The following is a 120,901-nucleotide window of genomic DNA, read 5'->3' as shown; positions in this document are numbered from 1 at the left end:
AAATTATACAGTAAAGATAAAAAAACATAGACAAGCATGTAATGACATAGGCAGATGTGTCTCCAATTTTGAAATACCTAAAATTTTTGCCTTCTGCAAAAATAAAAGCATATTAGAAGAAAAAAATAGACAATATAATTTCCATTCAGAAAGTTTTAATATTAAAGGAAACAAGCATAAAAAAATGTTTTTGCAGATAATTTAGTTTTGATAACCTCATTTAACTTAAGTTTTATGTCCATTAAAATTTTTTATTGAAAGCAATTAAAATTTTAGTAACTTTCATTATTAAGGAAAACAAGTTTTTAATAAAAATATTTGAGTAAAAATTTCAATAAGAAAACTACAATAGTAATGGAACAAAAAATACAAATAAGTATGTAATAAAGTATATGTAATAGATATTTTAATTCTAAACAACTTGATATGCACCAAAATTTCTTTTTAGTTTTTACAACATAATAAACAAAAATATGGATTTTATTATTTTTTTAAAAAAATACTTAAGCATAATTTTAAGAAAACAAAAATTATTTACTATTTAACATAGTGAGGGAATAAAAATACATCATAGTGCTATCGTAATATATGTTTATATTTAAACATAATTCTAAATTATTTTAAATTGAGAAAACACAACAATGAGATGAATTCACATTGAGCATGAATATTTAGGTGACCTATTACAGAAGAATCAATAACAGTTTCAAAAGCTACCTGCTATAATGAAAAAGGGTAAAGAATGTTAAACATCCTGAAAAAACTTAAAGATATTAAAACTTAAACTGGACAAAAAAACATGCCTCTTTTCTGTATTGAAACAATATGGCAAAGTAAAATGTTTTGTTTGATGCTTTTTATATAAAAGGAAAATGAATGCATATATATATATATATATATATGTATCATTTTTATAATGATTATATTTTTAATGAAACAAAATTTAAAGTGACTTTCAAATGTCTTATTTTAATTTGCATGATAATTCTGTTCTTATAGCAATGTTTTTAATAATACATATATTTTCATCAAAGCATTTTACAACTGGTGAACATTATTTGTTTACGCATAAAGACTTTCTATAGAAAAATAACGCTGAAGTCTCTATCCTAAAACAAATATAGTTTGATTTCACCTAGATTAAAAGAAATGTTTTATATTAGAATATGTTTTACAAAGGTGTATTGTAAGATTGTACTAATCCATTAAAAGATTAACTCTTAAACTATAACAGGGTAGTTAAACTATTGTCCTTTTTTCTCTCTTAATGAAAACATCTAGACTCTCTGATATACATTAATCATATTTCATAACAAAAACTGTAATATTTTTTCCCAAATAATAAGTTTTAATCTAAATTTTATAAGTTAAATAATCTAAATTTTTACTTTCTTATTTTGCATAAAGTGATTCATAATCTAAGTCTGGCAATTAAATCTATAATACAGTGCATTATAACTAAATTATTCTAAAGTTGACATCAATAATTGTTGATCATATCTGGTGCAGTGTCCGCCTTGTATTAAAATCTGTCCGAAAAAACTTGATTTTATAAAATGGTTGATTTTATTAAGTGGCCGATATTATAAACCTGATTATCTACTCATGGGAAAAAAATTTATCAAATTTAAACTTAACAAGTACAATAAAATTTTAATTGGTTGATACATTTATATTTCATTTTTGCAGAGTTTATATTAGAAGCTTTAATTAAACATGAGCTTCAATATTATTTACATAAGGGTTTAAAACTATTTAGCTTATATTCACTTTTCAGACATCTAGTGAAAGAGATGAATGATAGGCATTTTATAAATTTTTCTGATCATAAAATAATTTTCCTTCATTTTTTTTCAAGTCTCACTCTTTAATTTTCCTAAAAAATCACACCAGTAACTTTTTTCTGTAAAGAGCAGAATTAACTTGTTATTTATATGCTACACATCCTTTAAAACTTCAGAATAGAAAATTTCAACTAAAATAGGAACTTTTTTTCAAACATAAGCTAAACAAATATTTGATTTTATAATTATTTGATTTTTGCTGTGCTTTTTTTAAAAGGTTGTTTTTATACTGTAATGATTCCGTTCTTGTAGATTTGGTATTAAAAAGCGGCTAATTTTATAATCCAAAGATTTTATTAGTGGCAGTCACTATGTTGCTCAAAGCAAATAATAAAGCAGAAATTAATTGATATGTACCATAAGGGCATGGGTGCAAGTTGGAAAAAAGGCTAGGACTGAAGATTTTTTGACTGAAATACCTAACATGCACAATACCCCCTCGACATATGCAAACTATCTAAGAAAGCTTTACCATAATACATCAAGTTTAAATACTGTACAAAAAATATTTATTCATCTGTCTTTTGATAAAATAACAACAGGACATAAGAAAGTAGACCAATAACGTAGACCAAAAAAATATTTTTAAGGACAGAAAAAAAAATTCCGATTTCCGTCTTCGAGTCAGTTTTGTTTCCGTCCGCGGACATTTTCGAAAGACGGAAATCCGTCCTGGGGACGGAAGACTTGCACCCATGCATAAGGGTAATATATCAAAAGACACCTTTTAAATAATGTAGATTTCAAGCAGAGATAAAGAACACAAAATAATAACAAAATTTGATTTACCTCAATAAACAAAATTAAAATACAAGAACAAATAGTTAACAAAAATCCAAAACATATTTTTTTTTCCTTTAAAATATCAATGTAATAGAAGAAAACAGAATCATCTACACAAAAAAAATCAAGAATTTAAACATATATGCAGAATTCCAACAAATATTGCAATACAAATAAATAAGATATTCAAAGCTAAATTAAAAGGGTTTATAATATAACCAAAAAAATGTTATTTATCAATAATGTTTCATGAATGCAGTAAACAAGTAGCTAATAATATTATAAACCATTGTTTCAATCCATTATGCTCATATCCTTTCAGAATAATTCTGATCACAGTAATTGGTCAGAATTATTTTTGGATCATGTGTATTAGGCCACTTATGCAAAATAGTTTAATCTTCGTGTCAAAACAAATTCATGTGTATTAGAAAACTATTTACGGATTGCAACAATCTATGAAGTCATTATCATCGCAATTCAAAGTAAAGGTTTTATAATACTAAAAGCATCACAACAAGAGCAATACAGGCTTGCTATGTTTTCGTACATTTAACCACAGGTAATATCAAGTTGTATTAGAAAGCCCAGCAGAATTAATGAAGAAAAACCAACTTAGGACATAGGTAAATAATAAGGGTGCAAATTGGTTAAAATTAGGGTGGTTAAGGATATTAGTAAATAATAGGGCGCATAATTAGTAAACTGTGCCTTTTACTTAAGAAACAACCTGAAAATTGAGCACTCTGCATAAGAAAATGTTTTATTTTTTAAAAAAATAATTCAATAAACTTACTATTCATTAGAAGATTTTTATGATTTAAATGTTGCTATACAAAGCTTTGATTTTATACAGATTACTTCGTTTTTAAACTTACCTACTAAACTTGCTAATATTAGTGTGGAATAAAAATATTTTAAATTAATTTTTAAATACAAACACAAAAACATCAATATATATTTAAGTTTTTATAGAAGAAAATTGAAATTTTTTTTAGCACTAGAACTAATAAAAAAGTTTATTAACTTTGGTTTGCTTAGCACTAGAAATTGTAACTTCTTAACAAATAGTGTAAAAGTCTAATAGTTCTTAAGAACAGAAATGTTGATTGTTTAAATGTGGTTTATGAATAATTGCAGTTTAAAGAACTGTGCTTTCATGTGATATCAGAAATGTAGACAACACGAAAAAAGTAAAGAACTTTTTTTTTTGTAAACATATCTTCAAAGCAAGTATAGATCAAGGGCTTAATAAGAAACAATCACATGTAATATTACTGCAGATTTCTGCAATGTTTACAAGTTACAATATTTCAATTAAGCAGTTTATCAAAATTTTAATTTAAATGAAAGAATATTTCTGGTAAATTTGTTTGACATAAATATAGAAAACAAAATTTTATATATGACTTATATGATTAGCTACAGAACAAGTGTAATGTACACAAGATTTAACTTTATACTTTGTAAATAATATACATATCTTTTGTTTTAAATAATTAAGGAATTCAATTAATCTCAACAAATTCTCCCGAGAGCCCAAATATTTTCGCTCGCCTCAAAATTAACTAAAGAACCCTGGTTAAGTAGGTATTTAAATAGTACCTTTCTAATACTCGACCCTTAAATTTTAAATACTTAATATTGTTTAAAATATTAATGATAAATGCATTTTTTGCATCATTCGTTGTCTTTCCCTTTATAGGGCATTATTTATGATTTTAAGCCATTTCTTTCATTTTCTCTTTTTTTTAAAATCATTTTCTGGATTGCATTTTTCATTTTAAGAGCATTTTGTTTGAGGATTTAATTTTTCCTTAATGAATTAGTGCAAATTTTGCACTGAACTACTTTAAATATTCTACAATAACAAGTGCTGATATTGATTGAGTTTATCAAGATATAACTTACTTTCGGACAAAAGGCAATCTTTCAATTTGAAGCATATCAAAAGGCATTTGTGAATACAATGCAATCCTGCAGATTTTTAACTAAAAATTTAAAAAAAAAAAAAAAATCCTTTTTGTTTTTAATAAATATTCATTTGCCTTTTATTTCATTCATAAATTACATATTTATTATAATCTTATTTTTTAATCAATTCATAATTACAAGATGAAATTTTTATTAATTTTTGTTACAAAAAAAACTTATGTAAAACACGTTTTAAAAATTAAGGACAATATTTTTCAGATTAACGTCTTTTTTGACGGTTTTAGAGACACTTTTTTGCATTTTTTAAAGACATTCTAGGTCAGCAACATTCTATACCTGGTAATCATTCACTACGTCAAATTTAATTTTGAGAACGTTGGGAAATGAGCAATAGAACACAAGTCTTAGTAGGCAAAAAGGTATATGTACAAGACTAAATTTTTAAAAAAATAAACACATAGATGATTTTTACAAATAACAAACAATGCACAAGAGTGTCACATAAAAGCTCTTTTAAACAAGAACAACAATTACAAACAAATAATTTCAGTGTAAAAGTTAATACCTGAATAAAAAAAATTTTGTCAACCGGTTGGATATAACTCACACATTTTATCACAGTATTTTTGTTTCGTGAAGGATCATTAAAAAATACTGTAAAAATTGTTTGGGAAAGCAAACCAGGAAAGTACCTAAAACCTAAACAATCACAAGCCAATACTTTTTTCCTTTTCATGAAATGACTTAAACACTACATATTTACAAAACAATTTTTTCCTATGAAGTTAACGGGAAATTGAAAATATTATAGCACATCATTAATTTTACTTTTTTTTCTTCTTTGAAAGGAAAAATACCAAAATAACTTGCATAATTACTTGAATCTGCTAGTAAATGTATTGAAATTAGATAACAAAAAATAAGTTTTAATTTTTTACTATGAGAAATATTTCCAGGAAGACCGTTATAGCAAATCTTTTGGTTGCATAAATATCCTCTTCAAGATGCAATAAAGCAAATAGTATTTTTCAATGATCCAGTTGAATAATTTATTGCATAGATGATACACATTTATAAACTGTACAGTGATAGTCAAGTGAAAAGGTTATGTACTGAAACAGTTTGGATAGTACAAATTACATTGAAAAAAAAAAGTTAGCATTAAATGTAATGAAATGATTCAGATAATATCAGTAATGGCAAGTTCCCACCCCACACGGAATAGATTTCTTCCAACCTAAGTGGAAGAAACTCATTTTCAAACAGTTTATAATTGTGATCTAATTTTAGTAATAAATATTAATTTCCAAGTTATTAAATTTATCATTAAATAAGTGAAAACTAAAAAGTAATGGGGAGGAAAAAATTTAATAAATAATAGGATAAATTAAAACAATTTTTTTTTTTTAAATTTGTGAAAACTTAGACTTAAATTTAAACAAATTAAAATAATCTTAATACTCATTGCCTAAAAATTTCATTGGTCATTTTTAGTTTTCTGACCAGTTTTCTATAAGAAATTAGTTTTTTCAGGATGATTTGCCAACCCTGGATAATATATATCTGCATAAAAGTATAACAGCCAAGTGTAGCAGCAAGTAAAATATGATGCAAGCCCATACATATGCTTAAGCCATTAAGTATATAAAATAATGCAACAATTCCCATATAATATACCTTACACTAGTTCAGACATTGAAATTGAGTCTATAACTTAACTATAATCATTTTAAGTATTAAATTTTTTTAAATAATAATAAAACAAAATATTTTATTTTAAATAGCTTTGTTTTAAGAGTTATGAATTTTAAATTACGAATTCCATTATAAATTTACTGTTAACATAAAAAAAAAAGAGATCGATTCTGTTTAATGCAAAAACAAACAGTCAAGAATAAATCAGGGAAGCATTCAAGTTAACATACCTACTTTTCTAGAAACAATACACATACACAACTTTAAAAAAGGAAGAAAAACATACTCTATATACAGAAATGTTTCTTATTTAATAAATGTTTTAACTGGTGTGCATTGCTATCAAACAAAATAGTTCATTTTAATGAAAAAAAAGTGAGATTTTTTCTTAATTTTTTTCCTTGTCTTCAATTAAACAATAATTAGCAAGCATAAAATTTATTAGCTGATATTCAAACCATTTGAAAAGTGATAAAAACAACCTAATAAAATATTATAGCAAGGTAATTTTTTTTTAATCTTTTGCCAATAAAAATGTTATAAACATCTTATATAATATTTTATTACAATATAATATTCAGGAGTGATTGTGGGCCCAACTCAAAAATCCTGAAAATTTCTTGAGTAAAATCACTCAAAAAATTAATATCTTTATAAATTTAAATCATTGAAATTTTCAAAACACAATATTCTAAATGAATTATATGCAGCATAATTTAAATGAATAATTATGTGTAAGTTTACTTTTATCTCCAATCACATTTATTATTCTACAAGAAAAAATATTTACAAATGAAAGAGAACCAAATATAAATTTTAGTTCTAATATTTTTAAATAAAATATACAAGAATTTTCATATATAAATATGATCGACGATTTCCTGAAACTTTTGGACTTTGGATCACCAGAAACTTTCAGATTGCGGTTAGTGAAAAATCCGGATTTTTTCAGGAGCACAATCACCCCTGAATATTTTATTACAATTTATGGGCAAAAAATTAAGAGAGATGGCAATATACTTTTGTACTAATTCTTCAAAATCATATTTTGTATTTTATTTTGCACAGATAATATGTCTATTGAAAAATATTGTTGCGTTAAAATGATGTTTAAATAAGTTTCTTTTCCTATAAAATCACTGGTCGAATAAGAAATAAAAGGATAACAAAATAAGAAATAATTTGAAAATATAAGATTAACTGCCAGGTATAAAAGCAGAAAATACTATTTAATAGTAAATATTACTTAACAAAATAATGAAGGGACTAATGACTTATTATTTGGGACACATAGGAGTAAGAATAAATAAATATTTAGAGTTATAAATATTTAAAGTTTCTCTGTATTAAATTCGAAATATGTGCAAAAATATCTTTAGGATTTATAGAATTTAGAAAAACAATTACATATTTTAAACAGAAAATGCTTAAAAAATTTCCAATTTTTTCAGTGGTTAAAATTATTAATAATGCATAATATTTAAATTGGCACATGTTTGTATAATTTAAGACCCACTTTAGAAAATAGCTAAGAACATTCCTATAATTTTCCATTATTTATCACATCATTTAGGCATAATAATAATGTATATTGCTATACATTTTATTATTGAAAAGTGTTATTAATAGTAAAATAAAAAAAATTATAACTTAAAAAGCTGGTTGATATATTAGTTAGGTGCAGTCTTAACACTAACTGCAAAGTAGCTAGCAAAGTAGCTAGAAAAGTTTATACTTTTTACTAACTGATAATGTAAAAAAAAAAAAATAATAATAATTAGCTATCTCAAAGGAATTTAATATCAAGAAAATTTAACATGAATACAGCTGTTTTTGAGAACACTTCCATTTAAACATGATTCAAACACACTCGAACATTAATCTCACATGCACACAGATGGAATGTATAACGCTCAGCACACAAATTATCAATTTACAATTGCAACACATGAATACAAAAATCGCAAATTAAAAACATCAAAATTTGGAGACAAAAGGAAGAAGAAAAAATTGCCACGCACATTCACCTCAAATAAATAAAGCTAATTATGTCATCTTAAGTAAATACACATAAGATATGCTTTTCAGACACGCTCAACTCTTGTATTCATCTCACTTGCACGTAAACTCGGTGTTTTCATCGGGTTAATAACTTCACACAGTGAAAATTTTTTTCAGTAAAACCAAATAACTAGGCATGGCCAGTTCGAAACGAACCAACTTTCTAAAGCTTAAGATATATTCTATTATACAATCCATTGGCTTACCTGTTAAAAACAAGTAAAGTTGCTCTATATTGAAAACACACAAGAGAATTATCTATTAGATTTACACTTATTTTTATATTATTTTCTACTTAGATGCTTTATATCTAAAGCTACATAAATATATTGATTCGAAAAAACGTAAGTTGGTTCCTTTCAAGTACAACTATGCCCAATTCCTCACCCATAAGTCACGACAAGAAGCACTGTCTGTTCAGTCGTTTTCAAGTTTTCTGCTTTCGGTGCCTTAATGTCTGAAAAAACTTCTTCTTCTTGTACTTTTCTTCGGATATTGTGCTGGAGGAGGATTCGGACGAAGCACCTCCCTCGCTGTTTTCGACAATGTTGGAAGAACTAGCGCTCTTTTTTAGTGCTTCTACGGCTAGACTTCCTGGTTTCTTCTTCTTGTCTAAGATGCTCGCGCTTATTTTTCTAACAATGTCCCCCATTCGTCCGTTTGAAGGTTCAGAAGTGAGTTGTAAGGGGCTTGATAAATAGACTTCCTTATTCTTGACGAGTGATATTCCACCCCCAGGTCTGTAAAGAGAAGCGTTTTCATTATAAGAATAACAAATTCTCAAAACTTACGAATTCTTAAAAGTATGCAGTGACATTTTTGAGGAAAATCTTATTTTAGCTGTACTTATTCAGCTGGTTCCCAAAATATGTTCCGAGAAACCTTAGGCTTCCATGGAAGGGACATAATGGTGCCAAGAATTGGGACTTAATTTTTTTTTTTTTTTTTTAAAACTAGTAGTGATTTTTGAAGTCTATAATCATATTCTATCAACAATTCTCAATTATTTAATATTGCTGTAATTTATCTCCAACTTTTTAAATAAAATGCCAATGGCAAAATTTTTAAACATGTTATTTCTTTCAATATTATATTGAAAAAAATTATGGAAAAGATATGTGTTGATAAAAAAATTTCAACAGTATTTTGGATCAAAATTTTCAATTCTAAATTAAATAACCAAATTCAAGAATAAAGAATTACGTTTCTCTCATTATTATTCTCGGAGTTTTTAATAGTTTTTTTTTCTCCTCAAAAACTTAAGTTGAGCCCATTTTATCCATTTCCAGCTCATGCATGAAGACATGCATCCAGTACAAATTCAGGCGCCACTAAGACCTATAAATTTAACTATCTGACCTTAAAACCCAATTTTAAGATTATTGATAATGTGAGGGACATATTTCATTCCACACTTTAATTATTTTCAAAACAAGTAGAAGCCTTTCTTATTATTCATTCTTACATTTGCTGCTGCTAATGATTTTTATTAAAAAAGTTGGGGATTTGCAAACAGAAACTCAAACTTTTAGGTTTCCCGAGCAGAAAAAAAATTGGGAATTTAAGGTTTGCATATGTCAGATAACATTTTTTAAATGCCTTACATGATATCAAGCATGACTGTTATTTTTATAAGTTATAATATAAGGAAATTTTATGCTTATGTTATCTACAAACTTTCAAATTTTGTCCAAATTACATTGTTGTAAAATAATTTTTTTTGCAACAAATATTGCCCATCAGAATGCATTTTATTTAAAAATATTTCTAAAAATCCATTTAAAATAGGTTTAAAAAATTAAAAAATTTAATTTTCAAATTAACTGTTACCAATTAATTTGTTGAAATATTTCATTCAGAAATTGGTCTCTTAATATTATCAATAAAATTTTGTCTAAAATGATTGCAACATTTGGATAAAATTTAAGATAAGGGAACAGTGTACAGGGTAAAAACAGTCTTTCGAATTCGCAGAACTATTAGAGGGTTTGATAGCAATAAAAAAATATACCAATATATTTTTAAAGAATAAATAACATGCAGAATTTTTCAGACAGAAACCAAAGTAACGTTCATAGAAAGATAATTTTGAAATTAGCTATTGCAAATGAATTTTTAAGAACATTTTATTCCGTAATTGGTCTAGAAAGATTGCGAATAAAATTTTGTTTAAAAAGATGTTTCACAACAAGAATAAAGCTATGAAAATCAGTAAATGAAATGAATGTTTAAGAAATAATGTTTATTTTCGTTACACCAATTCAAAGTATTACTTTAGGTAATTTTAATAAGTTTAGTAAAGGGCAGGAGATTATGGTTTTCAAATATCAATATCATAAACAGTCAAAAAATTTTATAAAAGGCACAGCAGACAATCGAATAACCAGGATTGGGTTATCTAGGTAGTGTATTATCAGGAACAATCCATAAAAGAAAGAAAGAAAAGTGTGGATCGCATCCTTTAAAATGTGCATGCTGTTGATCTGATGATTTCAACGCTTTGAGTGAGTGGTTAGAGAGATTCAAACAAAGATATGGTATGCGCCAAATAGATGAAAGAATGAGCAGTGATACATTACCAGCTAAGGTTTTATATATTTTATATCCGTCGTTGAACAGCAGACCCAGTTTAGGGGTTTATGACTACTAATGTTCAACTCCGTCGCCTTTCAATTTTGAACCAATCCAGAAGACAAGGAAACTCCTCGATCAGTACCCCCAGAGGTATGGTTTGTTATGGGAACATGGAGGACTTTATTTAATTTGTATCAGTCACTACACAGGGAGTCTTCAGCTGGCTGGGATGTAACCCACGACCTCTTGGACACAGCCCAGAGCCCTACCAACCAGGCTATCCCGGCCCTCAGTTTTATATATGAAGAAAATTTGAGTGCTGAACAAATTTACAATGTGGACAAATTAGATTTATATCTGAATTGTTCTGGTATACTACATCTCTGTTTTTCTTTTAAACTGTATGAATTTGTAAATCTAAATAATATGAAAAGGACTTGTTAATAGTTTTCTTTTTAATTAATTCAACTAATAATCTTATATTTTCTATAAATTTTTTCCACCAAAATTTGCATAAATCGGATTATTCGGGATACTCCCTTAGCATTTCTGTTCAATCGAGAGACGACTGTAATTATTATCTGAATTATTTTCTAAGCATAATCAGTGGTTAGAATTTACCTGTTACAAGCAATAAAATTACTGCAGTCACTACTTTTTTTAAAAAAAAAATTTGCAAAACAATGTGTTACTTTTTGAAAGAAGACAACACTAGATAGTAATGAGTCCTCGCAACTACTTTAATCATCCAGCAAAGAAGCAAAATTCAAATGTAACTGATTTCTTGTATCCAATATACTTTACTTATTTTTATTTTTCTCAGTTAAGATAACTTTAAAAATAACACTTAAGCTTTAATCACTTAAACACTTAGCTTTGAACTTAAAAAAGTCACAAATGAACTTAAAAAAATCTTTGAACTTAAAAAAGTTATAATATTCTAATTTCTTGAAATAAATATTCACAGCCATAGGAGGCATAAAAAGTTGAAAGAAACAGTTCATAAAACGGCTCTTTAATTACCATTATTTTTGAATTTTTCTATCAGTATTCAAAATTTTTTAAAATTTTTAGCATGAGTGCAAATTGAAACCTCCTTCAAATTAAAGTAGTTGTCACTCTTAAAAGTAGTTAATTAGTGACTACATTTTGAAAGTTTGTATTCACAACAATAAAAAAAAAAAATTAGCTGTTAACAGCGAAAAAATGTATTTTTTCCAACCACTGAGCATAACCAAATGAAGGAAAAAAGAAATATTAGTTTAGTTATCAAACTGAAACATAATTAAAACAAAGAACACATACACAATACTACAGAAGTATAAAATGATTGATTGTTACAATTACCAGGCTCAGGCACTAAATAAAAATAAGATAAATTGCAAAACAATGTGGTAATTTAATAAGAATATTCTTTCACTGTTTAAATGGTAACATTTTCCATTAAAGCAGAAGAACAATCAGAGTATATAGATTCACAATCAAAACTGTAACACAAATTTCAATTGCCATGCCATGCAAAGAGAAAGTTAGTTCTAGAAGAAAGTTAGCAATAAAGATTAAATCATAATAATGTTAGAACTCAATTGATGGAAGCTTGGCCATTAAACAAGTTAATTAAGAGACTGGAATTTTTAAGAACAGAAAATGCACATCCATAAGGGGCCAAGACCTTACCGTTTAGGGCTGGAATTCCAAAACTTAAAGATACGAGGCAATTTCCTATTCCATGAACTATTTGTTTTCTGTTTTTCATAATTATGTGGTTTTCCCTGATTCCTTAATAAATAGGAAGCTATTTCACAGATATTCCAAGATTACATTGCACAAAATCTTATAATAAAGCATATTCATTATACTTCACTAAAAAAAAAAAAATCAACCAAAAATTTTATTTGTCAGTAAACTACTCATTTAAAAGAGAAAATAAAAAGAGATTGAATTTCCAAATTGATATAATAAATAAGATAATTTTAAAACAAATTGTCCTATTCAGTAAAAGACTAATTTGAAAAAAAAAAGACCTAATTTTCAATTTTTTTCGAATAAAATATGTGCTATGAATCTGTACTTAAGAAATTATTAAAAAAAAAACAAAAAAAAAAAAAAAACACCACATAGCTGAAACTGGAATAAATTGAAAGTGTGCTAAATTATAATTTTGATGAGGAGATAGTTGAGATAAATCATAGTGCTTCTGCACAAAAAACTAACATTTTAAGAAATTTTCTTTCCTACCTTATTCACTTATTCCCTTTCAATTTAGGCAGCTACTGCCAAAACATTGTCAGATGAAAATTGGTCCCCATTTAAAAAAAAAATAAATGTGTTTATCTATACAATGTGTTTATATTTTATTACATTAAACTTGCCCTGTTAGTTACTTATACTTAAATTTTAAAAATATCTGTTAAGAGTTTCGCACAAAAAATTTCATTCTTTTTTTTCAATGTAAAATATTACACATTTTTAAAGACTACAGTGCTAAAACTATTTAATAAATTTACTTAATTTTCAATTTATCAGATACAGAATAAAATTTTAATTTAGCTTAGTTAGAATGAAGAATAAAAATTTAATTAGAGAGTATATTCTTAGTATAAAAAAAATAGAACCTGATTTGATTTTAATTTAAAAACTTGCAAACCTGAAATTTCAACTATTGTGAGTGCATTATAATAATTATTTTTTTCAATAAAATGAAGATAGTTATCTAAGGACTCTTTATCATAGCTTTAAAAAATTTTACATTTTAAACTTAGATTAAATGGAATTCAACTTTAAATTGTTTAAAAATAGAAAAATGGACCATTTTTTAATAGTTCTATCTAAAAAAAGGTAATTTTTAAAAAATTTGTATAAATGTTGTTCTTAAACCAGTAAACAGATTACTAGTGAAATGATGACTCACCCATCAGTAAGTGTAAACATTGGTCTGGATGACTCTGGGCATGACGCAAGGGAGGGAGGAGTATTGCTCCTCTCCGTCGAGTCATCGTCAACAGGATCAGGGATTAGAATCTCTTCGTTATCTGTTTCAAAAGAGGATACACTCTCTAAAGGCCTATAACATTCTCTGGGATAGACAACCCTCGAGGTGGAAGCAAGAGCAGAATAGGCCATTATGTCAGGATTGTTTTTAATTAAGGAAGGGCTGGATTTTGAATAGCTAGGCGGTGGAGGAATGTTAGCAACTCCCGAGCCTATAAATATGGCGACAGAAACATTAGAAGTGTTAAAACAAAAGCTGATCGTGATGATGTCATCTAATGTTAAAGTATGTGAGAAGTAAAGTAATGTATAAAATCTTTAAATGACCCTTTCAAGTTTGGCTCAATGCAAAATGCTGCTTATTAGTGTTAAAAAAAATTTATTTTGATTAAATGAGTTAGTAAAATTTATTATGTAAAAAGCAAATTTTCAGAATAGTTTCCTAATTGAAATTTTTTTTGATAATAAATTAAAAAAAGAAACAAAATTTATGGTTGACACTACTAGGTCAGGGTTGCCTCGCAAATCTGGAAAAAAAATTCCCTGTATTTTCCCTCTACATATTATATACATTATATTATGAGGAAACAGAACAATTACAGTGCTAAAGAGTGAGCTATATTGGGCTAACTATATTCATTAGTTTTAATTGAACAGCTGAAGATAACTGAATAATGCTGTAGTAAATGAAATAGTTTAGTATAGCTGAAATATCCTTAAATGTCCCATAGATTACACTTTGAGTGGTCACCATTCTTTAAAAGACATAAATAAGAAACGAAATTCCCTGTATTTTCCCAGTTCGTAAAGGAAGAATCAAAATTCCCTGCATTTTCTCTGTTATTTTGGGTGATTTTTAAATTCCCTGTATTTTCCAGGTGGTTTTCCTTGTTTTCCCAATGGAGTGGCAACCCTGTAGGTTAATAAATATTAATAAGTAATTAAGTTATTCATAAATTTGGAAGTTCTTTTCAACACATTCTTCATGGACATTATTAATGCACAACTTTTCTGCATTTTAACATTAGATGACAACAACTTTAACAGCAAATGAGCCAAGAAAAAAATTCCAACAATTTAAAATAAGCATTGCTAATAGACAGAAAAATCAGATTCATTATTGACAGATAGAGAAAAAGTTTAAAATAATGCTTTTTAGAAATAGGAGAGGCTCAAAATTTTTTTTCTCTCTTCTTTCAAGTTGTATTTGTCTTATTTTGACCCAACACATGAAAAATACAATAATGAATATTTCTCACATAATCTTTGTAAGGAAAGGTATTTAGAAATCTTTAAAAAAATAAATCAGACTCATAATGTGCAATAAAAATGATGATTTCTGAAAATGCAACTAAATATTTGACTGGGAAATCCATAGCCAACTATAAACTAGAGAAATATTTTAAAGGTCAATGAAAATAAGTAATAGAGATTGAAAGGAAGTAATAAGTTCTAACATTTCAAGATGACTCTTTAATAGTTAATATTAATCAAAATAAAGAATTGTTGAATTTCAAAGAGCATTTCTTTTTTATTATTAATTCACAACCATAATAACCTTTATAACAGATTTATTTTAACAAGGACTATGTATTTTGGATTTATTTTCAAATAAAATAATGTTTATGTTACAGATATTTACAAATTATTAAGTATTGCCTACAAAACAAAATTTAAAAAATTCCTGCCTCATACGTATAATAAGGCTGGATTTTCACATACTAGGTTACAATCTTCAAGGAAGTTGGTTAATAACTTAACATACTATATCTGAATCAGCATATCGTATTAGAACCATTTAAGTGGCATATTAAAATTTTATGTTTAAACTCAACAAAAACATATCGTTTTTTGAGTCAGCCTATTTTTATAAGTAAATATCTGGTAGTCAAATAATAACAGGGGTGATTGTGACACAAAGTGAAAAATCCTGAAAATTTTATATGTAAATACTCGATAACAAGATATCAATTTATATATAATTCATATTTTATATATTTTTTTAACTAAAAAATATCCCACTTTTATAGTAACTAATTTAAGAAAAAACTTAGTTCTTATAAGAATCGTGATATTGGATTAAAAAATCGCATGAATATGAATCACGATATTGGATTTTAAGAACGCGAAAATACAAATCACGATATTGGATTTTAAAATCATGTGAATATGAATCACGATGCATGATTTTTAAATCACATGAGTACGATTCACAAAGAATAACTTTCAAATTAGGTAAATACGAAATCCGATGTTCAATATTAAAATCGCATGAATATGAATCTTGATATTACAGGATTCCAGCATTGTTTCAAAGATTAAAAACTTTGAAAATCCAAAAATTAAAATTGCGGAAGAGTCGCATGTTTGAAAACGCCTCGTTAACGTGATTTAGCGAAGGTTTTAAAATTTAAATTATAGAACTTAATTCTTACTTTAAATTGAGCTGAAAATTTCGTCGGATTATAAGTTTTGATTCGCGATAGTCCGTAAATCAATCTTAAGATGTGCGAATTTCCGCAAAAAAAATCACATGCCTTGCTTCTAGTTTGTAGACCTAGAGGGATGATACGAAAAACCCGGAATTCCGGGTTACACCCAGAATGCAATCACCCCTGTAATAAGCAAATTAACTCCTTCAGATACAAAACGGCATGATACAGGCTTTCTTTAACTTCAGAACAGTGAACTGAAAAAGCATATAAAGGGCACATTTTCCATACTTCCACATTAAACAGATAATTCAAACAAAAACTTTTATATTTTAATTTGTCATAAAAATTATCATTATAAGGATTTCCAGAGAAATATTTCGTAGAGAAAAAGAATGGACTGAAATTTTGATGTAGATTTATGAAACTTAAATGAAATAAATACAGTATTACATTAAGATTATAATGATTTTGCTATGTCTGTGTTCTAGATGCAGCATTGGACTATTTAGGACAAAAAATAAATAATAACTAAACAAAATGTAATAAGCATGAAATATGTATTTGTTATTTTTACTTTATCTTATTACTACACATAATAAAAAGCGGTAATAAGCTTGATATAAATTTTTTTTAAAACTAAGAATATTTTGAGATAAAATTAGCTTAAAACAAATAAAATATGAACATGGGACGATTTCACAATATACAATGTTAGCTATTAAAACATTAAGATTAAATAGCTCAATGAAACAAATAACTTACAAAATATATGACAGCATAGATTAGACTTTTACATGCAAAGATGATTGTTAAAAAATTTTAATACTTTCGAAGCATTAAAATACTAACTGTTTTGATTTAAAAACATTTGATAAAATAAATGTAATGAAATGCCCAAATTTAAATGAAATAATATCAATAAATATCAATAATGTCAATAAAACTTATGTAAATAAATGAGTTTAAAATAAAGGCAGGCTTAGTCTTGAGCAACCTATAAAATTGTTTTGTGAGTTTTAAACAAACAATTAAAAAAATTATCTGGGGGAAAAAAAGGAAAGAAACGAAGGGTGAAATCATGTTAATTAAAAGTAATCTCACCACTTTTAGAAGTTGAAGCAGCAGGCGTTTGAGCAGCAGAGGTCAGGGAAATGCCACTATCACGGTGAACTAAAAATCTTTGAGCTTTAAAGCTATGTCTATCTGTAGTTTTAGTAGAACTGCTTATGCAGGCTGTTAGTAGGAGTAGAAGAAAAGCAAGCAAAAAAGTTAGATGAGCAGAGTATGTTAAGAGATAAAAAACATGATTAGATAAGCAGGAGATATGCACATAGTATGTGACAAAATAGACATAGTAAGGGACCAAAATTTGTAAATATGGTAAAAGAAAAAGGGAAATAATTTTTGTATGATGCAAGATAATATAAAGTTTTGAAACTTACTAGGTACGATACCAGTGTAGGGCGGTGGGCTTTCTTCTCGAAGTGTAGTTTCACTACTGCTATGAGTCAAAGTATTGAGTCCTATAAGAAAACAAATCTTTTATATATATATATATATTTTTTTTGTTAATGCCTTACACATGTAAAGAATTTTATTTTATAACCGTCGTTGAACAGCCGACCCAATTTTATGGGTTTACAACTACCAATGCTCAACTCCGTAGCCTTGTAATTTTGAACCCAATCCAGAAGACAAGGGAACTCCTGGATCGAGTATTGGGAGAAATTTGCCTTCGTGGAGGACTTTTTGATGGAGCTAACCCGCATTTGCGTTACATGGAGAGGAAGACCACAAGAACCTCCCACCGTTAGCCTGACGGCAAGGGACATGTAAAGAATTGGAAAAAGGTTACGATTTTCTTACTTTTCAGTACGTCTCAAATTTTGTTAAAAACTGAATGAGATTTAGGTTTTATGCCATACCTGCCAACATTGGAGAAATAAAATAACGGATATTTTACTAGTGACACTTTTAGACGAGAAAAGTTTTGATACATCATACATAATCATGTAAGTCAAAAAGAGAAATTGGAAATAATATAAGCACTTACATTTAGAGATGAATCTTAATCTAAAAAATATTTTCTTAAACCATTATTTATAAATACTTAAACTATTAACACCCAACATACTGCTATAGCAGTATCTGTTGAGGAATAAGAGAAGTATTTTTGCCATCAGCGGATATTTTATTGACATTTTTTTAAAACTTCAACAAATAAAGAGAAATTTGAGAATATACTGGTAAACAGGAGACAGTGGTAAAAAACAAGAGTTTATGTTAAAATATAGGAGACTTGGCAGGTATGTTTTATGCACAGTTTAATGATGCAAGTCAAAGTAATTAAATACTTTTATATCATTGTTTTTCCTAAATAAAGACATACAATTGCAGAATGTAATACAATTGCTGAATGTAAAGGGAATGTTCCAGTATAAGGCTAAATTATCCTTCAAAGTAAAAAAAGAGACCTTATTTATTTTAGCATAAATTTTTTAACAATGAGATTTTTTAAGGTTCTCTCAATATATCACATTTATTGATTTTTTATTTTTTATTATGAAACTAAGTTTAACTACATAGTTTTATGAGAAAAAAAAAAAACTTTGCTAACAAATGCTTTGTTTTTTGCTACAAAAACAATTTTAAACAATACTTTGACTTACAGAAGAAAGAAAGCACAGTTAAAATACTAATTAGAAATTTTTTTAACTAGATACAAATCACTAGCTTATTCCCATTTTAGAAATTTAAACTCTTTCTAACTTTTTAACGCTCTACACGTTCTTTTTTTCAGCTATTCTGAAAGTTTTCAGTTCTTTTTAAAATATTAAGTTCTTTTCTAAAATAAAATCTTCACTTTTATGTCAATTGTCATGTAGAGAAAACACCATTCAACAAAAAGAAGGAGCCCTGTTTTTTATTCTATCAAAATTTAAAAAGGTATCATCAATTTTAATACCAAAAATCTTTTCTAACTTTTTTAACAACCCTACACGTTCTATTCTTCAGCCTCTTTCAACAATTCTAAAATTTCTAGTTCTTTTTAAAGTATTAAGCTCTTTTCTAAAATAAAATTTTTCACTTTTATATCAATTTTTAGGTAGAGAAATCATCATTCAACAAAAAGAAGGAGCCATGTTTTTTATTCTATTAAAATGCTAGAATATAAAAAGGTTTAATCAATTTTAATAGAAAAATTTATTCCATCAAAATAACCCTTTTTAATTAATACAAACACTGAGAAATTTTGGCAACAATTAAGCTATCAAGATTTTTCTGAAAACAATGCTTCACTATATTTTTAATAAAGCAAACATAATTAAAATATTTTTTTTTTTTTACCTAGAGCTTTTAGTTCTTATTTCCAAATATAGGTCATATTAATTTTAAATTTGTATTGACAGCAATTTGTATTCAAATAAATTAAACTATTAAACATTTCCTAGACAAAAATAGGCTAAAACGAGTGAGCTACAATACATTCTCAATAAAATGTATTTAATTCGGATACGATATGTGCCTTTTACCCATTTTTTCTTACCTAAAATGCATAAATTGTAAAAAAAATATTTTTACACACAAACATAAAATATTTTTTGCATTTACCTTTTTTTTTAGTTGATAAATCTGAAACAAAATTTTTATAATTAAAAAACATTGAATTTCTTGTGATACATACTGAAATTATTAAAACTTCAAAGTTTGACTAATTAATTTAGACTTTAAAAAATTTGCTTCAAGACTTTTAACAAAATACAAAACACAATTAAAAAAATGAAACAAACCTAAAGAATATTATCTACTTTTTTCTAAAAGGCAACGGTTTTAACTCCAATTTTTCCGCATAAAGTGAGGAGAAATGTAAAACAAATGCATTTATCACTCTTTTTTTAAATAAGTTTTTGATTAAAATGCATGAATCATACACAAAATGTAATAATATAATTACAGCCCAACACCAAAATAGTTATTTAGATCTACATAATTTTTTCTTACTTGATAAATTTACATAATTATTACAATAAGAAACTGTCGATAATCACAATTATATTTTTATCTTACCTTAACTGGTTTTTAAAAAGTATTACAATATTTGCTTACAATTGAACTACATTTCAATAAATTAGTTTAAAGATTCTTAACGAAAGAGCAAAATTGCATAATTAATTTATTTTAAGTAATGTAATAGGGGAGTGTATAATATTTGATTGTTTTAGATTCTAAATTTTATTTAGAAGCAACTTAGTTTCATTCATTAGTATCAATCTATATATTTTTGACACGCAATGTATAGTTTTCGGAGTGGTTTAAAACAATGAAGTTAAAAATGTACACATTTAGTTGCTTTAAAGTCACAATATTTTTATAATACTTTTAAACGATGAAACGTAAGAAAATAACTAAACATGCGAAATATGCAATCTAATTATCCGGATTCTTAAATTAGAAGTTTACTAAGGTTAAAGTTTAAATTTGGAAAGAAGATTGCTAATGGTAAAGTTATAATTACAGATAAAATATTAAAATGAAATTGTAAAAAATTATATCAAGATTTATCACGAATGAAAAATTATCAAGGTAACAATATAATTGCTTCAAATTCAACACATGATAATGATTGCCAAAGATAGGATAAAAGGCACAATAAAATGAAAGTTTTCAAACATAAAAATAGAAACTAAATTTGTAAAGATGTCTAGTTTGACAAAACTGAGGTTAAAATCACAGAAGTAATTTACTCCAATTATTAATTTTGAAAAACAACATAGAATTATGTATGTCATTTGTAAAAGAAAGAATACATGGTTAAAGAGAAGAAAACAAGTGATGGGAATAAAGTGAAAATAGTAACCAGAGTGTGTGCTACTGCTTGTGCCATTCAACAGTGTTGGCTTCAAAATGCTTTCTAGAGATGCTAAGCCAGGATTATGAATAATTGGAAAACCGCAGAGAATTTCAACTTGCTTCCAGCGATGCATCCTTTCTTGAAGATCAGTTGTTACTTCGTACAAAGCTGACCTGAAAAACATGAATTATTGATACAAAAAAGCAACTGCATATTCAATTAGATGAATGAGAGAAATACAGTAACTTCCTTTTTTTTTAGAAAATAATTTATAATTCATGATAATAAGACTAAGTTATTTTTATTAAAAGAGTTTTACAAGATTTAAATAATATGATCAAATTTATTTACTGAAATTATTTCTTTGATTGTTATGATAAAATTTCACACTTTAATTTTAATCATGCATTAAAAAATATAATTCATAATTTATAATAATTCATATTTACTTTTAGTAAGAATATTAATTATAAATTTTCTTAATGATCATTTTAATAAATTTTTTAGTTGAGCTCTCAAAAAAGTCAAACATTTCAGCTATAGACTCCACAGCTCTAATATAACAGGGTGGCCACTCAAATCAGATTTCAAATTTCCCTGATTTTTCCAGGTTTTCCAGATAAAAATCTTAAAATTTCCAGGTTTTAGTTTCTTTATTCTAATAAAGTGTAGGATGTGGGCACAAGAAAAGTGTCTAAATTATAAAATATTTTTTTCAAAATGTTACTTTTTTATCATAACTTGAAAAAAATAATTTATTTTGACAATTTGGCAAGATTTTTTATTCATTTTTTAATGTTTTGGTACAAAATTTTGAATCAAAAATCATATATTGATCAACAAAAGAGTAAAATTAAATATTAGAATATAGTTATTTTAATTTTAAAAAAAGTTTTTTTTTTAAGAACTATGTTATAAAAGGTTAAAATGAAATAGAAAAAATTAGCATTAATGCAACAATTGTAACAATTTGTTGACAAACATTGCTGTTAGCAGTTGTAAAAAAAATGTGAGATTGGTTGGTTTGCTGAGAAAAAATAATTCACAGATTTCTTTTAATGGGAATACAAAAATTTTCAGAAAAAGAGTGCAATATAAAATCTATTATTATTATCAAATTATAACCAACTAATTTTTGGAGAATTTTATAAAGTTAAAAATACCAAAACATTTCGTCAAAATGGAAAAAAATTACCACGAAAGCATTGGAACAAACTTAAGCCATAAATGGATTCAGCCCAAGGACAGAATTTAACAACAGAAGCTAATATCCTAATCCCTTCTTCCACCTCCACCCAGAGCCGGATTATACCTTTCGTAGGCCCTAGGCACAGAGCCGGATTATACCTTTCGTGGGCCCTAGGCATAGCCGTTTTTGGGCCCTCCCCTCCTTCCCTCACTCCTCCCCTCTTTTCAAAATATAGGCTAAAATTTTCTTGCATATTTTTTTTACATTTTTATTAATATGGATTTTAATTTACAAATTTGTTTATCGAACTTTATCGCAATACCGATATACTACCGATATTGCAGTTGATATCGATAATACCATTACGATTAGTTCGATCGATAACAATGTTAAAGATAAACTTGTGAATACGTTTCCTAACGTTCACATTGCATTAAGTATATATTTGTCGATTCTCGGATCAAATGCAGAAGGAGAAAGATCTTTCTCCAGATTAAAATTGATAAAAAATTATTTGCGTTCAACAATGATCGTTTGGCATCGCTCGCACTTATGTCTATTAAATACGACATTTTGCGTAGTTTTGGAATTCGACAGCATAATACAAGATTTCGTTGAATTCAAAAATCGCAAAAAAGTAATATATTAGATCATAAGATTCTGCAAAATAATTTATTACCGAAAAATATTATATTTTTATTTGTATCTTCATAATTTTATGCAAAATACACTTGCTGTTTTTAAAGCTAAATTATTTTTGTCAACAAATTTTTTTCTCCCAAGTTTTTCGTAGGCCCCTGAATTTCGTAGGCCCTAGGCACGTGCCTAGTGTGCCTATAGGTTAATCCGGCCCTGCCTCCACCACAATCTTTCCTAAATTGCACAGTCCATAGCAGTCAAAGGTTTCCACATTCGTTTAGCAACAGTGGGAGAATTTTATGTGGCATTCTAGTTTAACAGAGCTGTAATGGAGCAAATTTTGATACAAGCAAAGTATTGCTAAGTTGATGATATTTCAACTGCTTGGAGATACATTTCCGTCTAAAAAAAGTGGGTATAATGGATGAAATCATTTAAATTAAGAAAATTAGTAAATAATTTAAATTAGTGAAATTAAAAAAATTTCCAGCTTTTCTTTAAAATTTCCTGATTTTTCCAGGTTTTTATCCAAATTTCCCTGATTTTTCCAGGTTTTTTTCTAGTATAAAAAAAAATTCCCTGATAATTCCAGGTTTTCAAGGTTTTCTAGATGGGTGGCCACCCTGTATAAGTATGAATTATAAAACTTACTTTAAATGTACAAGACATTAAACAAAATTAATTTTGCCATTGGAATTAGTCATAACAACAAGTGGTTCGATGTTATTTTGCAAAATACGCCAAAAATCATTGAAGGGGTAAGAAAGAAAAAGTTATGATACATTCTCAGGAATTTCAACAGGCTTAAAGAGAATTAATACAATTTTATAAAGGGGAAAAAATATTCTTGCTTCCAGGAAGAAAAAAAAAATTATAATACAAGAAATAGAATATGTGATGACAAACAACTATAGTGTCTTCAGTTTAGACGGCGACTGAAGAACATATATGGAAGGTTTATATTATTTTAAATAGGAATCCACTTTAAGTAGAATAGGACTCAGAAATTTTAGTCTCCCAAGTCTAGGAGAATCACTGACAACAAAAGCTGAGTCAGTCCTTATATGAATACCACAAAAATCAAATAACCAAAAGAATAGAGAATTCAAGAAAAATATTTATTATTCTTTTAGTTTCCATAAAACGTTCAAACTTATTCACTTAGTTTTTTTCCTCTTGGATCTCTTAATATTCAAATGATAGTCAAGAAGTACAAACCATAATAATGGTCTTAAGGTGTTTAATTTATATTCATTACAGTACTCAGTTAATTAGTTGTATATATCATAAATACAGTATTATTATTGTTAAATGATAATTATTTCATATCCCAAATTCAAACTTTAAAACTACTAAAAATTAATAAGTAAATGATTTACAGATATTTTATTTAATTAATGATATTTTAATGATTTAATGATGATTAATGATTTAATGATGATATTTTATTTAATAAATTTTATTAGTTTACATATATACCTCTAACTCATTTTAACTAAATTTACTGAAAACTGATTAAAGAGGCATTCGATACTAATAATTAATATTTAATTAAGAAATAATAGCAATGTATTTACGACAAACCATATGGAATAATGTATTTTTTAGAGCTTCTTACTTGGCTTTTACAATGCGATCATCCACATCATCAATGGAGCTACCATGAGCTATTCTAAAGGCACCCATAAAAGTGGCTCTTTTTTTACTCAGTTTTTCACACTAAAGAAAAATAACTGACTGTCAAAGATTTGGAATTCAAAAACAAAATAAAATGATTAAAAAAAATGAAAACAACAAAAAAAATCCCAAAAATGAAAACAGCAACAAAAAAAAAAAAAAATCCAGTTTTACTATTTGTAAACAATAAAAATAGCAAAAATGCAGTTACAAAAATACTAAATTACAAAAACACACACACATATTAAAATATTTGGCACAGAAACAAAAGAGAAATGTTATGATTTGCTTAACTATAAAAGACAACTTCAGTAACTTAAACCTAGAGAGTTTATTAAAGAGAGTTTCATAGATAACTACAAATAAAGCAAGTAATAATAGTTTAGGATATACCACGTTTGGAGAAGCTCTGAAGATATTTTTACAAAGATTATGACATTTATAAAAACATTAGAGAAACTCCCTGATCTGCAGGGAAACAATTGACTAGTTAATTGACACTTCAAAATTATAAAATAAAAAAATTAATTAAAAACGCAAAATATATACTTTTTTTAAATAAAAAATATAAAGAGTTGCTTCGAATTACTAAACACAGTTACAGTAGCTAAAGCTTTAACCCTCTGTCTGCTCAATTTGAAAACCTAAATCGCTTAAAAAAATTTTTTTTGCTGCATAATTTTAAATCTGTATACATTGGAGAATTTAAATATGCATTTTTTCTTTCTAGAAAAGATTTTTTATTTTATTAATTGCATATATATTTTAGATTGCATAGATATTTTTATATATTTAGATTGACTAAAATCACTATATTTAGATTGACAAGAATCTGATAAATCATCAGGAATCTCTGTCAATCTTTGAACATTTTCTAGCAGTCATTTCTGATTAGAAAAAGGCAGTAGTAAAGTTAAACATAGTAAAGTTACAGCGATAAATACAAAATACCACAATTTAGTGATGGACGACTAATGACATCTGTTGGTCAAAACTTAAATTAAAAGTCTACCACTGTACATAATTATTTCACTGGTTAAATTGTGAGAAGAACAGCCAGTGGGTTAAAAGCACTCTTGCTCTTTTGTCATGCTGTGAAGAAAAATCCAGTCACAATAAAATTTGAACTAAGTATATTAAACATAGCTGATTGTTTTCAATCTTTTTTTATTAATAATATAATTTAGGATTAAAACTTTTTAAAATAGCATACAAAAAATATTAGACAGAATAACAAATTCAGCAAGGATGCACAATCTATGGTTTGGAGCCGAAATTGCCTATGAAGTCTTTGAACTTCATTGGCAATTTCGGCCCCAAACCATAATATTAACTCTCAATAGACCAATTGGCAAAAATCCGTTTGTTATTTATATCACTCTGATTGTTGTCATATTAACAATAAACGTAATTATAGTAATGATTATAGTAATGATTATAGTTGTTATATATTAATATTACAATTATACGTAGTAGGAACTATTCTTAACCATGCTCTGTAAGTTGTTGATTCAGTTTGGCTTTCTTCAGAATATAAGATCATAACCACTTCCTTTCGTAAGTTTAGTTTAATGAAATGAGTTGAGTGTTTGCGGTGAAAAATAATTTATCACAAATTTACATAACTAAATTGAGAAAAAAAATTCCTGACTTCGGTAGTTAAATAAATTGTAAAAGTTGTAATGTCAAAATTCCAAATGTAATTATATTGATACTTCATTAATACTTATCAGTATCTAAATACAAAATGATTAATTTTGTGTTAGACACTGAGGAAGGTTCTCGTTTATGCAACCGAAACTATAGTATGTTGATTTGCTTTACTTAACAGTCATAGATCTTAACTCGAACTGAGTTTAACGAAAATAGTCAAAACAATTTCCAATTATATTGATTGGTAGAACTCATTCTGCATTTTCCCATACTTACAATTACAATAAATAATAACAAAATCGTTAGCAAATTAATAAATATTATTAATATTTAAGAAAAAGTTTCCGGGTTAAAAATTTTTTTAAATTAAATTTTACTAATTAATCCAGGATAGACAAATAAAAAGTATCAGGATAGAGGCAATTAAACGAGATACATACACCTTCCTTGGCAGCTAATAACTGTTGTTCGGCCACTGATTTTTTGGCATTGTAGTTACGCTGTTCAATCTCATGGGTCAGTTGTAACCAGTGTTGTAAAGTGACAGGTGCAACCCAGTGGCGTGCCTCAAGTTTTTTTTCAGCTTCCCTTAAATCACATCGAGCGATTTGGAGTTGCTTTTCCAATTCTGATATTCTGCTTAATCCATCAGGGTCTGAGCAATCACTTATAGAGTGTTCCAAACTTCTTTGCTGAAAAATGGAAATAATTATATTAAATGGTTTTTTACTTAAAAATAAGCAACATAAATAAAATAACATTCAATTTCAACAAATTAAAATCTGAATTTCGATACACGTTTGTGAAAATTAAACTGACTGCAAAGGCTTGTAGCTCCAGTTCTACATACCGAATATGAATGAATCCCGCAGTAAGGCAATTTGAGCTGATGTAATTTTGCCTTATCAAAAACAATGAGGTGGCTAGCATGCTCTCCAGATATAAATCTTTATGATTTCTAGGTGTAGGTTTTTCTCTTCATGCGGTTTATCAAGGATATGCAACTAATGATAACAACTTGAAAGCAGATAGCATTGTCCGCCATTTCTCAAGATTGGCTTCATGTGGCCGTAAATAATGCGGTAAAGCACATTCAACAAAACGTTGACTGACATTTTGTTTTTCGTCTATTCTTATCATTTTTTAATTTTTCACTAAGACACCTGTCGGTAAAATTTCAAATACAGTGGAGCATCTTTTATACGATGATCACTTATACGACGTTTACATTTATACGACGTTTTAGTGTGGTCCCAAATCATTCCTATTCATTTTAATGTAAAATTATATCGTTTATACGACGCACAGAATCGGTTATACGTCGGTTTTTAGATTTTGTTCACGTTTATTTAATTTTTTTCTTTTTTCTTGGGTATTTTGAAAAAGGGCATAACTTGCCAACATGAATGATACAGAAAAGGGTGCCAACAAGAATGCTTGGATGACGACCGTAATTTTTACTAGATGACTGAAAAAACTAAACAATGTTATGAAGAGGCAAAAACGAAAAATTTTGCTATTCATCAACCAATGTCCAGCGCACCCATCGATACTAATTATTTTGGAAAATGTTAAAGCTCTCTTTTTTCCTGCAAATTGCACAAGTGCACTTCAGCCATTAGATTTGGCCGTGATTAGAAATCTACAATTGCATCATGCAAGTAGAAAGCAATAAGTTCAACTCGCTATTCAAAGCATTGTAGAGACTAATAGCAAGAAAATATAACTAAAGCTAACATACATTCAAATTGCTCACTGCAATTTTTCTTCTTTGGTTATTTGTTTGTTTTGCTTTGTCTAATTTAGAAATTTATGTAAATCAACACGTTAAACATTAAAATTAACTGAAAACAGAGTAAGTTTCAGTTTTAGAAGTAAAAATCGATTATACGACGTCATCGTTTATACGACGTTTTTCGGTGGTCCCTTCAGCGTCGTATAAACGATGTTCCACTGTAACATGTCGGAAAAATTTCAAACCAGACTAAAGCAATGATTATATGATTTACATAACATGCATTTGGAACCACATAATAGAACCAGAACTACCCATCTTTAAGAGCAGTCAGTTTGATTTTAACCCCTTCATAAAATAATAATAGCTGACACAAAACATATTTCTTCAGATTGTCGCAGCGAAAAAGGGCTATCAATTTTTATTGAAACTGTTGTTCTTTAATGCAAATGATTCATTGAACTTGTGAATGAGTAATGAGCAAGTTTTTGAAAAAGAGTAAATAAAAATTCTGGGAAAGTTATCTGGAAATTATATGCATACAAATTCAGATTGTGTGGTTAGTGAAAAGTTAATTCCTATCGCATGAAAGATTAGTAAATTCCGTTAATAAAATAGGGAATTGTGATTTACCAGTTACATTAATACAACTTGTCATGTGTGATTTATAAATTGCGTCAATGTCAACGTAGTTCAGAAACTGCTCTTTTATGAGACAACAACTAAATAATTTCTACTTCATGAAAAATAAAAGTAGAGAAACAATGAAAACAGATTCTTAAAAATCTAAAATAATGAATTTGCAGAATTATTTTAATGCCAAGAAAACTAATCATAAGCATTATATACTAAATGCCATTAATACTAAATATACATTTACTAAATGTTTGCATGCATGACATACTAAATGTTGATATATTAAATGCATGATATATTAAATGCATGATATACTAAGTGCATGATATACTAAATGCATGATATACTAAACGCATTATTGCCCGAATGATATACTAAATGTCTTACAGTTCACAAATTATTGTTAAACTTGTGCTACAATTTTCAATCTCTAAATCATGTTTCGTTCAAGTTTAAATTTGCAACCTACAACACATCCTAAGGATTTAAAAAATTTAAGTATAGTAAAGACAGTTTGGGAAAATAAGTACAAAAATTAATAAATCTCACATCTTGAAGCCTTCTTTCAAGATCTTGCTTTTCAATACTAACGATTTCTTGTTCATGTCTTGCTTTACTTAGTCTGAAATAAAATAAATAGCTTCAGAGAACATGAAAAAAATAAATAAATAAAGGGAAACACCAAAAATATTTAATAGAATGTTTCAAAAGCAGTAAAAATTTTCCATTAACATTTTAATTTTTTATCAAAAAGTTTTTCAAGAAATAACATTAAATATGAATCGATTCTCCCATTTGCATATGCACATTTTTGCGAATTCCAATGAAGTCTACTTTGAAAAGACTAGAGCAGTAAATTGTAATGTTAAAGAAACAGTAATGATCAAAGCGCAAAAAATTAAAAGTTTTTTTTTAAGAACATATTTAGTATTTTTTTATAGTTACATATCATTTGTTTAACAAATCTGTTACATAAGATCTGAGTTTGGTTGAATCTTTCTAAAAAAGTTCAAATATGAAGGTTGACTTTAAAACTTAAACTAGGTTTATTAAAACACATTCCTGTGAATAAAATGACACAAAAAAATATTAATTAGTTACTTAATAAATAAGGAAATAGTGTTAGATAACTCTCCACAACATGGTGGATTAATCAAAATCCCTTTTCTGACAAATATCCTTGATGAATAAAATTGAACTAATGTTTAATCTTTGAAGATGATAAAATAGAACAATATATGGAAAAAAGAAGTACATATTGTGTATTTTAAATGAAAGGAAGAGATGGGAAGCTATGCTTGACTTTGAAAACATAGTTTCAAAAAATTATTTCATTCTTGTAATTTTAAATTGTTAAGCACAGTTAATAAAAAACTTAACCGACAGAATGATTAGTTCATAAGAGAGAAACCACAGAAATATTTTTAACTAAATATTCAATCAAATAAAACGGCAAAATTCAATACTTACTCTTTTTGTAAATCTAAAAGTGAGTCTTCAGCTTTTTGTAAACTCTCCATGTCTTTCATCATTTTTTGTAAGTGAGCTTTTGAATATTTATTCTGTACATAAGCAAACCAACACACACCAGCAGAAACTATACAAGATACAGCAACTGCCACATCCTTAAAATAATTGCGGTCTGAAAAGAAAATGACGATTTTAACTTCTTTTAATATAACTGAGGAGAAAAAAAACAATGATTTAGCAAATTGTACACTTTTATCTCCTTGTTTTTTTTAATCGATTTATCTATGTTGTTGTTACCAATGCCATTTGCCAATATCAGCAGGTCTGCTTGAAATCAATTGAATTTTTAAGGCAGAGGGTGCATTTATTTTTTTCAGGGGCACCATCTATGGTTGAAAATAGGACTTCAGACACACACGTCACAGCCCGTTTTACTGGGAATGTCCAATCATACGTCCACAGATCGTAATTTTGACCTGAACCAGAGAATGATCAATCTCCAATTCAGTACCCCCAGAGGAATTGATTTGTTATGGGAACTTGGAGGGCTTTGCTTCCCGCTAATGCCTACAGGAAAACTAGCTTTTTATAAACAATTTGAGTGCGATTCCGACAGATTTAACATGCACCATTAATAATTTAATACATGGGGATTCTTTGGCCAGCGGGATTCGAACTCACATTCTCCTGAACAGGAGCCCAACGTCTTACCAACCAGGCTATCCCGGCCCGATTTATCTACGGCTATTTTTGAGATACTGATAATGCTTTGTGGGTAGGTTTTTGTTTTTGTGTACATTAACCACCAGCTAATTTTTTAGGCTCAGCTTACTAGTATCCTCTCCATATTAAATGAATAAGTAGTACATGAAGGTAAGAAAGAAATTAAAACTTGAAAAGGTACACAATGCGCAAGAGATTAATGAAATAAAGTCAATGCATTCTACAATGCTCCAAGCTTTGAAGAGGCTCAGTAAGTAAATCAATAATAATTGCTATTCAGTTTAAATTGAAAAATAAGTCCCTTGTGAGTAAATTTAGTAACTTTCATAAAATATAAAAATTTAAAATATTTTATTATTATCAAGAGATAATTTCTTTCGGCTGCTTTATGAATAAAAATAAATTTCAAGTACAGTCGAACTCGTTTATAACGAGCTCGGATTTCATGAGAACTCGGATTTACCGAGGAAAACGAGAATATTTGGTTGGATCAATGTTAAGTCTATCTAACAGAAGTCGCTTTTAAGGAACAAGGCCTCGATTTTAGCGAGCAATATTTTTCTGTCTTGCAATCTTTTTTCTCATCTTTTCAGTCTTTCTGTCTTATCTTTTTTTCAAAATGATATGAAATGAGCGACTTCAAAGTAAGCTGACAAACTATTTTAAATATCTAAATTAAAGAAAAAAATAAATGTTTTGGTAAGAATCTTTTCCTTTATTTTTCTTTCTGTTTATATTTTCTTTCCTTTAAGACTGTAGCGCAACTAGAAATTTTTTTGCTAGTTGGGGGGTTAGTTGTCAATAAATTAAGAAAAGTATTTAATTAAATTAATTAATGTAATTAAAGTAAGTTATTAATTAAATTTTAAGTCAACTCAATCGTTTGACCTCCTAAGCCCCCCCCCTCTGGTTGCACGTCTGCCTTAAGGACCCGTTTATTGCGAGCACTCGGATTTAACGAGTACATGTTACGGTCCCTTTGTGCTCGTTATAAACGAGTTCGATTGTATTAATAAAAATATAGCAACAAATTATAAAGTAGCATGGCAGCTTATCAGTGATGTTGGAGTATGCAAGCACTATCCTCCACTGCCCTTTCGGTATGGGTGGGAACAATTAGAAAAAAATTTGAAACTGTCTTTTTCCTTTCTTTAATTCTTTGTGATGTAAATATTTTTTAGCTTAAAACTTAATAAAACTTGTAAGGAAAGAATTATGTGGGGAGCCACTCCCCTGCAGATTATCAAAATTGTGATGGGACAACTTCGGGTCATCCTCAGGGATATTTCCCAAACCGTTGTCAATAGCCCATTGTGCAGCTTTAGTGCGAAATGTACCTACATACCTAATGCCTATATAAACCAATTGTATTTTTTGGATACAGAAGTCATAAAAGGTATAGAGAAAGAATTTTTTGTCATTTTTTACATTAATTAATAATTATTTTATACATGCATGCTTTATATTTCAGAGACATAGAGTTAATTTATAAATTAATATCCTAATCCTACATCCAATTAATTAAATTATATCCAATCTAAGCATGAGGATAAAAGTTTTAAAATATCTCAGTTTCATCAGGAACTATAATATTTATTCAATTTCTGTATCTAAATACTTGAACATCACTTCAAACTTCATTCAAAATGCGGCCTTGTATTTTGGTAGATTGTTATCAAATGAATAAAATTCAAAATTAAAAACAAATTACTTAAAAATTGGAAACAATAATTCGAATTTAATTATAGCTATCATCAAAATAAGCACTATACAACAAACTAAGGATAAACATGTTTTTCTTCTTCTAAATTCATAAAAAAAGAGAAAAAATAAGCAAAATGAAGCACATTTTAACAGGATAAAACATGTAAGTACTGATCTAACTACAACTACATTCTGTACAAAAGAAATTACAAAATGTTTATAACATCAACCAAAGTCCTTCCCTAATGGAACAAATTAATTAATCTCCCAATGAATTAGCATTTATTCTAAGCCTTAAAAAAGCTGGGTGCTTGAAATAAGGCTTGAAAATACTAATAATGATTGGTACATAAAATTATATAGAGTCTAAAAAAATATTTACACACGTTATATCACTTAATAAATTTCACCATAAAAAAAGTAAATTTATAATAAAAAATAAAATAGATCTAATATCCAAAATCAATTTTCTTACATTTAGGACGCCCAAAAAGAACAACATCCATTGCTTTTAGAGCAATCTTTTGTTTATGAATTGAGTCTTTAATGCCAAGATTCATGGAAATATAGTTGTTGACGTTTTGAGCAAGTCTAAAAGAAAAAGAAGTATAATTAAAGAAAGGAAGTAAAGAAAAATAAATATATACATACAAGATAAGTGATTTTTAGAAACACTTAAAATAAAAAATTATATTAATAAAGAAAGTTATAGCATTAAAAAATAGAATTGAGACTGGATGATCACTTATTATAAAAATGGAACATAAAGTTAAACCTACACGTGGCTACAAAATACTGTCACCGATATCGAGTCATTTTGTTGTATAGATATTAAATAGAAAATAATTCATACAGGAATATGATGAATACTATAAATGGAGGTTTACCTTAAAATTTTTTATTCAAATCGACCACCATCTTAATCCATTACTAAAGATAATCTCTCGCGCCATTGTCCAATGACATCACGAATCATTTTAAGAGGTAATTCGTTAAAATGATTCGATATGATTTGTTAAAACAATTAATTAAGAGGTAAATCAGAAATGTTTATTCGGTCAACATTTTTGTTTTGCCAGTTCAGCAATTTCTTACATCTTTGAAACCTCTTTAATTTTTCTGCAGCTATCAAACCTTGAATTTTTCTTTAGTTATAAGGACGAGAACCCAGGTCATCATTTAATATAACTTACATAGTTTTTCGACTCACATTCTCTTCTGCAGCCATTTTATTAGCAGAATGCTTTGGATTTCTTCATATCTTTTAATGCGCTTTTTGGTACGAACTGAGAGTCCAACCAGACCTGGGTTGATAGTCACAATATCCAATAAACGATTTATAGATCTATATATTAATGTTCTATTGAATCCAAGAGATTTTAATTGCCTAGAGATTCCACAACCATCAACCTTTTTGATTCTATCTTTAAATTTATTCTAAATATTTCGCTTTAAGCAAAAATCGTCTGCACTTATAGAAAGTGCCAATCACAGGAATAGGAGAGAGAAATTGTTTTACCAAATTAATTAGCATTTTTAGTGTTAGAGTATTTAGTAGGCACCCAGAAGATACATAAAAAAATCAATTTTTTTCATACATTCATATTTTATTAAAATAAATTCTTCACTTATAATAAGTCTGAGAAATAAGAAAGAACACAAAAAGAGGAGAACATAAGACTTAGTTAAAGTTTCATATTTCCAAAGGTTTGGAACACATTTATCACATACTTTATTTGTAAATAAAACTTAAGATATATACCTACTATTTTTCGATAAAGCATGTTTTATTTATAGATTCTTTAAAATTAAAACTAGAGTTTTCTTAAAAAAATACATTTAGAGTATAGGTAAAAAAAAATTATTTGAACATTTTTTAAACCGTAAAAACAACTAAAAGCATCAATTAACCTGTGCACATCACTGTAATGTATTAAAACACTTTTGTAGCATAAAGAAAAAAATAGATATTTCAAAAGTCTGACCTAAATCTTTAAACAAACAGAAGACTGAAGCACGTAACACATTAAAAGCATATCTTCGAAGATCGTTTTGAAATTATGAAGTGCAGAAAAAGTAGATAAATGATAAGTATGAAATAATTAAATCATAAAGAAAATTGCAAATATACTTTTGTTTCGGATTTGAGAACTGAAATAATTTAAAAGTTTAAAATAAACAGATAAACTCACAAAGGCAGAGAAGCTCCATTAACTCCATTGTTACGAAAATTGTGCTCATATTGAGGAAGATCAACTTGAGTTATTAGCCAGTCTACGGTTTCATCCACAGTCCAATTGTGCACTGACAAAATAACACACGCCAATTAAATAACTGGGAAATTACAATTATATATATAAACAAATGAGGTGAAAATTAACAGTAAAATAATATTGAGAAAAATTTACTTCTGTATTTAGAACAGTGCAGGATTCTACAGTATAACATACAAAAAATTAGGATAAAATACTGTCTATATAATATAAAATAGTTGATAATATAAAATTAAATTAGGTCAAAAAAGTAACATCTTTAAATATTAATAACTATATAGTCAAAAATGAAAAATGCTTTTAACGGAAGGATAATCGAATGTTTTACAGCTACCATAGTTATGTTTTTCTTTATCTGTAGTGAAAGTTATTATTCCACATGCAAAATGCGATGAATAAAGAAGCTTAAAGTGTCATGTAAGAACTCTACACTACACCATTGAAAGAATTTTGGGTGCATACCTTCAGACATTTTCCACACTTGCCACAATTCATCAACATTGATATATTTATCTGTCCCATGAAATTCTTTATGTCGTTCTTTGTGCCTTCCATTTTCATATTGTAATTCATCTCTGAGAAACTGAAATATGAACACCAAGTTAAAAACAAAATAAATCTACAAATAGTTTCACAAATATGCTGTAAACACACAGATTATTAACAAGTTTACACATTGATTAGACTTCACTCATTTATAAAAAAGAACTATTTACCCTCTTTGACATTTTCCATTCTAACGTCAATAAGCAAATAAGTTACAAGAATTAACTTAAAGTATCAAAGCTCATTTTACTATGCACTCCGATAAGAGATAAAAAGTTCTTATTAAAAAAAATTAGCCAAAATTTCCTTAAAAAAAGATAAAGATACCATCAGATTAAAAAAAAACGGATAGTAGTAAAACAAAGTTTTATTAATTAAATAAATTTTCAAAGGGTTTATAGTATACAGAGTTCTCCTTAAGAATAAAAAAGGACAGGGCACTTCCTCTCAGATAAGGACATTCTGAGTCTTGAAAGGGCACTCACTTAACACCGTAAAAATTTATCAAAATGTGTGTATTATGTAATAACTGACTTTCATCCTCAACAATTTTTAAATTACCCTCTTATAATATTTTATGTGTATATTTCAAAAAGTAATTCTCCATTATCAAGAAAAGAGAAAAAATTTTAGTTTATAAAAATAATTAAAAGTATGCTAAAAGGCAATCTCTGTGCAGATTATTATTTTTTTTCTTCAAAAAAGTAAACTAACAAAAAATTATTAATTGATTAACAACTTAAAAAAAAGCTTTGAAAGCTTTTTTTCAAAGCTTTTTTCGATAATTTAAACTGAATATCATGAGAAACGTTACATTTAAAGGTGCTTTAAAAAAAATTATAAAAAAGCATTTATTTTAAAAAAATGGTTTTAAAATTTAAAATCATTTATTAATACCCTGAAAAGATACCTATAAAAATTTAACCAGTTAATAATGTTAACGAAATAAATATCTGTAATAGTAATCAGAATTAAACCTATAAAAACAGATAATTTTATTAGTGTAATTTTTTTCAAAATGAAATATGAATGAAAAGGCTGTTTTTTTATGGGATTGGTGGCTTATTTTTACAAAAAGGGCAATGAGGGCGCATTTATTGGGATCAAAGGGACTTTAAAAAACGGTTAGGAAGAACGCTGCAACAGTATAGTACAGAAGTATAATGTACACATGGGCATCTTAAGGACCCAATGTTTTAGGAGGAATTAAATAACGTTAAAGACAGTTACTGTCATTCGGGGCTACTTTGTGCAGGATTTCGCAGTTTTTGAACTTTGACATGTAAAAAAACTATGTTAATTCAAACTTTAGTAAAATTTATCGATATTATATTCATAACTGGACTCAGACGAGTGAATTTGATCAATATTGGCATTATTTGTATGTAATATTTACGAATAATAAGTCAAAACATACCTTGCACAAAGTAGCCCCCAAATGGGGCTACTTTGTGCAGCGATAGGAATTCAGTTTAATAATCATGTTTTTAGTAAAATATTGATATAAAATTGTTAAAAAAGTTTATTGTTGACATTTTTAAAGACAAAAACATCAAGATATGTAAAGATATTAGTTTGAAAATAATTTTCAGCGTTAAAAAACCTTTTTTTTTTTGAAGAATTTTTTCCTAAAAAGAATGTTTATTTCAAAGCATTTGAGTTTAAACAAAAGGAAACCATATACTTTTTTTAACATTGAAATGGATGATATTTCAAAAATAACAGTTATTACATATTCATTAACATTTATAATATTGATAAATTTGAACATAACATGCTTGAATGAACACGACAGAACTTGCTCTTCAGTTTCTGTCAAGATCACCTGATGTCCTATAAAATATATTTTTTTGTGTTAAATAGTTTGATTAATTCTTTAGAAGAAAAATAATAGTTTACCAGCACGTTTCACGTGTTTCTTGTGATTTTTATTAGAGATAGTATTTCTGTGGATTTTGTACTTCCGAGAAGCTTCTGCAATCGACATACCACCAGCAACTGCTTGCAAACATTGTTGCAACTTTTCTAAAGTGTAATCAAGGTAATTTCTCGTTCGAGGTATTTTTTTTATAACGTCTGACAATTTTTCTGTCGAAAAAAAAAACGAATGAAACTTTGCACAAAGTAGCCCCACAGTGCATTTTTTTTCCTTTTCCGTTTATTTGTTATTAATTTTAAATTTTTTTTAACGCTAACATGATATAATTGTCTATTAATGTACAAATAAAAAATTTTGCACTTACGACAATTGTTTTATCAACGTCTTTGCATTTCACAGCTAAAGTTTCCACGCACACTTTTCGACGTCCTCGGAAAATTGTTGACATTGGATGAGCGAAACACACTCTGAGATTGTTTTAAAATTCGAAAAAATGTTTGTAGTAATAGAAGAGACTTCTATCTTCAAATTCCACACATTTTTAACGTGAAATAAATATAATACTGAGTAGCAGCAATTGAAAAATGCCGAATTCGAATTTGCACAAAGTAGCCCCGAATGACGGTACAACAGTTTTCTGAATTTCAAACATAACAAAAAAAATCTTAAATGTGCTAAATACCTGGAGAAAAAAAAAAGGAGAAATTTTTTTTATCGCTTTCTTTTTTTAAATTTAAATCCATGATTTAAAGATTTCTAATTATTCTTATACCCCACTTACCCCACGCTCATGAATAACAATTATATTTAGGTAAACGTTTAATTCAATTTTTTCCTCCTACATAAGCTGTTTAATTTTACAATTCTTAAAAATGTAAGATTTTCAACATTCAAAATTCATGATTTTATACCGGGAATAAAATTTTCCAAAATGAGAGTATGACACAAAAAGTCCAGATTATATTTTCTTGTATAAAAATAATCCATTTTTTTATTTCAATTATTTTGAAAAGTTTCACAAAGATTTAAAAAAAAAAAAAAAAAAAATCGAAAAATCAGCAATTTAGGAAGAATAAAAAAATATGCATCTAAAATTATTTTTTGGTGCGATTAAAAACATTAAGGATACTTTTCCTGTAAAATGTTGTATTGTTCTTGTTTTTAAATTCATCATTTGTAATTCAATGGATCAAAAAACAAGTGCAATGCAAATGCTTATGCAAAGTCAAGACTATTCAACCCTTTAAAAATCAAAGCCCACGTTCAAATAACTAATCTTGACATCGATAGGAAGACAGCCACTACTCTCATAAGACTAAGAACAAAACATCATAAAAACATGAAAATTTCTACAGATAAGACTAGAAAATATCAAAACTGTGGCAACTGTCTTAATGTGGAACTGACACCATATCATGTTTTTAACTGCCCTGCAGTCGCTGCAGGCCTTCACCTCTTACTACCCCACAGAAGAGGATTTGTATTCTTTTAATGCTATAGAAATAACAAAAACTATTCAAGCACACCATGAAATATGATTCTATAGAGGATACGACACCAACCAACCAACCAAAAACAAGTTCAGTAGAATTGTTTCCAATGGTATCTTAAATCGCATGAAATGAATTTATCTATCAAACTATATTTGATGTATGTTCAAGTTGTTTAAGACTAAATCGAATGTATACAGAAATCTGTGTCTTATCATATCGATAAGCCTTTAGAATGAAATGGCAAAGCAAAATAAAAAATTTTTGTTGAGTCACTTATTATTTATTTTTTTTAAAAAAAAAGGCATTATTTTCAAATTTAACCTTGAATATTTCAAATTGAAATTTTAATAAATCATGACTAATGCAGCATATTTTAAAGTATTTCACCATAATGAATTATTATACTGTCTCCTATTGTTCTTGCTGTATGAGATACATTAAATTTATTATTATTATCACACTCTATTACACTGTTATACTCTTTTGTAAAGCGTCCCAGGAAAATGACAGTAAAAGGAAGCGAAGTTGGACATGTGTGTAATTAAATTTGAAAACAATCAACATTTTATTTTCCTTAAAAATAGATAAGAGTGCGGAAATTCACGGACTACATGATCACGGTTCAAAATGCTTAAGGCTTAAAAGGGAGTCAGCGAGGAAAGAAAGCATTTTAAATGATAAAAAAAATTTTTTAATTAAAAATCATTTGATATAATAATTAATTATAAATAATTAGATTTAAAATCACTTTCTTTTATTTTATTTTCCAAGAGAAAAAAATTCCAAGCTTTGCAATTTTATTTACTTTCAAAAAAAGTTAAGCATAGAAAGTGATTTTAATGTAGTTTTAAAAAAATCAATTTTTAATCAGAGTGCGTAGCCAGATTTTTCAACAAGAAACAAGCACCTTTTAAGTACTTTTTAAGCACTCAAAAAATATTTTTAATCACCTTACAAAAAAAAAAAAAAAATCGTAATTAGAATCTGAGCAGTAATAAAAATTGTTTTTTTCTATCGTTTAAAGTTCTGAATTTATGAACATAAAATCAACAAAATTCAAAAAAATTTTCACAAATTTCACGTAATCATGACAAAATAACTAGTTTCTGATAAATATTGCGGAGAAAATTTTGAAAATCCTGCATTTTTTGTAATTCAGAACGACAATCGACACGGCAAAGAAAAAATCTCCTTTTAAAAGATAGAAAATTAAGCTCTTTTTACAAACCCCGAATAAAAAAAAAAAGCATCTTTAAAGGCTTTTAAAAAATATAAATCAAAAATAAGCGCCTTTAAGCATTTTTAAAAACTTGAAACAAGGAAAAATCTAAGAAGTAAATTAAAACATAAATATAATAAATCAATGACATAAATTTAAAAAGAAAGTTTTTGAAAATAGATTCAGTAGTTTTTCAGGAAACTATATCCATTTTTTACTAAGTAAAAATGGATGTTAACTCTAGGGATGCTCTCGGACTGTAGATATCTCGGATTTACAATCACACGAAAAACGAGACTTTTTTTTTTTTTCATTATTTGGTATAAATTTAAGTCAAAATATGCATAAAAATTTATATTTAGAATTTTAATAATTTGAGATGGTGAAAAACAGCACGAAACACGGGTGTCCTTTTCTGCGTTAAAAGTAAAATCTTCCAAACACGGCTCACTTACCAACAATTTTCCAAATTTGCACTTATTTGCAGCTATTTAGATCTAATAAAATAGTTTTTCATCATTGATATTTCTTTAATTTACAACATTAATTATTGATACATTTTTAAATGCAAATAAAAAGAATTACTAACTTAGTTTAATTTTTTGATTGGATTACACGCATTTATTTTAGTACAAATTTAATCCCGATAATCTAACAGATTTTTTTTAGTAATTATTAGACTGTTTTTAGAATTCAATAACAAAAAGTGTATTTTTGCTTGTAATTAGAGAGAGAAAAAAAAACAAGTAAAAAAGGACAGTAGTATTCCATCTGCGTCAAAGGGTTAATTGGAAAAAAGAGCAAATTGGAAATACAGTGCACTCCTGATTATCCGGGTTAATCACCGGGACAGGTCGCACGGACAATTGAGAAACACGGATAATCCGAAAACTCCTTTTATTAAAGAAAAATTCAATATCAGTACTAAAAATATAAAAATTACTGACATTTGCATGCATAACATCAAACTAGGGATTTTCCTTATTGAAAAATGTGTAATGCGTTTTCGCCATATATCGATACACATATTTTACGAGCCGCAGTAATGTCACCGTAATCAAATCCTCCCATATAATCTAATAAAGTTTCCACAGAGCAGCAGAATGAGAAATTGTATTTCATTCATTTACTACATCTTCTGCATCAGTTACTATCATCACTATTTGATTTAACAACATAACGATGTCTTCATCAGTCAAATACTGGAAGCCAGGCTCACATGCATCACTTTGAAACCAATGTTCTAAATTTTCTTCATCAAGAATTTCGAAACCTTAGATTTCTTTTGCTTGTTCGAGAATACTGTTATCATATTTTTCTTGAACATCTGAAGCGGATTGTTCATCAAGCGGTATGATCTTTCTCCAAGATCGTGATAACGTAGACGATTTTACCTTTGACCATGCTGCTGATATTCCATATACTGCAATCCAATAACGAATATTGCTTCCAAAAATTTGGTAGTGTTATAACTTCATGAATCAAATTTTTTTCATTTTGAAAATGTTTCTCTTCATATTTTTTGTGTGACTCCGAAATGAGCATGGATAATCCGCAAACCGGATAATCCGCGTACGGATAATCGAGAGTGTACTGTATTTTATTCCTGGTTTGTTTTCGGGAAGAGTCCGTGACTTCTATTGCTTAATAAGTCATTATATAGTCACAGACATTTTACTCTTATTTAAAACAAACCCAAAATGAAGTAGATAGAAGTTTAAAAATAGCGAAAACATGGAAAATAATAAAGATTAAGAAAAGAGAAGAGCAAAAATTATTAAAATAAAATACTAAAATAAAATGAAAACCGAATAATGTAGAGTCTTCTTTATCTTTTATCATCAAGGAAAAAAAATCACAAAATCCTTAAAAATCTTTATACCAAAGAATTTCATTTGCAGCACTTTTTCTTTCATAATTTTATCTTCGGGAAAAGATTTAAAAGGAAAAAAATTTCGTCACGTAAAAGATTTCGTTAATAAGATTTAAGCACAAAATCTGTGCTTAGATTCGAATTTTTTTTTTTTTTATATGACATAGACTAGAGAACTTCAATTAGATTACGAACACCTTTTACTTATAAACTATTATTTTCCAGAGAATAAAACTTCCTTTGACCGCCCACGCAAAAAATAGTAATAGTTTAAATCAAATCTTAAAACATGAAATTTCAAAAGGCCAAAGGTCAGCTCTCCCTAACTATATTAGAGATGGGATATTTTATTATTTTCTTCTCAGGAAAAGAAGCTAAAAAGAGTTTCTCGTCTTCGGTGGATACACTTAAATATAATTTATCAATCGGGCGGACTATTTATGACACTTAAAATTCTTTATAAGACGTCATCTAAAGAAATTGCATACTTTAAAATGTCGCTACATAGGATGACATAAAATAAGTTTTAGTATTTTTATAAAACGAAAAGAACATTTGAAGTATCACCACGCTTTGAAATTATAGCTTACCATCACAATCAGGCGATAAAAATAAAATTATAACTTTTACGGCCGTGCACTCAGAGCTTTTAAAATACTTATTATTTAATTAAAGTAACAAAAGTGAATTTTGAATTTTTGTTACGTCAGAAGCATATTTCTTAAGAGCTACATTTTACATGCTGCTCGAACAAATCTTCACACTTCAAACATAAATTGTATATTAAAATTACATTCCTTACAGAAGCTATTTCAATTTATTGCATAGCTTGTTTGTTTGTTAGATTGTTTTTGTTATCAGGGGTCTGTTTAGAAGAAATTTGGGTTCGTTAACGGACCCTTCAAAAAATATCTTTTCATAAAAACGGACCCTTCAAGAAATAATTTATCTTTTAATCAGGCCCTTTACAAATTTGTTTATCTTCATTATTGTTTTGTTAATCGAATAAACCCTTCCCGGGGGGGGGGGGAGATGGTTCGAGAGACAAACAAAGTTTCCCTAAGTTTAAATTCCAAATGTAGTATTCTAAGAAAATATTTCTACTTTTACGAACATCGTGTGCGCATTCTTATAAATATTAAATCATATTTTTTTCGTAAATAAATAATTGATCAATTTATATTTATTCATAAAATTAATTAATAGAATATTATGTAAAAAAAATTAATTTCAGGCAATTTTTTAAATAAAATACTATAAATTTCAGAATTCTGTAAGTTTACTTAATGCATAACACATTAAAAGTGACACATTGTTAAGTTGTGTTATTTAAAATATGTCAATTGAAATTATTAAAAACGTGAGTGATTTTGTTTCCATTATTCGTCCGAAATGAATATTCTGAGTTGAGCAGTATAGGCTAAATACCAAATATTTGTATGCTGCATCTCTAATTTAGTAGCACAATTTTTGAGCAAAATCTTGTATCTATTTACAATTTAAAAACTTCTTGAAAAGGTTTTTAGCAATTCTTGCAATAACAGGACACTATTTGTTGCACAAATTCACAAAAGCAGGTCCCTGGTTGAAAGAATGTGACTTAAGGCTTATTTTATATTCACAAATTATGAATAGCTTTTTCACAATTTTACAAAAACAGGACCCTTTACAAAATGTCGGGACAGACCCCTGGTTATAAACAATTTTTTGACGTTTTCTTCTTCATGGTATCATAAATTCAAAAATCGGAGGAATTTTGAATTTATGAAAAACAAATTTGTAACAAAATGTGAAGTAACTCTGCATTTTTGTTAGTAGCTATTTTCTTGCATAATCGAAAAAAAGACTGTTTTTCTTCGAAATTTAACATTTTCAATTCCAACAAGCACAGCTTTCAACGGGGAAAGAAAAAGAAAGAAAAAAAAAAAGAGAAAAAGAAACAAAAGACTGGGTTGTAAAGAATTTGATTGATGAACAGTCTCCATTTTGCTCGTAACGCTTCTTCGGACACTTAGAAAATATTTTGTAACGCGTTGGAAACATTAACTTTACAGTAATAAATAAGTTTCTTTCTTTCTTTTCATTTATTTATTTATTTTTTTTGAGGAAAAAAAAAACTTTTTTTGAAATTTTGATTTTTGTTAAGAATAAAATTTCCACAATATGTTTATCGTTTTAGTCGCTAGAGTAGCATAAATCTTTAATATATTATTTAGAAAACTAGTCACGTTTAATAATTTGTTTCTTAAAATATTATTTCGACCAATAATTAGCCCAATAAAATACTAATTTCGATTAATTAGCCCCTAAAATACTATTTTGATTAACAATTGGCCTCTAAAATATTACTTCGATCAATAGCCTCTAAAAGTGCCGCGATGGCTTAGGAGACAAAGCGTTCGCCTTCCAATGATGTAAACCGTGGTTCGATCCCGGCGATGGCTGGTGGATACGAATTCTGCATCCGGCTTCCACCAACCACAGTGCTGACGTGAAATATCCTCAGTGGTAGACGGATCATGGGTTAGAGTCCCCTTGCCGTCAGGCTAACAGTGGGAGGTTCTCGTGGTCTTCCTCTAAATGTAAAGGAAATGCGGGTTGGTTCCATCAAAAAATTCTCCAAGAAGGAAAATTTCTCCTAATACATGATTCAGGAGTTTCCTTGTCTTCTGGATTGGGTTCAAAATTACAAGGCTACGGAGTTGAACATTAGTAGTCGTAAACCCAAATAAATTAGTTCGGCTGTTCAACGACGGTTATAAAATAATAAAATAGCCTCTAAAAATACTGTTTCGATTAATAATTACCCCCTTAAAATACTATTTCGATCAATAATCAGACCCTTAAAATACAATTTCGATTAATAATTGGTCCTTTAAAATATTATTTCGATTTAATTGGCTCTTTAAAATACTATTTCGATCAATAGCCTCTTAAAATACCATTTCGAAAACCAGTTATGGTTAATAATCAGTCACTTACAAGTATTAATTCTAAAACTTATCTCTTTTTTTTCTCCTTAATAAAATTATTATTTTGAATTTTAAAAAAAATCTGAGTATAGTTAAAGATATGATTCATTGAAATAGTATTTGTTTTATGGGTGGCAGCTTTTTTAGACACTTTTAACCCTTCACATTTGTGATAATAGCAACAGTTAGAAGAAGATTTTCGGATCACCGGATGAGCACTGGCAATCATCCCAAATGTCTTCTTCTTAGGATATCAAGTTTATATTTATTTTATCACACACAGACAGGAAAAATAAATGAGACTTCCTGATAGATTGTACTACTTTCACACACAGCTATGCACCCATTCAAAAATCGTCCTTGCTGACAGCATACATTAATGCACACTTTCTTAACGGCATGATAGCCTACGTTAAAAATGTAGCGCGCCCACAAAAACCACTCCCATTAGTTTCGAAAAAATTAGTACATATATACATACATATTATATATATATATATATATATATATATATATATATATATATATATATATATATATATATATATATATATATATATATATATATATATATATACAATATATATAAATTAAATAGGGTGCAGCTGATTTTTTATTCAAACATGTGATTGCTGAGGAAAAAAATTTCATTTCCAATGTGTAGTTTTTTTTTTATTTTTTCGTGCTCAATTTTTTTTCTTTTTGTACGCAGACACATAGAATTTAAAGAGAGAAATTTTTATTTTATAAAAATTTTTTAACAACATATAAAAAATATATATAAATTGAAAAAAATTACATATTCCTCCTTTTCGCACTTAACAAGTCATCATCGCATCAAAAAGAGAAGAAAAAAAAGTTAAAAACAGTGAAGTCCACGGCTATAACTGAAAAAAGGTTGATGATAAAACCACGTGTATTTACGGCGAAATCACGCGAATCAGGGGCGTGAAAAAGGGGTTAATTAATTAAATGTACGTTTCGAGATTCGTTCGATGGTGAATAATATTGAGATTTTAAGAAATATGCGAAAATCAGTAGTGATAACTGCCGATAAGGGCGGTATAAATGTATTTATGACGAAATTTTGAGTAAGTAACGTAATGAATAAAATTAGCGGAACTTCGAGAAAATTTTGTCGGAGTGAAAAAAAAAAAAGATTGATTAGCTGAAATCTGCGAATTGGCGGAAGAATCACATGCCTATAAATATTATTCTTTTTTCAGTATTTTTCTTACATCGTAATGCATTCAATAATTTGAAGGAAAAAATAACGAGCTTTTAGTTAAAATGTGGTGCCCCCGAAGCCATCAACTTTTTTTTTCTATTATTTCCTTATCCAATTTTATATATATATATAAAGAAAACAAAATTGTTAAGAAATATTTGAATTAAAAATATAATTCAAATAAAGAGAAACAACTGTTAATAACCTGAGTCACTCAATTATTAATAATTTTAACAAATATGCAAACGATAATATTTATGTTTTCAGCGTTTATTTGAACAAAAGAAAAAAAAACTGAGCTCCTTGTTTTATGAAAAAAGAATTAGGTTGGTATTCAAAATCAAAGATTCAACATAAAATGTCTAATCACACAGTTGTTTCATATAGCTGTCACAATGCTTCTTATACAAGAGATTTTTAACAACCACTACTCAATTAAAAAAAAAAATCTTAAAAAAAAGCGCTATTCTAAGAATGCTAGAATTCAGTTTTAATCCCGTGCTTACTCTAGGATTCTTTTTGAGCAGCGTCATTTGGAAAAGGGAGAAATTTAAGCAATGGCTGAAGGCCAATAAAAGAATCAAATGAAAGTCTGCTATTTTCAGTCTTCAAAGCAAAAGAAAAGGCAACTAATTGCCAGAGGGGGGGAAATTTTAGGAAACAACGAAAATATTTGAGAAAAAATTGAAATGTTCTTAAAAAAAGTGTTTATAGCGACCTGTCAGAATTCATGTAAATAGTAACGGCTTTAAAATAAATTAGCAAGTAAAAACGTCAACTGAGAGAATGAAAAAAAATGAAAAAAATAACTGTTTGGTAAGTTAATTAAAACTTTCGTATTGAATAGACAGTCCATTGCGATACTTAACGATTTCCTGTAACAAAATTTTTAATTCTTTGAGGTAAAGGAGTGGGTAATAAAAAATAAAAAAACTAATAATAATAATAACAATAATAATATAACGATGATTTTCTCGAGTTAGCAATGTAACTGAGCAAATATAAAAATATTCGTTCTGTATGGTGGTTTTCGTGAATTTTGAAAAATAAGAAAAAACAAATAAAACAGGAAAAGTTAGGTGATTAAATGGTAAAAATGTAGCACCTAAAAAATGTAGCAACACGATAAACTAAAGTGATGATAAAGATAATTTCAACAGTTTATTATATAGCTTAAAAAGGTTTTAATAATCGATATAACCAGGGGTCTGTTTAGAAGAAATTTGGGTCCGTTAACGTTAATTTTAACTTGAAAACGGACACTTCACAAAATGATTTTTCTTTTAATCGGACCCTTCATCAATTTGTTTATCTTCATATTGTTTTGTTAATTGAATAAACCCTTCCCAGGGCAGAAAACAAGAAAGATGGATGTAAACGAATTAAGTTTTGTCTTCGGCAGACGATTCTTCCGTTATTCGTCCGAAATTAATATTCTGCGTTCAGCAGTATAGGCTAAATACCAAATATTTGTATGTTGCATCTCTAATTTAAAAGCAACCGAGCATAATCTTGTATCTATTTACAATTTAAAAACTCATTGAAAAAGTTTTTTGTAATAACCGGACCCTATTTGTACAAATTCATAAAAGCGGACCCTGGTTGAAAGAATGTGAGTAATTTTTTCACAATTTCACGAAAAACGGACCTTTCACAAAATGTCTGGTCAGACCCCTGATAACTATTTTTTACCAATGATTTACAAAGATATTTTAAAAGTCGGTATATTTTAGGAATTTTTGAATAAAATTTCGCTCGAGGAAAACGGTTCAATTTCCTAAATAACAAATAAAAATTCAAATATTTTCAACATATTCAATATCATTATGATTGGTACAACGGGTACGTAACCAATTTGAAAAAACAAGTGTAGAGTTATTGGTTTATTTTATTAGAAACACAAATAACTGGTTATAAAGAAAATGCTATTTAAATCTATTAGTTTAAATCTCTTTATAAATGCAAAAAAAAAAAAGGCGCATTAGTTTAAAAGTTGAAATTTTGCAACAAAGAAACCGTTAAAAAAAAAAAAAAGACATAAAAAAAAAATATTTAGATTACTTTCAAACAATATCAAGTTTCTTCATTTCTTAATCAAAATAAAATTTATGCGGTAATAATACGCAGACATGGCCATAAAAAATTTATTTCCTAAGTATGTAAATAAAACAATCAAGTCCAATCAAATTTAGAATTTAGGCGCATTAGATTTGGCATGATTGAATTTACGTAATTACATATTATAAATATAATAATTATTGAACAATAATTCGGAGAATTTTTTTCTGGTATGCAGCGCTTAATAAAATAAATTTCATAACAAATCTTTGATCGGCTCATAACGTCAGGATTAATTGATATACGGCACAATTAATAAATATCAGAGCAATAAAACTCATAAATAAAATTAAAAATGACCTGTTTCAGATACATTAATTAAATATACGATATTTTTAACGACTATACTTAATACGACATTTTTCGTTTTTTAGCGAAATTCAACCAATTTCGTTCACATTTGGCATTTCGACACATTTAGATCAAAAATTATTCAAGAAGATTACATTTTTTTTTAATTTCGAGCATTGTACTCTCTTTAAGTCCAACATTTGATTTCCAATTCTTCCACACTTATTTTTTATATCATTGTGTTTTGTAAATATTTTATAAATAATTTTATTTTTAATCGAGAAACTTTTTCAATATTATCTTTTTAGCAGACATTAAAACATGTATGTACGTGTCAAAAATAAGTTTAAAAAATGATTTTTTTTCGTCTTTCCAGCAACTATATTCCTAACAGTTTAAAAAAAGTAATAATTTTGCCAGTTCTACTTCTTATTTTATACCAAGATATGATAATTGATGAGAATTCTAAAAAAAAATAATAATAAAAGAAAAATTTTACATAGCTAAATTACTTGAAAGCACATTGCTTTCCTTTTCCATTTATTTATTTTTAAGCGAAGTTCAGTTAATTAAAACATTTTGCGCTTGGAAAATTTTTTCAATCAAGATCTTTGAGAAGAAAAAGCTCAGCCAACCCACATATATCTTTTTTTTTTTTAAATTTAACTTTCTTGTTTTTAAAAAGTAATTTTTCAGAACACATGTTCATTTAGTTCGTCAATTCATGGAAAAAGGAAGTGAAATTTTAATAAAGGTTTAAAAGTAGAAATAATAAAGAAGAAAGAAATGTAAATCTCTATGTTGGATCAATTTAAGTGTTTTTTGAAGAAGAAAATTTTTTTTCTTCTTACTTTTACGGTTTTTAACTTTTTATTTTGTTTAAAAGAGGAAATTATACCTTAAAAAATATATACCCAAGTTTTTAAGAGCAATAAAAAAGCTTTTTTTTAAAGCTGCATTTTTCTTGTCTCCCTGCTCATAATTTGAACGTTACTTCACATTTATACTGTATATTATATAATTACTTTATCACATACTTTTGTTTGTTATAAACAAAATTCATTTAACAACGCCCCATTAACACTTTCATTTCTAAGAAAAAACACGCTGCAACAAAAACAAAATTGTTCAATTAAAAACCTCCTACATAATTGGGTATTTGCAACTCCAGAAAAAGAATAGCACTGAAATCAAACGGTTGTGTATGATCACGTGGTTGTGCATGGCATGTTAATGTTACAAATATCAAGATTTGGTTTATTACTGTGCTGAATCAATCCGAATCAAATTTAATTGGATACCTGCAAGCGACGTCACGTGTGTGTGCAGAACCTGATTTGTTGCTGAATCACGTCGTAAGCAAATGCCACGATTTATCCAAGCGTGACGTAGCTAGCAGGTATCCAATTACCGTAAAGAGTTTATGCGTCTACGTTCTACTGCAAAGATACTGTAGTGTTTGAATAGATCGCGTATTGTATATTGCATACCGAATACGTTGCATAGAAATGGAAAAACTGTTTTTCACTCGCACAAAACTGTAGGCGCCGTTGTCCATCAATCGAAAAATAAATAAGTAGATAAAAAGTTTCACCAAAAAATTTTTGAAAAATCGCCATTTTGTTATGCATCGTTTTGGAAGGAATAATTATGTTTTTTTCGCTATAATAAATTTATCACTAATTCTAATTTCATATTAGATTTTTTTTTTTTTTTTTTTTTTTTTTTTTTTTTTGGAATTTAGATTTATTCTATTGCTTGGTTCAAAAAAATTCTAATAATATGCATTTTTTCTCCACCTTAATTGATGTAACCTTCTAAAAAATGTAACCTTCTAAAAAATGTTCATCAATAAGCTTTTATGCTATCTAATTTCCAGTTAATCTTAAAACAATATAAATCAAATACTAATTTATTCAATCTTCAACTAGTGGAGTTAGAATTTAGCCACTAGAACCACCGCTAAACAAATTATCAGTGGATGTAAAGGAATGGTATACATGCTGTTTTGATTTTAGATTTCGAGTTTTGATTTATATTTTTGTCATTAAATAACCTATTTCCTCATAATTGTGAACATTGCACATAATGGTAATTTTTCATTAAATTCACCTTAGTAACTTTCCTTTAAAAAGATAAATCTAATAAAAAACAATGAAAATGTTTACAGACTAATATCTTTCAGTTACTTGGACCCAGTGATTAAATTTTCTTAATTTCTAACCCTGTTTATAAGTCCTGATTATAAAAAAGTCAGCAAGCAAACATGATACGCTAAACCACACAATTATTTTTAGCATTGGAATGTAATTAAACCCGTATCAACAATTACCGTGGGACAAAAAAGAAAGAAATTTCGAAGTCGACATGCACAAAATTTTATTAGAGAGCAAACGCGGGAAAAAAAATAAAACCAAGAATCTTCTGTTATGAGCAATCATAAATAAGATGAATGCCAACGCCGCACAATGAGGCAGTGGGGATAGAAACTAAAGAAGTAATTGCTACTTTAACATTCGGCGACAAGCACAAGAAAAGTATATTATAAATGGTGTCTCATTTGTTCTCTTTTAGAAAATATACAAAGACCACTCAGAGATCTTAAATAAGAATGAAAAAAAAGCTAAGTGAGTTTTGAAATATGAGAAACAATCGCAATAAAGGCTCTCATTAGATAATAAAAACCTTGTCGCCGGCAGTAAAGAATAGAATAATTCCATCGCCTTTAAGTGGCTATAAAAATGAAAATAAAATAAATAAAAAAAATCATTAAATAAATGAAAAAAATTACAGAGGCAATAATCTGTAAGTGCATATTGATAAAAATAGAGTCTTTGGGAAAATAACAGATCTAAAGCAACAAATAAATAAGGAATTAAATCTTACACTTGACATAAGTTAATCCTGAGAAAAGTGTTTTCACTTCATGTTAACCTACGGAGAATAGTATGCCCAGAATTTCCGAATTTGTTCAGTAACTGATTAATATTTTTCTTTAATTTTTGTTTCACTTTATTCATTGAACTTAGTTACCGAATTAATAATTTTAAGATTAAAAAGATTTGAAAATACTTCGAAGATTTTTAAAGATCGTGTTTTATCACCAAATAAGCATATTTCATCATAATTGTGTACATTAAAAGTTGTCTAATAATTTTCCCTTCAAATTCACTTTTTTCTTTCTAAAAAAAATTAATCGACATATGATAACAGACCAGTGAAAATGTTTACCCAGACTAATACCATGGTCAAATCACTGGTTTTTCGGCCCAGTGACTGAATTTCCTTTAATTTCTACCATCGTCAAATCACTGGTTTTTCGGGCCAGTGACTGAATTTCTTTTAATTTCTACCATAGTCAAATCACTGGTTTTTCGGGCCAGTGACTGAATTTCCTTTAATTTCTACCATCGTCAAATCACTGGTTTTTCGGCCCAGTGACTGAATTTCCTTTAATTTCTACCATCGTCAAATCACTGGTTTTTCGGGCCAGTGACTGAATTTCCTTTAATTTCTACCATAGTCAAATCATTGGTTTTTCGGGCCAGTGACTGAATTTCCTTTAATTTCTACCATCGTCAAATCACTGGTTTTTCGGCCCAGTGACTGAATTTCTTTTAATTTCTACCATAGTCAAATCACTGGTTTTTCGGCCCAGTGACTGAATTTCCTTTAATTTCTACCATCGTCAAATCACTGGTTTTTCGGCCCAGTGACTGAATTTCCTTTAATTTCTACCATCGTCAAATCACTGGTTTTTCGGGCCAGTGACTGAATTTCCTTTAATTTCTACCATAGTCAAATCATTGGTTTTTCGGACCAGTGACTGAATTTCTTTTAATTTCTAACACAGCACAAACAAAATAAACGCACTATATCCATTTAAACTGGGGAATAAAATCAATATTTTAATATAACCCTAAATGTGACTTTCGTTGAGTTCGAAGTAATTTCAATGTACATATTTTCAGCTGTCAAACAATTGACAAACAGTCTGAGTTTAATAAACTGAGTTGAAAGTTCGTTAAGGAAAACCCGCATGACTAAGTTAAGGTAATAGAACAATAGAACCGCGTGATGTTTATTATAATCGCCCACAGGAATGACCTTACATTCAGGGTAGATTCAATTGTCAAGGACATTCGGATAAAAATATAAACAAAACAATTACAGGCATGCAAATTGTGTTATACATTGTCAGTATAGGGTGAAATTAGGACGTTTCGCTACTGACCAGTAGCTACTCCACGGTTGCAGCATTTTTAACAAAGGCCACTTTCTTTTAAAATTGAAAATTTCGAATGATTAAAAAAACTTGATCTTAATCCTGTATAAGGCATTTTTTAGAGCATTTCTCAAAATATGATAAATATTACAAAGGTTCATTTCTAAAATGAAGAAAATATTTAAGAAGCAAACGAGAAATAAAGTAATTTTCAGAATGTTATAAAATATTCAAATACATTCCATATTTATTTTTTTTAAAAATAATAAAAACAAAATGCGCCATGCAGTGCATTTTCAACGGAAAAATTGTTAATTGGCAGGCAATTTTGTTGGCCATTTAATAGCTTCATCATTCATAATTGGTAAATTTATTTTCACATATAATTATATCAGTTGGAATAATTTTGATTGACGCTAAATTTCATGACGACGCCAACAGAAGTGCCATTTCAGCATCAGGAAAATGACACTGACTAAAATTAAAATCGTTTTGCAAAAAATCATGTAACAATTTTGAAGTCAATCGAATTAATCTCTAAGAACGATCATTTTACTGTGGAACGGAGGGTGGTCGCTCCCGAGAGGTTTCGATTTACGAAGATTTTTCTAATTGGCATCCATAGTTTTATTATAGAACACTTACCATAGAGCAGTGTTCCCCAAACTTATGACTTTTGTGTACCCTTTCTAAATTTTTCGTAAAGCTGAGTACCACTAATAAAAAAAATTAATGAATTTTTTACAATACAAAAATTGCACAAAAGTTAAAAATCACAACTGGCTGTTGACACCACTAATTATTAACTGTTAACTCAGCAAAAAATAGCCAATAGAAAAATACTTAATCGTAAACTTCCATGGCTAGCTTTGTTTTGAAATAAAATTTTTTGAAATTTTCTTTTGTTGCAAGATATTTCACATAAGAACGCGTACCCCAGCTAAACTGTTCTCGTACTCCTGGGGGTAAGCGTACCACATTTCGGGAAACACTGCCATAGAGCACCCTCATCGAAGAATGAATAATTGATATATAGAAATAAAACATTATAAGAAACGGACGCCAAATTGGCGAACTATCTTTTACATTTCGACAACAGTAAATTCGCCGACCGGCCTGTGTAGGGGGCAGGGAACTGTCCTTGCATCAGAAAGATCCTAGGTTCGAATCCCGGGCAAGACATGGATGTTTCTTTCTCTCTCTGTGTGTTATATGTCCTTTCTCCTTTGTGTGTGAATGTGACCCGCCCTATAAACGGGTTGTGGCTGTGTAAATGGTGTGGCAGAAGTCGAATTCCTGGCCATAGATGGCGCCACTGAAAAACAGGAACAATCGCACCCCCACTGCCTAAACAGGCATACGACAAAAAAATAAAAAAATAATATTAAATAAAAAAACAGTAAATTCAGATGCATGACATTTAACAGTTTCAATAATTTTTCTTACCTCGTCTGTTTCTGAGACATCGATGCTACCGTTAGCGTCGTCATCTAATTGTCGATGGAGACCTCGAATCGCTTCGTAGCCAATCGGATCGTCACAAGCATTCACAGTAGCACAATTCCAATCTAAAAGAATTTTATAAAATTAAATTATTAAGAAATGAATGCTTTTTATCATATTTTTGAACAATAACTATTTTAATTAAACTCGCGAAGTCATTAATGTTTCCATTTCAACATAAAATTTCAACTTTCTCAGAAAAAAACAGTAACGAAGGCTCAGATTAAAACGTGTTTTTAACTACTCGAAAATAACTAGCCAATTTAAAGGAAATAACGTACTTTAAATTAAAAAAAACTACAGAAATAATATTTTTTTTAAAAAAAATTTAAACAATTCTAGTGCACTAATAAGTTATAACTTGAAAGAAAAAAATCAAAAGTTAACCTGAAATAAAAAACAATTTAAGAGTGAATCAAATAAATAATCATTCAGATTTCAATAAAAAAAATAATTCTGAAAGAGTAAACGAGTAAGAAAAGATACAACAAATAATAAATTCATTAAAAAAATTTAAAAAACACATATGCCATAAGAAAAAGTATAAATTGGATTGAATGTAAACTATAACGACATTAGATCTAAATTCGTCTAGACTGCTTTAATATTAATCTTCGCACTTGAAATAGTGACATCCTCCGCTGTTATGAGCTAACTACGACAGAAGGTAAAAGGAATAATCCAATATAATTCTTATTAATATTAATCTAACAATTTGTTTACCATGAAGAAACAAAAATAATTGCTTAGCAATCACGATGGTTGGTGAGCGGAGCGAGCATGCGCCACAACCTCCAACTTCATAAATTTAACCCTTTCGTAGACATTGGGAAGACTACTTCCCATTTACATGATCCTACAAAATACATCTACGAGAAGAACAAAACCAATCATAATAATATCATAACAATGGGAACATTAATCCTCGCTTCAGTTTGGTGCTGCCATCTATCGTTTAATCGAATGAATGGGACTAACATTTTTTATTTCGAAAGCCTTGTGCGAAATTAGTTCTGTTGAGACAACTGTTTTTCATGTAACATTACAAAAATTTCTCAAGAAAAGGGAAAGGAAGCTTCCCTAGCTTCCAAGCAAGAAGTGTGCAGTTCCAGATGATGTGCGCTTAGTCAGTGCAGAAAATCGTATGATGCTAAAGGGGCCGTTCAAAAAGTACGTACACAAAAATGGAGAAATTTTAAACCCCTCCCCCCCCTTCGTACATTACCGTACATAAGGTCTTACTCCCCCCCCCCCTTAGAGTACGTACATTTTATTAGTCTACCCCCCTTTTTCATAAAAATTAAAATAATTATGTTTTAAATAAAATTAAATATTTACTTAAGGAGTGTGTAGGATAAAGTCAAATTTAAATTTGGTGTATGTTTATAAAGTACGTACTTTGTATAATACCTCCCCCCCTCCCCATCGTACAAAACCGTACATAATAGCAAATCCCCTCCCCCCCCCTTCGGGATGTACGTACTTTTTGAACGGCCCCAAAGATGGTTTCCAACCACAGACTAAATAGGAAATGGTAACGTAAAGGGGCAAGAAAAGAAGACCCGCTACATGCGTGCAGAATGTTGTTTCTAAACCCACTTGATCCAGTCCTTAGCTAGATCGAGTCCAGAAAACCGTTCACCCACAGAAAGTCATGAAACAGCACAGGATTTTCAAAGAGATCCCACTTCTACAGCTCTAAACAGGAGAGTTTGAGATTCTGGAGCAGATTGGTGTGAATTACACTTGGGGCTCACAGGAAACTGCTTTTGTCCTTGAATGTATAAAAGTGTACGAGTATGTCCACTAATGAATCTGGTAATGTCTGTAATTTTTTTATCGTCCTTTAGCTCCAGGGCAGTCCCAGGACGTGTAGAATGTGATGTACCCTTGGGCATTTAAATGTGCTTGGCATCTTTTAACGGCAATTCCCTTACATTTAATTTTATTTATGGCTTTGTTTTTTGTTTTAAATTTTCCGAAGACTCTTACTAGCTCTTCGGGATATTTCCCTGAAATTTCAATGCAAACATTTTTTTATTTTTTATTTCCTATGAGCTGCACAACCAGTCTTCCCGATGAGCAGACCTGGTGCGTTCTCCAGAAGTGGTATCCACTCTTTCAGGACCACCACAGTGGGTGAGATACAGTTGGCCATGCTAATTTGGACGTCTAGTTTCTGCCACACTAGATGACAGCACCGAGACTCTATTTGGATGCTAAAGTGCACAAGTAATTTAATTTTCCCGGAAATGCCAAGAGCCAATAAGGCACTCCAGAGATCTTTTACATGCCGCATAATCATACGACATGGCCGCTGAGGATTTTCTGCATCCCGAAAATCCTGTGTCTGGACCGGGGATCGAACCCGCTCACTTGGGCTCAGAAGGCCGACGACAAACCAACTGCGCCACCCAGCCAATACAAACATTGTATTTGATAAAATAAAATATGTTTCCTTAAATGATATTGTTTAATTGTTGATAAAACGTTAAAAAAACAGGTATGAATAGCAAAGAAAAATAATGGCCCACGAAAGGGTTTAATATAAAAGTTTTGTCTGAGCATTTATTTCATAGCAAAAAGCAATTCGATGCTGATTAAACACGAAGTCAATGAACGCTGATCAGGCATGATATCCATTCATTTAAAAGTAGCCATCATATAAAAAAAAAGGAAGAAAAAAAAGTAGCAAGTATGAAGAGAGAAAAAACACTGTTGTGATGCAAATGAATGTTGGCTACGAACTTACGAACATTGAAAAGTAGATGACTGTTTGAATGGCATCATGATAAAAAAAAAAGAGAAAAAGCACTTGATTATGAGTCGGCACACGTGATCATGTCAAGTTGATTTTTCCTCAGACATTCAAAGAATCGCAGAAACTTAATACTATTACTTTCAATTTTTCTTAACACTGATTCAACAGAGTAAAACTTTTTAAAAGATGTCATGAGCAATGGTACATGCGTCACTGATTAATTGAAAAATGCGGCTCGCAGCAAATTGTCACTTTGTAATGCGCCTAACAAGGTTCTCTGGAATAGGCTTATCAAATAATATCGTCAGTTTGCGAAGAACCAGATTTTCCAATTAACCGATGACATCATACAAACACACATATTGATAGTGCAATGACAATTTATGTACAGTGGGTAATAAAAAAAAAGAAGAGAGAACTGCCCTGAATAACTTTTGGTCAACTGATCGGATCTTCACACTCTAGGACTCAATCTTAATGGTTCGAAAGGGGTGACCTGAAATATGCTAATTAGTGCAGATGATATTTTAAGTTACGAAATCAGACACAAAACGTACTTTCTCTCAATAAACATACCATTTTTTCGACGGATTCCTGATTCCCAAAATATAGGGGAAAGCCACAATCTGGGAAATATGTCCCCAGTAGTTAAGTCACGAGAGAGCTTCAAAGTTTGAACCTCTAAATGTTCATTTTACTTTTTGCGTATTTCACTATACCTCGAGAACATTTTAAGCGAATTGAAAAATTCTTGCACACAGTTATAAAATTCGTTTATCTAAAGATAATTCCACGCAAAAAATAATTTTTGGTAAGTATTTATTATTTTTTAATATTTTCTTTAATAAATTAGAGAAAGTACGTTTATGTGACCGATTTCGTAACTTAAAACATCATCTGTACTAATTAATTAGCATATTTCAGGCCACTCAAGCCAGCCATTAAGATTAAGTCCTAGAACGTGAAGATCCAAGAACGTGAAGATCCAATCATTAGATTAAAAATCATTCAGGGTACACCTTTTACTTATTTTTTCTTGTGCATTGCATAATGACTAAAATGTTTTATTCTTCTGTTTGGAGTGTCTGGAAAACTTTCTGACAAATCAAATTTTGAAAGCATACCATGCAAGCTATAAATCACAGCCTAATTTATCTATAATATGAATAGCAGACAAGTATTTTAACATAAGAGAGAACTACACATTATAAGCGATGACAAAGCGTGTGAAAAAATACACGTGCCAAATTTATCTAAGAAGTTTAATAACTTTATAGTTCGTACTTTGAAATGGGAACAGATAAGAAATAACATCCTTTAAACTGCAGGAAGGAGGGAATTTCTTCAAAGAGTTTCAGAACTCAAGAAAAAAGAAAGCACAAAAGTATCGAAAATTTTTCACCGTGTATATCAGGGTAGGCTAGTTTTTGACAATTAACGGTTTTATCCAGTTTTAATCATGATTTAACCGTCATATTAAAAACCTCTTTCTGACTTAATTTTTGACAAATGTCAAAAACTTAAAATTTTGGTGTAGAAAACAAATATTAGTTCTATGAATCTGAACTGATGTTAAATAATAAATAAAAAAAACTCATGAAATAATTATAATAGTAAAAAAATTCATGTTAATAATTATAATGCAAGTACTGTGCATGATTTGAACAGTTATGTAGCTCGATGTCTAATGAAATATCCCTACTGACAAGAAAGAAACATGTCACACATTTTGGACAGTTTTTACCAGATTTCAGCAGTTTATCACAGTTTTTGACAGATTTTTGACCCAACCCTAGTGTGAATACTGAAAACATGAAAGATGCTATATGTAAAGATGAGGAGGAGATTCATACTGAGTTTAAAGAAATAGGAGAAATGACTTCAACAAATGTTAGACATCCAATTTGATGCACAATGTGTTAAATTCAAATAATTTTATACTTCAATTGTTTCCTTTTAAACTGGAAAGTTTCGTAGTCAAAATTTTATAAAATAAAAAATTGACTAGTTAGTTAATCACAGAAACTGAAAAAGAGCTAATAAAGAGTAAATGTTAATCAATTTCCAGTAATTAAATGCCAAATTAATAGATAAAATACTCGCAAAAAGTTTAATAGACGCATTTAAGTTTTCCTTTATTTAATAGCTCCTTTTTAAACTATAATGCTTTATTTCATAAAAAAAAAAAAAAAAACTTTTTTAAATATTATTTAAAAATTATGGCATCATAAGGACCTTATTGTCTCGTACAAATGCAAAACATACAGAAAATTTGTCATATTAATACAAAGGATGTTAAATAAATCTAAATCAGTTATTGTCCCTTTAAAATAAATGTTTTAAACCCAATTACTATAAATTTAATTGTAAATAAAAAGTAAAAAAATAAATGAAGCGATGGTGTAAAATAGAACGTCAGCGGCTTTTCAGAAAAAAGAACAAAATATACAAAAATAAAAACTATATTACAAGAATTGTATTCAGGGGTCTGTTTAAAAGAAATTTGGGTCCGTTAACGGACCCTTCACAAAATATCTTTTCATAAAAACGGACCCTTCACAAAATATTTTAACTTAAAAACGGACCCTTCACAAAATGATTTTTCTTTTAATCGGACCCTTCACAAATTTGTTTATGTTCATTATTATTTTGTTAATCGAATAAACCCTTCCCAGAGCAGAAAACAAGAAAGATGGATGTAAATAAATTAAGTTTTGTCTTCGGCAGACGTTTCTTCCATCATTCGTCCGAAATGAATATTCTGCGTTCAGCAGTATAGGCTAAATACCAAATATTTGTAAGTTGCATCTCTAATTTAGAAGCAGCAATTGTTGTTTATTTTTTAAAATTTAATTTTTCTAATTATAATTTTACAGTGTTGAGCAAAATCTTGTATGTCTTTACAATTTAAAAACTCCTTGAAAAAAATTTTTTTTGCAACAACGGACCCTATTTGCACAAATTCATAAAAGCGGACCCTGGTTGAAAGAATGTGAGTAATTTTTTCACAATTTCACGAAAAACGGACCTTTCACAAAATGTCTGGACAGACCCCTGGTATTGGATAAATAGTATCAAGGGTTTTAAATAAAGAAAACGTATCTTCTGCTAAAGTATTAAAATAGGACAGTTCCTTAATTGCTAAGTAAGGAGAAAGCTATTTAGTAGAGATAATGAATAAAAAATACGCATCATATTGACGAAAAGTAATTCAGGTTATACTTATTTAAGCTGCCTGGGGAAGGGAATAAACTTCATGTACTCATAATGGACTCAAACCTTAACTTTAAAACAATTTCTCCTTCCCTAATCATATCCATTATATACATTTTTATGACAGTGAAATTTGCATAATAGATTGACAGATGACAATCTTTTCAATCTGAAAAAAAGTGGATGAAATAAATTTCAATGATTCTTGCATAAAGCTACATTTTTATAGTATGTATAAACATTTTCAACAAAGTAATAGTTAATTATTCGATGTCATAGCTATTTTTCCCATCCAGTTATCTAAATGGCCATTCAAAGCTCAATTCTTTTTCATTAAGAAATCATATTTATCATCGCTTTAGTAACAGCAAACACGTGCAGGAATTAATTTATTGAATCAACAATTGACATCGCCGAGGGAGAACAAATCAAAAGTAAAACATAGGAAGAGTTCAACAAACAAAGTTGGGGTGGGCAATGAGCCAAAATATGATCGGATTATAACGCGCTGTGGAGGCTGATTAAAAACATAAGAGCAAAAAGATAATTTGAAGTGTGGAAAAAAAAGAACATCCATTTCAATTACAAGTGTCTCAGCGTTAAAAGCATTCTGTTGTTGTATCAAATTGTTATCTTACTTGGGGTTGGGATAAGGTATCTTGTTTTAATAAAAATAATCTATGATGGGAAACAAAGCACAAAGCGTAAAAGGAAGGAGAAAAAAAAAACAACTGAAAATAATAAAAATTAAATAAGTTTACAATCAGGGTAATATTTACGTAGGATTACTTCACAACTTTACTTTGCTGCAACAAAATCTGACCAATGGTCTGAAAAGGTCAATACAAAAATATCACTACAGTGATTCGGACCAGTTAAAAATAGAGTTTAACATTTAGTGCAAAAATTAAAATATGCAAAAATACTATACTCCGTTGTAAGTTGAAGAAGACCATTGCAGTATAAGATTTTAATAATCATTCGAGTCTGCACGTAGTTCCGTTTTTATTCAGTTAGATTGTTTTGAAAGCATATTCTATATAATTTAATAAGAGCTTTTAAAAGTTAAAATCGTCGGACAGAAATTTAATTTGTGCTATCTTTTACGATATACATCATAGAATTATTTAAAAAAAAAAAAGGACTATAGTTTCGTAGTCTTACTGGAATCATAAACTTGGCGACATATTTCGATAAATAAGGAGAATATTCGCTCTAGAAAACGAAACAACTATATGACGTTACAAGAGCACTGAATTTGATTGGACCACTAAAAATGGAGCGTCTTATGCTGACATGCCCTTAACAAATCAAATGTGAGATAAAGAATTTTTTTACATTTCGCTGTAGGAGAAAATCGTCTGCAAGAAACAAAATTTATTATTCCTTCATCAGTTTCTTTAAATGCGGACAGAAAGACGTATACATGTTACGATTTTCAGATATCGTTTATATTAATTCTTATGAACAATATCATTTTTATTGACGTTTAATAACTGCTTTTATTCAATAAGTTTTATTTTCCTCATTTCACACGATTTAAGAAAGCAAGTAAAAAGACCGTGCAACGTCGTTTCAAGAGGTGGCGATGTTGATATTGGTTCGAGCTGAAGAAAAGAAAGATGAAGAAAAAAAAAGAGTAGAGATAGAATAGGTTTAACTGCCATTGCTAGCTACAAGTAGTGAGTAGTCAGGGGTCTGTCCAAACCAAATTTACTACCGTTTAGCGGTACCTTCACAAATTCAACTTTAGGAAAAACGGTAGTTTCACAAAATACTTTTTCTTAAAATTTCATTTTCGTGTCTCGTAAGAAACGATAAATCCATATTTTTACCATCTTTTAGTGTTGATTTTTTAATATAATTTTTAATTTTTCACAAATTATGTCTAAATTTTCACAAATTAGGTACCGCTCAGAAAAACCTAGACAGACCCCTGGTAGTGTATAGCCGAACGAGTTAGATATCTACTAGAATATGCAAAAGAAGAAAAAAAAGTAAAAATTAGAATGTGCAAAAAATGCTAGTTCTCACTACAAGTAGAATTGAGCCAGATGAGTTGAAATTAAAGTTGGAATGAGCAAAACAATTATTGTTTACTACACGTAGATTTTAGCTGGACGAATTAAAAGTGGAAATAACTGCATAACAGCCAGCAACGGCTACATTGCCCAAGAAACAAAATTACGTAGTTTAGTGAAAATTATAAAATGCAGCAATAAAATAAGTAAGACGGTAAAAAATGAGGCACCTCGTAATTGTAGAACCCTTGTTTACATAAAGAAGGCAAACCCTTTGGGAGTGGGAGGGGAAACTAAATGTAAGGAAGCAAAATACTTAGAAAATTCACAAGTTTTATTTAATCAGGCCTGTCAACTGCTAAGCTTTTTGCAAAAAAAAAAAAAATTTATAGTGTAATAGGCATTTAAAAACCAAAGCTTTCAGAATTTTTGGTAATTTTGCCAGCATTTAAAAAGCCTGTAGTGGTGCAGAAAATAAGTTTAAATTAATAAAAGAAAATAATAGATTAAAATATTAACTTAGATACCACTGCAATAAAATTGCTACTAAGATAGCAACCCTGTTCAATATCGGTACAAAGCATTACAAGATATTTACGCGAAACATATAAGAATCTTCTTTACTGAATATTTTATTAAGATGTTTGTAATATAAGAAGAGATTCTAAAGCTCTTTCATTCAAAATAGATTATGAAAAGGAGAGAAAACATGAACGAGAACGACATACCAAACAGAATTAATTTGTGTGTGCAAAGAATTTAAAAACTATTTCAGGAAGAAATAATTCAACTAACACACACAGATGAATACGAATTACGAAATTCAATGTTACAGTTGCGGAGATTTCTGTGTAACATAGCCATTTCGAAATGTATGTAGATTTTTATTACGTTCAACAATTTGATGTTAAAATTTAACTAAAGCTTAAATTATAACACACATTTGTAAGACGAAAAAATTTCAATCATAACAAAAATTTTCATTTTGTAAAATTTCATGAACTAAAATTTTTTTAATTTAATCAGGTTTTCTCATTTAAAAAAAAAAAAAAAACTTTTTAGGAGTTTCGATACGAATCATGAAACATAACAGAAATTTTTTTTAATTGACTATAAATTATTTCATGACTTCAAATTGCTAAACTAAATTTTTTCTAATTAACTTCAAAATAAAAACGAAATGCTCGAGTGATAATTAAAAAAATTGGCTCTTTGCAAACTGTCGGCGTCACTTAACAATGCGCCCACAAGGCTCATTGCAATAAGCCTAACAAATAATGTTTTCAGCACGCAAAGAGTCTGATTTTCCTATTAGTCTACGCAAACACATAATAATTTTGTGTTATGAACATTATACGCGCTTTTTAAAATTTAATATATAGGCATTGTAATGCCTGGTTTGCCCGAAAGAGGGAGCTAGGGAAAACTTCACCCATGATCCTCTCGGATTCTTCTGTAGAACGTTTTGTTTACAAGTAGATGTGTATATGTAGTACGAAAATGTTGTTTGATATTTGTTAGTGTTGTGTTTGTATTTTTTATATTAATTAAAATGTTATAAAAATAACATAGAGAGCTAGCCTGGTTTATTATAGTGGCGGCCCACCTATGGGGCCCGAAGTCTTCATTTTTATGGCTTCGGTCAAGAACCGAAAATAGTGATGTAGTGCAAATTTGCATCGCTTTCGTTTTCGTCATGATTCGTTTTCAAAATAGTTTTCGTCGAAATACCAAAGATAGGTAAACGTATACCTAAATCTGTTGCTCTTATGAAGTTCTACAATGTGAATACGTTCAATAAGTTAGGTATTTCCGAATTAGAAATCCGACGCGGGGATTTCGAAAATAATGATGCAGAATCAAACCTGCAGAAATTAATGCAGAATCAAACCTACAATTATTAAAATATGCTAGTAATGCTAAATATTTAAATTTTGGGCCGGCCGGCCAAACCAAAGCAAAGTAAAATAATAAAAAAAAAAGGAAGATAGGTTCTTTTTTTTTCAGGAGAAAAGAAAGAAGAAATATCTATTAAATAAAAATTTGCGGTTTGTTCTTTTGAATGATGACGTAATGTTTTTGATGCTTTGTTTTGAATATTTAAAAGAACACTAATTTTTAAAGGAAAATTATTTTGTAGATGATTGGTATTTATATTGTTGGTATTGATATTATTGGTATTATATTTGTTCATTATTGGTATTGATATTTTAATTTGTTTAAGAATTAATTTTATTATGAGTACTATTTTATTGCTATATAGTAAGAGTTAGTTGTTTATTATCTCATGATAAAAAGTGCGAACTGTTATATAATGCACAAAATTATATATTTTATATGGTAACTAATATTTAAATGAATATTAATTAAGGTATTGATATTATTGGTATTATTTTGTAGATGATTGGTATTTATATTGTTGGTATTGATATTATTGGTATTATATTTGTTCATTATTGGTATTGATATTTTAATTCGTTTAAGAATTAATTTTATTATGAGTACTGTTTTATTGCTATATAGTAAGAGTTAGTTGTTTATTATCTCATGATAAAAAGTGCGGACTGTTATATAATGCACAAAATTATATATTTTATATGGTAATTAATATTTAAAGAATATTAATTAAGGTGTTAATGTGAAATTTTGTTAAATATCTTAATGAGTGGTATAAATTTCACCTTTTATTAGTAAAAGGTAAATAATATTTTAATCACTGAATGTTTTATATCATGTATTGAAATAGTTAACGAAGCTCATGGGTGAAGGTAAGTTTTAACGAATTTTTAGTCTTTTTCTCATGTTGTTATTAGAGGATTTTTAGGGAAAATAATTTTTTTTGTCAAAATGTCTGAGATTGACAAGGCGCGTAAGGATATTTTATATCAAGTAGCACTTGAGATGGAATTGGACGTTCTACCAACCATGAAAGTTGCAAAATTGCGTGAGCTTATAAAATCCTCCCCTCTGTTTAAAGACGAGGTCTTCGTAAATTCACTGGTCAAAAATATAGTTGAATTACGTGAGGAAGAACAACGTAAGGCAGACACCGAATTGGAAGAGAAACGTAGACAACAAGAATTCGAGTTAGAAAAACAAAAGATGGAAATGAATTTTGAGTTGGAAAAACTCAAACTGCAAGCTTCAGAACCTAAAGGTGCGGAGACTGGAAGCGTAGTACATCCGACATCTTATTCTGAGACCAGAGTAGATATTCAAAAGTTACTGCCTCCATTTAAAGCCGAAACTGATGATATTACCCTATTTCTGATATTGCTGGAAAGGCAGCTAAAGTTAGCAAAAGTGCCTGAGCAACTTTGGGTTTCCCACCTGTTAAGTCTGATACCAAGTTCGATTTCTACCCTCATAGCCCGTGAGTCTGAAGAAAATGCTTCAAATTTTAACTATGTAAAAGATTTGCTTCTCAAGCGCTTCAAATTGAGTTCCGAGAAATTTAGGCAATTATTTTTTGCTCATCGCAAGCAAAAAGAAAGCACCTGGCGTGATCATTATTTTGAATTGAGAGCTTATTTCGAGAATTGGTTGAATGAGCTGAATGTTACCACTTTTAAGGATCTTCAGAATCTGATCATTGCGGATCAAATAAAAAGAAGAGTTCCTCCTGATTGCAAGGAACATCTGTTGGATGAGTGGGAACAATTAAACTCGCCAGATACTTTAGCTGATAAGCTTGACGCCTACGACAACCTTAGATCCACTTATGTAAGGAAGGATACGGCTGTTAAAAGTAAGAGAGAAATCTTATCTCAGGATAGTTACTCGAAATTAAATAAGCCTAATTATGCAGTAAAAAGAAACGAGTTTTCCTCGAATAAAGAATCGAAGATATCTTGTTATGGTTGTGGAAAACCAGGGTTTATAAGAAAGAAATGCCCTAATTGTTCCGTTGCAGAACAGAAAGAAACTGTTGAAGCAAGGAAGGTAATGCTCTATAGTTGTAATACTTCGACCGGGTCAACTCCGAATATACCTATTACGATCTGCAATAAGGAGGTGTATGTCTGTGCAGACACAGGAGCAAACCGTTGTATTGCAGGTGAGCGCATGTTTGAATTATTCAAGGAAAATCAAGTAGCATTGAAAAAGCACACTCATAATGTTACATTAGCTGATGGTGTGACCCAATCTAGAGAAACTTTGTCAGCTGTACTGCCAGTAACTATTGAAGGTAGAATTATTGAAACAGAATTTATAGTTTTACCTGAAGCTAAAGGTAACAGAACCTTGATGGGTATAAATTTTTTAAAGAAGGCTAATATAGTATTAGCAGCATCAACCAAGTCTTGGTATTTTGGTGATAATTCTAAGAAAAGGTATTCACTAGTTGAGGATTGCGAATCCACTGAACGCATTCCTGTAGCGAAGGTTGAAATTAACCCATTTGCTTTGCGTAAAGATGAAGGAAAAGGTCTTACGCCTGATCAAAGAAATCAAATTAATGCTCTTCTTAAAAGGTATGAAAGATGCTTTCAACTAGGGGGAGAAGTTACTCCATTCGCCGAACATCGTATTGAGACGGGAAATAATCCTCCTGTTGCAACGCCACCATACAGAATGACGCCTGTTAAAAAGGAAATTCTCAGGATAGAACTAGACAATCTCTTGGCTCAAGGTGTCATTGAAGAATGCGAGTCACCGTACGCTTCACCTGTGGTTCTTGTGCCTAAACCGGATGGTAGCATGAGGTTATGTATCGATTACCGCAAACTTAATTCCCTCACTGTACCAGATACATATCCTTTACCATTAATGGATGAATTATTGCATGAGGCTAAGCATACACCTTATATGTCAACATTAGACCTTAGATCTGGTTATCACCAAATTGCAGTTTATCCACCAGATCAGGATAAAACAGCATTTGTTTGTCCCTATGGAACTTTCCGGTACTTAAGGATGCCGTTTGGTCTACGAAATGCTCCAGCCACATTCCAAAGGTTGATTGATCGTTTCAGAAGAGGCTTGAAGGATATATTAGCTTTATCTTATCTTGATGACATATTTGTTTTGTCAGACACTTTTGAGAACCATCTCTCCGATCTTCAAGCAGTGTTTGAGAGGCTCATCGAATTTAAGCTGAATGCTAAACGAGAGAAATGCCACTTTGCTTGCGAAAAAGTAAAGTACTTGGGACACTGGATAACGCCTAATGGATTAGAACTTGATCCTGCTAAAGTGGAAGCTATAAACAATATACCCCAACCGAAAAATGTAAAGCAAGTGCAATCCTTTTTACAATCTTGCTCGTGGTATCGACGTTTTATCCCGAACTTTGCTGATATTTCGCGGCCACTCAGTAATCTAACAAAGAAGAGAGCCATTTGGAATTGGGGAAAAGCAGAACAACAAGCTTTTGAAACTCTCAAGAAATGTCTTGTTACTCCTCCTGTATTGAAACAAGCTGATTGTAAGAAACCATTCATCTTAAGAACTGATGCTAGTAACTATGCCTTAGGGGCAGTGCTTTTACAAGGAGAGGATAAGACAAATGAACATCCTATAGAATATGCCAGTCGACTTCTCACAGCAGCTGAAAGAAATTACTCAACCACAGAAAGAGAAGCATTAGCTGTCGTGTGGGCGCTTGATAAATTCCGTGGTTATATAGAAGGCCAAGAAATCACTGTAGCGACAGACCATCAACCATTAAAGTGGTTGATGAATTTAAAGTCACCGTCTGGAAGATTAGCCCGCTGGTCCTTGAAAATTCAATCTTATAACCTAAAGATCGAATATTTTCCTGGAAAATCGAATGTAGTAGCTGATATGTTGTCTCGACCTGTCTGTGATACTGAAGTAAACAATACAGAAATCTGTAATTTTGTGAGCGTAGATATGCCATCAAGAAGTCCTGCTAGCATTCGTGATGCTCAGCTAAAGGATGAAAATATTAAGAAAATAATCGAATGTTTTGAAAATAATAAGAAGGATGAAGATTTTGTGAACTGGTCAGATAAAGGATATTTGATGAATCAAGGGATACTCTATAGATATGCCCCAGACTCCGATGCAGAAGAAGCTCAACTTGTAATACCTTCCCAAGAAAGAGAAACTATCATGAAATTGCATCACGATTCTCCTACTGCTGGTCATTTTGGAGAGAAAGGAACTTACCAACGTATTTCTCAGAGATACTATTGGACCGGCATGAGATCTTATATTGAAAATTATGTCAAGAAATGTCCTGAATGCTGCCGTTTCAAAGCAACCAATCAAAAACCTTCTGGACTCCTAAGAACTCCGGCGTACGCTCAACGATTCGAGACTTTGAGTATAGATTTATTTGGACCGTTACCAGAAAGTAAAGAAGGCCATAAGTGGATCTTTATTATTGAAGATTGCGCAACTAAATGGGTGGAACTGTTTTCTCTTGTCTCAGCCACTGCACATGAGTGTGCAACTAAACTTATTGAAGAAGTTTTCCTGAGGTACGGAATCCCAAGGAAATTAATTAGTGATAATGGCCCACAATTTGTTAGTGCTGTGCTGCAACAGGTTTGTTGTACACTGGACATTGATCAAATCCTAACTCCACTTTACCATCCACAAGCAAATCCAGTCGAAAGAAAAAATCGAGACTTAAAACCTCGTCTTGCTATCCTTGTGGGAGATTCTCATGATTCTTGGTCAGAAAAACTACCAAGCATTCGTTTCGCTCTTAATTCTTCTAAATCAGATACAACTGGACATACTGCTGCATATTTGCAATTTGGGCGTGAATTGAGGACAATTGATGATGTAGCCTACGATCTAAAAGCTGTTCTGGACAATGATAACTTTGTTCCGGAAATTACGCCGTACTTGAAGAGATTGGCCTCAATCTCTAAGACTGTTAAGGAACGCGTTGAAATGAAACAGGACCAGAGAAAGACTTATTATGACCGGAACCGTAAAAAACTGTATTTTACTCCTGGCCAAAAGGTTTGGGTTGCTTTACATCCAATTAGCAGAGCTCACAACAAAAAAACAGCAAAATTTATGCCAAAACGCGACGGCCCTTATGTGATCCTAACTCAAAGATCACCAGTTTCATACGAGGTGGCCAGTTTGGACAGTCCTAACACACCTATAGGAACTTACCATGTTTCGGCATTAAGACCGTTCGTTGAAAAGGAGACTACTCCAATTGCTCCTCTGCGAAAAAGAGGAAGACCGAAGAAAAATGCTGTTTTAAAAGCGAGACGCTAATTAAAACAGAGGGGGAGGATGTAATGCCTGGTTTGCCCGAAAGAGGGAGCTAGGGAAAACTTCACCCATGATCCTCTCGGATTCTTCTGTAGAACGTTTTGTTTACAAGTAGATGTGTATATGTAGTACGAAAATGTTGTTTGATATTTGTTAGTGTTGTGTTTGTATTTTTTATATTAATTAAAATGTTATAAAAATAACATAGAGAGCTAGCCTGGTTTATTATAGCATTATTTAAAATATATAGTACTTTTTAAGCCGAACTTGAAATTTCTTCCTGGAACTTAAATTGGTACTTAATTGGTTTCAGATGGTATGTATTTAAATTTATGTAAACATAACTTCATGAATTTACTAATGTTATAAAAATTAATACATTAAAGGAAAAAAATTTAATTTTACGTGATCATATGAAATAAGTAAGAGCACATTGAAAAAAAAAATGGGTTTACAAAAATAAAGATAAAAATTTCCCATGATGCATTTCTATTAAAGGAAAATCTATAGCTGCCAGTTCGTTCTCATTGTACTTACTCTGTTAATATAGAATCGTGTTCTATCGAGAATTTCTAGCATTCCCAAAATAAACAGAAAGAACACTAAAGTTATGTCTTATTATTTTATGCCAATTAGCTAAAGTGTTCTAAAAATCCAGAGCCTCGATTGGAAGTACATTCATTAGTCTAATTAATTCTGTGCCGTTCAAAAACTAAGTTTGACAAAGGAATTGGCATCTCCTATTAAATAATTTATGTTATAAAATAATTGCATTCTCTATCTAAACAAAAGAGATTAACAAAAGAAATATAAATATTTCTTTGAAAAATAAAATTATGTTATAATTTAATTCTAATTTTTTTCATCGCTTTTTTTTTCATTGAATAATTTTTTAATAATATTTTCAAACGACGATCGTTAATAAAAAAAAATTTTCTTTGAAATAAGTATTTCAAAATTTTCTTGCATATTCGAAATATTTATTTATTTATTATGTTTGTCCGATTAATTTATTTTTAATTATGAATATTTCTTTTCGGATTCTAAAAAAAAGATAAAGCCTTAAGTTTTTTCAAGAATTTGAATTAAAAATAAATATTTCATAAGACAGAACAATATTATTATTGTTATTTTGATATAATGGATTTTTTAGTTGTAATAATGCTGAAACTATAATAGTAAAATAAGGAATTCTTTAAGAGTGGGCTGTTATACACATTTTTGATTAACTTCTCTTCAAATATTCAATTTATAAAAATACTACAAAATAAACTTAATATATCAAACTTTCAAGCAAATTCATCAGATTATAAATTTCTAAGAAAAAAAAACCTCATATAATAAAAGAATAATTTAAAGATTATTAAATTAATACGAAAGCGATAGAATTCCAGATTCTATAATTTTGTAAATTAACTTTTTTGTCAATTTATTGCATTGCTGAGAAACGATAACTAAAGAACAAGCATTACGTTAAAAGTATTAATATGAATGAGCGAAATAAATATGTAAAGCTCATTAACTTTTATAAAAAAAGCTTAAAAGTAAAATTTTAAAATATCATTCATTTAATAATAATCATTGTAAGTATTTTTATCATTGAAAAGACCAAAAAGAATTTTTTCCCAATCGAATACTAAAATTGCTCAGCTTTGGAAAGTGGAATAAAATTTATATCGTTAAGAATATTATTTAATAGATCTGTATTAAAAATACAGAAAAGGCATAAAGAAATAAAAATCAGGTTTTAGCTTATTTTATTATGCAAACTGACGAAACATATTTCTTAAATGCAAATAAGCAATCATTTTATACTCATAATAAATGAATATATATAAGGTTTCTATTTTATTGTTGAATTGAAACGAATCTATTTCATAAAGAAATTCGATTTATTTGAAAAGTCTTTATTACTTTGACCTTTCGAATAAAAAGCATAACATCTTGTATGGCAAACGTAATTATTTCCCTCAGCTTGAAGAAATATTTATTACCAACAGAAATCTTCACACCAAATCGACAAATATGAATTCAAAATCTTTGAAAAGATAGAATTGCAATTACAATATGAAAACGTGATTGCGTAAGCACAGTTGCCGAGAGAACAATCGAATACAATATTCCTCAGATGCAAGTTCCACACAAACTCGAAGCGGAAATTCCACATATAAATAGCATTAACGATTGTTTCGGGTGGAATTGCGCAAAATATACAAATGTTTGTCCTGAAAGCGTTGTATTGAGGCATAATTTGAGGTTTTTATTCATTTTTGACATCAGCTCATGTCTTGTTTTGGGTTCTTATTTCGTTTTTTTTTATTGTTATTATTATTATATATTTTTTTTTGTGTGTTCGTAATCACTTACACAATAAGTTATGTAAATTATAATTAATCAGGGGTCTGTCCAGACATTTTGTCGAAGGTCCGGTTTTTGTGAAATTGAAAAAAAAATTACTCACATTCTTTCAACCAGGGTCCTGCTTTTATGAATTCAGGGTCCGGTTACTGCAAAAAACTTTTTCAAGGAGTTTTTAAATTGTAAAGAGATACAAGATTATGCTCAGCACTGTAAAATTATAATTAAAAAAAAAAAATTTTTCAAAAATAAACAGCAATTGCTGCTTCTAAATTAGAGATGCAACATACAAATATTTGGTATTTAGCCTATACTGCTGAACGCAGAATATTAATTTCGGAAGCGAATAATGGAAGAATCGTCTGCCGAAGACAAAACTTAATTCGTTTACATCCATCTTTCTTGTTTTCCGTCCTGGGAAGGGTTTATTCGATTAACAAAACAATAATGAAGATAAACAAATTTGTGAAGGGTCCGATTAAAGAAAAATCATTTTGTGAAGGGTCCGTTTTTATGAAAAGATATTTTGTGAAGGGTCCGTTAACGGACCCAAATTTCTTCTAAACAGACCCCTGAACTTTAAATAATGTTTTTTAAAACAACGTAAATCGATAACTTCATTAACTTTCTTTCGGTTCAGTTCAAAATTTATTCTATTATAGAAACTATCGCTTTTATTGTTTTTGAATAAAAGAATAATGGGCGTTTATTCTAAGCACATTTTTAATTCAATAAGTCGCCATTTGCTAAAAGTAATTTTTTTTTTTTTAAAATCTGAGTGCAAAGTTAACTACAATAGTAATTATAAGAGTCGTGGTGGCTCAGGGGATAAAGCACCCGCCTCCTTGAGGTTTCACGGATTCAAATCCCAGTGATGACTATTCGATACGAACTTTGCTTCTGTCTGGCACAGACCATAAGTTCTGACGTAAAAATATCATCGGTGGTAGACGGATCATGGGTTAGAGTCCCCTTGAAGTCAGACGATAACTTCGGGAGGATTCGTGGTTTTCCTCTCCTGCAAATGCAGGTCAGTTCTATCAAAAAGTCCTCCTCGATTGCAAAATTCACACAATACAGTGAAACCTGCCAAGTTGACCACCCTTGTAAGTTGGACACCTGCATAAGTTGACCTTAATTATCAAGAACGGAATTTTTCCTATATAATATAAAGAAGCAAAACCTCTGTAACTTGACCATCTGTCTATCTTGTATGTTGACCACTGAAATAAGTCAATTTTGTCTAGGAGTATTATGAAATTCTATTCTAAAACCCTCATAAGTTGACCAGAAAAAAAATTTCTGAAAATTTTCTGTCATTTTACAATATATGTTAAAATTTCACTTGGTTGGGGAAATAGTGTAAAAAGCTAATCTAAACCCTTTTGTGAGTTGACCACCTGGGGAAACTGTAGGGGGTCAGCTTTTGACCATTTCTTTCATTCATTCATTGAAAACAGGGGTGTTTGAAAAGTTGCTCTTCCAGTTGCAATAGTGAGCATTTGAACAAATGAATGCTCTGAAATATGCTTTGACCTTTTATTTAAATAAATTCTTTTCAGTGAAGTCATGTGTGAGGTTCCTTCTTTGAAATTTGCTGAGTAGTTTAAAATGACTTATTTTTCTTAACAAGTTTTATTTATTTTAAGAGGAGTTTTTAAGCTAAGTGGACAGTTTGTGATAAACTTCAAAATAAAATGGCTCCGAAAAGGAAGCTAGTTTTAATTTTTTTTAAACACTTCACATGCATAACTAACGAAATAATTTTTTTTAAAAAGTTAGCTAAATATTAGAATTATATGTAACAAATTGAAGTTCATACAGGTTTAAACACATTTCTTAAGATATTCATTTCGCTATTTGCTAAATAAAATTTTTAAGTCAAGTAAAAAAAAAAAAAAAAAATTAAATGTATAGCAACATAATATGGGAAACGAAAAAGTTAACAATGACCCATCCCATCTATAAATTGCCCACTTGTCTAAGTTGACCACTAAAACAATACAACACAAGTGGTCAACTTACACAAGTTTTACTGTACTTGATTCAGGAATTCCCTTGTCATCTGGGTTGGGTTCAAAATTACAAGGTTACGGAGTTGAACATTAGGAGTCGTAAACGCAGGTTATGAAATAAAATTAAATAGTAATTATTAAATTTTTAGGTAGCTGGGATAAAAGATTTGTAAAAGTTCTCTGGCCAGTGATTAGCGAATGAAACAGAGAATATGTAAACAATAAAAACATTTTATTAATTTGGGGAACTAATTTTTAATTATTCTCTATGCATTTGGCGCTCCCCTAAAGCTGCGAAGAGAGAAAGAAGTCTCCTCCTTGCCGCCCGCTAGCTACGCCACTGCGAAGGTTAAGACATTTTTGAAATTTTCCAATCGAAACAATGAAAATAATAAAGAATTGTGTGCGAACAAACTTTCTTTCATGCTCACTGGACAAACACCATCAATAAAGTATTTAACTTCGTGTACTGGAATATAAATTGGCGACCTTCAACGTCTAGCATAGTAATCATCATCATCAAAAAGGAAACAACGACACCAACGTTTTTAACACAATTATTTAACAAGCGAAAGTTACGGTGGACTGCTTTAAAATTGAAATGCATACAATATGCGTTGGTTCGATAAATCGAATAGTCAAATTAAGAGGGGGAGGGGAAAAAAAAGGTCCTTTGAATCAGCAACGTTTGGTATAATTTTATCACTTAGAAAATATATATTTTTTTGTCTGTATGATTTTACAAAGCGATTGTCAATGGATTTACACTGATGGGTTCAGAGAGTTTAACGACAAAGTAAAAACTACGAGAAATGTAAGAAATTCGAATCAAGTAACGTTTCGGATAGTTTTATGGCATAAACATACCTCATTTAAATTTAGTGGATTTCGTTTCATGACCAAAATGTGAAGAAATATATTAAAATAACCTGCAGAAAGAAGAAGGAAAAGAAAAATGAAAATTAGAATTTCATATCTTTGGGGTAATGATATAAATTAAGATTAATGAATTTTTAAAAAAAATTATATATATATATATATATATATATATATATATATATATATATATATATATATATATATATATATATATATATATATATATATATATATGGGTCATTCTCACAAAAACAGTCATTTTCATGTCCCCAGTATATTTTATGTTTGTTTTACAACTTACGAAAAAAAATTTTTCAGGGAAAGTGTCCTTCAGAATGCAAGCTAACAAAAGACTAAAAATAAAATTATCAATTTTTATTTTTTATTAATTTTAGGTAATTAAAATATACCAATATGTCATTCCCTCACTTGTCCCCACTGCTGATTTAAAAAAAGAAAAAAATTGTTTCTGAAATAAAAAAAATTTTTTTACAAATTTGTGTTTTTTATTTGAGAATATTGAAATATAGAATTCAGAAAATAAATTTTAAATTTAATTTCTGATAAAAATATTAACACAGGACTATTTTAAACTTTGTCCCCAGTGTTTCGCGTCATTCCCTCACAACAATGTTCTTATCACCTGCAATCATCTTAGAATAAAAATATTTTAATAAAAACTTCAGAAGTTAACAACTGGCATCATAGAACAAAATTACAGTATGTTTCCATCTTCAACTTAAAGAAGCTTTGCTGTGGAATAAATTTGAATGAATCAAACCAGGTAAAATTTTTTACATTTGTCATTCCCTCACGTCGTTTTTTAGAGTAAAATAAAATACAACTTCATCGAGAAAGTGGATAATTATATGTTGCTTTCTTGTATGAATATAATTGTATGTGATTGACTTCAGAAATTAATAAAGCCTAACTGTTATTTTTGAATTTTATTGAATTCGTCATTCCCTCACTAGTGTATAAAGTGAGGGAATGATTCAAGATGAGTATATTATTAAATTTTTTTTTTGTTCAATCATGCCAGTCAATTTTATTTCCCAAACCTGTAAAAACTATTAAATATATAAGACTAAATTATAATAAATATTAGATATACTTAGTACGTTATCATTTTAAAATTTTAGGTCGATGTAACTTAGATAAAAACATGTATTAAAATAAAATATCATTCCCTCACTATTAGTGTCGGTTCCCTCACTTTTTAAATAGTGAAAATAATTAATTTACTTATTAATTAATTTGAAAAATAAATTAAAAAATTAATAAATTGATTTATTAAACTAATTAATTTATTTATTAAATTAATTAATTAATTATTATAATTATAATATATTAATAATTATAAATTAATTATTTAAAAAAATAATTAATTTAAATATTAAGTATAATTTATAGGATATATACTTTCTTTATAATGCCATTACATATTTCTATTAATATAGAAAGTTTCAGAGCTTTTTATTCACTTTACTTTTTTGGGATTTTATGAACTGAAAAATGACAGTTTTCGTGAGAATGACCCATATATATATATATAGTCAAACCCCGCTATAGTGAACCTTCAAGGGACTGAAATTTCTGTTCACTATAACCGGGAGTTCACTATATCCGCACTGCAAACAATTTTAACTAATTTTTCCGAAATGGTCCTTTTTATTACACATTATTTAAATAAATGACCAATAAAAAGAAATACAAAAATTATTAAAAATTCTATATGCAGTAACAAAAATTGTGTTAACTTTTATTTTTTATTACTCTTCGTCTTGCGTGCAAAAAATTTAGGGATGGAAAACTGAGATAGAAGAAGCAAACAAGAAAAAATGCTCATGGCTACATTGCACTCAATAGATGGTTTTAAAAATCGGTACATGCACTTTACGTACAAATTTCAAAATCACCAAAAAATGAAGGGAAAAAAATCAGTCGAAGACAAAAAGAAGTTCATCATATCCAATTTCCTCTCTTCCTTTTGGTTCACTATAGCCACAAAAATAATAGTATGTGTGGCGAACATTTCGTCCACTATATCTGGGAGTTCATTATAAATCATGTTCGCTATAGCGGGATTTGACTGTATATATATATATATCAGGGGTCTGTCCAGACATTTTGTGAAAGGTCCGTTTTTCGTGAAATTGTGAAAAAATTACTCACATTCTTTTAACCAGGGTCCGCTTTTATGAATTTGTGCAATCCGTTATTGCAAAAAAAAAAACTTTTTCAAGGAGTTTTTAAATTGTAAAGATACAAGATTATGCTCAACACTGTAAAATTATAATTTAAAAAAATTAAATTTTAAGAAATAAACTACAATTGCTGCTCTTAAATTAGAGATGCAACATACAAATATTTGGTATTTAGCCTATACCTGCTGCTGAACGTCGAATATTCATTTCCGACGAATAATGGAAGAATCGTCTGCCGAAGACAAAACTTAATTCGTTTACATCCATCTTTCTTGTTTTCTGCCCTGGAAAGGGTTTATTTGATTAACAAAATAATAATGAAGATAAACAAATTTGTGAAGGGTCCGATCAAAAGAAAAATCATTTTGTGAAGGGTCTGTTTTTAAGTTAAAATATTTTGTGAAGGGTCCGTTAACGGACCCAAATTTCTTCTAAACAGACCCCTGTATATATATATAGTGAAAATCTTCTAAGTGAAAATCGTAATCTTTTCCATTATTCCGAGTTGATTACGATGGGGGTTGCTTTCAAAATGGTACCAATATTTTTCTTTACGAAGAGGGAAAAAAAAAACAATTGACTGAAAATTGTGGGAATAAAACAATAACAAGAGGGAGATTTGTGGCTTTCGAAGAAAGTGGTAGAAGGGAACACTTAAAAATGTTCTAGAAAATGGATGCAGTCATTTCAAGACCTCTTATCGTGCAACTGGCTATTAGTAAAAGAAAAAAAAAATGGACGTTGTGATAACAAACTGCAGTAAGTTACATTTTTCACTTCTACAGACAAAATTAACTGAATTAAAAAAATAATAATAAAAGGCGCAAAATTTCGAGCCCTGATAACACTACATTTCCAAGATAAACGACCTTGTATTCCGAGAGGCCTTGAAATTAAGAAGGTTCACTATGCGTGTTGCAGTGTAAGTTGTTGACTAACCAGTTAAGTTCGATAGTTTTTTTTTTCATTCGGGCATAATTACAAACTATCCGCAGAACAATGATGAAGGAGTAAAGAATTTTTTTTTAACCAATCAGCAATTTTTCAGCAATTTTTTAAAATTTTTTTTTTAAATATGAAATCCTATTAACTCATTTGTGCCTAGCGTCCTTTTAAAAGGACGGTTCCTTTTTATCAGAAAAAAAAAGCGGTATCTTTTGATTTTTTGGGATTTATTTTTTTCAGAAACTTGATATCTTTAAGTCTGTATTAGCATAATAAAATATTAATAATGGGAATATTTGGATATGAAATTAATGCCGAAAATATTCATCACAACTTCAAGACCCGACAACATTGTAGATGCAAAAAGCGGGTATCAGCAACATAACATTTGATTTAATTAAAACACGTCCTAAACATTACATTTTACTCAAAATTTTAAAAAAATAAATGAAATTATTTTTTCTTAAATGTAACGCTAGGAACATTTTTGCTTACGTGAAATTCAAAAATATTTTTAACATCACTATAAAGGTTTTTTAAAACTTAATACGTAATGCACCCTACATAAAAAATAAAGATAGCATCAAAAACAAAATAACATTGTTTTCAAAGGGTCTCTTTAATATATTGCTTGAAATGGTTAGTAAAACTTGCACCAATGTTGTTAGACAAATGATAAGCCACACTTTCAAATTAATGAGGAGAAGGTCTGTAGATGAAAAACTCCGGGATTTCCATGTAAGCAATAAGATGTTTCAGTGCATCTGTTATGGAGCGGAAAAAAAAAATCGGAATCTTGTCAAGTACCTATCTATAGAAACACTTTTACCGATGCAAAAATATAAAATTTATAAAATGTGATGCTCATTACTATGTTGCTGCACCAAACCCTACAATACAAAGAAGAGATCGCCAAATCCATCGATCGTAAGCTCCCTTGAATATTTTTGGTAAATTGCATAAAAGTTCTGTTTGACTAACCTTGATTCCTCCATTAAGCTGATAAACCAAAGTTTTTTTTTTCATATTTTTGTTGGTTTATTACAGGAGGATCTAATTCTTAGTGGTCCGGAAGTTCTTTCAGTTTATCTCTCACCAGGCATAATTAAAATAATTAAGTATAATGTTGCTGTCGTCGTAAGCCATTAAAGCACCGGGGGTGCGATTATTCTTTTCCAGTGGCGCCATCTATGGCCCAGAATTTGACTTCTGCCACACCCATACGACACACCCGTTTATAGAGCGGATCCACTCACACATCCATTAATTCATCCACAGATCGTAATTTTGACTTGAACTAGAGAACGATCAGTCTCCATTCCAGTACTTCCAGAGGTATAATTTGGTAATAGAACACAGAGGACTTTGTAACCCGACAGATTTAACATGCACCAGTCACGATTTACCACAGTCTACTTCCGACTGGATTCGAACTCCCGTTCTCAGGAACGTGAGTCCAGCTCCCTACATACCAGGCTATCCCAACCCAATTAAGTATAATAATTCATTATAATTAATTACGATTCAGTGAATTGCAAATATATCAACAATAGGTGAGATAAAAATAAAATGATTCAAGCAACCATACGCGTGGTATTGTCCAACGATTAAATTGCATGTTTATACAACTGAGGCTCATAATTAATTTGAAAATCAACATTTATTTGAATATCAGAGAGACTTACTCAATGTGGGTCAAAGAAACGAACACGTTTAGAACGAAGACTCATTTTGGGACAAACATGAAAAGCATCAAAACCGTATCTTCGATTTCCAATATGAAAACGCCCCCTGATTTACGCCTACACACAAAGCACGTGCATTACTGTCCCACTTCAACCTTTCAATCAATACATTAAAATAAAAATTCCCTTGAATAGATTAGTATTTCATTATCTTGAAAGAAAAAAAAAATTGAGCTTTATATCATACATATTTGTTTTAATAATAATAATATTTTCATCAGAAAAAGATAATTTAAAAATAAAACTTAACTTTTAATAAATAAATAAAAAAAATGATGAATTGTAGTAAGGTAGACAAATTTTTCTATCAGTTTAAAGATTGCAATTTTATAAGGCAAAATACAAAATTTGAAAAACAAAGATCTATTAGTTCCAGAGATATGAAATTTCTTTAAGATGTACATTTAAAATTTTTCGAGAACTATTGGACCAATATTATTCAAATTTGTGGCTAAAAATAAATATGCTAAAATCAACATATTTATCGCTAGCCGCCTTCTACGGCAGATATGTCTTTGTAATGAATTTAAATTTGTAATTGCTTTACGTTAACGTAACTAAGACTTTTTTTGAAGAAAAAAAATTATTTATCTAGTGAAGTGATTCTGATGCCATCGGTGAAAAGAAAAGTGATAAGGTGAAGAAGCTGGTAGGCAGGTCTCTAGGATCTCTTGATATCTAAAATAAAATTAATATAAAACTGTTCTTAAAAAATCAGAAAAGAACTGAATTTGAAATTAATAATTATCAGGACGATAGTTAATTTTTATCAGTTATTTTATATTTTATAACCGACATTGAACAGCCGATCCAATTTTTTAGTTTACGACTACTGTTGTTCAACTCCATAGCCTTGTAATTTTGAACTCAACCCAGAAGACAAGATGACTCCTGGATCAAGAATTGTTGAAAGAAATTTGCCTTCGCGGAGGACTTTTTGATGGAACTAACCCGCATTTGCGTTACTTGGAGAGGAGACCACGAACGGTTAGCCAGCTGGCAAGGGACTTTAACCAACACCTCCTAGAATAATGAAGGCCTCAGCACGGATCAAATTAGTAGTCCGATGTGACGAAGTTAACTGCGCAGTTAATGAAAAATAAGAAAGATGTCATTACGTTCGGGGTACTAAAGGATATTTATGGTAACCCGTGCAGAGGCCTACTCTTTTCTAGGAGGTGTTGCTTTAACCCATTATCCGTCTACTACTAAGGATATTTTTACGTTAGCACTGTGGACGGTGCAAGTCGGGTGCGGAATCCGTATCGACCAGCCATCGCTTGGATTTGAACCCAGTTCACTTCATTCGAAGGCGAACGCTCTATCCTTTGAACTATCACGGCTCTTTATTAGTTATTTAGTCATTATAATTAATAAGTTTTTATTGATGATTATTTAATTTTAGGCTATAATTTCCTTTTCAAATTTAAAAAAAAAAATAATTTATAACAATGCTGTTTCCGTAACAGCGAGCTTTAAAATAATGAAAAACGTGTTTTAAGTGAAGCTATTGAAAATTTTATGAAGGTGACAAGTGATACCAACTAAGATAAGAAACACGCGTAAATAAATATGTATAGATCATCATTTATAAACATGATTTTCTACCACTCATCATCGAGTGTGTCGACTTATTTTAATGACAGTGCAAAGTAGGAGGAATCCCCTAACCTTGGGGAATTCAATTTCTGGAGCTGTGCCGGTTGCTTTTGTTTCCTCGGTTCACGGCCATGTGCCAAAACAAATTAGGGAAAGACCTCGACACCTTTCTCTTTCCTCAGAGACACAAATTTCCGCATTTCACCCCTTTCATTACGAACCTCTCTCCAAGCTATTTTATTCAGAAAGAAATAAACTCAAATTTAGAAGCCATTTTTAAAGTACAAATATTGCACTCAGATGAATAATTTCAATTCTTAAATGACGAGAACAAACATTTAACACTAGAGAGACTGAAACTTAGTATATTGCCCAAAAGCAGTCAAAATGACTGCATTGTGAAAGAATAACTAATGTGTAAAGAAATTTGTTTAAAAATTCATTTTTAATATTTTTTCTTAGATTATTTACAGTTATATACAGGCATGAAAATGGTTGAAAATAAAAAAAAGTTGAACTTTTGCAACACAGGAGGAGGGGGGAGTGCTATATATAATACAGTGATATCGAGGAGATATATATAAAATCAACTTTTATTTTAGTATTTAAAGTGACAGACGCATTTAGATAGTGATATAAAAAAAATTTTTGATATAATTTTAAAATTTTGATCACTACTATATTAAAAAAATTAAGCAATTACAGGAAGTTGCAGCTTAATTATCATATTAATTACCGGTCAATTATTTTAAATTCTAACAGTAGCCAACTTTTACCTTAATATCATCTGATAGATTGTTACTGACAATTTTAGTCACTTTGACTGTTTGGCCAATCAAACTTGAATTTATTTTTTTCGGTAGCATCAACTGTAGGCACTTAGTGTTCGCCTTTTAAATTGACTACCATCGTTAAAATACATTCATGTTACTCAATAGCTGCTAACTTGTTTTTAAAATCACGTGAATATGAATCGCGATATTGGATTATAAAATCGTGTGAATATGAATCGCGATATTGGATTTTAAAATCGCGTGAATATGAATCGCGATATCGGATTATAAAATCGTGAGAATAAGAATCGCGATATTGGATTTTAAAATTGCGTGAATTAGGATCGCGATGTTGGATTTGAACATCACGTGAATAAGAATCGCGATGTTGGATTTTAAGATCGCGTGAATAAGAATCGGGATGTTGGATTTTAAGATCGCGTGAATATGAATCACGATATTGGATTTTAAAAGCACGAAAATAAAATTACGATATTGAATTTTTAAATCGCGTAAATAAGAATCACGATGCATAATTTTTAGATCCCGTCAATACTTATTGCAAAGAGTAATTTTTAAATCGCGTATAAATACGAAAACAGATGTTTGATATTACAACCGCGTGATAACAAATCGCAATATTGAATTTCAAAAATATGTGAATACGAATCGCGACATTGGATTTTAAACTCGAGGGAATACGAATCGCGATATTGGGTTTTAAAAACGCTTAAATACAAATCGCGATATGGGACTTTTAAATTGCGTGAATGGGAATTGCTGGTACGCGTAAAAACGAAATGTAACAAGTAACTTTTAAATCAGTTAAATACGAAAATCGATGATTTGCATAAAAATCGTCTGAATAAGAATCGCAATTTTAACAGGTTCCGGCGCAGTTCCTAATATTTAAAAATCTGAAAATCAGCCAAACAAAAGAAATCAAATATCAACGGCCGAAAGGAAACTGCTTAGAACTCTTTTTCCAATCTATAGCGGAAGTCGCGGTTGTCAGGAGGCTACTGAAGGGGGAGGGGGGGGGGAGTTCGTCTCAAGTTTGACTATCATTCGGGTAGCTTGGGTTTGTCTTATTGGACTCCCCGAAAATTTAAGTTTTTGGAACAGGGTCGGAAATTTTAAAAATTGGGCGAAAAAAGCGGATTTCCGCTTTTTCGCGGAAGTCTTTCATCCCAACGAAGTTATAATTAAATATTAATAATAAACAAAAAATATATGTTGCACAAAAAGTCACAAAATTCTAATAAATTGTGTCATTATATACATCACTGTTTTTCTAATTGTAATTAAAAAGCAGTTAAAATGACTTCCTTGGGCAATCTAGTGTTAAATAAAAAGCATGTTTCCATAAGGGGATGTTCAGATATTATGCACGCATGCTGCAGGCAATTTTGGAATCCCCCTCTCTAACGTCAGCAAAAATAAGCAAATCATAAGCCCCTTGTCTCTTAAAGTGCTATTAGAGCGATCTCTAATAGAAAATTAATATTATTTATTTTATTAAAACAGAAAGATCTTGCTGAACTAGGATAGTAGACGAATAATATTCAACCCCTTTAAAACCATTAGTTTCAAAAAAGTTTAAAAAAATTTTGACAGATATAATGCACACAAAACATTTGATATTTATATTGGTCTAATGTTAATGAGTAAATTAAAGTTAAAAAATTATAATTAAAAACACAGAAATCGTGCTTTTAGATGCACTAACAGGGGTCAACATGCCACTCGCACTTTTCATCCCGCACTTTCACGTACATCTTGCGTATGATCAGTAGAGAACCGATATTGAGATTGGTGTGTAATAATCGCATTGTGCACGCGCAAATGCGGGATGTTTACCAAAACATCTTTTTTTTGGGTATTTCTATTACTCGGAAGATGATAGTTTAGATGTTACGTAAGCATGAATCATGCTTACGTAACAACTAGATTCTCCTCCCCTTGTCAACGAAAAAAGCAAATAACTAACTGCCTCTAATGAGGACGTATTGTTTGACCATAGAAAGAACTCCCCTCGCCAAGAAGCCTAAGGCCGCCTGTTACTATGGGAACAAGAAATAGAGCATTTCAAAGAGGGGAGGTTCCTTCTCCCATGATTCCCTTTCTCTCGCTGACCAGAGTCAAAACCTGTTTTAAATAATGACCCAACACCCCTACTTAAAATGATTAAACCTCGTAACCATAGTTACCACCACCACTTCAGACGAATGGCTAAGGGAGTTCTTTACATATATAAGCTATAAGAAAGTCGCAACATCCCTTGTATTTTGCTTTAACTTTGCACAAATCAAAATTCACGTTTTAATTCATTTTATAAAATTTAAAGCAGTTTTTTTTTTCTTCCTTTCTTTTTGGAGTTGAACATAGTTCAAACAGAATAATTTAAATTTTACACGCAAGCATCGATAGCAAGCAAAGATGTTATCTACCCATTTCTTAACATCTTTTATAAAATTACTTCTTTTCTTTTACATCGTTTGAATCCATTCATCATAATTAAAAACACTCATAAGTTCATTCGCTGAAAAAATATTTCAGTGTTTTATTGCCGATGGGTAAGGTTAGTAATTCGGATTACTGGCATAATTTTTAAGTACACAAAATTGTGCCATTCACACAACTCTCTACAATGAAAAATATTTTGATCCTAAGCCTATTTAAACAAAATTTATATGTGTTCTAATACAAAAATTAATCCGCGGACCGGTGGTGCAGAAACAATATTATTCTATGGGAATCTTTCGTGCTTTTATTCTACGGTCAAAACGGTCTAAAAGTCCTTGAAGAAAAAATTTTCCCAACTTTTTATTTCATCCAAGTTTAACTTTTATTACACATTTGAAATTTTTCCAAGTGTAACTTAATACAATTTATTTATTCATTTGAAAATAAGTGGATTTTAGTGTCTTAGTGAAGCCTAGTTCATACCTTTCAACCCCCTTCCCATGTCAGATTCCATTTAGATTTTTAAGATCTTGAAAGACACTAGTAAAATTATAAACAGAAACGTTGATTTAAACTTTTTTTTTCTAAAACTATTTCACCAAAATTAAAAAATTTTATCAAACCTTTTTTTTTTATGCGTGAGTGTGTTTTCTAAATTGCCGAAGGAGAAAATGTCAAAACTGCGTCCTTAAGATGCTAATGCAAATTCTATTTTCGAGACTTTGGGTAAAAATCTAGTTTTAAGGAGCGAAAAAAAAACTGCAGTTTTTTCCATGGTTTTTTGCCTACCTACCCTGTTGCAGGGATTTTTGATTCTAAGACACTCACTAGTTTTTTTTTTTTTTTTTTTTTCCTTAAGTAAAGAAAGAGAGAAAGGAGAGAACTGAAAGAAAAAAAAAAAATATTTCTTAAATATGCGAATTAGTTGGCTGTGAGGAAAATAAAAATCAAGAAGTGTACGGAACGTAATAAACAAAAATTATGTTTGAATAAATCACTTAGTATTATAGAGGTAAAAACGAATACGGAGAAGCTACTTGGAGATCAGTTAATGAAACCGAAAAGGCAGTAAAAATAAAATAATTCTGTGGAAAAATCATAAGGAAAAGCAAACGGTCCCTGGGCTGACAAAACAAAAATGCTTGCATTTACGATGCAAAGCACAATATAATTACAAAATGGCGCTTTGAATTTTTTTAATATATATATTTTTTATTTTCGTTAATTTTATTTTTATTTTATAACCGTCGCTGAGCAGCCGACCCAATTTTTGGGTTTACGACTACTAATGTCAAACTCCGCAGCCTTGTAATTTTGAACCTAATCCAGAAGACAGGAGAACTTTTGAATCAAGTATTGGGAAATATTCGCCATCGTGGATGACTTTTTGATGGAACTAACACGCATTTGCGTTACATGAAAAGGAAGACCACGAAAACCTCCCACGGTTAGCCTGACGGACTCATGACCCGTCTACCACTGAAGATATTTCACGCCAGAACTGTGGTCGGTGCAAGCCAATTGCGGATTCGTATAGACCAGCCTTCGCAGGGATTCGAACCCGGTTCACCTCATTGGAAGGCGAACGCTTTATCCCGTGAGCCATCGCGGCTCACTGTTTTTTCGTTAATTAAAACTTTTCTCGGGAGAGCGGCTTTAATTACCAAAAATGTGATTTATCATGAAATAATCACGAGATCTTCATAAAGGAAAACATCACCATATGGACGGGAAAGAAAAAATTATCTTATGAATTACATTACATAAAATGACTTTTAGGGGGAGAACATAAATCAAAATAATATTAAGACTTAAAAAAAATAGCTATTTTTCACAAAAAAGGCTACTCCTTGATTATAATTAAACTTCGATATAATAAAAAAAAAAAACATGTCAGGAATAAATAAAGCTTCAAAACAAAAAACCCACTTGCCACAACATAATATGAACACAAGATTTTCCCCCTACTCAACATTAAGGTTCAATAAAAACTACCGCGAAATAGACAAAGAAAACTAATTGAGTTGAAACGAGAGAAAAAAAGTTATGAACCCATGGACGCATAAAATGACAGGTGTCTGGAATTTCCGAAAAAAATAATATTAACAACTTACGTTTACAAACAGAATGTATAATTTAGTGCACAAACATACATAAAAAGGTTTGAGTTCAGGATAGTTTTTTCTTTTCCTTTTAGTAGATCGTAAAAATGAAGAAAGCGTGAAAAATGAAATTTTTTTATAGTTTTAACAGAATGAATTTTTATCCATTGTTTCACCAGGAACACCTACACACGATTAACTTTTATAGCTAAATTGAATTATGAGCTTCCTCTACTTTTATTTTACTTTTCTTTTTGTTTATTTTTTTAATTCTTTAATTTTTTATGACGAACAACTTAAAATCATACTCTCGTGACGTTAATAAAAATTACCGTACGCAAATCCACAGGCGTGCGCACGGTGGGGCATGAGCCCCCCAAATAACTATCAAAATTTCCGTTGTCAACCAATGAAAAATTAAAAGTTTTTTAGAAAAATAAATAGTAAAAATATCGATTTTTCAGCATTGGAAACGAATTGGAACGATTAGCAGCAGTTCTTTTAAATCTATTTATTTATTTTTATCTAACCCTTCATTTCATCTAACGGATTGATCATTGATAAATGGCCAATGAACAGGTAGCACCAAAAGGTTGCACCATGAATTAAAACAATATAGTTTAACACCACTGATGGCCTCAGTATTGTTGTTGCCATTAAGGTAAGAGGTGCGATTGTTCTTGTTCTTAGTGGCGCCATCTATGGTCAGGAATTCGACTTCTGCCACAGCCATTCATACGTCACACCTGCTTATAGGGCGGACCCATTCATTCATCCACAGATCGTAATTTTGGCCTGAACCAGAGAGCGATCAATCTCCAGCTCAGTACCCCCAGAAGTATAATTTGTTATGGTAACACGGAGGACTTTGCGATCCGACAGATTTGACGTGCACCAGTCACCATATACTACACGGGGAATCTTCGACTGGCTGGATTCGAACTCCCGTTTTCACAAAAATGAGTCCAGCGCCATGCCAATCAGACTATCCCGGCCTGGAGTCAATATTGATTGTAAAGATACATCTTCACCTCAAAATTAAGTTCGTTTTACTAATGCCTAATTATTTCGAAAAAATCTTTGCAGTGAAATTTTCCTTATCCTTCCAATTCTTTTTTGTTTCTTATCAAAACTATTAAGCGTGTTCCCATTAGGATTTTCGAAAACAGGAAAAGAACTTTAATATCAGTAATATTTCTACAAGATCTTTTGAAAATAACAAAATTCAAATAAAATAGCGAATTTAATGAAATCATTTCCAACTCTTAATATCTGCCTTAATACAAAGAAAATTAAGAGAAAAGATAGGAAATGTTCCTCCTAATCGAAGACTAAAATGCTGCCTCATCATTATCATTGCACAAATGCTATGTAAAAATTATAACGATCTAACAACGGTGGTGAAATAATGAATGAGAAAATAATGAACGAGCTCATTAAAATTTCTGAAACGGCAGTTCAAAAGAAAATCATAATACAGCCTAAAAGAGGTTGGAATTCGATTAGATTTACATAGTCGTTTGAATTTTTTATTGTTTTGAAACACATCTCAATAAAAAAAATCTTTTTTATTTCTTAAGTATTAAAATTTTAAAACCTTTAAATTACGTATCAAATAAGTTAAAAGCTTTCAGATATTTGAGAGACCGGTTAATTAATTATGAAAGAAATAGTGTTTTTGAACACATTATGCCAAAATACATAACAATAAGCTAGTAACTTGTATCAAATACTTTGGTATTCATATGCAAGAACTGCCCAAAATTTCGTAAACCTAGTTTAAATATTCATGTAAATATGGACATTTTTGTATAAAAACTACCTTTCCTTTTATATACGTTTCATTACCATAAACAGTAGTAATATTCAATAAAATGAAAATAAATCAAAATTTACAAAAACTTTGAAAATTGCTAGAATTTTTTTTTAAATTTTTAAAATATTCAAATAGGATTTATTTCATAAGTTACCAAATGCAATTCAGAATAAAATTATACGTAAAATGAAAGGATTATTTTAAATGCATTATCTGTAAGCAATCGTTAGCAATTTTTTTTTTTTTTTTTTTGCTGAAATTTTAAAATACATTTTTTTATTAACTAAAAATTATTCAATTTTCCTTTTTAATTTTATTGAATATTTCTACAGTTATAAAGCGTGGAGGTATAGCTTTTTATAAAAATGTCCATAGTTCTAAGCATATTTAAGCAATGTTTAAAGAATTTTGTGCATTTACTACACATGATAGCCGAAAAAATTTATACAAATTAAAAGCTTAACTGCATACTGAAATGTTTGGCTATGTAGAATCTTGAACAATTAAATATGGTACGCTTGTAAAATATACGGGGTACAGGCCAAAGTTAAAAAAAAAAGGCACTATTTTGAATAACTTTTAATCTAATGATAGGATCTTCACGTTCTAGGGACTCAATCCTAATGGCAACAAGGTCTGTCCTCACATATTCTAATTAATTAATGCAGACGATATTTTAAGTAACGCAATCAGACTCAAAAATGTACTTTCTCTGAATAAATTAAAAATACGACTTTTTTAAAATTCCGATTTCCGACCGATTTTTCTCAAACTTTGTAATTTTTCATGTAAAATTACATTCTTTAAAATGATATAAAAATTTTTATACCTTACAATTCAAAATATTTTCGACTATTATTAACTAAAAGAATAAATATTTTCTGAAAGTTATTTTTTTCACGGAATTATCTTTGGAGAAACGAATTTTAGTTTCTTCTTTTTCTTAAAGCATATTTGACATATAAATAAACAAATAAAATAAAATAAATAATCAAATAAAATAAAAAAATTTAAAAAAATAATTTACTATTAAAAATATTTTACTTCCATATATTTAAAATAAATGAACAAATGAAATTTTAAAAAAAAATAATTTACTTTAAAAAAATAAATTTAAAATAATAAAATAAACACACTTTTTTTTCTGTAAACGAATGAAAAAAAAATTTTTAATAGAATTTTGTACTACTAAATACGTTCTTGTTAGATATATGGGATACGTGTATTTGAATGTATTATTGAAATGGGCATGACTACATTACAAGGCATAGTGATGTGTCTGTTTCCGCTTCTTTGTTTCACATCGCATATGATTCTTAACTTAAATTTTTTATTTATTTGAGTTTGCATCATTTCAGAGATAAATGTATGCATTGTAGAGTTATAACAGCAATTTAGTCGCCAACAGGAAAAATATGAACCGTAAATTTTGAAAGTGGAATAAATCTATCTGGAGTTAAAAAGTCGTTTATTTATTTACTTTTCATGATTTTAATAACCATTGTTGCATTTTGATGTTTCATCAAATTACAGTGTTAAAAATATCACCTAAATTGATTAACTTTTACAATATTTTTAAATTCATTCAAACACTAACCCTTAAGAGCCTCGCACTTATACCATTTTCAAAAATAACGGCACATGTTTCCATAATGACAACACAAGCAAACGATGCCTTCTCTAATAACAATTCATAAATCAAAACATAATACGAATTTGTTATAAGAAACGAAATAGCATGAAGAAATCGTGCTCCTTTTAAAAAATTTCATTAGATTTTTTTTAAATTCCATCAAAAGAATCGTTTGGAAAAACAAAAACATCATTATTCAGAAAATTGCACGTCCCCATAAAAGTTTTTCTTACAATTAAAATTGAATGCCATAATGCACAATTTTTCATTTCCCAAACAAATTATTTATATTATTTTTACTTCCGATCTTGCAATAAAATGAATCATTAGATTAAGTTCAAAAGGAAGTCTTGAGAGTAGAAAGTAAGAAAACAAGACTACAGAAAAACAAACGATGTTAAGATAAAAACTGCAAAAGAGCAACAGTAAGCGGAACATACTAATTGCAACTTCAAATTGCAAATTGATTAACCTTTACAATATTTTTTAAATTCATTCAAACACTAACCCTTAAAAGCCTCGGACTTATACCACTTTCAAAAATAACGGCACATGCTTCCATAATGACAACACAAGCAAACGATACCTTCACTAATAACAATTCATAAATCAAAACATAATTCGAATTTGTTATAAGAAACGAAATAGCATGAAGAAATCGTGCTCCTTTTAAAAAATTTCATTAGATTTTTTTTAAATTCCATCAAAAGAATCGTTTGGAAAAACAAAAACATCATTATTCAGAATATTGCACGTCCCCATAAAAGTTTTTCTTACAATTAAAATTGAATGCCATAATGCACAATTTTTCATTTCCCAAACAAATTATTTATATTATTTTTACTTCTGATCTTGCAATAAAATGAATCATTAGATTAAGTTCAAAAGGAAGTCTTGAGAGTAGAAAGTAAGAAAACAAGACTACAGAAAAACAAACGATGTTAAGATAAAAACTGCAAAAGAGCAACAGTAAGCGGAACATACTAATTGCAACTTCAAATTGCAAATTGATTAACCTTTACAATATTTTTTAAATTCATTCAAACACTAACCCTTAAAAGCCTCGGACTTATACCACTTTCAAAAATAACGGCACATGCTTCCATAATGACAACACAAGCAAACGATACCTTCACTAATAACAATTCATAAATCAAAACATAATTCGAATTTGTTATAAGAAACGAAATAGCATGAAGAAATCGTGCTCCTTTTAAAAAATTTCATTAGATTTTTTTTAAATTCCATCAAAAGAATCGTTTGGAAAAACAAAAACATCATTATTCAGAATATTGCACGTCCCCATAAAAGTTTTTCTTACAATTAAAATTGAATGCCATAATGCACAATTTTTCATTTCCCAAACAAATTATTTATATTATTTTTACTTCTGATCTTGCAATAAAATGAATCATTAGATTAAGTTCAAAAGGAAGTCTTGAGAGTAGAAAGTAAGAAAACAAGACTACAGAAAAACAAACGATGTTAAGATAAAAACTGCAAAAGAGCAACAGTAAGCGGAACATACTAATTGCAACTTCAAATTGCAAATTGATTAACCTTTACAATATTTTTTAAATTCATTCAAACACTAACCCTTAAAAGCCTCGGACTTATACCACTTTCAAAAATAACGGCACATGCTTCCATAATGACAACACAAGCAAACGATACCTTCACTAATAACAATTCATAAATCAAAACATAATTCGAATTTGTTATAAGAAACGAAATAGCATGAAGAAATCGTGCTCCTTTTAAAAAATTTCATTAGATTTTTTTTAAATTCCATCAAAAGAATCGTTTGGAAAAACAAAAACATCATTATTCAGAATATTGCACGTCCCCATAAAAGTTTTTCTTACAATTAAAATTGAATGCCATAATGCACAATTTTTCATTTCCCAAACAAATTATTTATATTATTTTTACTTCTGATCTTGCAATAAAATGAATCATTAGATTAAGTTCAAAAGGAAGTCTTGAGAGTAGAAAGTAAGAAAACAAGACTACAGAAAAACAAACGATGTTAAGATAAAAACTGCAAAAGAGCAACAGTAAGCGGAACATACTAATTGCAACTTCAAATTGCAAATTGATTAACCTTTACAATATTTTTTAAATTCATTCAAACACTAACCCTTAAAAGCCTCGGACTTATACCACTTTCAAAAATAACGGCACATGCTTCCATAATGACAACACAAGCAAACGATACCTTCACTAATAACAATTCATAAATCAAAACATAATTCGAATTTGTTATAAGAAACGAAATAGCATGAAGAAATCGTGCTCCTTTTAAAAAATTTCATTAGATTTTTTTTAAATTCCATCAAAAGAATCGTTTGGAAAAACAAAAACATCATTATTCAGAATATTGCACGTCCCCATAAAAGTTTTTCTTACAATTAAAATTGAATGCCATAATGCACAATTTTTCATTTCCCAAACAAATTATTTATATTATTTTTACTTCTGATCTTGCAATAAAATGAATCATTAGATTAAGTTCAAAAGGAAGTCTTGAGAGTAGAAAGTAAGAAAACAAGACTACAGAAAAACAAACGATGTTAAGATAAAAACTGCAAAAGAGCAACAGTAAGCGGAACATACTAATTGCAACTTCAAATTGCAAATTGATTAACCTTTACAATATTTTTTAAATTCATTCAAACACTAACCCTTAAAAGCCTCGGACTTATACCACTTTCAAAAATAACGGCACATGCTTCCATAATGACAACACAAGCAAACGATACCTTCACTAATAACAATTCATAAATCAAAACATAATTCGAATTTGTTATAAGAAACGAAATAGCATGAAGAAATCGTGCTCCTTTTAAAAAATTTCATTAGATTTTTTTTAAATTCCATCAAAAGAATCGTTTGGAAAAACAAAAACATCATTATTCAGAATATTGCACGTCCCCATAAAAGTTTTTCTTACAATTAAAATTGAATGCCATAAAGTGCAATTTTTCATTTCCCAAACAAATTATTGTTATTATTTTTACTTAAGTAAGAAAACAAGACTACAGAAAAACAAACGATGTTGAGATAAAAACCGCAAAAGAGCAACAGCACGCGTAACATTTAAACTGCAACTTCAAAGCATTTTCTAAGGAGAAAAAAAATAGCAACTACAAAAAGAAATAGCATACATTTTTTTCCACTATGAAATAAACCTCACCCGCATAATAATAAGAATAAATTGTTTCGAGAGAGTGTGAAAGAGCTAACGCTCAACGTATTTTTAAAACAAAACTGTGGCATCAGCCAAAGTAAGCCAATTTAACAGTAGACAAGAGAATGAAATAACAAGAGCCAAAACAGAAAAACACCGAGTTGTAAATACTTACAATTTTCCAGAGAAAAAATGCACACAGACGCATATAGTTTTAAATATGTTAATAAATAAATGATTAAACAAAGATATTTTTAATTATATATATACAGAGCTGCCAACTTTCTATGCTTTTTGGAAAAAATTATTCTAGTGGTAGCTATGTATATGTTTTAATGCATTATTTTTTTAATTCATTTAAACTTATTTTCAGTACCACTACATATAAATGATTTATAAGTGCATCTGCAGTGACACTTTGTTACAGTACTTTCGTAGTGAGGCTTTTAAAATGTTTGCAAAATTACCAAAAGTTCTGAAAGCTTTGGATTTTAAATATCTACCACTCAATAAAATATTTTGCAAAAAACGTAGTACTTGGCAGACCTGTATATACATATATATGTATTATGATACACATACAGTAATTTAAAAGGTAATTTGTTGTTTAGGAACAATTTTTAGAACTGTCTGTAGCAACTCTTTTGTTTGGTATTGGAACACTAGAATTTTGCACCTAAGGAACAATTTAAAAAGTGAAATTCTTACATGCTTGAAGAAACATGGTTTATGTTTATTGACAACTAAGAAATTAAACTTTCATCTACATCATGTGTTCACTTTCATATTTAAGACTTTTAGTGATGTAACAAACATGAAATGCCTCTTTTTTGTTTTAACTGATTTTGAGGTTTTTTTTTTTTTGCAAAGAAAGTTTTGCAGAAAAATGAAATTTAAATTTGGATTGATGTCATTCCGAACAAGAACAACAAGTTGATGATAATAATCAGAAATGTTTAAAAACAAATCTAAAAGCAAACAGGAGAAAGCAGACACTTCTACCTAAATTAGGGATATACTAAAATTAGCAACTTTCCAACCAAAATTCAATTTTAAAAGAGTTTTAAGGCATGTGTAATAATTTTTTTTAATTGCATTTTAAGTTAATTCTAATAAATTTTGAAAATACACTGCGATTTCAACATTACAGGAAGAAGAAGAAGTTAAAAGTTTTCAAAAGATTTTTAAACCTCTCCTCATCATATGCAAAAAGAAGGGGGGGGGGGAATGCAGTACAAGGTTTTTATTCATTATAAGTATTAATTTTATTAATTAAAATACATTAAAAAATAATAACATTAAATTTTTCACAGAGAAAACCAAAAGCCTGATATCAATATATTTAAGGCATTTTGCTTCCTTTCAAATATGTTTAAAAACATTGTACAGATATACTTTGCTTTTAAATCTTTAAAACAAATTGATATTGTTTTTATTAAAATAATATTTAAATTATAATCAAAAAGATATGAAATAGATATAGTCAAAAAGATATATATGAGTTGCTAATGCAATTATAAAGAAAAGACTTTGTTAATTTTCCAATTCTAAAGGTACTTTCAAGCCCGACTGTAATTTTTATTCACCACTATTTTCACGAAAATTAGGAAGAATTTTTAAAATATAAACTGAGGTAGTATTAAAAAAATTTCATTTCTAAAGGTACTTTGAAGCCTGACTGAAATTTTTATTCACCATTATTTTCACGAAAAATATTAACAATTTTTAAAATATAAACAGACACAGAATTAAAAAAATTTTGGTGACCAAAAACCAAGAAAGAAAATAGAAAAATTAAAACATATTTATTGCAAAAAAAAAAAAAAAAAAGATATTTAAAATGCGGAAAAAGTTTTAAAGGCATTATTATGCATTAAAACAATTAAAATATCAGAAATGTTTCCATAACTCTGTCTTTTGTGGCACAAGTCCTAAGATCAACAAACGGTGTCAGGCCTCCATTTAAGAAATTCTGAGCAAATCAGTCAAGGCAATTGCGATTACCGCAGTCTCAAACATTTAACAAGTTTGTGTCCCGGTCTCTAGCCCGTAAATGCAAATTCTGGTGAAAATATGGTTATTTGATTTGAAACCTGATATATTAAAAGCTAAAACTTACTCACCAACCCTAAACATTCGGTCATCAATTCTGAGAGGGTTGGAGGAAAATCTGCGCCCTGGTTAAATTAATTGATAAACTCATTTACAAAGTAGGCAGTATCAGTTAAAGCAAATTTGCAAAATTAATGATAAAGTAAAATCAATCAAGACATTATTTTCTAAGTAGTTCCTATTTGCTATACTAAATTCAATCAAATATTACATCCCTCGTTCATTTTTATCCATAAAATCAGTCTCAAGAATAGTGAGTCTCCTGATTTATGAACAGAATATAATAAAAAACAACACATTGTAGTATTAACTTTGCCTATTTCTCTATTACCTAATTTAGAAAATTCTATAACTGATATACTTCGAATTCTTAAAAAAAAATTTAACTTAAAATAGGTTGCCTTCTTGGGAAAAAATATTTTTTTTTTTTAAATATGAAGAAATTTGAGGAAACTTATGTAAATATAAATTTTCAAGCAGTTTTAATGTTTGGAAGATTAATGGACTGAAAAATTGGAATACAGTTCAAAAGCTTAGAAATTACTGAATACTTTCTAGATCATTGGCTACGCTAAAACTATTGGTTAGGACAGTGACATGCAAGAAACTAAATAAAAAAACATCACAAAATGAAGCAAACTTGAAAAATAAATATTGTATCCATCCCCAAGAGAGTTAACACCTACATATGTTGTAATTTATATCAAATCAAACATTTTATGGCAATTTAAATTTCAACAATAAGGTAACTATTTAAAGTTTATTGCTCCTTTAATTTTTTACATGTGTGTCTAACAATTATTTTTAAGTTTGTTATAAAACTAAACAGAATATATAAGCTTGTTTAAATTATAAATAAATTTAGAACACAATATAATAAAACGATGCCAATACATACAGTACAAATTTCTAAAAAACTATTTTACAATAGTTGAGTCCTATTTTAATGAAAAAAATAAACGAATTTCAATAGTTAACATTCTAAATTAAAAAGCTAAAGTTCGAACTTAATAAATAGAAAATAACACAGATTTGTAAGAAGTTTAGAATCTATATAATATAACAACAAAAATTAAAAATTTCAGATTTCAATACATTTTTGTTGTAATTATGCAAAACGTTTTAAAATATCAAATTTAATAAAACACCTTTTATTAGAAAATGAATTAAACAATGACACAAAACAGTGAAAAAGAATCAAATGTTAACATACACTAAGTAATCAAACGATGCTTATATGTATATAAAATTCCAGTTAAAAACATTTATTAATAAACGTAGTCTTATTTATGAGAAAAATAGACTAATTTCAATGGCTAGCTTTCTATATAAAAAGCTAATAAAGTTCAAATATGCTAAATTAATAAGAAATGACACAGATTTGTATGAAATTAAGAATCTACATTAAATAACAACAAATATAAATTTTTAGATTTTGATAAATCTTTGCTGCAATAAACAAAATTCCTTAAAATATCAATTTTTTTTAAAAAAAAACATCTCTTACTTGAAAAAGGGTCTCAGAAAATATAATATTGTTTCCAACGTGGTCTTTACAAAGAAAATTTTTGAGTTTTCCCCAAATGAGAAGTTTGCCAATAAATAATAATAAAATTTTTTAATTCATTTATATTAATCATATTTGATTTAGATAAATTATTGTTATAATAAGTAAAACTCGTCAAAATATCAAATAAAATAAAAAAAATCTCTAATTTGAAAAAGGATCATAGAAATTATGATATTGTTTCTGATGTGGTCTTTACAAAGAAAATTTTGAAGTTTCCCCAAATGAGAAATTTGTCAATATATAATAAAAAAAAAAAAACATTTTTATTAATTTTGATTAATTATATTTGATTTAGATAAATTTTTGTTTTAATAAGCAAAACTCTTTAAAATATCAAATTTAAAAAAACCATCTCTTACTTGAAAGAGGATCTTAGAAAATAAGAAATTGTTCCCAACGTTGTCTTTACAAAGAAAATTTTGAGTTTTCCCCAAATGAGAAATTTGTCAATAAATAATAAAAAAATTTACATGCAATCTTACCATCCGGTAGTCCACTTGCTGAAGTTGATCTTCCTAAAACTTTAGGTACTGCTTCAATAACTTTATGTGATTTGATTAAAAATTCTTCATCAGAAACACCACCTTTTTCATCGGCCGTTGCACAAGACAAAATAAACACAACACATGAAGCAACATAGGAATATTTCACTATAGTTTTGCACCGTATATTTGACATAAAAATCCAAGGAACGAAAAATATAAATAACATTTGCATCTTTATTTCAACTAAGAAATCAAGGAACGATAACACAACTACATTTACGACACATTTAATAATAATGTTCGCTAATATTACATATTGTTTCAATTCAGTAACAGACAATAATTCCACATTTAGTTACACAAATAACACCAAAACTAAGCGTTTCCGTCAAATATTGCATTTCAGTCAGAGCCACAAAAGCATCCCTACCAACTAGCAACAAATAAATGAGAGAGTTTGGGAAAACAAAAATAAAATCAAAGGAATCGAAACGTCGCTACTCTACCGCCACTTGTGATTATTTCTTCAACTAAATTTAATACAGGAGTCTCCTTGAATGCGAGAGCCATTCTCGCTGCTTGCGATTCATGCACATGCAATCAAGAGATTTCTTCCGACACAAGCTCACCAATCAAGTTCGTTATTTCTTTTGGCGGCTTTTAATATAGCGTGAATCCTGATAAAAATTTGGTGGGCTTGAGTCAGGGCCGCCTCGAAAGAAGGAGGAAACGATAACAGCGTTTGAATACGCCGACTGGGGAGGAGACCGGTTCCATGTTTTCACCCTTCCTTCTCATCCTCTTCTCAGTTTGTATTGGAATGTACTACAATATTTTCCCCTTTCTTAATATTTTTCGTATTTAATTGACAAAAATATTTTTTTTTAATTTTCCCGACGCTTACTTTTAAAACTATTTTCGTAGTTTTTAATCTCATAAAGTTTCCTAATTTAGAAGTTTTTAATCCTGATGAAAATTAAGACAGAAATTAACGCACTTCCTTCTCCTATGACTCTCCACTCGCTAATGGTGAAGGAATGTGAAATGTTGCCGCAGATAGTGAGTTTTCTCTACACCCCCTGTGCCCTGTAGCCCATTTCAATCTCCAATATTAAACAAAACAGAGTGGGTTCGAGAATCGATTAAAGAGGAAACCTAGGATGTAGGATAACGGTCCTGGTTAAACTGTTTTACCATAAAGTGCTCAACTTTATGCGCGGATCATTGGGCTGCCAAAGCGGGAAGCCATCTATTCTGAAGGGGATCAAAGTTGTAAAGGATTTTCGGATCATATTTTCCGGGATGTTTCCAAGACCATCGATAATAGCCCATTGTTCAGCTCTAGCGAGACGTCTCGCTAGATGGAAATAAAATATCACTACTATATTCTGTTACTGTTTGTCAAACGACTTATAAGTTAGCTTATAAGTCATTTGATGAATGGAAGAATAGATACTACACATTAAGACAGGACAGAGACATCAAGGTTAAGGTAGGATTTGAACCTGCTATCTCCACACTGGCACACTCCAGAGCGTGCTTGAACACGGAGTTGAGTTGAAGGGATAAAAAAGCGTATATCCTCTGTACCTTGAAAGATATGAGTTGAAATTACAAGATTATCGTGAAAGTAGTTGAGCTATGAAAAATTCAGCGATTAAGGATTTACAAAAAAAAGTGATTGATTGAATTGCTTGCAACGGGCAGAACCGCAAACGACAGATATGGTGCAGCAACACTTTTGGAGAGTATCAAAAATTCTAAGGTACTCATTTGATAAAAAAAAAATATGATCAGAGATAGAGGAACTTTTTTTGGTCTATCTGTATGATAGAGGATGTAAGCTTTTATAACTAAAGAAAACAATTATTTTCTCTCAAAAGAAATTATAATACAACCTCCATGATCACATTCATACAGAATAGCACATAACATGAAGAAAAATAAAATTGTTTAGCTAAGATTCGTAACCTTATTAATAAAAATAGCTTTTAATTAAAAAATGAAAAGAAAAATATTCATTTCTTTTAGTTATAAGATTAGACTAGATACGACTAAATAACTTAAATACAGGGCAGAAATTATTAATTTGAACCTCAAAGCACATGAAAAGAAAGAAAAAAAAACTTGTTTAAAGCTTGATTTATTAACTTTATCTTGAAAATCGAAATCAACAAGCGTAAATACCGAAAAATAATATTGACATAAATTCGGCGGCTTTAAATCTAAAGCCAACAAAAATACACTGATCTTGTGTCTCAAATGAGTTTTTTTTTTTTTTTTTTTTTTTTTTTTTTTTTTTTAATTTTTTTTTAAATTTATTGATGTAAAGCCATTTACCGATAATTTAATTCATAAGCACCTCATCTCATTGAAGAGGAATTATCCTACTGTATGAACTTCATTTTATTCATGTACTAAAAATAATAGCTCTAAACAAAATGGAATCAGTTTTATTCCCATGAGGCCAAAGTTTCAAAGGTTTGTATATTTCCTTAAACGAACTCTGAAAAAAAAATGCTTGAAATATTGCGTGATAAAATTGATGCATAGGCTTTAAGAAAAAATTAGATTTCCTGCAAATACTGAGAAAGAGGAAAAATGGAGTCAAATGGATACAGATGTCAATGGTGCTTCATATTAGCCATCCGCTCATTTGAAATAAATATTGCCTAACAAATTTAATCACTTAGCACATAAAATTAACACTGTTATTGTTACAATTAGATGCCTCATAAATAAGGAATTTTTATATTTGATTCATGCCAGCTCAAATAATCGTCAATTTAGTGTTAATTGCTTTTTTCTCCAATACATTGCCGATACCATTTTCAGTACTTTATAACAGATTTAATACATTTAAGTGGCTCTTCTAGCAATTTAAAGATAGTTAGCAGTCTTTTCAGTTATAAGTCAACCAATCTGCTAATTTTACTTCCATATAGATGGCATGGGGAAACGAAGAAACTTACCTCTAAAATGGTGGCAGTGTTTTCACTACAGCGCGAGAACGCGAGAATCTCGCATATTTTTTTCTTTTCTCGCATTAAAAGATTATTACCGCGAGAAATTCGCGCATTCTATAAATCAATTTCAAAATTCGCGAATTTCTCGCATTTTGGAAAAAGCTTCGAATTACGCCATTTAGAATGAAATCCGTTTCACTTTTCTTCCTGGATCTTTCATTATTTTCAACATCTGCCCCGTTATCCAGCTTCCCTATTTACCAGTATTGTTCAGAACCTTTTCGAAGAACAGAACACAACCACGGAACCCCTTTCCGAACACATTTACCGTAGGTAAGGTTTCTTCATGTAAGACGTTCAAATTTTTTATGCACTTATGTAAGATGGACAAATACCTTGTAAAGGCAAAATCTTCTATGGTGATGTACCAAAAATATTCAATGCTTTAAAAAATAGAAGACGTTAAAAATGTATTATAATTAAAGAACTGATTTTTTTTTCAAGAGTTTTTGTGTTTTTTTAGTTTTTAGAAATCTCACTTAACTTTTTGAAATCTCACCCTGTTTTTGAGAAAGGGTGAGAAATTCTCACCCATTTTTTTTCTATGATGAAAACACTGGGTGGTGATCCTCTTAAAAATGTTTCAGCTACAACAAAAATTCTTATTTATCAAGTTCTTAAATTGTTTTATTTATACTAAATGTATCAAACTTCCATTTTTTCATATAACCTCTTAGCCATTGTGAAACAAAAAAAAATATTTGCTTATAATCCCTTTATAGTACCACAATGTTGCCCAGGGAACGCCAAACGAGGAGGCGAGGTTATTTTATTCTAACTGCTTAAACACTAGGAACAACATAGCCTGGTTGGTAGGGCACTGGGCCTATGCCCAAGAGGTCGTGGGTTCGATTCCCGCCGTCTGAAGACTCCCCGTTTAGTAAATGGTGACTGATGCACCTTAAGTCTGTCAAATCACTAGGTTCTCCATGTTTCCATAACAAATCATACCTCTGGGGGTACTGATCCAGGCTCAAAATTACAAGGCTACGAAGTTGAACATTAGTAGTCGTAAACCCAAAATTTAGTCGGCTGTTCAACAACGGATATAAAATATATCAAAAGCATCACCCATTATCTGTAAAATCTACCATTTTTGAAGTTTTGTCATAATCACTGGGTTAAGTAGTCACTGGGTCTTAGAACAGCTGTTATTTTAGTGTTTAGCAATCAAAATAGTTCCCCAAGGGTGAGCTGTGAAAGACATTTATAAGTAGCCAGAACATGGACAACAGCCCCCCGAGGAATAAAAGAATCGTCAATTCCGTACATTCCATGAAAATATATTCTTACGGGGTGGTTCTATGAATTCTGCCACATTCAAATAACAATGTAAATAAAAATAACAAAATAAATACAGTAGCATAAATAACTACTGAACACATAATTTTGATAACCAGAATGCCAAATGAAGCTTAGATATTTAAAGGTAAAACAATACGAAACAAAAGCCAAAATGATGTCAGGGTAAATTTTGCTTAAACACTAAACTTATAATGATAAACTTATATAGTACTTTAAACTACACATGCATATATGCAAGTTGTTCTTTCAAAAAATTTGAATTCAAGAGAGCCAAAGGAAGAATTGCATAAATAAACTCCGAAGGGACATAAAGACATGGAAATGACAGAATCATCAATTTTTCCCATACTCCTCTAAATATTTTTTGAAAAGGTGGAATAGTAAAGCAATCGACTTAAATATTAATTTAATATCTATTAATTTAAATATTTATTTAAGCTAAACTTATTTATTTTTCAGAATGTACGTTTGATCTACGAATTAAATCTAGTTCTTCATTTTAATTGAAATAAATATCATGCACATTTTTTGTGGAATTTGATTAAAAGACTTGAACATCTAATTCATTAACAAATGCGATAAATTCATTATTAAACAGGATTAAGGTATAAATTAAAAAGATGACGAGATTTTTTGTCTTACAATTTAATTTTCGAGCATAAGCTTGTGAAGTAAACATATAATACAAGCCACTTTAAAATTAAAATTATGCATATTTCATTCCGCTCAAGGCTGTTATTGCTAAGAATACAAAAAGGTGCTAACAATAATTTTAATTGAAAATGATGTGGTACTACAAAAGTATATAATACTTTTGGCAAGTTTACCTACGATAGGAACTTTTCGGTTACTAAATAGATTTACCATAAAATGTACTAGTAATAATTTTAAGTGAAAGTAATGTTGTAACACTATGGCATACAATCCTTTTGGCAAGTTTATAGCTAAGACATAAGCCTTATGGTTACTAAATAGGCTTACCAAAAAGTGTACAAGCAATAAAAGCCAATAAATTTTATTGAAAATAATGTTGAAAATTTTATTGAAAATAATACAAACTTTTTCACGAGTTAAGTGATAATATGAACTATTTGGTATATAAACGCTCGATGTAAAGTGCACTAGCAAAATTTTTAATTGAAAATATGTGGTACTAATGTGATATACAATATTTTTGGCAAGTTCGACTACCATGTGAAATATTTGGTTAAAAAATCAGCTTGCCGTAAAACGTACTTTTAATAGTTATAATAGTAGATTAATGTGGCACTGCTTTGATATAAAATCCTTCTGGCAAATTTAAATACGAAATGAACTTTCCGGCCATTAAATCAGCTTGCCTTAAAATGCACTATTAATAATTTTAATGTGGTACGACTACTTAGGTACATAATACTTTCAGTAAGTTTTGGAACGATTATTGTTTTTGGTTATGAATCTTTTGATTACTAAATTGGCTTACCGTAAACAGCATTTTTTTCAACGAAAAGAGATATAAAATAAAGAATAAAAATTTATAATAAAAATTTAAAAAAGTGATCAATATTAAACTACAGCACGAAAAACACAGATGATCAATATTAAACTACAGCACGAAAAATTAATCTAATTGGGTATAATATGAAAAAAACACAATTACTTCGATTTAGTAGGAACAACATATGACGCAATGCTAAACGAATGGAATTTAATTGTTGTTTATTTAGTTATTGGTATTAGTAGTTGTTGTTATTTGTTTTAGTTGTTGTTGTTTATTTAGTTGTATTTAGTTTCAATAACTTTTCTTTATAATGCAATAAAATCTGGCGAGCAGCTATTTAAACGATCGAACACTTCGTTTGTTAAAGAATTATCAGGCCGACAACATTTTTTCAAGAAGAATTGTTTCATAAGAAATTGACATCACAATTAGAGTCCAAAATTGCACAATTTAAATTTTGCTCAATAGCTATGGATGAAAGCACTGATATAATTGATACTGCTTAATTAGTGTTATTTATAAGAGGTGTTGATAAGAACTTTAAAATTACCGAGGAACTGGCGTGCATGCTTTCTTTAAAGAGAACTACAACGGGATGTGATATTTTTCGTGAGTTTCAAGAAGGGTTTTTAACTTTGAAAGCGGCCATAACAAAAATATGTCATATTTCGACTAATAGGGAGCAAAATATGGCAGGAAAAGAAATCTGGATTCCTTGAACTCTTTAATCAGAACTATCCCGACATTGTATTCTACACAAAGATGATCTGTGTAAATCTGCATTGGATATGAAACCTGTGCTTGATGCAGTGGTAAAGCTTGTTAATACTATTTGATTTCGTGGGCTTATTCAGAGGCAATTCCGAGATTTTCTTCAGTCCGTGCAATTTGAATACTCTGATGTACTGTATTACACGAAAGTAAGGTGGTTTAGTGCACTCTGATGTACTGTATTACACGAAAGTAAGGTGGTTTAGTGCAAGATGTGTTTTCGAGCGAGTTTGACAGCTGAAAGACAACGTTGTGTCGTCTTTCATGAGAAACAGTCTTCACCAGAGTGCGAAATATTAGAAGATATTTAATGGCGTTCAGACTTTGCCTTTTTTACAGATCTTTTTTGTCATGTGAACAACTTGAATGTTAAAATGCAAGGAAAAAATTGATATAATGGCTCTATGATAGTTTGTAAATTCCGAGCGCTTTCTGGCTGACGCACAAATCTTTAAATGCAGTTCTACTGTGCTCTGAATTCATAAATCTTGTATCACTAAAAAAATTATAGTCTAGAATTCTTTTCTTCCATTTTCAGACTTTATAGTGTGTTCAAATTTTAATTACAGCTCTGACGTGGATAATAAGTTTCAATAGTTTCTTAACCACAAGGAGCCTGATTATTGCCTTATTGCCTGAAAATATATATTGATATACATAGTTTAATCAAAAAGTAAGAATTTGGCATATTCTTTTGAATTTTTCAAATTTTTAGCAAAGTTCATCTACCGTTCTCCCTCACTATTCTCCAATATATTTCATAATATTCAGTGTATTACTTATTTAACTGATAGTTTCTTAAAAGCAACGTTACTAACGTTAAATTCATTTTTTTCAGGCACTGATTTCTGGCTGGATATGTGGAATTAAGAATTGATTTTTTGTTCTTTTTATGGTAATGAAACTACGATGTTTGTGGAATCTTCGTTCTTTTCCTGGAGATGAAACAACGAAGTTTGTGGAATCTTCGTTCTTTTCCTGGAGATGAAACAACGATGTTTGTGGAATCTTCGTTCTTTTCCTGGAGATGAAACTACGATGTTTATGGAATCTTCGTTCTTTTCATGGAGATGAAACTACGATGTTTATGGAATCTTCGTTCTTTTCCTGGAGATGAAACAACGATGTTTGTGGAATCTTCGTTCTTTTCTTGGAGACGAAACTATGATGTTTGTGGAATCTTCAAAGATGAAGGAAGCACAGGTAAACATTTTTGTTGTCTGAACTTGTGTTTCTATTAATGAATATTAAAGTTTCTAAAGTTTCGTTACTCGTGTTATTTTTTAACACTGGACATACCAACGCTTTACAATACAACATACAATGTATCGGTCTTTTGACCGGTTATGGCTTGCTTAGTGCTAAACATTGCTGTCTAACTCATTGAGACTTAGCGTCCGTAAACTTTAATCTTAATGCTAATTTTCCTTGCAAAATTTTTCCTAATGTTAATTTTCCTTTGATCGTTTTCATAGCTCAAGTGTCTCTATGCGAATAGTGTAACCTAAATTCCTGATAATATTTCAAACACCGACAGTTCTGATTTTAAGTATATTTGTAAAATTATATTTAATAAAATTATTTATAATATATTTAATATTTACTTACATTTTGATAGTTTAAATTAATTTTGTCTTAGTTTCCAAAGTTAGTCTTAGCTTTGTTTATTTCTTAGGTGCCAAATTATAACTTAAAACTGTTTTAATAAAGTATCTACGAAATCTAGCTATGGACAAATAAGTTCGTGGCAAAAACTGTTATGGGCAAGTAATTTTACAATCCTGTATATAAAACTATGACTGCCCTGATTCAAATACTGTCCGATTGTTTCTGTTAACTATTTAGATTAGTCTAAAGTAACAAGATATATTTCTAGAAAATTTTAAATCTAGTTTACATCTCAAATTTTCACTCTTAAGCTTTTATTAAATTTAAATCTGTTTTTTTTTCTCCTAACTAGTAGAAAAGTTGGACAGTTTTAAATATTAACGAACTTTATTGGAATTCAAGAAAGTTCTCTTACAGTAACATGAATTTTTAAGCCCAATTAATTTAAGCGACTGGTTGTTTCGATAGCTATTTGAGTTTCATTTTAACATTCAGTTCGTTAAGTATTTTACGAAAATTTTAAAACGTTATTCAAATACCACTTTAGTTACTTTTAAAGAAATTTGTCTGATTTTCTAAATTCTTTTTATCTTCTAAATTATGAAATTTATAAGTTCTTTTTTCTTCCAGAATTATTACTGCTATCACTTCAATCGGATGGGACTCCTATGGTTGACTGCATGAAAATGAGCTCCAGATGCTACGAGATATTTTTAGGACAATCTCTATATACAGGTCAAGAAATGTTTCTATTTCGTGGAATGGTTTTCCCTTGTACCTATAGTTTTCACACCTTAGTTGTCTACAGATTGTAAATGTTCACCTAAACTGATCTCGATAACTTTTAGTTTTCATTTAAATTTTTCGTATTTAAGATAAGCATAAGAATATTTTCTAAACATCGTGATCTAATTAAATATTTTATTTCAATTTTGACTATCTAAAATTAGAAATGTAAGTAAGCAAATAGCTTCTAATAAATTTCAATGCGTTTTATTGCTTACGCTTTTATTCTTTAGGCCTTCCTCGACAATTCTTTAAAATTTATCAAAATTGCAAATTTCTTATGAATATTAAAGCGAATTCTGTTAAATGCAAAACTTTGTAAAAATTTTAACAGAATTATAGAGTGCATCTTCAAGCAATTACTGTTAAATGCACAACTTTGTAAAAATTTTATCAGGCATATAGAATGCATCTTCAGGCTCACCGCAGTGTTGCCAGATTAGGGGTTTTCCCCCTAAATTTAGGGGGATTTTTTTTTATCTTCAGTGGGTATTTTAGGGGAATTTGTTTTTAGGGGTTTGTTTTAGGGTTATTTGTGAATTTTACTAGTTTCAATTTAATTACGTTCAAATATCAAGTTTTAAAACTGAATGTGTGTGATGGTAATATGAAAATCAATATGTTAAACAGAAACAAAAAGATTAAGATTAAATTTTAGAACTTAACCCCTTTGTTGAATGTAGTAAGTTATTACTTAGCTCAATCATACGGTACGTTTGGAGAATTTGAATTCAAATTAGATAAAATTTTTGATGTGCATCGTTTAAAAACAATGCCAAAGGATGAAGAAAAAAAGAAGTCTGTACAAAAGTACAAGAAAGATTGGGAACACGAAAAGCAGTTTAAAGGTAAATTAATCGTGCAATTGTTCATCACTGTTTTTAATTATCATCACATTATTATTTAGTTGATAATAAAATACTAAAAAGTATTAAACCAAAGTTTTCCATACATTATTTAACTTTTGAACTATTTTTTAATACTTATACATTAAGTTTAAAATTTTGGGTTTTTTTTAAACATTTTAGGGGATTTTACAACGCCGTCTGGGGGTGAACGGTTATCGGCATCTGTCAACACTGCCCCCCGGGACAACAAATCAAACTTGCCACTTAGCTTTACCAACTGTGCCATGCTTCACATGCCTGCGCCGCGAATATTTAGCTTAAAACACTTCCTCCCGGTAGGTAAACAAAACATATTTTGGCCCATTGAGGGACAACTAATAAGTCTATTAAAAAATCATTCGGTACAATTGTTCGATACATTAAACTCTAGTTTTGGGCAGAGTTTGAAATTTATAGGTTAATATTATAGGGATTTACGGGGTGTGATGTGTGCGTGCCACCTGATATGACTTCTGTCCCTTTTTCAGCCATTATTCACTCTTTAACAAAGAAAGATAATTCTTTTCAGATATAAAACACTTTATTCGCTTTAAAATATTGAAAAGAAGTTAAAAAAATTATATAAATTAAAATAAATAAATAAATAAAAATTGTCCGAAATTTATCCGTTTATAAGCTATTATTCGCTATTTCCCAAAGAAAAAAAAGTTTTTTTTTATATACAGAACACTTGATTCACGTTAAAATATCAATAAATATATAAAAAAAAATAATATCAAAAAAAAATTTAAATGTCAATTCTCGCAGGGTTTCGAATCCATGGCCCCCGGGACAACAAATCTAACTTGCCACACAACTTAACATACTGCGCCATGCTTTTTATGCTTGCCCCAGTGAATATTTAGCTTAAAACACCTCCTCCCGGTTAGTAAACAAAACTTATTTTGGGCCCATTGTGGGCCAACTAAAAAATCTATAAAAAAATCCTTCGGTACAATTGTTCGATACTTTAAACTCAAATTTTGGGCGGAGTTTGAAATTTATAGGTTAATATTATAGGGAGTTACGGGGTGTGATGTGCGCGAGCCTCCTGATATGACTTCTGTCCCTTTTTCAGTTATTATTCGCTCTTTAACAAAGAAAAATAATTCTTTTCGTATATAGAACACTTTATTCGCTTCAAAATATTGAAAAGATGTTAAAAAGATAAATAAATTAAAATAAATCAATAAATAAAAATTTCCCCAAATTTATTCGTTTATTAGCTATTATTCACTATTTTCCAAAGAAAAAATAGTTTTTTTTATATACAGAACACTTGATTCACGATAAAATATCAAAAAATATAATAAAAAAATAATATAAAAAAAAAAAAAACTAGAATGTCAACTCTTGCTGGGTTTCGAATCCCTTGCCCCCGGGACAACAGATCTAACTTGCCACACAACTTTACATACTGCGCCATGCTTCACATGCTTGCCCCGGTGAATATTTAGCTTAAAACACCTCCTCCCGGTTAGTAAACAAAAATTATTTTGGCCCATTGTGGGCCAACTAATAAATCTATAAAAAAATCCTTCGGTACAATTGTTCGATACTTTAAACTCAAATTTTGGGCGGAGTTTGAAATTTATAGGTTAATATTATAGGAAGTTACGGGGTGTGCCGTGTGCGTGCCTCCTCATAGGACCTCTGTCCCTTTTTCAGCCATTATTCGCTCTTTAACAAAGAAAAATAATTCTTTTCACATATAGAACACTTTATTCGCTTCAAAATATTGAAAAGAAGTTAAAAAAGTAATATAAATTAAAATAAATAAATAAATAAATATTATCCGAAATTTATTAGTTTATTAGCTGTTATTCACTATTTTCCAAAGAAAAAATAGTTTTTTTTTATATACAGAACACTTGATTCACGATAAAATATCAAAAAATATAATAAAAAAATAATATCAAAAAAAAGAAAAATTTGAATGTCAACTCTTGCTGGGTTTCGAACCCATGGCCCCCGGGACAACAAATCTAACTTGCCACACAACTTTACATACTGCGCCTTGCTTCACATGCTTGCCCCGGTGAATATTTAGCTTAAAACACCTCCTCCCTGTTAGTAAACAAACCTTATTTTGGCCCATTGTGGACCAGCTAATCGGTGTATAAAAAAATCCTTTGGTTCAATTGCTCGATACATTAAACTCTAATTTTGGGCAGAGTTTGAAATTTATAGGTTAATATTATAGGGAGTTACGGGGTGTGATGTGCGCGAGCCTCCTGATATGACTTCTGTCCCTTTTTAGCCATTATTCGCTCTTTAACAAAGAAAAATAATTCTTTTCGCATATAGAACACTTTATTCGCTTCAAAATATTGAAAAGAAGTTCAAAATATAAATTAATTAAAATAAATCAATAAATTAAAATTTCCCCAAATTTATTCATTTATTAGCTATTATTCACTATTTTCCAAAGAAAAAATAGTTTTTTTTTGATAGACAGAACACTTAATTCACGTTAAAATGTCAAAAAATATATTAAAAAAATAATGTAATAAAAAGAAAAATTTTGAAAGTCGATCCTCGCAGGGTTTCGAACCCATGGCCCCCGGGACAACAAATCTAACATGCCACACAGCTTTACCAACTGCGCCATGCTTCAAATGCTTGCCCAGTGAATATTTAGCTTAAAACACCTACTTCCGGTTAGTAAACAAAACTTATTTAGGCCCATTGTGGGCCAACTAATAAATCTATAAAAAAATCATTCGGTACAATTGCTCGATGCATTAATCTCTAATTTTGGTCAGAATTTGAAATATATATTTTAATATTATAGGGAGTTACGGGTTGTGATGTGTGCGTGCCTCCTGATATGACTTCTGTCCCTTTTTCAGCCATTATTCGCTCTTTACCAAAGAAAAATAATTCTTTTCACATATAGAACACTTTATTCGCTTCAAAATAATGAAAAGAAGTTAAAAAAGTAATATAAATTAAAATAAATAAATAAATAAAAATTATCCGAAATTATTTGTTTATTAGCTATTATTCACTATTTTCCAAAGAAAAAATAGTTTTTTTTTTTTTTGATAGACAGAACACTTAATTCACGTTAAAATATCAAAAAATAAATTAAAAAAATAATGTAATAAAAAAGAAAAATTTTGAAAGTCGATCCTCGCAGGGTTTCTAACCCATGGCCCCCGGGACAACAAATCTAACATGCCACACAGCTTTACCAACTGCGCCATGCTTCACATGCTTGCCCAGTGAATATTTAGCTTAAAACACCTACTTCCGGTTAGTAAACAAAACTTATTTTGGCCCATTGTGGGCCAACTAATAAATCTATAAAAAAATCCTTCGGTACAATTGTTCGATACTTTAAATTCAAATTTTGGGCGGAGTTTGAAATTTATAGGTTAATATTATAGGAAGTTACGGGGTGTCTCGTGTGCGTGCCTCCTCATAGGACCTCAGTCCCTTTTTCAGTCATTATTCGCTCTTTAACAAAGAAAAATAATTCTTTTCACATATAGAACACTTTCTTCGCTTCAAAATAATGAAAAGAAGTTAAAAAAGTAATATAAATTAAAATAAATAAATAAATAAAAATTATCCGAAATTTATTCGTTTATTAGCTATTATTCACTATTTTCCAAAGAAAAAATAGTTTTTTTTGATAGACAGAACACTTGATTCACGTTAAAATATCAAAAAATATATTAAAAAAATAATAATTAAAAAAAGGAAAATTTTGAAACTTGATCCTCGCAGGGTTTCGAACCCATGGCCCCCGGGACAACAAATCTAACATGCCGCACAGTTTTACCAACAGCGCCATGCTTCACATGCTTGCCCAGTGAATATTTAGCTTAAAACACCTACTCCCGGTTAGTAAACAAAACATATTTTTGCCCATTGTGGGCCAACTAATAAATCTATAAGAAAATCCTTCGGTACAATTGTTCGATACATTAAACTTTAATTTTGGGCCTAGTTTGAAATTTATGGGTTAATATTATAGGGAGTTACGGGGTGCGACATGCGCGTGCTTCCTCATAGGACTTCTGTCCCTTTTACAGCCATTATTCGCTCTTTATCAAACAAAAATAATTCTTTTCACATATAGAACACTTTATTCGCTTCAAAATATTGAAAAGAAGTTAAAAAGTATTATAAATTAAAATAAATAAATATTATCCGAAATTTATTCGTTTATTAGCTGTTATTCACTATTTTCCAAAGAAAAAATAGTTTTTTTTATATACAGAACTCTTGATTCACGATAAAATGTCAAAAAATATATTTAAAAAAATAATATAAAAAAATATATTTAAATGTCAATCCTCGCAGGGTTTCGAACCCATGGCCCCCGGGACAACAAATCTAACACGCCACACAGCTTTACCAACTGCGCCATGCTTCACACGCTTGCCCAGTGAATATTTAGCTTAAAACACCTACTTCCGGTTAGTAAACAAAACTTATTTTGGCCCATTGTGGGCCAACTAATAAATCTATAAAAAAATCCTTCGGTACAATTGCTCGATGCATTAATCTCTAATTTTGGGCAGAATTTGAAATTTATAGGTTAATATTATAGGGAGTTACGGGTTGGATGTGTGCGTGCCTCCTGATATGACTTCTGTCCCTTTTTCAGCCATTATTCGCTCTTTAACAAAGAAAAATAATTCTTTTCGCATATAGAACACTTTATTCGCTTCAAAATATTGAAAAGAAGTTCAAAAAATAAATAAATTAAAATAAATCAATAAATAAAAATTTCCCCAAATTCATTCGTTTATTAGCTATTATTCACTATTTTCCAAAGAAAAAAAATTTTTTTTTGATAGACATAACACTTAATTCACGTTAAAATATCAAAAAATATATTAAAAAAATAATGTAATAAAAAAGAAAAATTTTGAAAGTCGATCCTCGCCGGGTTTCGAACCCATGACCCCCGGAACAACAAATCTAACATGCCACACAGCTTTACCAACTGCGCCATTCTTCACATGCTTGCCCAGTGAATATTTAGCTAAAAACACCTACTTCCGGTTAGTAAACAAAACTTATTTTGGCCCATTGTGGGCCAACTAATAAATCTATAAAAAAATCCTTCGGTACAATTGTTCGATACTTTAAACTAAAATTTTGGGCGGAGTTTGAAATTTATAGGTTAATATTATAGGAAGTTACGGGGTGTGCCGTGTGCGTGCCTCCTCATAGGACCTCTGTCCCTTTTTCAGCCATTATTCGCTCTTTAACAAAGAAAAATAATTCTTTTCACATATAGAACACTTTATTCGCTTCAAAATAATGAAAAGAAGTTAAAAAAGTAATATAAATTAAAATAAATAAATAAATAAAAATTATCCGAAATTTATTCGTTTATTAGCTATTATTCACTATTTTCCAAAGAAAAAATAGTTTTTTTTTATATACAGGACACTTGATTCACGCTAAAATATCAAAAAATATAATAAAAAAATAATATCAAAAAAAAGAAAAAATTTGAATGTCAACTCTTGCTGGGTTTCGAACCCATGGCCCCCGGGACAACAAATCTAACTTGCCTCACAACTTTACATACTGCGCCATGCTTCACATATTTGCCCCGGTGAATATTTAGCTTAAAACACCTCCTCCCGGTTAGTAAACAAAACTTATTTTGGCCCATTGTGGACCAGCTAATCGGTGTATAAAAAAATCCTTTAGTTCAATTGCTCGATACATTAAACTCTAATTTTGGGCAGAGTTTGAAATTTATAGGTTAATATTATAGGGAGTTACGGGGTGTGATGTGCGCGAGCCTCCTGATATGACTTCTGACCCTTTTTCAGCCATTATTCGCTCTTTAACAAAGAAAAATAATTCTTTTCGCATATAGAACACTTTATTCGCTTCAAAATATTGAAAAGAAGTTCAAAAAATAAATAAATTAAAATAATTTAATAAATAAAAATTTCCCCAAATTTATTCGTTTATTAGCTATTATTCACTATTTTCCAAAGAAAAAATAGTTTTTTTTTTGATAGACAGAACACTTACTTCACGTTAAAATATCAAAAAATATATTAAAAAAATAATGTAATAAAAAAGAAAAATTTTGAAAGTCGATCCTCGCAGGGTTTCGAACCCATGGCCCCCGGGACAACAAATCTAACACGCCACACAGCTTTACCAACTGCGCAATGCTTCACATGCTTGCCCAGTGAATATTTAGCTTAAAACACCTACTTCCGGTTAGTAAACAAAACTTATTTTGGCCCATTGTGGGCCAACTAATAAATCTATAAAAAAATCCTTCGGTACAATTGCTCGATGCATTAATCTCTAATTTTGGGCAGAATTTGAAATTTATAGGTTAATATTATAGGGAGTTACGGGTTGTGATGTGTGCGTGCCTCCTGATATGACTTCTGTCCCTTTTCCAGCCATTATTCGCTCTTTAACAAAGAAAAATAATTCTTTTCGCATATAGAACACTTTATTCGCTTCAAAATATTGAAAAGAAGTTCAAAAAATAAATAAATTAAAATAAATCAATAAATAAAAATTTCCCCAAATTCATTCGTTTATTAGCTATTATTCACTATTTTCCAAAGAAAAAATAGTTTTTTTTTATATACAGGACACTTGATTCACGCTAAAATATCAAAAAATATAATAAAAAAATAATATCAAAAAAAAGAAAAAATTTGAATGTCAACTCTTGCTGGGTTTCGAACCCATGGCCCCCGGGACAACAAATCTAACTTGCCTCACAACTTTACATACTGCGCCATGCTTCACATATTTGCCCCGGTGAATATTTAGCTTAAAACACCTCCTCCCGGTTAGTAAACAAAACTTATTTTGGCCCATTGTGGACCAGCTAATCGGTGTATAAAAAAATCCTTTAGTTCAATTGCTCGATACATTAAACTCTAATTTTGGGCAGAGTTTGAAATTTATAGGTTAATATTATAGGGAGTTACGGGGTGTGATGTGCGCGAGCCTCCTGATATGACTTCTGACCCTTTTTCAGCCATTATTCGCTCTTTAACAAAGAAAAATAATTCTTTTCGCATATAGAACACTTTATTCGCTTCAAAATATTGAAAAGAAGTTCAAAAAATAAATAAATTAAAATAATTTAATAAATAAAAATTTCCCCAAATTTATTCGTTTATTAGCTATTATTCACTATTTTCCAAAGAAAAAATAGTTTTTTTTTTGATAGACAGAACACTTACTTCACGTTAAAATATCAAAAAATATATTAAAAAAATAATGTAATAAAAAAGAAAAATTTTGAAAGTCGATCCTCGCAGGGTTTCGAACCCATGGCCCCCGGGACAACAAATCTAACACGCCACACAGCTTTACCAACTGCGCAATGCTTCACATGCTTGCCCAGTGAATATTTAGCTTAAAACACCTACTTCCGGTTAGTAAACAAAACTTATTTTGGCCCATTGTGGGCCAACTAATAAATCTATAAAAAAATCCTTCGGTACAATTGCTCGATGCATTAATCTCTAATTTTGGGCAGAATTTGAAATTTATAGGTTAATATTATAAGGAGTTACGGGTTGTGATGTGTGCGTGCCTCCTGATATGACTTCTGTCCCTTTTCCAGCCATTATTCGCTCTTTAACAAAGAAAAATAATTCTTTTCGCATATAGAACACTTTATTCGCTTCAAAATATTGAAAAGAAGTTCAAAAAATAAATAAATTAAAATAAATCAATAAATAAAAATTTCCCCAAATTCATTCGTTTATTAGCTATTATTCACTATTTTCCAAAGAAAAAATAGTTTTTTTTTATATACAGGACACTTGATTCACGCTAAAATATCAAAAAATATAATAAAAAAATAATATCAAAAAAAAGAAAAAATTTGAATGTCAACTCTTGCTGGGTTTCGAACCCATGGCCCCCGGCACAACAAATCTAACTTGCCACACAGCTTTACATACTGCACCATGCTTCACATGTTTGCCCCGGTGAATATTTAGCTTAAAACACCTCCTCCCGGATAGTAAACAAAACTTATTTTGGCCCCTTTGCGGACCAGCTAATCGGCGTACAAAAAAATCCTTTGGTTCAATTGCTCGATGCATTAAACTCTAATTTTGGGCAGAATTTGAAATTTATAGGTTAATATTATAGGGAGTTACGGGTTGTGATGTGTGCGGGCCTCCTGATATGACTTCTATCCCTTTTTCAGCCACTATTCGCTCCTTAACAAAAAAAAGTAATTCTTTTCACATATAGAACACTTTATTCGCTTCAAAATATTGAAAAGAAGTTAATAAAAAAATATAAATTAAAATAAATAAATAAATAAAAATTATCCGAAATTTATTCGTTTGTTAGCTATTATTCACTATTTTCCAAAGAAAAAATAGTTTTTTTTTTTTTTTGATAGACAGATCACTTAATTCACGTTAAAATTTAAAAAAATATATTTAAAAAATAATATTAAAAATAAGAAAAAGCTTGAAAGTCGATCCTCGCAGGGGTTCGAACTCATGGCCCCCGGGACAACAAATCTAACATGCCACACAGCTTTACCAACTGCGCCATGCTTCGCATGCTTGCCTAGTGAATATTTAGCTTAAAACACCTCCTCCCGGTTAGTAAACAAAACTTATTTTGGCCCATTGTGGACCAGCTAATCGGTGTATAAAAAAATCCTTTGGTTCAATTGCTCGATACTTTAAACTCTAATTTTGGGCAGAGTTTGAAATTTATAGGTTAATATTATAGGGAGTTACGGGGTGTGATGTGCGCGAGCCTCCTGATATGACTTCTGTCCCTTTTTCAGCCATTATTCGCTCTTTAACAAAGAAAAATAATTCTTTTCGCATATAGAACACTTTATTCGCTTCAAAATATTGAAAAGAAGTTCAAAAAATAAATAAATTAAAATAAATCAATAAATAAAAATTTCCCCAAATTTATTCGTTTATTAGCTATTATTCACTATTTTCCAAAGAAAAAATAGTTTTTTTTTATATACAGGACACTTGATTCACGCTAAAATATCAAAAAATATAATAAAAAAATAATATCAAAAAAAAGAAAAAATTTGAACGTCAACTCTAGCTGGGTTTTGAATCCCTTGCCCCCGGGACAACAAATCTAACTTGCCACACAACTTTACATACTGCGCCATGCTTCACATGCTTGCCCAGGTGAATATTTAGCTTAAAACACCTCCTCCCGGTTAGTAAACAAAACTTATTTTTGGCCCCTTTGTGGACCAGGTAATCGGTGTATAAAAAAATCCTTTATTTCAATTGCTCGATACATTAAACTCTAATTTTGGGCAGAGTTTGAAATTTATAGGCTAATATTATAGGGAGTTAAGGGGTGTGATGTGCGCGAGCCTCCTGATATGACTTTTGTCCCTTTTTCAGCCATTATTCGCTCTTTAACAAAGAAAAATAATTCTTTTCGCATATAGAACACTTTATTCGCTTCCAAATATTGAAAAGAAGTTCAAAAGATAAATAAATTAAAATAAATCAATAAATAAAAATTTCCCCAAATTTATTCGTTTATTAGCTATTATTCACTATTTTCCAAAGAAAAAATAGTTTTTCTTTTTGATAGACAGTACACTTAATTCACGTTAAAATATCAAAAAATATATTTAAAAAATAATATTAAAAAAAAAGAAAAAGGTTGTAAGTCGATCCTCGCAGGGTTTTGAACTCATGGCCCCCGGGACAACAAATCTAACATGCCACACAGCTTTACCAACTGCGCCATGCTTCACTTGCTTGCCTAGTGAATATTTAGCTTAAAACACCTACTCCCGGTTAGTAAACAAAATTTAATTTGGCCTATTTTGGGCCAGCTAATCGGTGCATAAAAAAATCCTTTGGTTCAATTGCTCGATGCTATGAACTCTAATTTTGGGCAAAGTTCGAAATTTATAGGTTAATATTATAGGGAGTTACGGGGTGTGATGTGTTCGTGCCTCCTGATATGACTTCTGTCCCTTTTTCAGCCACTATTCGCTCTTTAACAAAAAAAACTAATTCTTTTCACATATAGACCACTTTATTCGCTTCAAAATATTGAAAATAAGTTAATAAAATAATATAAATTAAAATAAATAAATAAATAAAAATTATCCGAAATTTATCCGTTTATTAACTATTATTCACTATTGTCCAAAGGAAAAATAGTTTTTTTTATATACCGAACACTTGATTCACGTTAAAATATCAAAAAATATATTTAAAAAAATAATATCAAGAAAAAGAAAAAAATTGAATGTCAACTCTCGCAGGGTTTCGAACCCATGGCCCCCGGGTCAGCAAATCTAACATGCCACACATCTTTACCAACAGGGCCATGCTTCACATGCTTGCGAAGTGAATATTTAGCTTAAAACACCTACTCCTGGTTAGTAAACAAAACTTATTTTAGCCCATTGTGGGCCAACTAAGAAATCTATAAAAAAAAATCCTTCGGCACAATTGTTCGATATATTAAACTTTATTTTTGAGTGGAGTTTGAAATTTATAGGTTAATATTATAGGAAGTTAAGGGTTGTGATGTGTGCTTGCCTCCTGATATGACTTCTGTCCCTTTTTCAGCCACTATTCGCTCTTTAACAAAGAAAAGTAATTCTTTTCACATATAGAACACTTTATTCGCTTCAAAATATTGAAAAGAAGTTAATAAAATAATATAAATTAAAATAAATAAATAAATAAAAATTTCCCGAAATTTATTCGTTTATTAGCTATTATTCACTATTTTCCAAAGAAAAAATAGTTTTTTTTTTATATACAGAACACTTGATTCACGTTAAAATATCAAAAAATATAATAAAAAAACAATATCAGAAAAAAGAAAAAATTGGAATGTCAACTCACGCAGGGTTTCGAACCCATGGCCCCCGGGACAACAAATCTAACTTGACACACAGCTTTACATACTGCGCCATGCTTCACATGCTTGCACCGGGTGAATATTTAGCTTAAAACACCTCCTCCCGGTTAGTAAACAAAACTTAATTTGGCCCATTGTGGGCCAGCTAATCGGTGCATAAAAAAATCCTTCGGTTCAATTGCTCGATTATTAAAATAAATAAATAAATATAAATAAATAACAGGCTATAAATTAAAATAAATAAATAAATATAAATAAATAACAGGCTATAAATTAAAATAAATAAATAAATATAAATAAATAACAGGCTATAAATTAAAATAAATAAATAAATAAAAATTTCCCGAAATTTATTCGTTTATTAGCTATTATTCACTATTTCCCATAGAAAAAATAGTTTTTTTTTATATACAGAACACTTGATTCATGTTAAAATATGAAAAATATGTTTAAAAAGATAATATTAAAAAAAAAAAAAAAAATTTGAATGTCGACCCTAGCAGGGTTTCAAACCGATGGCCCCCGGGCAGTGTTGCCAGATTAAGGGCTCTCCCCCTAAATTTAGGGGGATTTTTTTTTATCTTCAGTGAGTATTTTAGGGGAATTTGTTTTTAGGGGTTTGTCTTAGGGTTATTTGTGAATTTTTCTAGTTTCATTTTGGTTACGTTCAAATATCAAGTTTTTAAACTGAATGTGTGTGATATTAATATGAAAATCAATATGTTTAACCAAAACAAAATGATTAAGATTTAATTTTAGAACTTGAATTTTAGAACTTTGTTGAAGTAGTAAAGTTATTACTTAGCTCAATCATACTGTACGTTTGGTGAATTTAAATTCAAAATATATAAAATTTTTGATGTGCATGGTTTAAAAACAATGCCAATGGATAAAGAAAAAGAGAAGTCTGTACAAAAGTACAAGAAAGATTGGGAACACGAAAAGCAGTTTAAAGGTAAATTAATCGTGCAATTGTTCATCATTTTTTTTAATTATCTGCGCATTAATAATTTGTTGATAATAAAATACTAACAAGTATTAAACCAATGCTTTCTATACAATATTTAACTTTTGTACTATTTTTTAATACTTATACATAAAGTTTAAAATTTTGGGTTTTTTTAAAAAATTTTAGGGGATTTTACAACGCCATCTGGGGGTGAACGGTTATCGGCACCTGGCAACACTGGCTTACCGGTACCCTCGGAATTATATAATTGAATTATTATTCAACAATTATTGCAAAGGGATATAAAGAGCGGCAGCAATTGGCCCCCTAGTAAACAAGGAATTAGAATGAATTACGTTGGTATATATCTTTCAGTTTTGTGTTTGATTTTGTTCAGTTCGGATTTATTGACAATTCCCTTCTCTACCCGTATTCAGCGGTTTTCAGCTAGTGTTAAATATTTGCATTTTAGGGCTCGCAATGAGTGAGTCGCCTAAAATATTAAAAAAATTGCTTTTTATCCATCTCTCAATGATTAAATATTTTAAAGCAACGTTTTATCGGAGCAGGAAGAACGTCCAAAATTTTCACAAAATAACGATAAGAAAATCCTTTTATTTCTAAAAATATCGTTTTCAGCAGACGGTTGGTAAGAAAATCAGATAAAAAAACATTGGAATCATTATCGCATTCTAATTTAATCTTTTCACTGATTTCATTTTAAAAAAATAACAGGTGCTATTTTTCTCAACAAATATCACGCTAAAAGAAACTACAAAACCTCATTGTGCACAAAATAATAAACTTAGTAGCTAAATAATTATTTAATGACAGGATTTTACATAATTAATTGTGTCCTTTAATATATTTTGCGTATTTCGTTATATCGCTATCGTATGTAAGAGAATAAAAAACAGTTTTACCCAATTATAAAACTCGTTCATTCAAAAATGCAATAGACTTGCAATAAATAAAGGCTTGAAATTTTTAATTCTTTTATTTAATTTCACTAGGATTAAAAAAATTTTGACTGGTAGATTATATAAATTTTTCTTGATGTTGAACTATTTTATTTTCCGAAGTTTATAGGAAATCGGACAAAAGTTTTCGAAAACTGAAAGATTATACAACTTCTAATTAAACAAGTTCTAAATGCCAGTTTAAACTGTTCGACTAATTCTATTTAATTTTCGTCTATTTAAATTACGTAGACTGAGAAGATATAAAAATGTATTTTAAATATTTTATAGGTAAGTATTTTATTTACGTCGCACTAGAGATGCACAATAGGCTTTTTTATTTTATTTTATAACCGTCGTTGAAAAGCCGACCCAATTTTTATGGGTTTACGACTGCCAATGCTCAACTCCATAGCCTCGTAATTTTGAACCCAATCCAGAAGACAAGGGAACTGCTGGATCGAGTATTGGGAGAAATCAACCTTCGTGGAGGACTTTTTGATGGAGCTGATCCGCATTTGTATTACATGAAGAGGAAGACCAAGAGAACCTCCCATGGTTAGTCTGACGACAAGGGGACTATAACTCATGATCCGTTCACCAATGAGGATATTTCACGTAAGCATTGTGGTCGTTACAAGCCGGATGTAGAATTCGTATCAACTGGGATTCAAACCCGGTTCGCCGCATTGGAAGGCAAACGCTCTGTCCCCTAAGTCATCGCGGTTAGCACAATGGGCTATTGACGACGGCAGGGAAATATGCCCAAAGATTATCAGAAGACATGCCATCATAATTTTGATCCTCTGCTGAGGGGATAGCTCCTCCGCTTTAGTAGCCCGACGACCTGCGCACGAGATCTAGTACTTTACGGTAGAACAGCAGCCAGTGATGCTTGACTTCGGTGTTCTACTGGGATCCGTGTCTTGGCGATCAGTCCACTGCGAGACTG

At 29.6% G+C, this 120,901-nt stretch overlaps 1 protein-coding gene across 4 annotated transcripts; it reads right to left on the bottom strand.

Annotated features, from left to right (window-relative positions):
* Window positions 1-8,034: 8,034 nt before the first annotated feature.
* On the bottom strand, window positions 8,035-97,832 carry Stim (stromal interaction molecule). Of its 4 annotated transcripts, XM_087168607.1 has the most exons (15): window positions 97,310-97,791; window positions 54,160-54,281; window positions 35,332-35,452; window positions 34,789-34,900; window positions 33,072-33,187; window positions 30,170-30,341; window positions 29,249-29,321; window positions 26,769-27,020; window positions 24,617-24,717; window positions 21,177-21,343; window positions 19,931-19,951; window positions 17,761-17,841; window positions 17,420-17,551; window positions 13,804-14,095; window positions 8,035-9,058 (listed from the first exon to the last, which is right to left on the bottom strand). In XM_087168607.1, the coding sequence occupies exons 1-15, from the start codon at window positions 97,542-97,544 to the stop codon at window positions 8,746-8,748; spliced, it is 2,310 nt and encodes a 769-aa protein (XP_087024733.1). In that variant the 5' UTR covers window positions 97,545-97,791; the 3' UTR covers window positions 8,035-8,745. The 4 variants fall into 4 exon arrangements, with proteins under 4 accessions (XP_087024733.1, XP_071035583.1, XP_087024737.1 ...); XM_071179482.2 differs by lacking the exon at window positions 19,931-19,951 and having other exon boundaries at window positions 97,310-97,832; XM_087168611.1 differs by lacking the exon at window positions 17,420-17,551.
* Window positions 97,833-120,901: the final 23,069 nt, after the last annotated feature.

The sequence above is a fragment of the Parasteatoda tepidariorum genome, chromosome 1 (assembly GCF_982258835.1).
Source record: "Parasteatoda tepidariorum strain Cologne lab strain chromosome 1, Ptep-v5.0, whole genome shotgun sequence".
Lineage (NCBI taxonomy): Eukaryota > Metazoa > Arthropoda > Arachnida > Araneae > Theridiidae > Parasteatoda > Parasteatoda tepidariorum.
This window is presented reverse-complemented; position numbering and strand designations above follow the sequence as displayed.

Coding starts and splice junctions, on each gene's coding strand:
- Stim (XM_087168607.1), bottom strand. CDS start 97,544: ATGCAAATGTTATTTATATTTTTCGTTCCTTGGATTTTTATGTCAAAT. Junction 29,322..30,169: donor CTTTTAGATTTACAAAAAGA/GTAAGTATTGAA, acceptor ATTTTATTTCAG/ACTAAGTAAAGCAAGACATG. Junction 21,344..24,616: donor GATCGCATTGTAAAAGCCAA/GTAAGAAGCTCT, acceptor CATGTTTTTCAG/GTCAGCTTTGTACGAAGTAA.